The sequence below is a fragment of the Lytechinus pictus genome, chromosome 3 (assembly GCF_037042905.1).
Source record: "Lytechinus pictus isolate F3 Inbred chromosome 3, Lp3.0, whole genome shotgun sequence".
Lineage (NCBI taxonomy): Eukaryota > Metazoa > Echinodermata > Echinoidea > Temnopleuroida > Toxopneustidae > Lytechinus > Lytechinus pictus.
The window spans coordinates 34,862,725-35,006,903 of record NC_087247.1 but is presented as its reverse complement, the minus strand read 5'-3'; the positions used below and the strand labels follow the sequence as shown (position 1 = coordinate 35,006,903).

The following is a 144,179-nucleotide window of genomic DNA, read 5'->3' as shown; positions in this document are numbered from 1 at the left end:
TGGGTCCAAGCGTGATGTTCCATCTTTTCGAAGAAACACTTTGGGATGTTGTATATTTCATGAATGCTTTAGGATGTGACTGAACGCATCATTCTAATCTATGGTCTAACACCACGAATAAAAGAATAGATATTGAAACAATTATTCTTATTAATTTCATGTTTTAATTGATCATCTATATACTTTAAATTCACCATTCTATTAATTTTCTTCTTATTCTTTTTAGTCATTCATATTTGTTCTGTAATTACTTTGTAATCATTATTCCAATACTTATTTATGAATTTACCTACTTCATGTATATCATGTTATTATTCATTTATCTATTTCTGTTCATTTCTTATTTGACAATAAACATTACAAGTAATGTGGACAGAAAATTGAAAATGTGATGCGAAACAGCTTCTATCTAATCGCTCCAGACTCGAGACGATTGGTATATTTTTCTTGATGAAGATGGCCTCATTTATTTTGTGGCTTATAGGATCCTATTTCTCTCGAGATGCGATTTAACGGACAAACGCTTTAAGTTGCGAATCTATTAACCTTTTACAGGGGACATTCCGTTTAAAAATAAATCAACACTAACGAAAGCAAACATGCTTCTCCTGGACTAAGGAATGGACTAGTCTGCATATTCCTGCACTTTTTAACCCTTGACTTAGGTTCTTAAGTCGGTGGGAGCGCGTCTGGTATTTGTCGCATCTTTAAGCAGGTACTTAAACGGAGTGACAGCCCGTTCTCGGACAGTAATTAGCTCTTTCGTGTTCAGTCCGACTTCCTAAGAACAAAGGATGGTGGAAGAGAAAGCATTAACCCCTGCTCACGTACAGGAAACCAGTTTGGTGTAGTTCCGTGAACCTTAAACCTGTTCGTCGAGTGGACCAGCAGTTATTCTAGCCGATCAACGCACTTCATATTGCTATTCAATTTAACGTCGCTCAAAAAAGATCGCCTTTACACAAAATGAGAGAGGGTATATAGAGCCAAGGGAAGTGTGCGTCGTTTGACAGAAGATAAATGAAGCGATGGAAGATTGAAATGATAATCATTATAATATGTACGTATGTAGGCCTATAAGGCTAGGCAAGATCATACCAGATATCAAACCGGTATGTTGGTTTTTAAATCTTGCGTATGTGAAGGATATTAAACGAATGAACAAGAAAGACAGTTTAATACGGAAGTCAGATGAAGTGCAGTAGGAAATTGTAAAGAGAGAGAGAGAGAGAGAGAGAGAGAAAAGGAAAGGACAGAGATGATTATTATGAAATGGGATTAACATGAACAAAATTACAATTTAGGAAAGAGGCGATACAAAAAATAACGTGGAATCATGCACAATGGAATGACGATTAAAACGAGAATGGGAAGGAGTTTTAAAACAGATTGTTAAAAAGCACACCTTTTTTGTGCCAATAATTCGATTCTAATGAAACCTAATTTGGCTGCATCAGAAACAGCTGTCAATCACGTTAACTGTCAATGAACAGTAAAGGTTTAGGTTTTTTTACGATGAGACCGTGAATTATTTGAGCATGTTGTAGTAGCATTATACGCATTGATGATTTTGTGCGAGGGTTGATTCGTGTGTTATTAATATTATTAGCTTATATGTGGCTGGTAAAAGCTAAATTACAGCTTTGCCAACTGATTATTAGATATGCATACACAAATACAATTGATATTACAACTTAATTTACTTTAAAGGTCCTTATTTGGCTTTGTAATTTGTAATATGTGCTAAAACACGAATACTGAATTCAACAAAATTTATGAAACACTCGACATTAAACAGTGTATTTATGTTTTAAGTTATGTGAATGCCTTTTAGGGTAATCGATCAACAACAAAAACACGTAAAAATACTTTCGAAATTCCCTTCGTTATAATCCTATTAGCTTTCAAATAATCCTATGGAGTGTTAGTTTCTCCTTCTGATTATGGAATAGCAATGATTTTCAATATTTTATTAATTTTTAAGCTCGTACAGATAAGAATTAAAAGAATATTAGACAAATTATGTGTAATATCACATAAAAAATAAACACTAATAACACGAACGACTGATTTTTTTTAATTGAAAGAATGAAACATTGAAAGAGAACTTAATAACATATATTATTAAATTTACATATCAAATGCATTTTGATAAATAGTCTGAAAGCAGTACTACGATCCCGTTTCAAAGATTCCAAGCAGAGTTCACACTTTAATGTTGTATATGTTTTTTGAACATGCGACTTTTTATACAATACATAATACATAAGGGTTTGGGTAAATTTAACAAATTTAAGCCGTTTATCATAACACTGCTAGCCAAAATTGACATTTATGTCATCAATCATCTTTTGTGCGTCGCCAAGCAAGCAAAATCATAGCCTTTCTTGTCACACCGTTTCTGCCATAGTAATCCATTGCTTAATGTTAATGTTAGAATGGAAAGTACACTATACAAATTTAATTTGTTAGATTAATCATGTGCGTCTATGTAACAAAATAACGATTTTGCTACATAATCTTTGGCAGTTTCATATAATTTCAAGAATTATCATTAAAAATTTTTCGACGTAAACTCTAGTATTTGCATTTACCAGAGTCGAAATCCCCACCCAAATTGGTGAGCGTTTTCATTTGTCAAAATGATGTGTGTGTCAATTTGGTACTTAGCTCATATTGGACTCATAAATCACATATTAGGAGAATTTTAAACTAATTTCGTTTTTACATTTTAAATATGCATTTGTTATTTGTTGTTCATATTATCTTCAAACTATAAACTAAACATTCATCTTTAAATCCTTAGTTTGTTTCATTATTTTTTTCGTCGAAAGGAGAAAACAATATCAGATGAGTATCGATTTGAAACTCTGTTAGCATTGAGCATACTATGTTTACAGAAAATATCTCGAGCTTTAGATCTCATATCAGTACACATGAAGCCTTATAAAAGTCCGAATTTAGTGAGCGAAGTTACAGAGCGGTAAGGCATCTTTTTAATGTATTTTAATTGACAGCCGGCAGGGTTCTTGAAAATATATTCAGCGTTATTTGCTACTTCCCGTGAAATGAGATGAAGTGACGGAATAGCACGTTTTAGATTTAAGAGTTGCATTTTATTTCCTCATGTTCGAGGTAAAATATTAAAGGTACCACATTTGAGATACCATGGTAACGTAACTCAACAAGACCAGATTGGTGTTCCTATTCAATATTTCGACAAATAATATCAAATGTTGGGTTTCATGTCGGGTTTTCTTTCGAATCTTCCTGTTTCTCTTACAATTCTTGTCAGGGCATTTATAGTGATTGCTCACTGGTAGTTACAAGGCTTTAAACTTTCAACCCTGAAGTAGGTTAAAACGATTTCCCTTTGGTAAATATTCAATACATCTATTTCATTTCACGGGCATGTATTCGTTTGGGAGCAGAGTATGAAACTGAATGCAGTCAAGTTTAAAAAAAGAAGTCATCGTCTCGACGATAACCCATGAATTCCCTTAAAGTATATTTATAATTTTCTTGCAAGTCTTTTTCTTCAGATACTTGTCGAGCAAGAAGGCATCATTCTCCCATTATGCTCCCATCTGCCTCCCATGTGTCATGTCATAGGAGGGCAGCTGCTTGTCAGAACGGAAGACGACCAAATTACTCCTTTTCAACTTCTCTCTCTTAGTTCATCCAAATTTTCCATTCAGAGTATTCCATCCCATTTCCAGCGGCTTCCACCGCTATCTGTTCTAGCCCCGAATGACCAATCATTCAAAGTACTGTGACACCGTCTTATAGCAAATGAAATGTCACTGTTACACAAATAATTTGAAGTTGGTGGTGTATGTATTCTTTAGCTTGAGGTGTCACTACAAGAGACGTTCTAAAAGCATTTTAAGATCGATTTGAGAAGAGGCAGGTTGTTTCACCTGAAACGCGGGAGTCCGTTTGATATCGAGCCTTAAGTGATGTCAGCTGTGAAGTTAGCCAAATTAGGAGGAAAAATAGGGAGCGGTTTACAATGGGTTGTTCTCCGTGATAGTTAAGACGCCAATTTACAAACTTACTACGTCAAACATTTCATAATGATAAAAAAAATACAAGGCCTAAATTTCGACTTTGTTCAGGATGAAAGAATATAATGCCAATTACCTTTGTAGTAAGGACGAATATTACCATGTTAAAAGCACTAGAAATAACCATCAATATATTTAAGGTTAAAGTAGTAAGTAGTAACAGAAAAGCGTAAGCACATACATCCTCCCATTTTTCTTCCAGCTGCGGTCTAGAATCATTGTAACGATTTCTAAAGGCAGATAATGTGATAATGAAAATACATTTAGTCGCCATCTTTTCTCGCGATAGCAGCTCAACGACCACCTCCTTGCAAAGAAGTAAAAGTGATATAAAAAAACACCTATGAAGAATCTAACAGGCATCTTTTGAAATACATGTACCAAAAAAGATGCATAAAGTAAAACAATTTAATTCGCTATTTAGTTAATTGCCACTTAAAAGTCTCCACAGTCTCCTATATGTTTATGACCTATGATTATAAATCAACAATATTTCATCTGTGCATATTTGTTGATATATTCATATATTTCTTTCATTGAATCATTTGAATGATTGATAGAAACCTATTTTGGTAAGTCAAAGGCCCATTCTTTATCACTTTGATAAATCTATCCTCGCGGTTATGGATTTACTTCAAATCATTGGCTAGGATTACTATGATTTAAAAGATGTCATTGCTTATAATGACAGTCTTCATTTGGCAATATGAAATATGAATTTCAGGCGAAAAATAAACGCAAGATATTATATTTCTCCCTCTGAAAGCATCGTCACAATGTGAGCAAGGGCTATATTATGACGTTGATACAGCATTCATTATGATCGCATCGGTATATACTGACATTCAACTGTGACAGTAATTACCTTATTTTATTCTCTTCTTGGAATCGATCTCATCTTGAGTGTACCCTATGTTTTTCTGTCTCTTTCTTTCCTGTTATAACGAGCCATAATTTGCTAAGGAAATGAGAGGGGGCACTGGTCTCTATGTCTGCAAACGGTTGTTATTAACGTCTGTTCTTTATTTTTATTCAATATCCAATTCTTTTTTTGCTTTTCCAGAAACAAAATCAAGGCTGAAGAGCTTCTCCCTACTGCCCTAACACACAACAATCCTTTAAGAATATATACTGTCAAATGGTTTGTAGAATCCACTACAAAATTTGTCCTCTTTAGTATTTCTTCTCTCTTTCTATTTTTTTTTCTAAGCGCTTAGAGAATTGTTTTGTGATAAGCGCTACACAAAAAATGTTAAGTAGTATTCATTTCATAAGGGATATTATAATATCGTAGATGAGGACGGTAACGAACTGATCATATTGATAAGGAGATAAAATAAAAAAAATAAAGGAAACAAACCATATTTTTGAAGAGAAAACAAGATAACAGCGTATATATTCACTGTTGCCAGCTATAAGGAATTGTGCGTGGGTATTTCAGTAATATTTAGGCAGTTAAGATGATTTCGATTATTTTGTTTGATATCTGGAATGACTAATTGCATTCATCCCTGGTGTGTGATTATGTATTGATAAAAGTAGTTTAACGTTTACGTCATCCGTTATCTCCGAGGCGAATGTCTTTAACTTAATACGCTAATGATCTTCGAGTTCAAGTTTACGGGAAGATTCACATCCTAAACACATCCTCATTTCGGGGATACATGTAGTATATTCTGTGTGCAAATGAAGGTGAGTTCGACAAGGGCTTTCTGGAAGGGGTTTATAGCCAAGGGGGACAAGAGCTAGGCTTTACCACGTTAAGTGACGCAAACCGTCCGTCCCTCTTATCCTCTGGTAGAAATAATCAGTTGAAAAAGGGCTCATGGTTTGTGGATGATATTCCGTAAGGTTCCACTGTGTTTGAAAGTATGGTGTTGTAACACTTTTTGTAGTATGCCTTATCCTAGTAGTAGAGGTAGCAATATAACAATAGTAGATTTTATTTGATTGCCTGTTTATATCACAAGGCTAATTTGCAACAAGTTTCATTGTATGCTTAATTAAATCAACTATTGTGTTTTTATCTTGCTATGTCACTAAGAAATTAAGGGGGAACACTGAGCATGCTGATTTTCACAAGGGTCTTCGGATGGTAAACAATCGTCCCCAGATATTAAACCAACATTATCGGGGACGTTGGATCGGGTGTGTGGGGATGCGTGTTGTGCATGAGGTGTGTGTGTATGCTGCGTAGTAGGTGTGTTGTGGTGTATGTGAGGTCCTGTGTGTACGTATGTAATGGGAGGGTATGTTTGAGTGTGGGTGTGGGTGTCTGTGTGAGTGTGCGAGGTGCGTGACGGGATGTGTCGGTGGTTCTTCGTCTGAATTTCCGAAGTACCAGCATTACTGTTAACCCATCGGTTTTCTTGTGTATGTGAGTGTATTAATGGTGTTACTCCTCGATTGTAGTATATAAAAATTAACATTAATTATTATGTCACCATATAAGAATTCTTTGTGAATGGTGTTGATTTTGTGAGGGTTATGCAATTAGACAATTTTCTTTAGAAATCAAATATTACTTACATTTTCATACATAACGATGAAAATCAACAATACTTCGATATAATTTATGAATAATCCAAATGATGTACATTTCAAAAGATAACCTCGTTGATTTTATAAAAGAAACCATTACATTTAAACTCAAGTCAAGAAATTTATCTTCCTTTTATTATTGTACTATTACTTTTTTATTTTTAAACGTGTTACTTAACTCGTAGCAGAACATGTTTAATCTTTTTTGTAAGGACGTTATATTAAACACACATACATACATAGGCCTATATATATATACATAAAACATGTATATATAACAGTTAATTTCACTAACTTAACCCATTTTGTTACCTGCATTGTATGATAATGAATGAATGTTAAAATACCTTGTAGTTGTATAATCATGATAAGGAAACATATTTACCTCATCATTTTTGCTCATAGTATTTTGTGACAGTCCACCGTCCCTCTTGCCAACTGTAAGGAGAAGGTATAATAATATATCGAATTGATTGGTTATGATTTCAGCTACCTGTTGAAGTGTACATTTTAATGAGATAACATAAAATCAAATGATAAACCTGCCCCGCATACATCGATTCCACTGCCGAACCGACTCCTAACAGTCTAAACATAAAGCAAAATACCGCACAAGATTTGTCCTATTTGAGTCCACTTAAATGCAACGGTAGTACTTAATTAATTAACCAATTTTTTCTCAGATAATTTAAGGTAAAAAGATTAAGACTTTCATAAATCAATTGGGAAGGTGTTTATTTATTTATTTCCAACAAGAATAGTATTGGAAAAATCAGCCATTTTCATCGAACCATTTTAAATCTCTTAATTTTACATGATGGGTAGATCATTTGTTTTCCCTTTTTGGAGGGCTCACGAATAATAGATTACGATTGAGCCTTTAAAGTGAAAGGTATGATTTGTTCAAACATCACTGACATATGAAAAGATTTCGAATCGTCGAGATATCTCGTCAATTTGAACTTAACATTTTTTTCAATATACCATTGCTATTATTTCTAAAACCCGACAAGTCGGGCGCACGAGATTGACATGATAATTACTTTGTAGTTATAATGTAAAGCATGACTGACGTGACGTGATAAATACTTTGTAGCTATAAAGCATGAGTAGCGAACTGTCTATCAAAGAAATATGAATGTCATATTGATCGAAGACCATACAAGAGTTTCGTGTTCTTAAAATTAGAAAATGTAGAAGAGTAATTTTCGATTCTAATGATGTAAGTGATTCCAAGTTATTTCCCCTATCATGATTCCATCAGAACCTCTCAACATTTCGCTTTAACTAAGCGCTTAATCAATGTCTACAATCACTTCAAATATCACTCTTAGAGAGTGAATACTGCCAAAAGTCTTTAAAAGTTCGATTTTTATTGTAAACTTGAATGAAAAGAGGAGAGAAACCTACTTTTGAATAATTTCATATTATAAAAACGCTATCTAAAAATAACTCGTGAGGGAAAATAAAATGAGACTGATAGAGATGTAAATTATTTAGACAATATTTCTGAAGAGTCATAAAATCATAAATATATCAAAAGAGGATGTAGAAGGGATTAATAGGAGCAATGAAAGAGGGGAATAAAAATACATTCTTAGTAATTTATTCTACTTAACCCTTTTAGTTAGTTAAAATACCTACTTAGTGTACGTTTATAATCTATACACAATTTTTAAAAATTTTAATCCATTCTTGCTAAATGTATGTGTTTACAAATCTAAGTTGGTAAAACTCGTATGAAAGTTATATCAAACTGCTTACCTCCTCCTGCACATAATAGACTTAGTTGTGGCGGGCACTTTCTTCCCCTAGCTGTAATACAAATGAAGCCAAAGTATTTGAAGTTAGTTTCCAAGAAAAACATTGTTGAATATATTATGATCGACTGTTTATGCTAATTTCATTTCGATTTCTGTCTTTCGTTAATTATTTTCATCATACAATTTTATCAAATAGTGCTTTAAAAATGTTACTAATTTCTGTAACAGGATATGTGCACTATATGCAAATAAAATTTTGCCCCGTTTTTTTTAATAAAAAGGTGCATAGATTTTTGCTTGTCTCTCCGATACACCTTTATACATATCCATGCACCCATCCCATGCACTCACACATTCACACACAAATATATCAATATATATATATATATACTGCGATTCAAGTAATATTCTTTATTGCTTCCTCTGTAGCAAATGCCCAGATGTAACATACATTGGAGAAACCAGTACTAAATTTAGGATAAGATTCAATTATAACAGGTCTACTATCCGACAACACCGCGATGGTTTCCCGATAGCTGAGCACTTCAACAAAGAAAATCACTCTATCGATGATCTCAAAATCGTTATTTTCGGAGGAGGTTATTAATCCGCAGAAGAGAGGAAACTCGCTGAGCTTTGAGCCATTATTCGTAGCAGAAGTTTTAAATATGGCTTAAGCAGGGATCTCTCTTGGCTGGATGAATACAATTGTTATAAATAACTCCAGGAATTATTCTCGTTTTACTCTCCTCCGTACATATTAACTCTTGATTTTAAGATAGAGTGATATTAGAGGTCTTTGTCACCCCATTTTATCGTGAATTAGTTTCATAATAGGCCTTTATTGATTATCTTATTCTTTTCATGCATATTCATTATTGTGGTTGCGTTATTATCAAGTGATTATGACATATCAATGATGTCCTCACTTAAGCAATAAGATTTACAGCCTGCGTCTAAATATGCTTTTTATTATGCTTTTTAACCTGCAGGTTTCCATGACTACCATAATCATGAATGCATCTATTTTTTCAATATCTTGTCACTGTGAGCTTTGTATCCCTGACGAAGACATGAGGTTTGCGTCGAAAATTTGGAGGATACTTGGAAATAAACTTTGTTGGAACTGCAATGCATTACTTCTTTGTCTATTTAGTTATACACATATACACCCACGCACCCTCACTCACACACACACACACACACATACATACATATACACATATATATATATATGCACGTATCATTCAAGAGACAGACAAAGAAATATAAACATGGATACATAATTTATATAATCATGCAGTGTTAGCTACATGCGTGCGGACAAAAAAAATGTTTTCGGGGGCATCCGTAAACAGGCTCTCTGACAAAACGATAGCATATTTCTTGCCGAATGCGTTAGAAGATGATCCAACTATCATTCAAAGTGAAGAAGAAAAGGAAGCTGCATTGGATTATAATGACCTTTGATGGATCTACCCATCATCAACTCGTTAAAAACACTTTAAAGAATGTATCATTTCTGTAATACATCGCATCACCCTTTTACTATTCTACAAAGTCTGATGACTGCCGCGACAGTCAGGAAAAGTTCACCCAACAACTTCAAGTGGAAAGGGCCATTTTTATCCCTTTGAAAAGCATCGTTCGTCAATGTCAATGATGAGAGAAAATAAAAACCGTCATGTAGATTATAATATCTCTCCTACACTACAGGAAGATACCATCCTGTTTCGAACTATCGTATCCTAGGTAACTCATCATTTTTTTTTTTTTTTGTACCAGCACATAACGGTTATCGAATAGTCTATTCTGGTAATGACAGGGAATCAGTAGAAGCATGCAATTGCTTTGGGAATGTTAAAACCTTCATCCCTCTTCAATGACTGGTGATCAATTTCTTCAACGACATTCCGATTCATCTTAACCATCATGTGTTCATCTTGTTTATCCTCTTTTATCCCGTTATATACCATTTCATCCTATGCGATGATAGAAGCATCCTCCAATACTAATCGATTCTTCAACATCTTCGGAAGATCATGTTCCACTAAATAAACATCAATTTGAGGCCACCTCTTAAACAAGAAAACTTTGTTTATTGCATTCGATGCCGCAATGCTTCTTATGACGTGTTTTATATGGTTACATGAACACGGTATATCGTAAACATCTTAACTTAGTCAGAGAACTCTGTTCCAATCTGATTCATGGTTTTATGAACGCTGGATAAAGTAAAGTAAATTGAGTTATTGTCCATGAATGCATCACCTGACCATTACCTCACACAGTTGGAGGTCACGATCTTGAAAAGAAATGCTACGTCCTACGATCATTGTCAACTCTGCGTACTATACATCAATTCCTAACAACATTTTTACGTGCTCCCACAAGGCCAGTCTAAGTTTTACTTTAATTCTACATGACTACCTCAAATTGATTAAACGTTCCCATGGGTGTAGTACAAAACAGTATGGAATACGAATCGAATGCATTTTAAGCATGGATCCTACTAACACCATGTTATAAGAGAGGGAAAGAGCTAACGTTTTAAGTGTTTACCTGATCTCTTGTCAGGCATCTTTTCTCTATAGACAGAAATTCTTATAATACATAATCATATCATCGTCATAACATCAGCAGCAGCGCCTATATGAGCACATCTATCACGTGGAAAGTGATCAGATGACGATTAGATATCAGAGATAAAAAAATACCCAAAAGGAGTATAGCAATAATATTGTATGCAGTTAATAATTCCAGAATAGAAATTCACAATCCGCGCATATTCCCAATAAGAGTCTTGAAATATATAATATTGTAACAAATATCTATTTTTAACTTGATCATTTAGATATAATAATTTATGTTTGTATATAAGCTTGTTTGGACTTATCGAATGCTATACATTTTTTGTATATAACATTATCACCGATTATTATGAGCGGATGTATGGTAATAATTTGTTAGCACAAATAAACGTGCGCTTTTGATCAAGTTTTGTTTTTAGTCTATATTATTTTCCTCCAATGTGAAGATTGTGTCCTTTCACTCTGAAAAACGAAGAGCTACGAAGAGCTTAGCTCTTAAAGAGCGTGTATAGTGACTGCACTTCGGAGTGCTGATTTTTCTCGTTCAAATTTGAACTAGACAAATCAGCACCCCGAAGTGCAGTCGCTGTATATTCACACTCTTCAAGAGCTAAATTAACTATTCCTTTTTTAGAGTGTTTAGCTTGTAAAAATATTTGCTAGAAATACTAAGTAATCATTTCGAGTGATATCGGTTCTTCTTCAAGAAATATTGATTGACCTTCAACATTATGAATATTATCATCATAAATTTTGATTCTGAAGTATTTTTATTTCTATACCAATCCACAGTACCAACATGCTGATCTCGTTTTAGTAAATTATAAAATCGCTAATTAAAATCACGTTTTTAATGTTTTAAAATTTTAAATACAGTCAAAGAATATAAAAAGTGGATTTTATATTGCCACTTATGGGCACATCAATTCATACAAGCTACTTATTTTCTTTAATTCTCGATAAGAGTCTCTATAATATTTCTCATATAACAATGTTTAACAAAGATTGCTCATGTTTACAATGACACTAAAAATGAACAAGTCTACGAAAACATGATAATAATCCTCCCGAGACAAGCAAATTTTTCTTCAGAAAATAATATCTGACACAAAAATCAATAATAGTAGTAGTAGTAGTAGTATTGGTAGCATATAATATCAGTAGTATAAGTAATAGTAGTAGTAATACAGGTAGTATAAGTAGTATAGTAGTAGTAGTAGTAGTAGTAGTAGTAGTAGTAGTAGTAGTGGTAGCAGCAGCAGCAGCAGCAGTAGTAGTAGTAGTAGTAGTAGTATTTTTTTACAAATTTATATTAGGTTATAAATACAAGTGAAAAATATAATTTATTTACATAGATTTGATAAACATAAGGTATTAGATTACAAGTCGATCCAAGTTAATAAATCAAATTAAAAATGTCACCAAATAAATATTTTTGCATTACGCCAAAAGCGTATTTGAAAAATATTATGACCAACTTGAGATAAGGATTATGAGTACACAATATTACACATTAAAATATAATATAATTTAGCAAATAGATTGACATATAGACTAAGAAGTGTCAATGTAATTTATGAACAGTGTAGGGCAGCAACTTCAGAGAAAGTTATTTATTACACACGATAAAAAATTTGAGACGTCAAATAATAAAGTATTTAGGTAGAAAAAAAATGATTAGTGGAAATAAAACTAATATTTTGGTAAAGAAGTTAAGGTAAAAACTGTCATATCAAAATCAAAGTCACAAAATCATTTTCTTCCATCAAATAGATATAAGAAATAGAAAGTTTGACTTTTTCTGAATCGTGTTAAAAATGGAACAATTTAAATGTAAATATTGTGTGATAGATCAATTTTTATATTTGATCGCAAGACGCAATGAAGCTAGGAGCATGTGCCTAGTCATTGATTTTGTCAATTATTACCGCAATGTCTAAAGCAGTGCCCAGATATATACATTCAGTTGTTGATAATTATGAAAATATTTATTGTTGGTATAATGAATGCAATGAAATCAATTTTGTTGATGGGAATACATAAAGTCCATTAATGGAGTTCAGCACGAATGTTGCAAATCAGTAACAGAGGTGAGGGAGAAAAAGAAAAACACTAAAATGCAGGCGACATGTCACTTGAATATAGCTCAACATTTTAACACGTGCTTGAGTTCGCGCCAAAATTCGGCGGATAAACACAACCTACTCCTTTCAAGTGGCAACCAATTCCAGCTCAAGATCACAAAAATATTCTTGAGCAAATAGACATCCAAGTCCGAAGCATGCATTATTGATTCAGGATAAATGGGATTCAAGTCTTTTTGAAGGGTACATTTCTCCTTAACCATGTTAACGTATCCATTCAAAAAGATAAAGGTCATGAATCGTTTAAAGCTCGAAGAAAAAGGAGTTTTTGAGAGGATGTACATCAATGGGTTCGATATCAAGGACTCATACATAGTATTACTGGTTTCCATGACAATATCAGAACAAGGAGTGATGTCGTAATATCCTCTTTAGATTATTTAGGGTTCAGATGAAGATTTTAATAGTTGAATCTCTCTTATACAGTACTTTAACACACACAAATCAAACATAATTTCAAATACTTTGAGGTATTCTGTTGCATTTAGCTTTACAAATTCAGTCGAGTGGCTCACCAGGTTTAATGAATTTAAAATTCTAGATCATTAACTGAAAGCGCCAACAATTCATTTGGATAATGAAGACCCAAGATCCGTTCCATAAACAATTACAACTGCGTTACTTCTGGGCTATATAGCAATTACTACGGTTACAGGGTTAAGCATTCAATCAAAATCAATGTTTCCACGTTAGTTACTATAGTTGTAAGTCTTTATGAAACGGGCCCTGTTTCATCAAACGATGAATGAAGGAAAAATAAAACAGTGCAAAACGCGTAATACAAATGCACATCAAAAGCATTCATGTTATATTTTTAGAATATTTCAGACTGCATTCAAGGACAAATTAGTGCACTTTAAGGATGTGTGAATGTAAAGGTACACGCATATGGCATTCTCATCTAAATAAGTTATCATCAACATATCCGGATGTTATAAAAACCAAGCAGGAAATTAGGAGGACAGAGTAAATTATAGCCTTCCATTTTAGACGTAAGAGAAGATGGCGATATGGAGCTCAATTCAAATACAGAACAAAAGAACAAGTCGAGAAAATTTTCTCAATTAAAGCCCGAATAGTTATGAAAACGATTTTATACGACAATTTCTTTTTCTAATACAGGCGCAATAATTGCCTAATGACGGTACATTTTGTTATTTTGAAGTTCTTATATTAGCTATTTTCAGCAAACAAAGCAGAACATTTCATACATTAACTCAAATTGTTTGCATATTTAATTTTCACATTTAAAATTATCCCTTTTATTGAATCATTCCTGATTTTCTTCTTCTATTTTACAATTGCAATTTCTTAAAATCAAATGTATATGTAAATATAACTTATGAATCCCACAAAATTGTGGTTGAAGGTAAAAATTACGTGTAATATACACATGCTTTCCTAGTGATTATTAGATAGAACATAAAATTAGGAATGTTCTAATAGATTCGGCATATTATTTGTTTAGATATGGTGTTAGACGTATGAAGTCACCCTACGATAAATTAAATAATCAAAACAGTTTCTTTAATAGGGACCAACTACCACTAAAGAAAACAAAAATAATGTAACCATTATATTTACTTCTATTAAATAAACATGGAATAGATTTACCCTTACCATGTGATTAAAAGTCTGTTGACTGATGACAAAACTAAAGATTTAGAGGAAGCAGTTGTTACAATTTAGTAAACATGACAGAAAGAATAGTGGAGGATGTTTCTTTAATTCGTATCCCGGTTTATTATCATTATTATATGACATCAATGGCATGTAGTTGACATGTACTTTCTAAACACATTATATGTAATAAATCTAGCAGAGTATAACAACGATTTGACAGATATCAGATTTTCTTAATCAGAAAGTTGATATAGAACAAAATATCACCGTAATTGCTCTTTAATGAGAAGAAAAAGATATTGGCTTGCAGATCGGCTATCTAATTTTCACCCAATAACATTTTCAAAATCTTGAATTTTTTTTTTTCTCCACCCGATTTATAATGATTACTAATAAAGAAGGTCGATTGATTTGATATCACGCTTAACTGGTTCTCTCAAAGATTTTGGGTTACAACAGACTAAAAAAGAATTATCAAGGATCTTGAGTATGTGATTTTGGTCAAATGTTGATTTAATTTTATCCCTGTTCATTCTGTCAAGGTATTTCTTGTCTTATTATCCTCTGATGAGAGCACTTTAGCGCTATTTTGAATCTCATTCGCAAAGTATTTCAATTATACATTTTTCCTGGAAAGAAATGGAAACTCGGACAAGGGCTATCAAAGTAAAATGGAAGAACGGTGAAACAAAGCAATACGAATTTTCAATTATAATTGAAGAAATGACGCGAAGGATCAAGTGTCTTATAGGGAGTGTGGAATATCTAAAAAATGTTACATCAAATACATCAGTCAAGTAGGATAGAAAAAGAAAAAAATGAGAATAATTACATTTTTCTCCAATGAAGAAAATGAAACTGTTGGCATTCTCAAGTTGTTTTTTTTTCACCAGTAATATCCTTTATCATCAGATCAAGGAAAAACTGAAATACTTGACTCCATGATAAAATACAAAGAAATAATCTGGGTTCCAAAAGAAAGTGATCAAACTCTGCAAGGGCACTGCACAAATTCCACTGTGTCAAAATGAACAATATTTTTACACAGGCTAGCTTCAATAATCTATAATTTTTACTAAGCACGTGTCAATAGTTAAGAGATCGGTTCAATCACAGAGAGGCTGTATCCCCGCCATCAATTGGTTTCTGAATCCAAAGTCGCAAACTGGCAAAAGAAAGACAATGAAAATTAGATGGGATAAACAGATTTCCCTGGACATGTCCTTCAAGGGCATGTTTAAGTGATTGCTTAATCATAAAGAAGCTACATGAAATTAACATCAAACTGGTAAATGACTGAAACAATCACACAGCCACACACAGATCCCCAATGGATGTTCCGGTAAGTGGAAGATAATCTGAACCCGGTGTGCATCAACAATGTGCATCTCAAACACCCACACACATATACACAATGTGTTCAGACTATCGCCCGCTTACCAGGACATGCCCCGGGGATCTGTGTGTGGCTAACTTCTCGTGGCTCCTTTGTGATTTAGCCAATAAACTGGGAGGTTTGTTTTATCCCATCTCATTTTCATTCGGTCTTTCTTTTGCCATTTTGTGACTTTGGATTCAGAAACCAATTGATGTGAGGGCTATAGCCTCTCTGTGATTGAACCAAGCTCTTAAATATTGACATGTGCTTAGTAAAGATTATATATTATTGAAACCATTCTACCTCCATGTTGAAACTAGCCTGTGTAAAAATATTGTTCATTTTGACTGAGTGGAATTTGTGCAGTGCCCTCGTAAAGTTTGATCAGTTTCTTTTGGAACCCAGTTTAGTTATATGCGGTGCCATCAACACCTTGTTTTATTTGACTTGAACCATGCTAAATTTCGTCTTGTGCACGTGATTTTGTATAGGCCTACATGCATACACGTGGACAGTTATGTGCTTATAAAGTGCAGTTAGGATTGTCATAGAATGACATAATAAATCGAAGTAGAAGTTGGAGACACTTCCCCTCCGTAAAAAATAAGTAAAAAGTAGCATTAAGTATAAAATGAAAATAAGAAAATGAATAAATAAATAGATAAAACAACATTAAAATATCGCCTCCACTATTTTGTGAGGTCCAATACATATATAAATCACCTCGGTAGGTAAATAGACTTTGACTACTCTTTAAGCTTTAAGAATTATACTTTGAAAGTGGATAAATTCATAATTGACATATAATACTTGTTTTTATATTTATTACCATCATTACCACCAACGAAAAGGCTAAATGACTTCCAAACAACGATACAGTCCAAGAAGTGTTTATCATTTTGTGAAGCACATTCTTTTTACGGCAAGGAAGTGGTGCTACACCAAATACTCAGTGGATTGAGTTGAATTCTCTCTAAAAAAGGTAATAATTAGTTTAAATAAATCAAAGAACGATTGGATCTTGCCATGCCGATTTTATCCGGACTAGAAAGATACAATGTATATGTATAGGATCTTGTATTCTTGTCTTCTCATTCTCACCAAGTAAACTCAACGGCTCGAATTCACAAAGGTGGTTTTTGCAAAAACCATGGTTTCTAACACACATGGTTTTGAATGAAACCACCTATGTGAATTCGGGCCAACGAGAGGATCTTCTTATTACTCCAGTCTCATTAAGTGAACTTGACGAGTTAAAGGATCTTGCTTTCTTGTGTCTTCTTGCCGAAAACCAGCATCTTGTGCCCCCCCCCCCTCATTTAGACACGGTACCTCGGTGCACATTTAACTACATACAAACTATATCATAACACTAACATGAAATTTAAATTTTGTTTAATGTGTCGACATCAAAGAAAATGAAATTCAAGAGGTGCCTACATTGATTACCATTGTTTACAAGACAGAAAAGCTAGACTACACTACACTTACACACATGCAGTGAGTATGAGAAGCAGTTCGTCAATCCTTTTGGATCTCCCTCAATAAAGATCCTTAGAGTGGTTGGGAATTGGGCCGAACTAATTGTACAAGTCATGACTATAGTTACAAGGTGCTTCCCCTTCACTATTGCATGTATTTGGATATCTTTATTATGCAATCATTTTCAACCTGGACACCGATTCCCGACCTTTCGTTGGAGAACGCGAACGCTTATTTGCGACGGTAGTTGATTTTGGAAGAGACTTTTGGGCCCGTCGTCATGGTCGTAAAACTCTGTCCTGCAATGCAAATTGTGTGACATGAGTTTTTTTTTTCGTTTCGCATCTGGAACGGAAACATTCAATCTGCGTTTCGTGTGCAAAATTTTGGTTGCTACTATGGTAACAGCGATATATCCGATTTAGGACGACTTTCCAAAGCCACATTTGGTTCCTCCCAGAGCTCAAGAGGCCGCCCAGGGGGCCCACTTCTATTGAAGAGTGGATACCAGGCGCGACCACGCGTAAAAAGGGAAAGAGTGGGCAAGTACGTTACATATAGGCCTACATGTATGTAACGTTAATAGGGTGTCAAAAACGATGTTTAAAATACTGAAAAAGGAGGATATGTTTTCAATACTTGTATATAGGCTTTCACAAGCTAAATACTTGTTAAGAGATGCATTTTCATAATCTGGAAAAGCCTTGCTTCCCTTGTTTAGGGTGCTTTTCGAAACTGCATGGTCGTGCCTGGTATCCACTCATCAATGGAAGTGGTCCCCCCGGGAATTCGAATCTAATCCCCCATTTCTGGTGAAAGTAAAGCATAATGCCCATTACATTGTGTGCTAGAGGCATATCGTTTGTGTAGGAGTAAACAAAAGAAAAAAAACCTGCACGTATACATGCTGTGTACATAATCAACGCATGCGAAATGATTTCGGCTGGAGAGGTGACTTGACACATGGAATCAATTGCCAGAGATCCATCAATAATCCACATTAAATGCAATATCGATTCGATGGACTGTAATGATCTATATCTAAGCCTTAATTCAGTAACTTTTTCCTCACTCAATATGTACTCGATTTGTTTGAAAAACCACTTTCTTATCCATGTCATAATCTATTTTAGGTCTTGCATTTCGAATATCTCCAGCCATCAGTCGTAATGTACATGCATGTATGGTGCGGGTGTCGCGTGAAAGAATTTTGCACACGAAAAGCAGATATGTAGGGCCTTCAACCCCCCTGTAACACAAAGCTTAGCATTGATTGTAGAGCAGTTCTCTACGTTTGATTATATTGACTATAATGTACAATCAATCTTAAAAATCAAGTGTATGATTAAGCGTTAACTTTTGTGTTAGGGGACCCTAATATTAGGGTCCGTGAGGATTGCGAAAGGTGGCAATTGTTCACTTCGACGCGGCCGGGACTTTACAATTCAGAAGGGAATCCTCCAGAGAGCATGCAGAAGCTGGAAAAGGGTGGAAAAAATAGCCCAATCCAATACTGCTTCCGTGCATGTGGGAATGCTGTCGAATCCCTCTGTATTGTTTTCATGACATTATTCGGACAAAACGTCCAATCCGCGAATGAAATGTGTACATGAAACACAGTGACCCGTCTCCTTACATCCAGTTAGGCCACGGTCTAACTTTGCGCTGAAAGTATGGAAGGCAAATAATGTCAAATTTCTGGTGCCATTGTATGTTTCTTCTGATAAATGTGTTCTTTCATCATGTAATAGTGGCGAAGAAAACTAACGAGGTTATTCATTCCTAGACACTTTTTTGAAGGATTATAGTGGCAGATGAACTGCTGTTAAACATTTGAAATAAAGCTATGATAAGTGACAATGGATTTGAAATCTAGATCTGCTGACCAGTTATCTGCTAACCAGTTAAAATCGATGCCAGATAGGATACACTTTTAACGAATCCTCCTCAACAAAGAATGGAAAGATTGCTGTTATGATGAGGACTGGTGTACTGTGCCTAAATCAAAACATCAAAATGCGAAATTAAAAATTGATTAGGGTGGTGAAGTCGTATATCCCCAAGCAAAACAGAAATGAATAAAAAGAAATATGTACACGATTTTGCTCAAATACGGTATTCATTCTTGTTCTGATGAAGTATAAATGTTCTGTGGACATCACAAAGTGCATCGTCAATAAATGACGAATGACAGAAATTATAAGGTGGACCATGGTGACGTGTGTGGAGTTGATAAGAGAAAAAATAGCTCACGACATGCCTCTTTCTGACCGTTGTTCAAAATTCGGATAATTCTTTCCATATTTCAATCTAGCTGGCCATGAAATACCTGGAAAAAGATACATTTATAGGTTTGTTAAACTTATGACACTTATTATTTAAAAAATTAAACAAACCAAAAGAAGAAGACCATAAAAAACGAGTTTGAATATTATCAAAATATCTACGGTACGTTAAATTATTTCATTAATGGACGGAAATCAAAATATCGCTCAGAAAATTATGGGAAATGATAATTCTCCTTTTTACGCAAAGGGGAATATAATCACGAGAATAGGACGGGCTATTGGAGCCCCAAAATTACACCATGGTACTGTGGGCATTCGATCCTCTCCGCATTTATTTATTTGTTGTTCTACCTGTTGCATTTTCCAAGCTACCGTCCATAACGGACTCTCTTGGATCGTCAATCTGGGGTTCTGCATCACGATGTATCACACCGTTTACACATGATAAGCATTATTGATTTTTCATCTTGGAGTGCAGGGGTTAAAAATCATCTGTATTCATCCATGTTGTCACGTTGTACTGCCATGTTACCGAATATTTGGGAGGTTTCTCATATGCAGCGATATCTAGGTCCTACTGCATTAATGGCATGCCAGTGACAGGCGGGCTCAAAATTTGTCCATTATTTGCCTGCACCTACAATCAATCGGGATTCGCGTCCAAATGCTTTTTATGGCGCATCAGTGACGAGATCAGTGGGTAGAATACTCATCAATGTTCTGGAAACAACCGAGTGGAGAACATGAACCATCGTGAAAAGACCGTAAATTGGCCAAGTGACACCCGTGCTCTTATCGCTCCGGGGAGCTTCATTGGCAAGATCCTCGTTGCTCCATAGTCTGCTGGGCAAACCCTTCACTCGAGTTAAGGGTCTGAATGTGCAGCCTACTCATGCCTTGTGTACTGAAGGCTCTACAGCAAGTTTTGTATGTGCTAGTCTTTGCGTGGAGGCACACTTGTTGATCAAAGTTCCAATCAGGGTCTGTGCCTGCAGACTAGTTGCTCCATTGGTCTATCCGTGCATAAATACCCCCGTAAATACCGCGCTTACCTTGTACGTTTCACAGTTAGGATAATAGGATCGCATCTATCCCTTGACTGCGAGGAGAATATCGTCGTAATATCCCAGAGTAAGCAAAAACCAGTGCCCCCCCCTTATTTTATAGATTGGGAACAACTAGGGACCCAGAGTTGGATGAACGAAGGACCCTGACAGGAGTGTCTGCTTTTTAGATTAACAAATACATTAATCTCATTGAGTGCAAGAAGAAGTATTATGAAGATGATGCGATCATTAAACTTTATCCAGTGTAGAGATTTCAGAGAGTTTTATTTTCATTTTTTAGATATGGTGACCAATCGTGCTAGTGTTTTGGAGCGTTAAGTGTTGACAGCTGGGTCTTGTGTTATTGTAGAGCAAAGCATTCCCCGAATCGAGTCTATCAATGTTGGCTATAGAGTATAAAGAGATGGAAATTGACTTTCAACATTTAATCACCCTTGAACGAAAATTTGAACATATGCGACCAATTGAGGGCACACGTAAACTCAATCAGAAAAAACAGAATAAATCTACATTGAACAAATACGCAAAATATTTATCACTCAGTATCTAAGCATGACTAGCCGCCATAAGAATGTCAGGGATCAAGTCACAAGACCGAGCCTTCCGCGGCAAAGATAAAAATAAAACTGAACTGAGCTGAGCTTGGGATATTTCGAGTCCTAGCAGTCCTAACAGATATTAATTAAAGAAAAGACAGAATGGGTCCTGGAGATCTGGACGTCACCTTCAGTAATAATATGTTATTTCATTAACCCTATTAACAATTCAGAAAAATAAGATCTGCCACGTCCGCCTAGCCCACTAAATTTTCAGGAATAACTAACTGCCTTTTGAAATATCAGGTAATAGAATGGTTCGATTTTTTTTCTTTATGTAGATCAATGGTACTTGTGAAAAGTACAGCAGTTCAATAGATTTTCCTTAGAGAATAATCGAGTACTCCTATATCAGTTGGAGATATTTGGGGCATGGCAGCCGGTATCAATGAAAACAAGTGGTTTATTCCGTCTTAACACATTGATTTTGGATGATAGCAAGAACTAAGAACCGATATAAGATACCCGGATGATGTACTGATATTCGTGTGTGCTACTATGGATTTCCCAGAAAAACAAACAATATGAAATAATTGCTGTTCTAATATTGGCTCAGCAGGAAATTAAAAATATATATGAAAATGTAATAATCGATATGAAATCGAGGTTTTAAGAGATGGATAGGTATGAGCAGTGTATGTAGAGCACATATCAAAGAATAGTAAATAGACAATAAGATAATGAAGGAGAGATGATACTTCGTCATTCATCTATATAGTTGTATCCAAACAAATGAAATAGGAAGCTAGGAAGATCAATTATTATATGGAACAAGTTTCATGTTCATGAGAGAAAGAGAAGAGGGGAGAGTAATGTAGGACACGAGAAGGATGATGAGAGCCAGTGCATGAGAGATTTAAAAGAGGGAGGGCGAGAAAGAGATATCGGTATTATAGGGTAAGAGAATGAAGTACAATAAACAAAATGTGGAAATGCTGAGTGCTTGGTTTGTTGTTGAAGAGGAAAGATTGCAAATGCAAATAAACGTGCGTGTGGTTCTAGACCGAATACATCTGGAAATAAGATAAATAATCCCAAAATACGATTCTCAAATTATTTTCCATTTCTTTCTTAATTTTTAGGTTTCATAGTGATTATCAGATGTTGTCATCGTGTCCGGAAGAAGAGAACTCTACTGTGCATTACGATCGAGTTGGTATCCCGAGAGTTTCACAAACATGTTTTTAGTCTATCGGAATCTATGTCAATCCATTATAACACTTCGAGACAGACAATACTAAAACAACGCATACGTTTTCATTTTTCAATTTTTTTTTCATGTACTTGTAGGATTAGAAGTCAACGTGGTCAATGTTCATGCTTTGTGAGGGTTCACTATATGAAACAATCCTCACGCAGACTTGATGATGATACCGTTGACATTCATTGTGATTAATTGCAGCTTTGTAGACATACAACAAGCGGAGTATTTTGTCTTTATTACGGTCATCCCACGCCTGATACCAGTGACGGGTGTAAGCAACTATCAATTCTACTTTAAGTCACATGTACCTTCCGAAAACACGACTTCTTCTTTCACGCAACGTTTCTTTTTCTTCTTTTTTTTACAAGGATTCTGATGAGCAAACAACTATCAAACAATCGTCAGGTATAGCATAATCACAACCACATAACAGCTTTTCTTTTACAGCGCCGTCTATCTAGAAATATTCGATTTCGAAGCGTCTACGACCAAGACAAAGAATAGGAATTCTGATGAATTTCATAGTTCCAAGAATTGACCCCTTGCAATGATTCTCAGATAAAATAAAAGTTAATGATTTGGAACAATTTACTCTTACAAAAGAAGTGCCACACCTATTTTACTATCATGTACATTTACATGTAGATATGTTAAGATGAAAATAAAAAGAAGAACGTTGCAGACACAGAAAGTTTACTGATCATGGTGTTTGTATTTCATACAGCTGTCCAAATCTAAAAGTTATTGTTCAGTACGTCGATGTTTCCCTGGAATGATATGAATATTTTATATGATTATTTTTTAAAGATTTGCTTCGTTACAAAAATAACAACAATCAGACAAATGTGACATGACATAGGGCCTTTTCACACGTGAATCTTGAATCATCTTTGCAATGATGATGATTGCAATTCGTCTTTAGAATCATCGGACCTTTCACACGCTCGCTCGAAAACTGTGATTTGAATTCGAATTCAATCAAAGCACTGCATCGCATATACAAACTACGATGAGTGCATGACAATTGTATTATCTACGGAAGTGCTTAAAAGGTCACGTAAGCTCCGCTCCCAAAAAGATGTTTTGGAGGTCAAGTATTTCACACGCAAAATTCGTACCGTAATTTGAATGAAACTTAACTGGAATTCACCTCAGGAGTAGAATTTGAATTCGCTATTGTGATTATAGCGTTTGTTATTCTAATCATGTTCTAGTTTGGTTCCACGCGTGCTAAAATTCGTCATTAGCCTTATTTTTCACTGGGATCATCATTCAAATTACGATTTTTTTTACCGTGTGAAAGGGCGTTGAGTAACATTAAACGAAAAAAAAAATTGAGACACTAGTTGTGTCATCTAAAGAAAAAAGACAACCAACCATAACAAAATTTAAGGCCTGGTTCCACTTGCCGATGGACGCAAAACGTATTCATTAAGGACACAGCGGACATTTTCATCCGCTCCAGAAATGGACAAAATTTGCGAAAAATTTGCGTAAACATAACGGAAAATAACGGACGTTGGTAGGGATGTTAAACGGATGTTCATCGGAAGCATAGCGAATGAAAGCGGATGGAAGTGGATGGCAGATCTGAAGGGTTACTTTATATACGAAAAGCGTACGCCTACATCCATGCTATTTCCGTGCTACTAACGATGCATAGACGTTTCATGTACCTTATCTTTTCTCCCTCTTTCATGCCAAGAGGATGCATATAGAGGATACAGCGGACGTTTAATGGATGATAATGGACATGAGACGTTTGTTGCTCGTTTATTTTACGGATGATTTACATCGTTCACGGCGGAATGTTCATCCGTTCTAAAAGTCTTTATGCAGCTCAAAACTTTTTGCGCGGATGAAATCACAGTGGACGGATGCTCGATGGATAGAACGTATTTAACACGTATGCAATGAGTATGCAACGGATGCAGGGCGATTTCAAACGGATGGCAAGTTTTTTTTTTACGTTTTACATCCGCTTTGCAGAGAGACCAGTCCTTTAAACAAGATTCCACATTATATTAATTTAACTACTTTTCAAAATCAGTGTTTATATCATATTTATTAATTAACTTTAACTTTAATTCAGTTTCATTTCAATTCAAATCAATTTGTGCATTTCACAATTAGCCAATTGCAATTATTAATGCACCAGTGATTTTAGTTATCTTTGCAATTATTGATGAATTTGCATTGTAATTATACTATTTTGATTATATTTCTATTCCACAATAATTACGCTTATTAACTTTTATTTATATCAATGCTATATGTATTTCCATTAATGTATTGATTCACTTTAATTTATAATGTAAATGCATCACAATTCGGCTTGGCCACGATGATGTATGATTTTTATCAAACAAACCATTTATGTATCTATAGTAAGCCGTGATAAAGAGGCCACAGAATTAAAGCTTGTTAAATCCTTTCAAGGAAAGGTGAATTGCAAAAGCAATATTCAGTAACCGAACCTCCATACAAAAAGTCGTATGCCTACAATAGAAATAAAGCTGAGGAAACGTTGAAATATGAGAAGTTAGATTCCGTGGAGAACAATTATAGTCATAAATGATATGGTCGACGTCAATTGGAAGATAAAAAAGAAAGAATAAGATACACAAAAGAATAAGAAGGAAGGGCAAGGACGAAGTTAGAGATTGAATGGGGTTGATTATACCGATGGGAAAGTAAAGTGGTAAGACGGTGATCTTTGAGAATACTTCTCTGTACATTTTAATTTACAGATATGGCCATAATTATGCTTTAAAGATTAGTAAGAAGTTATTGATGGGAAGTTCTTATTAAAGTGGACCAAATCGATTAGGGATTTTTTTTCATTTATCGTTTAAATGTAGTAAAGCTTACTGAAACTCTTTCGATCATACTTAGACGAAAGGAATGCAAAAATGGAGCAGTTACCTTTGTACGTGTTGTATGCTAGTGTATGAACAGAGGGTGACAAGGACATATGCACATGTATATGGGTATGTGTGTGTATATGGTGATTCTCTTCAGAATATCAATTATATGCATTCAGATCATTCAAAATGTTACTGACTGCTTATTTTTTAAATCATTTTAAGAACTATTAAAGGTAATTTCTGATGTAACTTTGAAGCTGAAAATTGGATTGGTAAACACAAAAGCGAGATCCAGTCATATTGAATTTAAAAATCTATCAATTTATTCAAGTAGATTAAAGTATCTCTAGACATATTCCCTAGAGTCAATTTTTAATGATTCCAGGAAAGTGGGCAATAATCAAGTCACAAACATGAAAAACGATCCGTTCTTATATGCTGAAAGCTTGTTACTTACGGCTACAAGAAAATAATAAAACAAAATATTTATCTGTGCATCGGGGATAGTAAAGATCGATTTTCAAATCGCAAGAATATTCACAGACAAATTAGTCAGCAACTAATCGCGATTATTAAAAAAAACGCAACTAGAACTGCATTTTGAATCGCGAGAGTTCTGATATTTTTATTTATGTCCGCACACGCGAAAAAAAACGAATCTCGATTCGCGATTCATTTTTTTTTCAAATTCCACTTTTTACCGTGTGTATGAACGTCACATCCGTCTCTACAGTAAAGGGAAACTGCTAATTGTAGACTGTGCAAGGTCGTCTATTCTTTAGGATGGGCTCGTTATATGATTGCTTTCTAATTGGCAAATAAGCAAAGTGAAAGGTTCCAATTAAATCACAAAAATTAATGTCGGCGTATATAATTAATGAGAATATAGAAGTTGCATGAAATTGAAATGGCATGACAAAAATTCATGTATATTTTTCTTATTTCAATGTGAGTCAATTGAAATTGGTTTATCATTTACCCTTTGACTGGTTTGTTGATGATTTTGAACAAACCTTCATGGATATTTATGTCAGTTTCTTATTCTCCTTCTGGGATTTTTTTCTTCAGTAGCTGAGAAATGTGTTTTGAGCGTGAAAATTGATGAATTGCTCTGACGAGAAAAGACGACATGTCAGTATGGAAATATCAAACGGTCTTGTCTCAATTTATCAATAATTGGCAGTTTGAATTATTTCATTTTTCATCTCCTCCACCATAAGGGTTCTCCTGTCAGTCATCATTCTAATGTTCTGCCATGCACAGCCTTTTCCGCAGATTTTGGCCCCAGAATTTAATTATTTTGCAATTCTGAAGATTGAAGTAGTCATGGCTAGCGTGCGGGCTTTCACCAACGTCTCCCAAACTCGGAGGACTCTTGAAATATAGTTATGACCTTTTTTTGTTTTCTCATCGATATTTAGGAAATGTTCCGACTGGCTATTTTGAGTTGCATCCCCTCTTGGCATGGGGTATTGGTGTTACCGGATGAATGAGGCGATGTATCGATTATAGGTCCTAAGAGAGTTGATACGAGTCGAGTAAGGATGGTAAATACGACAGGATGGGTACAGAATGACACAATCAAAGGGGAAGTGTGGATTTGCATATACAGGATGATATTAAATGGCTACCCATCACATGGTCTCTGTCAAGTGCAATTTCAAATCGAGATACCTAGTGATGTCTCACCAATGAGCTTCAGAAACGGAGATGAGAGGAGACGTTCTATCATTAACATGAAGCGCCATCATTATGCAAGGGGCTTAAAAATCTCGGGGGCGAAAGTTTTTGGTAAAGCTGCCTGAGAGTGTAATTTGAGTATATTGATATGCATAATCTCAATCATTATATCAAGTTTAGTGCAACTCTCCCGTCTTCACGAAGAATTTACGTTTCACGATTGTTTTACAATAATGATGATTGCAAAATGACAACTGATTCAATTAAAAGGTGTAGAACTGTTTCGATTTTGAAATATAAGTGTTCCAAGAATGACTCGAATGAATTCTTTTTCACTTAATTTTTTTTTTAATCAATACCTTTACATTGGAATTCGATTACAACAAACGAGTTATATGTTCGCAATAACATTTTTCTCGTAAGAAATGAAGTACCATTAGCAGTTATCACTTTCACATCTATCAGGTACCTGTCAATAACTTGCTCATCAATTGATTTTAGAAAAATGGAATTTAGATTGTCTAAGATAATATAAATCCTGAAAATATCCAAGAAATGTAAAATGAAAATAGTCAAAACCGAAATCGATCCCTTAAGGACAATTATTGAAATTATCTTGCTTTAAAAAACGAACACAAGTAAATAATTGTTATCTATGCACTGATTGGTTTCTGCTTTTATCTGTCTATTCTTATTGGTTGAAATCACAAACAGAAGACATCAAAATGATAACAAGAATCACTCAAGAAAAATCACAGCTTCTACAGCATACTAAATGCAGACTTTCAAAGATTGTTTTCGTTCGTTTGGAAGTGAAAGGTAGATTTAATATCTTGACACATCGGAACTGCTTAAAGCTCAAATCATATATCCCGTAAGGGCATGAGCTTTAACTGACATATATAATATGGTAATCTTCCAGGGGCAAAATGTTCAATAACTATTTTGTTTTTCTTCTTGTTTGATTCTTCTTACGCCTCCCAAGACATAAGTATCGCGTGGCTTCATTCCCCAATATCATCATGGCATTAACAACGACCTTAAAATTTGCCGATTCAATCGCGGAATTTAATGTGTGAAAGAAAAAGGTGAAGATTGTATTAACCGTATTCATCTATTCTTAAAATAATTACATATAATGACTTTATTGCACCTCAATGTCCCTCACCAACGGGCGAAGTACTCTTATAATTTGTAAGATCATCGTTGTTGATTAGTGCTCTTCTTTCATAGTTTCCTTTTCGATTTGATCCCTTTCCTCGTTTAACTTTCTTCCTTTCCTTTTCTTCTCCTTCATTTTCATTTTCACACTTCCTTTCTTCTTCATTTCTTTTCACAATGGTGTCTGATATTCGCGATTACCCTTGTCAGGTATTTTTCTGACTCTTTGTAGAATATTAGGACACAGTCAACCCCAGACCGACCAAATGTTATTACCAAATGAGATACGATCAGTCGTCCTTCGGTTTGCAATCGCTTTCGTTGGTAAGACAATCGCGAGTTCTCACAATTGCTACGGGGACTTATTCTATAAAACATTGTAAATGCATCAAAAATGCCCGTCAGAACTCAATCAAGAGCTAAGAGGTCTTTGCCGAAAATTGGAGAACTGGGAACACAGATAGTCCTAAGATTCAAAACTGACAGAATATTGCATAATGTCATTTGTCCATAGTCACAGACGAAACTGCAGTTTTCATTCAGCGATTTTCGACAAAGACTGTTTTGTCATGACGGACCATTGCCAATAGATTCTCTAAGTTCAAGAAAGTGTCCGCGCAGTGTTGCTAAAACTCTCTAGTATCATTTATTCCCAAATCTCAGAATATCCTCACAGTGATGTCAAGTACAAAATTAACAGACGATTACATTATTTCATACACAAACTTCCCAATTTCTTCGGTGTTGCTATCACATATCTGACACTCCAACGAGCTTCGGCATAGCGCTACATTGTATGCAGGTGACGCGACATTATCTCCTGCGACATTTGATCCGGTCTTGGGATTTTAGAGGGAATCGTGTTAGGATTGTAATAGAGTTTTTGGTTCAGAATAATGTAAAGATAAGGATTAGGGTTTATTTAATAGTGGAGGTTAGTTTTATGTTTGGCTAAACGTGCAGATTTTTCATCGGAGCAATTGTCACCGGAGCAAATGTATCCATTCCATGGTGTTTCAGAAGAGAAAGATTACCATGGCAATCTGCACCATTTATAAGGGTGTGGCGTATAGTTAATGTGGTTTAGCGGTAGTTTGACTGCTAAGAATGTATGTTGGTATGCAAACATTCACAGACTGATGACTTTTTGTCCTTGCCAATAGACCACAGTCAGACTGCAGGTCCCAAGAAAGTGGCTTCTTTCATCCAAGTAATATTCATGACTTGAGATGTTTTGCATATTTAATGAGCTTGATGCGGACCAAAACACCTCTTTTCATTCGGTCATTGCTGCTCTAATTGTGCATCGAATTTCATGAATTTGGTACCATTGTAAAGAAGAAGAATCATTCTTTCAGGTCATGTGTTTGGATTTATTCAAATATTTTGTAATATAGGTTAAAATTTTGATTTAAAATATGCTACAAAATAAATATTTTCACCTGACAAAAGCTGCTATTTTCACACTTTATTTTTGTTTGAGCCCAAATGATTTTTATATCATGATAAAGCTGAATATGTATGCTTTGAAATTATATAGGTTTCAAAATAAGAATTGGTTTAATCGGGTCAAGATCACACTTTTCATTTACCAAGTACATAAAGCAGCTTGAAAACAAGAATACTGCACTCTGATTGGTCAAAAAGACCACACAATGGCAAATTCCAACGGTTCCAGTGCCTGGGTTCGTGGGAAGGTCACACTTCCCATGTGGTAATCTCCTCAAATACCCCGCGCCTGTTGTTCTGTGAACCTTATCCAGCCAATCAGAACTCTGGATTTCATGCAAGTACAAAATTTCAGAAATCTCGTCTTGTACCTTGGTGGGAAAAGTGTGATCTTGACCCGATTAAAAGGTGCCGCATATCAAGAGTGGCATTGTAAGAAAGTACAGAAGTTCAGCTTTATGGTGATATAGATATCATTGAGGCTCAAAATAAAAAGTTTTGCACAATTTGCAAAAGAAAACAGAGGAAGAAAATTCAGTTTTGAGGCACATTTTCAGGCCAGAAATTTACTTATTTAACAAAATATTGTATACAAAATAAATGACCAATATGAAAGAGTAACTTTTACTCTATCTGATGGTGCAATAATATTTCATTTAACTTGAGATTAAAACAGGTAAATTCTTAGAGAAAGAAAATCTCACGAACCACGAGATTTAGCAAAGAGGAGGATTCAGCCACGAGATGATTTGGATGAATCTGGCCTTTTTGCTCATTAGCATGGGGACCTGCGGTCTGACTGACCAGGTATGAAATTTGTAATGCTGCCTAAACTAATTAGGCACAGACTCACAACTTGATTTCGAACCAGAGTTGAGATATTGCGATAATAGCAGGATTTAAATTACATTCAGTGATAATGGTAAGCCTATAGAGAATCATGTAAAATATATATTCCATCGGAAATATCAATTTAGCTCTTTACATGGAAAGCCCTTTGCCAATGATATAATATGCCTTATATATCATAGAAAATATTTGGATAATGTTAAACGATTATGAAGATAATTATAAAATTTTCGAATACCAACATATAACTCCTGTATTACTTCATCCCTCCCCACTCATAAACACAAATCAACCCTAATTTCAAGATAGAAGGGGATCTTTAACCTTCGATGGATCCATAAACGTGGAATTGGTACTTTAATACGCAGCACATGCTTCATAAAAAGCATTTAATCACCAATCTAATGCTGGATATAGCCATATACCATGTTTTCTTCTCTAAAACATAACGATGGGATCAGTCGCAATACCTGTATCCATTTCTTAAAATTTTGCGCTGGAATACCTCAGTATCAAAATACTTTATAGTATAATAAAGTGCATCAACACAAATGATTTTGTATAAAAATGGCCATCAACAACATGTTTTCTTATAGTTTATATACTGATTGCCGAGTGGGGTGAGATTCCAAATAATTTATCTAGAGACAGAAAATAAAACTTACCAAATGCGGTATGTGAAACAAGGACTACCAAAACGAGGGTGAGAAAAATGTATCTGAAATCCGGTGACATTTTGTCCTCCTTTTCACTTTCACTCTTTGTCTCTAAAAAGGGGTCACCCAGAGTGTTCAACACTTTTCTCGAGGTTTCGGCCTTTCCTTTTCTCGTCGAATTCAACTATCAAATCGTTGAAATGTTTTTTTTCCTGTGACGATCAAAAAGAAGAATAAAAATGTAAAAACCAGGTAAGCTGATGTTGGAAGCTTATAGCGATGCGACTCCGTCTCAGAACCAGACTGCTTGTAATGTCGGATTTCATCTCATAACTGGTTTTAACTCTTCCACTGTCTCGCAATCTCCATTCTAATTGGTTGATACTTGTAAGGGAGTGTGACGGTGATGTGACGTCATTAAGATTCAACCTCTACCTCTCTTTATATCTCTGTTCACATGAGACATTGATAATATATACAAAGTCTGTAGTGCAATGATGATGATTTTCCGGAACATGATTACTTTCATGTTTGAAATTTTCCTTGTTTCATTTGTAAAGATGAATTTGGTATTTTTTTTTAGTTTTTCATGTTTATCCGTCAAATGCACTCTAGGTTTGAACTTAATTTGAGAATCGGATAAACAGACGCGGATACTTACATACAAAATATATTATCGACATATTCCTTAAATACACGATTTTCTTTTCAATAACAGTTTGTAATTCTTGTCACTACGTGTCATCACTGGTGGATCCATGGGGGCAAATTCGGTCTGTGCCAACCCCCCCCCCTTTGAGAGGCATAATCAAAATTTGTAATGTAAATTTGCCGTTGTAACACAAGGGTACCCGTTTTTTCTTTTATTTTTTGCATGTCAAATTTTCCTGGGGAAAATGTGCCCCCTTTTCATTTCATTTTCATAACAATAGAAAAGAATAATGTGAATAACTAAGACAGGTAAATGATGATTTAACAGAAATGGTGTGTATTATTGGGTAATTGGTAGAAATAATCAGTGAAAAGCCGTGATAGTATTAAAAAAAAATTAAACATTGTACTTGAATTTTGACTAACATTTTGGCCAAAGTTTTAATACTTCATTATATCTTTACATAGCGCATGATAAAACTATTGTATAGTTACAGTATAGTAGTAGAAGTTTTGGCCAAAGTTTTAATACTTCATATATGTTTACGTTAGATTATACCTTTTGATATTAGTTAATTGTATACCCCAAGGCATGATGGAATTCTCCATGGATGCATCAGTGCATTTGTATAGGGAGAAAGGGGATGAGAATGGGAACCATAGATTATACTAACATATTGAATGGTTTATTTATTTCAATATTCACTGAAAAAATAGCCAAAGGCTGAATTACATTCAGTTTAAAAATGGTATATACAGACATTAAAAAAAATATACAAATTGAAATAAAATAGGCAAATATCAAATGAAATTGTTCTACAAACTAATTATACATATATGAAATTAATTGAAATACCCAGCATATGAGAAGAAAGCCTCAGAGATAGAATAAAGTACATGTAGTGAAAACATGTTGGAACGAAAGACCGAATGAAATAATAGGAATAGAGGGAGACAGGAACAGAGTTAAAGAGGTTGGGTATTTAACAAAGATGGAAAAAAAATATCGGTAATAGTAATTATAATGCAACTAAGGAAGAAACATTGGGATACATGTTTCTAAGTCACTGCTATACTAAAGTAATTCAGAACAGTTCAACAATTACAGAAAATGACATCTTGAAAAACATTATTTAGCATTGTTTTGACATTCAAGTACTGTTTATGTAAGAAACAAGTATGAAATTATCCAGGTAGGTATGATTTGTCATAATGAAATAATATTTTGTCATAAAGGAGTATTTGGATTAAAAAAAAGAAGTGTCTGAGTAGTTTAATTAAAAGAGCATTTATAAAAGAGATGAGTTCTTGAAAATAAGTGCTTGTATTTACCTATGTATAAATCAAAATAAACAAAATATGAATATCAAATGTACGTTTAGAAGCATTCATGCTTTCTTAGCAATCAGGTAAAAAAAAAAATCACCAATCAAACAATAGGCAAATTTGGGAACAGCCAGTGGACATGGTGGAAACATTCAGTTGGGTGTGTAAAATGATTATAGATTATTCAATAAATTTACAAGATATGGGATTGCACTGTCTCTTAATCTATTTGTCCTGAAACTGGGTAGTGTGTATGGTCTGAATGCCTTGTTGATCGAATATTCGAGTCTCTGGTTGGCAAGAGATGGCGGAAATGGGATGTTGGCTTCACCAGGTCATTCGCGAATGAGAGAGACAGACCTAGGAGGGTCAATAAAATGACACAATGTTGTAGGATTTGTTTCACTTTTTACAAAAACAATTAGGAGTGTATATTGTATCAATACCCGACAAATCCACCCCGTCCTCTTTTCCATTCATTTCTTGTCTATTTTCCCTCTTTTTCCCCTTTTCTCTTTTTTTGGTGTGTTTGTATTTTCAATAAAGAAATTTGACAAGTCCAAAAAAAAGACTTTTCACCAAAAATTTAAGGTCATTTTGTTCACGGAAAATTTGACAAGAAAAACAAAAGTTTTTGGTTTTTCACATCATATTTAAGGTCATTTCGTCCACGAGAAATTTGACAAGCAAAAAAATTTAAAAAAAGGTACTCACTTTCAAAATCGCGACGGGAACAAGTTCTACAACATAGAAAATCTATTGAAAATTCCCGTCAAATCACGACGAACAGTTGAGAGGTCTTTGTCGATAATTGATGAATCGGGAGGGATGATCGTCGCTAGATTCTGAGCTGACGAAAAATTGTCGTTTGTCCAGAGTCCAGGACGAAACTGCTGTATTTACTCACCGATTTTCGACAATGACTGCTTTGTCGTGAAGGGCTCTTGACAATATATTTTGTAGAATCCGCCCCTCTGTGGTATAGGGATCCAAGTTGTGACTTGATAAGAATTAGTCCAGTCAATATAGGGTTTGACCCACCACTAATTGCAACACGAGATATTCCACTGCAATGCTTTCAAGGAAGGTCCCCTAAACAACATACTAAAAGTCCCAAGAAATCCAAGCAGTGGAAATTTTGCATATTATGCAAATTAGCCATAAAAAGTTAGAAAAATAAGGAAAATAGCCCAAAGAATACAAATTGAGTGTCCAAAACAATTGAATTTGAGCGAAAATTCATGATAAATAACTGTATTCAATGTTTTTTGTCAAAAGTGCAAAAATATCTACTTCATTTGCATAATATGCAAATAAGCATCCTTATATGGAAAAAATGTCAAGGTATTGTGAGTTTTCTCTCATTAACTGCTTGGAAATTTCATCAATGTTGAAATTTACATGCTGCTATCACTAAGGACGTTGAATACATTTGTAATCAGCTTAGTGTCTGTAGTGTAATTTGCATATTATGCAAATAAAAGTATCTAACATGTTATAAATATTCAATAAAACACACCGATGATACATCCCTCAAATATTGCAAGTAGATTATCTATTGAAATTGGAATATGGCAATACCTTACAGGAGGGTTTCCTAAACACCATATTAAAAGTCCTTAAATATACAAGCATATAGGAAAATCACAAAATTTGCATTTTATGCAAATTAGCCATAATAAATTACAAATAAGGGAAAATAATCCAAATAATGGAAATCAAGTGCAGAAAACAATACAAATTGAACTGAAGCCCATGATAAGTTTTACAAATTTATTTATTTTTTTAATAAAAAAATCGTAAATAAATCTACCTCATTTGCATATATATGAGCATCTTTATATGGAAAAAAATCCAGAAATTTATATTTTTCTCCCAAAACCAGTTATGAAAAGATTTCAGTCTAGATCAATATGATGTGATCACTAAGAATGGCAAATACACTAATAATCAGCTTAATATCTGAAGTGTAATTTACATATTATGCAAATAAGCATCCGACATGATATAAATATTCAAGGAAACACATACGTGATACTTTCCTCTAAAATTCCATGTAGATTATGTGTATTAACCATGATGACCTTCCCTACACTTCTTGCTTGGTTGATATTGACTTTTGTCACGAGCAGTTACCCCACTCATATTGTACAATGATGAGTCCATTCTACATGGATCCCATTGCTTGAATGCTTCATTATTTCCATCCAAGTCTTGCTCTCTTCTTGACGTTGTAGAGACTTTGCGTTTCTTGCGAGTATAGTCCACGCTAGCAAGCTCCTGGATTGCCAATTGATCAGGACAAGATGTCACACCCATACAAATAAAAGCCCATTAGCTTCGAATATTTGGTCCTTGTAGCACACCACTTAGCTTATAAACTTGGGGTCCTTGTATTTAAAGCGCTTAACGATAGATCTCCACCCTACATATCAGAGCTCTTATCTCAGCATAGACCAACACACAGTCTCAGATCAGCAGATCAAGCATTGCTGAGGGAATCTCTCAGCCACACAACCTGGGGTGACAGAGCCTTCTACATCTCTGGACCAAAGCTGTGGAATAGCCTTCCTCAATTTATCAGGAGAGCAGAGACCCAATCAACTTTTGAGTCTTACCTGAAGACCTTTCTGTTCCCCATTCCAACATTATCCCAAGAATAACTCAATTGTAGCATTACTAGGACAGTACTTGAACTGAATGATGATCCTATATAAGCATTGTTTGAAGACATTGAAATTTGTGAGATATTTCCTATTTTTGAGCAAGCGCCATGAGCGCCCAGCAGCTGAGGCGGATACCGGCGCTTTACAAGAACCCATCATCATCATTATCATCATCACTTGTCTTGGTGGTGAATATGAGTACTTGCTTGGATCACAAGATCTCTGGGCATGCTTTAATAAGAGTTGCGATGGGCATTTGCCTATAAGAGCGACATGAAAGCCATTTATAAATTCATGATGAAGGCTTAAAGTGCATTATAGGCATCTTTCTCAGATACAGGAATCGTAATTAGACGTTCTTGCTGAATCCAGTTGCTGCTTCATGATGAAGCATCCATTTTCTTTTCTTTCCTCTTTGATAAATCTCCTAGGGTAACCATCTCCAAATATTAAAGCTATAGTTTCTAAGTAAGTCGTATGCAAATAATAATATTAATTTCCTGATATTTATGGTAAACAGAAATTCCTCAGTGAGACAATGAACAGACCAGATGGAGGACTATAAGCCAGATTATTGCCTTTCCAACATGAGGACACATCATAATGGAACACCCTCAACATCACCATCAAATACCATCGAACATTGATTAGACAGTGTGTACCACTTCCAGGAATTATTTGCCACACTGTGTTACTCATGGTTATCCAGAGGAATAAACCTTTTAGTAATTATGGTACAACTAAGGATGTTCTTCTGGAGGAATGCTGACTTTAATAGTGTCATGCAGATGTACTTTGGACAATCATACAACTCTCTGTACTGAAATTCGACAAGTCGAGCATAGGAGACTGAATGCCAATCAAGAGGACTTTAACAAGAAACCATGTCTTCTTTCGACACAAGTTTCCTCATTGAGACAATGGACATAAGTCGTGTCGGAATATGTCAAGAGTTTTAGAGAAAGGCTAGGAAGGCTTGCACATTTTAGAGCTCCAAAAGCATCAATAAGGTAAAGCTCAGAATTGCTACAATGCATTAAAAAGGACCATAAGAGGGTTTGTACTTTGTAGACAAGCCTATAATACATAATTTGTTGACCGGATTGACAATGATCCAGGCTGTAACACTTGACATGTTGGGAGCCCTTAATATCAATAGCTATGACTACATTGGAATAGCATTATTAAAGGAAGACAAAGATTTTTAGTCTTAGTATTCACCACTGATGATGATGATGATGACGCTGATCTACAAGTCCTGGGACCCAGTCCTGACCCAGATATGGCCAGATAACATATTATTTAGTCAAGCAGGTGTAGCCAGACTACTGAAGAAATTGTTAAAGAAAACAACCTGCATGAAGCTACTAGGCCAGACGGAATCTCTGCTACACTTCTTAATGAGACTACTCATCAGAACTTACCTGCCATAAGTTTGCTTTTCCTGGCCTCCCTTTATTATGTTTATACGGTGAAATTTCAAGAAAGTCTAAGTCGTTCACATCCATATAAGAAAGGGTTGTCAACTCGACTAACAAACTACACACCAATACAAATACTGTGCTTTGTTCTTGCCAATCCCATCATCTTGTCAGACTAATAACGCGGCTTAGGAAGCGAAGAACATATTTCCAGTATTTTTCCTTGAATATAAATCATATTAGGATAGATGTGAATGCTTAGTGATAGCAGTATATTAATTTGAAAAACTGAAACGTTTTCACTGCAGTCAATGTGATAAAAATCAAAATTTCTTGACATTTTCCATATAAGGATACTTATTTGCATAATATGCAAATGAGGCAGATTTGCTAGCTTTTTTAAAATAAAAACATTGAACTTATTTATTCATCATGAACTTTTGTTCAATATTACTTGCTGTGGACATTTAATTTGTAATCTTTTGATTAATTTCCTCATTTTCTATTTTTTAAATGGCTAATTTGCATAATATGCAAATTAATTTTCAGGCATTGGGATGAATTCTCATGCTGAGTGATATAGTAACATATTAATGTCAACATTAATGAAATGTTTTCAAGCAGTCTATATGAGAAAAATCACAATATCTTGACATTTTTTCCATATAAGGATGCTTATTTGCATAATATGCAAATGAGGTAGAAATTTTCGCACTTTTGATTAAAAACATTGAATTCAGTTATTTATCATGAATTTCAATTCAAATGAAATTATTTTGGACATTTAATTTGTAATCTTTGGATTATTTCCCTTCTTTTTCTAATTTTTCATGGCTAATTTGTATAATATGCAAATTTCATAAATTTCCACTGCTTGGATTTCTTGGGACTTTTAGTATGTAATTGTTTTATGCAACGATTCTTCTAGATCCTGTTTAAGAATAAAATACCATGAACTACACGTGAGTGCATGGTATTTTATTCTTAAACAGGATCTAGAAGAATCGTTGCATAAAACAAATGATGCATGATCATTCGTTCTCCGTTTTCTCGTTGATGATGATGACATTGCACTCGATTCACGCAACGTTTCTAACACAACCTTAACCGGAATTCGGATAGATAGTATGATAATATCTATGTTCAGGCATCATTTTGTACACGATTAAGCAAATAATGTCATTTGGAAAAGGTGCTAGACAAACTATCAACCCCAGAGCGAATCCCAATGCTTAACCCTTACCCTGAGTTTATATATACATAACATAATATATATAACATAACTCTCCCATTCGTCATGTACCTAATCATTTGAAATTGTACCAAAATCTGCAGTGGCTTTCTCTATAGAGCACCCTTTTCGCTCGGGGTAATGTATTAAAACATACATGTATGACATTGACATAAAGGTAGTATAATACGTTTAGGTCTATGTGTCCTCACAAAAGAAAAGAATTGCTGTGAATGAAAACTTTGAAAACGTGTTTCAATATTTCAGTAATTTAGTGGGGAATCGTCTTTGCCATACATACTGATGATATCACACATAACATTTCGTGGATATGCTACATCTTTTACAGTCTATCATACTACTTTACTACTGTTTGGCTAATTTTTCAAACTTTCGCCAATGTGTTCTGATTTTCTTCTCTTTTTTTTCAAACAGTTTTCCACTTTGGTTTGATTTCCATTTCACTGAATACACAGAACAATGCTTGAATGTGAACTCCAAAGAATGGTTCATTTACAAGTGAGGTGCGATTTCATTTTAGATAGGAATAACACTCGAGCAAGAAAAATAATTTACCCACATATTGCGTCGTCTTCATGACGTTATAATCTGAATGAAACAACAAAAATCTAGAGATTCCAAGGACTTAGTTTTTTTAATGATCCCTGCGTGAAGAAAGCAGGCTAATTTGCCCTCGGGTAAAGTCCGCCCATCACATGATTCTCAACTTTGCGATGATTCTCTTATGGCTGATATAAATACATTAGAAAAAGTTGCTTTCACAACTTTTGCTCATTCTCCTCACGAACACTCTTGACGAAACGACGTATTTGGGTGGTTCTTTTCAGGACCAACATATGCCCACGAAAGACTAGGTGTACCATGAACCAATTACACTCGAAGAAGCTGTATAAAAAGAAGAAGATTATGTTCTCTCCTATTTAAGAAAAACTAACAGAGCATTTATATTTCAAGTTCACAAAGTGTTTTTTTTTAGACACGAGTGAAACAGTTCTAATAATTTCTGTTTTTAATAGTATGAAATCGTCTTCTAAAATATGCACTCGGAATGTCGATTTTTTGTAAAAGTCGAGTAGGCTACGGTCACACCTCCCAAATTAGCCTGCTCGGCGACTGGGCGGCGAGTTTTTAGCCAACTTGCCCTATGGCATTGAATGGCGGCAGTCTGGGCACCATGGGCTTTGGAGCATCGCTTGGTCGGTGCTCAATGTTTAGGCTAAGGTCACAACCCATAAATTAGCCTGCTCGGCGACCGGGCGGTGGGTTTTTAGCCAATTTGGCCCAGGCATTGAGCGGTGGCCGTCCGGACACCCCTGGTTTTGGGGGCATCGCTCGGTCGTCGCTTAAGATTTAGCGCGGAGTTAAAATTCTGCCGGCACCTGCTCTCTTTTCACTCGCCGCCCGGTGTCCGGATGGTCGCCGTACGGACGCCAACGTAATCGAGCGGTCGCCGCCGAACGATGTAGGTCAAACATTGAACTCGTTGGATCAAAGGCTGTTGAGCGGTTGATCTAACGAGTTCAATTTTTGATCAAAATCATTCAACGGCGACCGCTCGATTACGTCGGCGCTCGGACAGCGACCACCCGGGCACCGAGCGTATCCAGCGTGGGCAAATTTACTCCGATCCCATTTTAGATTTTGAATAATTTTTTTAAAAAGATGTTTTATTGTTTTTTTCTCAAATCAAATTTCATACAATGCAGTTCACAAATTAACAATTGTAAAGAATAATTCGAACAAATTTCTTAAACTCTTATACATTATGCACATCATGAAATATTATAAGACACTGCATCGTACCAGATGAGTTTGACAAACTAATATCAGAGAAAGAAAATTATAAAAGTATAAATATAAATAATGGGGCATACATTCGATCGACAGTTACTCTATGCCACATTCCCTCCAGTCTTATCGGCTTGTGAATATAATAGGCCGGTCTTTTTTAAGGTTCAAAGTAATTAATACTTCAAAACTGGACACAAATATCATGATCCGGGGCTTGTAAAACATTTTAACAATCCGTTGGCTTAAATTAAAATCTATGGTGCTGAAAGATAGGCGTGCAATACATTTATTTTACCAAAATCCATAAAGTATCTTTTTTTTTATAGATATTTGGGTAATAGTCCCATCCCCCCCAAAAAATCCTAGTAGACCATGCTTTTCATGGCAAATTTTGGTAACCATTAAAATTTATTTGACATAAGCGATAAGGCTTCTTAATTGTTGTAACACTACAATGTTCAATATCTTGAATTCGGGTTATTTTTCTGCTTTAAACCTTGAGTTGAAGGATAATTATTATGATGGCGTATTGTATAAAAGCAATGCTTAATGAGCGCGTGTCAGTTATGCCATATGGTACCTCATCTATTCTTTATCTTCTTCATTGTATTATTTAAAGAAAAACCCTGTCTGTGTTTGGACTCCATGACTAAATGACCTGAATGAATGCTAGTGTCGGTAAATTCCTGTCTTTCATTAAAACCGTTGCGACTCATCTGCTCCCTGTGATTATATGAAAGGGGGGTAGACTGATAAATAAATCATTTTATTATAAGCCTTGCTTTGAAGTGAAGAAAACAAACAACACAACTAAAGAGGCAGTGTCTCAAAATCGAGTCGGTTCGTTTATAATATGAAGCGATCTGATTTTGAAGAGAATGAAATGAGATGTGTAGTGATTTGGACAGTCTCGATTGAATGAGTAAGGTTTTAAACGCAATGCATGGTGATGACAATGAATAATTAATAACAACGCTGATCACATACTGGGGGATCATTATAGCAAGACATGCTTTATGATGCTCGGTGGAAGTTGATGAACGTAGTGGCCCGAACTTGGATTTAACTTAAACCCTGGTCTATTTTGTGGTTTAACTATTGATTACCAAACGTGTTATAGTTGAAATTTTGCACTCTAGTTATTATTCACAACTGTGTGAGAACTATAAAAACAAAGATAGGTTCTTTAACATTAAGGCACGGATAACGAATGCAAGAAGTATTCAATTTTAAACAAAATCTTGGCATGTTTGTTTTTCTTCTTGTAGATTCAAGTTACAACACGATATTTGTCTCAAGTCATGTCTATAATGTTTTTTATTGAAATTACATCAATTTGAGAATAAATCATTATGTTGTGTAATAGGACAATGACGTATATTATGTATATCGCATGAGCTTTACGCAATGATTTTGAGAGCAATTGTGCAACAACAGAAATGTTTATCACAAGATAATATCTGATTTTTATCCTGCTGGCACTGGACAGGAAGTCGATGGCTGTTAGCGTCTCTTGAAAATGAAAAAAAAAATGAATTGAATCCATATCGACTGGTTGAATTTACGCAAATCTTCGTTGCTACTGGATATTTTAACTTCACTTGAAATTTAGGAAATTCTGTGGCAAGTTTTTACAAAATGGATTCTATCTTAGATCACATCGTGTGCTAGCAGGGGTATCCTTGACCACCAACGCATTCTTTGTCTCCCGTGTATCAAGATGATTAATAATTACATCATGGTCATTTGAATGTAATGGGTGTCATTTTGGACACCATCATGAAGCCATCTTGGATATTTTCTGTGATTTTTTTCTCGAATATAATATACAGGACCGCCACCTGTCTTTGCAACTGATTCAACGCAATGTCCACTACACTGGTCCTAAAATATGGAACGATCTCCCTGGCTATGTCAACAAATCTCAGTCAGCAACCAACTTAAAGCTACAAGGTGAACAAAATACTTATGTCAATTATATCCACATTTGATATTTTGTGAAATAAGAAGAAACAAAATTTTTATTTGAATCAATGAAAAATTATTTTTGACACTTCGAGTCTGAAATAAACCACAAAATGATTCCAATAGGCATATGTATATTGAACTGTCGCTATTCTTCAAGGTCAAGTCCATCCCAACATTTTTTTTATTTAAATCAAGAGAGAAAAATCAAACAAGCAGAAAACGCTGAAAATTTCATCAAAATCGGATGTAAAATAATAAAGTTATGACATTTTAAAGTTTCGCTTGTTTTTCAGAAAACAGTTATATGCACAGCTCAGTGATATGCAAATGAGAGAGTCGATGATGCCCCTCACTCACTATTTATTTTGTTTTTTAATGTTTGAATTATACAAGATTTTCATTTTTCCACATTTGACCGTAAGGACCAACTTGACTGAACCATATAAAACAATGATATTTCCACATGTTCAGGAGGAGGAACATTAAGTTTCACAAGAGAATGAGACAAAATTAGAATATTTCACGTTTCATATAATAAAATGAAAAAGAAATGGTGAGTGACGTCATCACTCCCCTCAATTGCATACCGACCAGGATGTGCATATATAAACTGTTTTGTGAAATTAAGCTAAATTGAAAAATGCCATAACTTCCTTATTTTACATCCCATTTTGATCAAATTTTCAGTGTTATGCTTGTTTGATTTTTCTCTTTTTATTCACAACAACTTTTTGTTGGGGTGGATTTTTCTTTTAGGTAGGCCTAAATAAATGGCCGCCATTTTGGATGTTATTTTGGGAGCCATTATTGATTATATCCAGAATCCGTGAATTGTGTAAAATTTCGTGCACTCTATAAACAAATAAGTAAAAAATGACTAGTTAATAGGGTCAGCTGGGTGCAACTATTATTCTAGTCATATTTAACTATTTTCTAGTCGTATTTTACTAGACCAGAGTTATTTCTGACTCGAAAATATGTCAGAAATGTGACTAGACATATCAATTGCACCCAGCTGACTACTGGTCTAGTCAATTTGACTGATTTGTTTTAAGAGTGTGGCCTGTTACGTGTTTTTATTAGCACCTTAAGCCAAAACACCAATACAAGGACAGAAATTCAAATCCATCCAATTTATTTCTTCATTCATCATAAAGCATACGCCCAACAATAAACGAGGATCACAGAGATTATAAATAAAGAACAAATGAAACTATAAACATTTCCGATTAAGACATTTCATAAAATTAGGATCAGTTGAGAAGACTTGTAAACATTCCCTGATGTAAGCATAAAATACAAAACGTAGCAAATACAATAGAGAGTACAGTCGTAAGAAAAAAGCAGACGTGAAATACATGGAGATTACAAATTCAAAACATGAAGAGTAAACTTTCACTTTTAATTCAGGAGCTAGAATTGAACTAGGTTATATTAAACAACGCAAATTTGCGGCATATCTAAATTAGTATGCGGCAATTCTATTAAAACCATCTTAGATTCCTTGTCCCCTTAAACAAGAGGAGAGACACTAAAGTGATGTCCTTGAATTGCATTCTTGAAATTAACAGCTTTTCAAGCTTCAGTTTTCTTTGATATATAGGTACTAAATAATCCTTTGTTAGATTTCTTTCTCGGAGGATGGGTGTGTTTCCTTTTCTCAATTCTGATATTCATTTAACGTATATATCAAACACCTTTTTTGTAAATCGAAGAGATACGTTCCCGTATCACTAAAATATGTACCCGCTTGAAATGAATTGTTCAATTTCACCCTGTTATGACGGAATTAACAACATTCTTGAATGAGCAAAATGTGTCCCGAACAGTTCAGAATCTTGTAACCGGAGTGTTGACGAAGTTAAAAGTTGTTTTCCATGTCGCATAATGCAATGGTCATGATAAAAAAGTCGATATACGTATACAGGGAAGTATAATCCTATACATGTATTTTATAATGAAAATATCGTGTGATTACTAAACGTTATGTCTGTCGTCATGTCTCTATGGTAACATATTCCTAACCCCTCCTACTCTTCCTCCTCCTCTGCAAGGGAGTAAACACTTCACTGTTCTCCAGTCGTGACTCTTAATTATGGAGCGTTCCTCCAAAGTTGCCGCCTTGGGGCTCGGAAAACACTACTCGCGGTTTGTAATCTTTTAAGAAAGACATTTTCTTCATGCATGCTAAAAACTAAAGTGCATCGTTTGTACCGATGAATCTGTCCAAGTGAACCGGTCCATATTGATTCCAGTTATCACAAATTGTACTAGACTATCTAATGATGATGTAAGTTCTACTTTTTTTCTATAATAATCATATTATTATAGTAACTATAAAAAACCCTATACGTCTGTAATAACGCGTAGCATGATTTTTACTTAGGGCATTTGCCAGAAGTTAGGCCAACCTCGAAGATTTTCAAAAAAACTTATTCATTGAATCAACTCCTTCCTTGAATCAGAGCAATTAAACTGTGACCCGTCTTACACGAATAGATAAACTTTACTCAAAATTGCTTAAATGAACGGGTCAGCTGGGTGGCATAATAACAGTAAGTCATCTATGACTAGAATAAAATAGTTGGACAGTAATAGGCATAATTATAACTAGTTGCAGATTACTGACCATCAATTTGAACAAGGGTGCAAGGTTCCTACAAATTTCTATTCCATGAAAAAATTACCATCTTAATTCTCAACATTGTCCATTTAAAATCACGGGGAGGCTGTTGGTCACGCGCAAAGCGTCGATTTTCCATTATATTTTGAAAGAACAAATATTTAATTAAAAACTTGAATTTTCGGTTCCAATGGCGTAGGCACGTGCACCCTCCCGCTGAGGCAGAGGAGTTCCGACACTGGCAAGCAAAACGAAATTTGTACCCCTTCTTATGCTTTCAACAGCTGATTTTTCAAGCTTTAGTTCCACCTCTCCAAGATTTGCACCCCCTCATCATGCTCATACCAAGTTCCATCTCCCCAAGATTTGCATCTCCCCATGCTCAAACCAGCCTATGCCGTTGAGTTCAACGCAGATTAATGTTGTTTTTTTTCCAGTGAGATGTTTCTACGTATTCTATGTTTGGTATTTTTGTTTTCTTTATTATTATTTTTGCTTTTTCTAAATCCGGTCATGAAACATGCCCCCAAATATAGGCAATAAACATTTTGAATCTTAAATATTGTAAACTTGTCAAAAAAAAACCAACACACTTAAATTATACGAAATTCATACTCAGTCATGTAGTTCTTCTCGACATCAAATTTCATTTTCACGAGTGCAAACTAGGTTTAGCTGACATATTATAAGCGATGAAAAATATCAGGTCAAAATCATAAGACTCATTTGTGACGGCTCAGGTGTTCAAAAAGCTTATTACTTTCCTCATGCCCTTCATTGATATCACACGGTATCACTCTATCACTTGGGTTTTCTGTAGCTGTTATCAATACGGATGTCTGTCATTGAAGAGATGGAATCAACACCAACTGTTAACTGATCACATTGAACAAATTTCAGAAATGATTTGTATATACCTCTTAATTGAATTTTCTATTCTATTTTAATGTCAGTTCAAATAACAAAAATCCTGTATATTTATAGATACATGAATGAAACTTTCATCATCAGGTATCAAACTCATTTAGCTAACGACCGTGACAATTAATTTAGTTGTAGAGCAAATAAGGTTTTGCATAATAAAGGAAATAAAAGTGATTCATTATATTTATAGACACAAATAATTACTTTAAACAAAATAGGGCCTATCCAGTAGTGTTGACTTCTCTCTTCAAATCGTTACAAGTTGCTTTAGGAGTAGAGGTTGGATCAGTCTCCGATATCCTTGAGTCATTGGCAATGGTTGCCATATTGCAGCCTGATAAACTAATAACCAAGGAGCAATCGTCCATTTGACTCTTTATCAACTTATTTCCAGGTCAATGTTTGTAAGTTATCTTAAGGAATTACATGCATGGGGCATGTTACACAAAGAGATCGCAACTCAAAATATCAAACGCAATTCCAAATTTGGCGCTTCTGATTGCTTGATAAAACAGGTTCGGATTGACTTTTTGTTGCGTGTGATTTCAAACCTTTTTGAAAATGGGTCACTGGACAATAAACGTAGTATACCATTTTCCAAATCCGATTTTTACATGGTCTGATAATTATATCCGAGATGATGCATTTCAAAATGATATATATATACAGTAGGTTACTACAGTAAGCTTAATAATGGGTATCTGATATAAATCCAAAGGGATATATTATGTCAATTCACTTGAGTCTTTTCATACAGTTGCTTTTACATCTGTGTACTTTATATCAATGATTTACACTTAATGCAAACAATATACATATGTATCGTATATAAGATTAAAACGGTCTATGTGCCTTCTAAACTGACATCGTGTTCTTTAACCCCCCCCCCCAAAAAAAAAAAAAAAATCAGCCAGGTTATTTGACTGAAATTCAAATTTTTAAATGAATACAAGTCAAGTTCATTGTGATGAACAGCAGTCACAATGAGGGGCCTGACATTTGAAAACGGTGAGCTAAAACTGAGAACAGGAGATGAGTGCTATATGAAATAGGATGAATTTAAGATAAATCGATTTCTGTAATGAATTTGGCGTGTACATGCTAAAAGGTCAAATCAGTCAGACGTTAAAAGAAGTCTGTGAAATTTTGATGTCAAAATTACTCAAACAAAATATAATAAAACAAAAAGTATATTGGAATAACACGAGCCTCCACCCCTATCAATACACCGATGGTGATGACAAAACCGTGCTACAACATAGAAAATGGTGGAGTTTGGCAATGGACATTTCATATTTTGATTTTTTATTTATTTCACGCAGTTAACACGATAAGAAAAATAAATTGATTACCATTTATCTATATCCCTTTCTTTAAAAGGGGGGCGCGAGAGAGAGAGAGAGAGAGAGAATGTTTGTATGTGGGTGGGTGTGAGGGTGTGTGGGAGTGTGTGTGGGTGTGTGTGTGGGTGATGGGAGTGTGTGTGGGTGGTGGGTGTGTGGGAGTGTGTGGTGGGTGTGTGGGAGTGTGGAGTTAGCGAGAGAATGGTGGAGTTTGGGATGGGTATTTCAAATTTTGATTGTTTGATTATTTCACGCTATTAATACAATAAGAAAAAATAATCACCAATTATTTATTTCATTATTTATGGGGGTGTGTGCGCAGGAGGGGGTGAGGATGGCCAAGTGGAGTTAGCGAGAGAGAGAGAGGGGTGGGAGAGAGGGGAAACGAGAGAAAGAAAAGGGGAGGGGTCGCTAAAATTATACCCAAGTTTTGAATTGCAATGGTCCTATATATTCGAGTTGTATAATTTATATATTCAATTATATTGAATATATCGTTCTTTAATTGTTGCTAATTAGTTTTTATCTTATGGATTTGTACCTCTTATGTTGGAAATATAAAATAATAAAAACTGTAACTCAGAGGGGGTTAGCAGAGGTTGGGGTGAATGAATCGGTTCAGTGAAAATTGATTACTATGCATGCTGATTAATCTGCACTGGATAAACACGAAGACGTGAACATAATTTCCAATTCATATCAAAAACTGATTCCTAAAAAAGGGTGAGGAAATGAGAATGAAAGTGATAAAGAATGACTTTATTTTGAAGCGCGGTCAAGTACTTAATCAGGGATTCGTCTAGCCGTGAAATTGCCCGTCGTTGACTGCACTTCACGCTAGACGAAGAAAATGTCAAACTCTATGATTAAAATTTCATATTTTCTTACCCAATTTTCCCTCTTTCATTCAATAATTGATAATATTTCACAAGTTAGAGAAAAGATCAATCGGGAGTCGAATTGGTGGACACGTCGTCCTATTTTTGTACCCGTTTGTACTAAACTCTGTTTATGTTTATTTAAAGAATTGTTTTCGGATGAATATGAGGATCGCATTCGATGATATTGGGTGCTTTAGTCGTTTTATATTATTCTCTTTTTTTTTACTTTTTACCTAATATCAAGATTATCCATTAACTTATATCTTATCGTAGTCGTCCATGAGGAAGAGGGAGGCTCCCAAAAATTCATTTGGTAATTAGATCATAATTGGCAATAATGCATTGACTCAATGACTTTCGTAATTTTTTATCGTTAAAAATGGGCATGCAGGGGTGGTAGTAGAAATCAGTGGCAGCATGTCGGACCCAACAGGCTGCATCATGCTGATGATGGGGAGTGCAGCCACTGTGAAAGTAGATCTTTTCAGAAACTCTGATGGCGTTTTGAACACAATTCACCCCTCTAAACCGCCACGTATGAAAAGATAAACATTTTTTTTTGTACTTCCTAGGGTAGTTCCTATACTGATCACAAGTTTCACAGCAAGCTAGCTTGGTCGAACATGGCGTGCAAATATGCAAAATTTATTATGTAAATGCTGCATGTGCAAATTTCTTCGTGAAACACATTATTGCATATTCACTACTCAATTTCACTTGAGATTTTCACTGTTTTTTTTAGATGCCTTCTTTATTACTGTATCTTATTTATAGGTCCTTAGAAAAAATAAATTGCGAAAGCAAATTTATTTCCTTATGCATTTCTTTATTTTTAGAATTTCATATTATGTACTTTTAAAAATTTCGTATCTTTTGATTTTTTTTCTATAAAATTTATTACAGACCATTAAACAACTAAATTCAACTCTAAATTAATTAAGCAGACCAATGAGAATTTAAAAAAAAATCACCATTTTATCTCCCTTTGACTTTGTACACGAAGTATAAAATTCAGCCTTTTCGGCGTGACATTGTCTTTGAAAGGTCACATGATGTCGCGATGCCATAACATTATGACATGAATTTTGTCTCAAAGGTTGAGTGATACTTTTTTTTTCTTTATATATTTATTAACATATATACAAGTTAATATACAAACACAACACGCTTACAGAATTGCCTGCAAGGTTGAGTGATACTTAGTTTGATAATACATTTTTGCAGCGCTATCTTCGTGCGTTCCCGAAAAATCGCGCGAAGCGTCGAGAGAGGGAGAAAAAAAAGGGGGAATGGAGGAGAAGAAAAATTATAAGAAAGATGAGAGGAAGAAGTAAATTGAATAAAATTAGGGAGAGGGAATACCAATAATGATAATTATAATATGCAACATTAATATAGCGCTTAATAGCATGTTTCTAAGCGCTGCATACTACATGTACTATTTCCCCAGCTCTAGCGCGGCTCCCCTGATCGGGCGCTCGAGCATTCAACGAATTCCTTCCTATCGCCAAATGCCAAATGTAGATTAACGGATTGCCAAAGGACGCGAGTGCCATGGTGAGATTCGAACCCCGGACCGTGTGGTTCAAAGTCCGGAGGCTTATCATGCACTGAACAACAACACCTCTACAATAACAGCGGCGTAACAGGGGTCGGTGGCAAGGGGGGGGCAAGAGCCAAAAATTTCCCGGTCATATCATGGTGTGATGAGGCGACGATTTTGAGAGGGCCAGATATTGCATATCGGGCAGAATTTATCTTTAACAAAAAGTTGCGAGCGAAGCGAGTGAGCAAAAAAATTGACATTTTTAATACAAAAATTTAATTTTGTGATAGATTTTGACATGGTATTCAGAAAATAATATATTTCACTCTTTTCTCTTTCCATTCCTTTTTTTGGTGGTCTGTACGCCACTGTGATAAGGATTCTTTGCGGCAGTAGCGTGAAGAGTACAAAAAAGAGGGGTGCAGTATGGCGTATGTGCTAAGAAGCTGCTTAATATAAGTCCCGAGCGAGCGAAGCGAGCGAGAAAAAAAATCACTTCTTCATGAGAATCTAAATTTGAGATATTTTTGACATAAATTATTCAGTAAATAAAATCATATCCTACACTTTTCCTTTGCTTTTCTTTCCTCCTTTTTTTGGTTCTTGTTTGTAGAACTTTCGGGGGCCATGGCCCAACCCTTCCATACTCATATACGGCAGTGCTATGCGGTTGGGGTCCGGGGCGGAGCCCCCGAAACTTCTTGATATCAAAGCCATTTAAACCTCGCAGATTGCCGCTATTTTTAATCAAATCGCGGGTATATACTGAATATAGTTTTTACACAACACATTTATTCAACCCAGTTGCGTAATGAACCAAATATTTTGAGGGGGCATAACATAGCAATGTGGTAAAGCTTGTAAAAAGTCGACAGCGAGCAAAGCGAGCTGGGGAAAAAAGTTGCCTATTGAAATTAAATTCTAATTAAGTGATAGATTTTTCCATTATATTCAGCAAATAAAACATTTTATTGTTTCCATTCATTTCATTATACGTTGTCTCCTATAATTTCTTTTATTGTCTCTCAGCCACACAACTTGGGGTGACAGAGTCTTCTACATCTCTGGACCAAAGCTGTGGAATAGCCTTCCCCAATTCATCAGGAGAGCAGAGACCCAATCAACTTTTGAGTCTTACCTGAAAACTTTTCTGTTCCCCACTCCAACATTATTGCAAAAATAACTCAATTGTAGCATTACTAGGACAGTACTTGAACTGAATGATGATCCTAAGCACTGTTTGAAGACATTGAAATTTGTGAGATATTTCCTATTTTTGAGCAAGCGCCATGAGCGCCCAGCTGAGGCGGATACCGGCGCTATACAAGAACCCATCATCATCATCATCATCATCATCTTGGGTGTGGTACCAAGACCCCCCCCCCCCCGCGCTTAATGTAGGAAGTGTCCCTACGGGGGGAGCGTTACACAGTGCGTATCAAAAAAAAGTTTACACTTTGAAAAAGCCCTGGGAATGAAAAAATATACAACATGTGGGTAATTTTTCACATATAATATTTGGTTTGGGTCTGATCTATCCAATGAAAGTAAAAATTCTGACAGAATGTTACACTTGAGTGAACACATTCCATTTTTGTAAAGCTCGCAGAAATCCGTTTGCGCAGAAATGCTCCTTTTCACGAAGGGCGAAGGCGAAATCAAACTTACCCTGCGAATTATTTCTCATACATTTCCCTTGCACCTTAGTCAATTGAAATAAAATGGATACATTAATTAAAGCATTTTGTAACAAGTTTGCCACCCAAATTGAAATTTCAACACTTAGTAAGCACAACCTTTACATTTTTTGTGCTAGCCGGATCTGAGGACATAACTGAATCTCACACATCTCCAGCATTTTTTCGCGAGGTTTTATCATTCAAAGTGGGTTTACATTTTATTTTTCATTTAATACTTGTTTCTCCACACTTTCCCCAAGCTTGACAATGCTTAGCAAAAGGAAAATCAAGCCTAAGCCATTACATGTAAATCACAGCTCAGTGTAAAGCAAATATCATCACCATGGCCTCGGTGTGTGGGGGAGTGGGGTGGGGCGCAATGCACTCTTCGAAGTATTTTGGGCAAGGAAACAAGTTTAAAGGACAAGTCCACCCCAACAAAAAGTTGATTTAAATAAAAAGAGAAAAATCCAACAAGCACAACACTGAAAATTTCATCAAAATCGGATGTAAAATAAGAAAGTTATGACATTTTAAAGTTTCGCTTAATTTCCACTAAACAGTTATATGCACATCCTGATCAGTATGCAAATAAGGAGACTGATGATGTCACCCACTCACTATTTCCTATGTATTTTATTATATGAAATATGGAATACTACAATTTCCTCCTCATTGTCAAGTGATACAATGATTAATTCTTCCCTGATCATGTGGAATTACCATTGTTTTAACACTTTATGGTTCAGTCAAGATGATCATTATTGTCAAATCTGTGAAAAAATGACATATTGTATAATTCAAACAATAAAAAACAAAAGAAATAGTGAGTGAGAGACAGCATCGTCTGTCTCATTATTTTGTTTGTCATTGTGTTGTGCATATCACTGTTCTGTGAAAAATAAGCGAAACTTTAAAATGTCATAACTTTCTTGTTTTACATCCGATTTTGATGAAATTTCCAGCGTAATGCTAGTTTGATTTTTCTCGATATATTCAGATCAACCCTTTTCTGGGGTGGACTTGACCTTTAAAAAGGTAAAAGATATCTTCAAATCAATTTTACTAGCTAAATTCCACGTGTTCTTCATGATTAAGGTCTACTTTTATTCGCATAACTATTTCAAAATTCTGCGTAAATAATTTTTCACTAACTTTTCAAAAGTATGTGGCGCTCACTCAAGCGGAAATATTTGTCCACAGTTATATTGCCATTTGCTTAAATGGATCTGTACCAATGTTAAAATGAGGAAAAATCTTCAGGATATTACAAATGTATAATTTTACAGGATTTTTTCTAAGTGTAATTTTTTTTTTGATACGCACTGTAGAGCGATTTGAAGGTTATAAATGAAGAGCCTCTACAGCGTGGGGTCTGGGACAAGCCCCCGATAGGTTATTTGCATCAAATTTAACAAGCTCATAGCACAATGTTGTATGCTGTCCATCTTTCTTTCCGCTTTCTTATTGGAATTAATGACCCATTCTCAGATCGGAATATTAAATCATTTCAACATCCTGTTTTATCATTATTATCAAATTTTAAACAAAAAGTGCTTAAGACGTAATGTGTTAAGGTCGGTATATATTTAAAAATATTACATGATCATCAACTTAACTTTATATTGCAAATTTATGACGGCATACATATTACTTTGAAATTTATTTTTTATGTTATTTGTCTTCAGATTTTGATAAAAATTTTCATCATGTTGCACGGTGAATTTTATCCCCCCCCCCCCCCCCATCTCTCTCTCTTTCCTTTATTTTCAGCCCGGATCCAATCCCTTTAATATTATTAATTAGATTCGTTATACAATCTTAATACAAACTTGTACTTATGTTTGTTCATATTTCATTTTGAATAATGATAACAATAATAATGTCATTTTTGTCAGTGTAAATAATACATTTTGTGTAGACAGCTTGGATACCATAAAACTGAATGAAATATATTACTTTACTCTCAAAAAGGAATGTTCTGAAAGCAACCGAAACGTTCAGACGTTTTTTTTTTTTTTTTTTTTTTTCTTTTGAAAAAAAATCTAATTCAATATCATTTTCTTCAAATTTCTTCCCCGCTTGAGTCGTTGTATTATCTCCAAAAGAAAACTTGTGGATTTTTGTTTAAATTCAAAATAGTTACTCTTTCCACAAGAAAAAAAATGATGTTGAGAATAAATGCAAATTTAATCCTACAAGTCTCAACTTCAACAACTCTTTCTTTTTACTTGAGTAACACAGCAAATATCAACTTCTGAAGAAATTTTTTTTTTATCTTGTCTCAAGGATAAATATAAAAAAATTGCTACTGAGTCAACTAGGCAATCCAATTGAAATCGACGGAGTATACAATTAAAATCAAGGAACTACTTCATCACTCAACTGGGCAATCCAGTTAAAGCCGACGTAGGAAGTCTACCTGGATTTTTATGAACTCCTCGAGTACTCCGCGTTGATCTACGAAGTGGTGTTGGTTCGACATCAACTCTTGGTTCATTAAATGATGAAGAAATTAATATAGATGGATACAAAGTAATACGCAATGATAGATTATCAGGCTCTGGGGGTGGTGTATGTTTTTATGTCAGAAATGATATTGCATTCAATATCATAGATGTTTTAAGTACAGGTGATTCTGAATCACTGTGGATTAATTTGCTTCTAACAAGTTTAAAACCAATTATTGCTGGCGTCATTTATAGGCCTCCAAAAAGCAATCAATTTATTGAGAAGATGTCAAGTATTCTCGATACATTAAAGAAAGATGATGGAATTATACTTTTAGGTGATATGAATGTTTGTCTTTTTCAGAAATCTCCACTGGCAAAAAAATATACTGACCTATTGAGTCTTCATGGATTTAGCCAACTGATCAAAGATGCAACCCGTGTCACACACACATGTTCTTCTTTATTGGACCATGTTATTTGTAATAACGAACAAAAAATAAGTCAAAGTGGTGTTATTGATCTTGGTATAAGTGACCATTCTTTTACTTTCTGTCCACGAAAGAAAATTATGCTGGCTATAGGTGTTCACAGAACCACTGATATTAGATCGTTGAAAAAATATAGCGAAGAATCTTTCAATCTTAGACTGTCTGCCGTTGATTGGTCAGAATTAACCCAATGCACTGACGTAAATAAGGCTTGGTCAGTTTTTCAAAATACTTTTATTTCAACGTTGAGTATTATGGCGCCTCAAAAACGGATTAGAATTAAACAGAGATCAGAAAACTGGATGACTAAAGATATTATTTCTCTTATTCGAGAAAGAAATGTGGCATATAAAAAAATGAAGAAAAATCTAAGCGATGAGGACTATGACACGCTTTCCAAAAGATACAAAAAAATAAGAAATATGGTTCAAAGAGAGGTGAAAAAGGCCAAATTAGAATACCTACAAAATAAAATAGAAGAAAATAAAAATGATTCTAAAAGACTTTGGCAGAATCTAAAAAGTTTGGGATTAAAAAAGAAAAATGGAAAGGACCAAGAATCAGTCGTTTCAATTGACGGAGAATTATGTCATGATAAGATAACTATTTCCAATTAATTCAATTCCTATTTTACAAATGTCGCAGCTACGTTGATAGATAAACTTCCATATTGCAAAGACAATTTCAGTGCAGACAGTGAGAACATTCGTGAATTTTATGAAAAAAAAGGTATAAGCCAAGATAAATTTGAAATATTACCTGTTAGTGATCAATTCATTTTTAATGAGTTGCGTAAATTAAATGTATCAAAAAGCACTGGGTTAGATTTGATCCCTGCTAAATTTATAAAAGAAGGAGCAAAGAGTTTGTACAAACCATTAAATGTTTTGATAAATCTATCTATCTTTACTAGCACTTTCCCAGAGGATATGAAAATTGCAAAAGTAACTCCTATTCATAAGAAGAAAGATAAAACTGCTGTTGAAAACTATAGACCTATCAGTGTTTTAAGCATAGTATCCAAAATTCTAGAAAAGGCGGTATGTGTTCAGATCGAAAAATATTTTAAAGAAAATGATATGATTTACGAATATCAGTCTGGTTTTCGACATGACTATTCGACTGAGACATGCCTCATCACTTGACTGATTATCTGAGAACTAATATTTCTAAGGGACAATTTGTTGGGATGGTACTCCTAGATCTTCAAAAAGCATTTGATACAGTTAATCATGGCATCTTATTGAAAAAATTACAAATAATGGGTTTTAACCAGGCTACTGTAGCATGGTTCAAATCCTACTTGTCGAGTCGACATCAAGTAGTGGCTATTCGCGATATTCGTTCCAAAATTATGCCTATAACGTGTGGAGTTCCACAGGGAAGTATTTTAGGCCCAATTCTATTTTCAACTTATATCAATGACATGTCTATTTGTATAAAAGCTGACTGTAAATTATTATTGTATGCAGATGATAGCGTACTACTTTGTTCAAATTCCAACCCAAAATTTGTTGAGGAAACACTTAGCGAACAGCTGTCTACATGTGTCGATTGGATGACTGATAATAGATTATCGTTACACTCCCTAAATTGACAGTTGGTACATAATGCGATGCAGGACTGGCACTAGTTTCAGACGTTGGATGATTGCCAACTGTACTCTTCTTCGGACACTCTCTACCCATGTGACCAGTCTGATGACAGTTAAAACAGACCACTTCTTCTGTACAGTCTTTCGTTGTGTGTCCTTCTCCAAGACAGTTGTGACGCCTGGGTTTCTTCTTCTTGATCTTCCTAGGAGTTTGAGCATACTGAGTAAGAGCCTGAACACTCTTGGCAATCTGAGCTACTTCTCTCCTTAGATCTGCCAATTCAGCTTTGACATCCGACTGTTCCTGTTCTTTCTCTTGCTTGGGAAAACTAGAACACATGTCAGCACGCTCAGCATATACTTCATGGACTCCTGGTGAACTTCTTGGTTCTTGACCAGAGAAATTTTCAAGTACTTTAGACCTCATCTCAAGAAAGATCTTACTCTTTGAAGACATTTCAATTCGTCTTAACTCTCGTTGTACCCACTTCTCTTTTGCTCCACAAACGAAACGTTCCTTCAGCGAGCTATCTTTGAGCCTTTTCAAAGCATTCTTATCTTTTGTACTAGAAGCAGCTTTCTCCATGCGATCGTACAACCGCATGAAGGCCCGGCTGTAGTCGGCCAAACTCTCGCCTTCTTGCTGTCGTCTATTGCAGAAGGATTGACTCTCACGCTGCAAATAGTGACTGTAAAACGTTGATAATTTGATCACTATCCTTTCGCACATCCTCATCTCGGCATAGAACCTCTTCTTTGGTAACTCTAGCCAAATGATCGACAAGCGACTGTGCTTTTGCCTCTCCAGACAACTGATAGTGGGTAGTATAACTGCAAAACTCTTCAAGCCACTCTTCCAGAGATAAGTCTCCAGCGACTTTAGGTGGACCCTAAAATTTAGACAACTTCACTGGTGGGGGAGCACGTTGAATATTCAAGCCTTGCAGTGCCTGGGTAAGGGCTGACATCATTTCCTCTACAGACTGTGACTGTGACATCGTTACAAGGGCTATATTAATTCTACAAAGGGGACGGAAGGTCTATGCACACGTATAAAGACGGTGTAAATCAATGAACAACAATAAAAAATTAACTCTACTCCTAGTTATTCAAGATTTACTATACCACCTTTAACTCATTACCAAATGTTCTTGTGTTGACCATTCACTCTCCAAAGTAAGAACGTTAAAGTCTCTGGGATGTGTAGAACTTCACTGCTAGTTGGTCGCTGACCTCTGGACGATAGACCTCAATCGTTGACTTTGGGGTTGATCGCTGACATTGGAACACAGCCATGATCTGATGATCCCATCCTCGTCGCCATTTTGTCAGGGGGTGGGTTGGATTGGCCAATTAAGGGAACAGATTAACTTTACAGATGCTGCGGAACACCAGATCTGAGCTTCTTTGACTTTATTGAGGTTATACCAAAACCAACAAAACGAAAGGAAAAACAACCCCAAAGTCAGAGGCTTACAGGTGGTTACACACATCACCCAGGATACCACAATGGGGTAGCAGCTTCTACATATTCAAAATCTCAGACTCGATGAGGATCAAATGAGTCGGACCAGATCAGCCCTTTCCCTAGCCTCTTGTCGAGGCCCTAGCGAAGCGAGGGATTTCCTAATCTAATTCGCGAAGCGAATTAGGATATTCATGAGGAACGTCTTCCTAATGAATATACATGAGTCATGATATTACCGGTCACCTAGTAAACCAATGAAAAGTCAAAGCTGTTTCGTCCGGGGTTCGGAATACTATAGTAGTCCACTATTCTGCAGGGGATTACTGGCCGTAACAGACCCATCACCGCCCCGAAACTTCCAGGGAGATACTGGTCAGCCGCTGGTCAGACTCGAGTCAAGGGGAAGCAACTCTTCTCCAGCATTCCCTCACTGCACAGCGGAGATCGATAATCGACGCATAGTGGAATCGCATGAAATATTACATTTTTTCCATATCCTGTGGGTAGATTTACAAAAACATCTCGTCCTTTCGGTGCAGATTTAATTTAATCGACTTGCAAATCCTTAAATCGGTCAATATTCAGCATTTTAGAGGCATATTCAATGCTCTTTGATATTTCGTCGTCACTCTTCGCCAAGAATCCACGGGTCGCCATTCAAGATGAGCTCATGAATATTCAATATGACGTCATAGCAGCCCGCGCTCTCATTGGATGATTTTCACCGACCAGTTTTTGGTCGGAATATTGGTAAAAACAATTATAAACAAAAGAAAGTCGGTGAAATTCGGGTCAGATGTCAAGAGGCCTACGGTAGTCTCGCGCCGCTCTGCTTCGCTCTCCCTCTCGCTTAGCCATGTTCGCTCGGAAAGCAGCCGACAGGGCCTCGACAAGAGGCTACCCTTTCCCAGGCCTGCTTCGATTGCCGACCTGCACCAGAACCGGGACGTGCAATCATCTACCTAACGTAACATGCCAACAAGCAGTGGAGTCGCGGAACCACCGAGAAAATATCATTCCGCTAAGGATTTGTTAATCTTTGAAACAGCCAATATGACAAATATATATAAGTATATATTTTATATATAATTGTTTCACTCAATATTACGAGAAATAAAATCCTTAAAATCCGTAAATTACATAACAAGGATTAGAAATTAACTAGAATTATATTTTTCGAGCGTACATACATCGATCATCCTAACCCTATCAAAGTGATCCGGCCAATCAAGAGAATTCCAAAAACCTGTACGAAAATAATATGCAAATTAGGCACATTCTTCTCGTGTAACCTAATGAAATTCCACTTTCCGACAATAATAAAAACTTTACCATTTAGAATCGAATTTAGAAATGTAATAGGAACAGAGTTTGTGGCGTACATGGAAACCTAAGCGGGAGGGGCAATTTTTTTTTCCCTGACAACAAAAAAGGTAAAATGTTACCACCATTTGATTTTCTGACAAGCCCCCCCCCCCCCTAAAAAAAAAAAAAAAAAAACTCTGACATTCTTGTCAGGAAGGTGGAACCCTGGCCACCCCTCAGCTTCGCTGTGGATGGAGTTTTTGGAAACATACATTATAGCTTTCAGTGCTTCTATACACTCGGACCCCGGGACTCGGACTCTACTCAGTGTTTCGAATTACAGTGATTTCAATCTAAAAAGATTCAATACAGTGGCGGATCCATGGGGAGGGCACATTCGACCCTTCTCCCCCCCCCCCTTTGAGAGTCATATATTTTTAATTGGAATATGTCATTCACATACAAATGAGGCCTTTTTTTTCCCTTTTTGGGGGGGCTTGTCAAATTTTCCTCAGGAAAATGTGCCCCCGCCCCTTTTGGGAAAATCCTGGATCAGCCCCTGATTCGATATTATGTCCCCGAAGATGACTTTTGGGGGTTTTAAATGACATTTCATTTGAATTAACAAGTTTATATAATTTACATTATTACAACGAAGTACATGTATTACAAATGACACCAAATAACGACACTTTCAATATCTGTCAAAGTATCGCTCTGCTGCCCTCTTTTGTTCTTTTTCGAGTACGGTATTCTTAAGCTAAGATGAAACCTCCGATCTCCATATGATTGATCCGAAAGTCGGCGTCTGATGGAAACTAACTTAAACTGTGCCAATCGCCTAAATTAGGTAAAGACAGCTATTATCAAATTGTTATAAAGTAACTTGCTAATGAATCATCAAGCATTATTGCGGCTGTTATGTACTTATGAAAGAATTTCGTGTTGAATTCATAGCATATTATTTTACCTCTGATTTTTCGGTAGTGCCCGGAGTAGATCTCGAGTCTAGCGACCAGTGATGAATTACCGGTACCGGTACCGTACCGATACGAGTTGTTTACTGGCTCCGTACGGAAACATTGCCCGGTAGCCCGGTAGAGTGTTTGGTGATCCCTGCGCTATGCATATGAGGAAGCCAGGATCGCGATCGGAGCCGGAGGCTCTTCCTAACGTTAGAGAGTAAAAATCATTTACTAAGTGAATGATTTTTTACTCTCTAGGACTAGGAGCCTCCTGGCTACATCTCCTGTAGACCAAAAGCTTCGGTCTCTGTTAATATGTTGGTTGCCGGTTGTTCAGCTGAACTCCGTTGGCTTCACTCACCAAATACAGAGACCGAAGTTCTACTTCTACTTCTAAGTTCTAGCGCGATCTGTACAGAGGACTCAATGGCCATATGTTTATGTGTATTAAGTTCGGATAAAACAGGGCAGTGAAGTTGCGCGACAGCCGAGGTAAGTCACTGTTTTTGTTCCTTTTAACTTGATTTCCCCCGTTTTTTGGCAATTAATGCCAAGAGGGAATATTAATTTGCATTTCGGTCGCGTTAATTTTCAAAAGTTTGATTAATTAAAGACAAAAATTGAAGAGCCCCGACGGGGGGATTTTGCATTGTAAGTCCCCTAATGGTGGCTGCACGATAGCGAGCCGTCTGTGTATGAGGAGAAATTTAAAAAAAAAAAAATGTTAAAAAACTCCTCGAAACAGACGGCTACCAGCTGTCTACATCTCCTGTAGACCAAAAGCTTCGGTCTCTGTTATGTTGGTTATTCAGCTGAACTCCGTTGGCTTCACTCACCAAATACAGTTATTACTGCTATAGACAGCTGGCAGCCGTCTGTTTCGAGGAGTTTTTAAACATTTTTTTACTTTTTAAATTTCTCCTCATACACAGACGGCTCGCTATCGTGCAGCCACCATTAGGGGACTTACAATGCAAAATCCCCCCGTCGGGGCTCTTCAATTTTTGTCTTTAATGAATCAAACTTTTGAAAATTAACGCGACCGAAATGCAAATTAATATTCCCTCTTGGCATCAATTGCCAAAAAACAGGGAAAATCAAGTTAAAAGGAACAAAAACAGTGACTTACCTCGGCTGTCGCGCAACTTCACTGCCCTGTTTTATCCGAACTTAATACACATAAACATATGGCCATTGAGTCCCCTGTACAGATCACGCTAGAACTTCGGTCTCTGTACTTGGTGAGTGAAGCCAACGGAGTTCAGCTGAACAACCAACATAACAGAGACCGAAGCTTTTGGTCTATTACTGCTACTGCTAGTAGGGTGTCTGGAGAAAAAAAATATTTTTCTTCTTTCAAGAAAATATCACATTTTCTTTGTGAATTTGAAGAGAAATGACCTTTAGACTGACAGAAATGTAACATTTTTGAAAAAAATCCAATTATTGGCTGCAAAAAAGAAGAATGAATTACAGAGACCGAAGTTCTAGCGCGATCTGTATTGTACAGGGGACTCAATGGCCATATGACATGTGGCATATGTTTATGTGTATTAAGTTCGGATAAAACAGGGCAGTGAAGTTGCGCGACAGCCGAGGTAAGTCACTGTTTTTGTTCCTTTTAACTTGATTTTCCCTGTTTTTGGGCAATCAATGCCAAGAGGGAATATTAATTTGCATTTCGGTCGCGTTAATTTTCAAAAGTTTGATTCATTAAAGACAAAAATTAAAGAGCCCCGACGGGGGGATTTTGCATTGTAAGTACCCTAATGGTGGCTGCACGATAGCGAGCAGTCTGTGTATGAGGAGAAATTAAAAAAATGAAAAATGTTAAAAAACTCCTTGAAACAGACGGCTGCCAGTATCATGTATGAGGAGAAATTAAAAAAAATAAAAAATGTTAAAAAACTCCTCGAAACAGACGGCTGCCAGCTGTCTACATCTCGTGCTGCTGGCCGCTGATTTTTTAATATTCCTTAACTTAAGCTCTAGAATCTTATTTAACTACGGGTACTGTATTAGTATTAATTAAAAAATTCTGAACTTGGTCTTGAAGTCGGGTTCAACTAACTACTAAGTTAAACTCAGGTTTAAAGTTAAGTTTGGATAGCCAATAGTAACATAAATCACTAACAGTAGAGATAGAATATTTCAGCTCATTTGGCTCTCAAATCATTCATAATTGTCTAGGAAGTATAAATAGATGATTGTCTTCACCATCGATGAATTGGGAAAGAGCACAGTAAACATAAGAACATACAACTTAAAAATTTTGACAGTTTTGGCTTCCCATAATTTTAGCACAGAATTAGACCATGGTCTAAGTTAAACCTGACTTCAGATTACGAGCCTAAGTCTAAGACTAGATCTAGCGACGCTTTATAAAAAAAATAGATCTATATTAATACCTGCAACTAGCCTGGAGGCTTCTGGGGAGTAAAAGTCATCTACTATACGTAGGCTTACTCCTCATGAAGCCTTGGACAGATAGGCATACCTATCAAATCATATATATCATATCGATAACAAAAGACTGCAAAATGGCAACGTAAACAGACTGGGTAAGTAAACACTCGTGCTCTTAATTTTTTTAAAATTTACTACTATTTATTGAATAAATATAAGGAACTTTATTAAAAACTGGGGGTAAATATTGCTTTGGCCCATGTACATGTACGTTAGTTTTGGCGCAAAACCAAACGTAAAATTGGTGATTTAGGTCTAGTTTCACTGTGGGAAAACCTAGCCTCTACAGGGAGGTACATGTATGCCTATCCATCCCAGGCTTCATGGGGAGTAAGCCTACGTATAGTAGATGACTTACTCCCCAGAAGCCTCCAGGCTACCTGCAACTGAGCTAGGCAGCATTGCTCCATCGGTTTGAAGGCTGGATAAAGATTGTGCATGTAGTCATAGATCTCAACGACAATGTACGCGGCCGGGACTCTGATTGTGCTCTCCCGCTCAGTCATGCCAAACAACATGAACAAGTCTAGATAGATTCTAGGCGTAACAAAAAACTGATACTAACGTTGGCCGTTGTGTGACACTTATTTAGCTGTTTTACCAATACAATTCTAGATCTAATACTAGTGATAGTACGACTAGATCAGTGCTCCGTCTTACAAAGAGTTACGATTGATCCGATCAATCGTAACTCTATGGAAATCCATCTGTGTCATAAGTTTTTTCTACAGGAAATTTGCAAAATGTCCATTGTAAACAGAGGAGAACACACCAAATTGTCAAGGAATCAATGAATTTATGGATATACATTCATATCTAGAATTTGTTTTTAACAAACATGCATCTTATATGTTGACTTTACTGGCTTTCCATAGTTGCGATTGATCGGATCAATCGCAACTCTTTGTAAGACTGGCCCCAGATCTAGATCTGTATGTTCAATGCAGGTGTCAATGCAATGCAGTTAGTTGGAAAACACATTGTCCATGAGAAAGGACTGAACTGTTGGTTGCATAAAACCAAGATTCGTCAAAGTGTAGGGTGTTCACAGTGTAGTAGATCTAGATCTGTTGCTCCTAAGGCCAACTCACCCCCCCCCCAAAAAAAAAAAAGGACTAAATAAATAAACAAGTATGACTATACTCTACAAATAGGACTGTACTTAATGGAAGATGAAGAAGAATAAATGAATATGTTTAAAAAAAAAAAACCTGTCAAAGCTTAACCTTATTACCGGATGTACTGGAAAATGCAGAAAGCTGCAGCCAAGTTTCCAGGTCTAGCTTAACATTACAGGGTGAACTAAAAACTTCTATACTCAGAGTGGAAGAAAAAGAAACATATTTCATTCATGAGTCAAAGTAAAAAAAAACTATTGGTTAATTAGAGTATTATATATTTCATGTAGACTTTAGATCTAATTAGATCTTTAACAAAAAATAGCTCTTTATAATAAAGAATGTTTTAGATTGTAGATCTATCTAGATCTAACTAAATTATTTCAATATTTACATGCCTCAATATTTTCTTACGTAATAAATTTGCCAAATTCACCTAGCCTAGCAGGTTAGGGATGTGCCTGGGGCTGATACATGTAAGTGCGCTAGCTCCGTGTTGAACATATATATAGTTACATGTAGAGTTTACACTGGTATTTCGTTCATGTTGTTCCGATTTATAAATTTTTTCACCCAAATGAGAGTGAAGACAAAAGAAGGATGGAGCACTCTGATGATGTGAAGCATGGTTTCTGTGAAGGCAGTACCTGATTTAGATCTGCTATCTGAACAATTTCACAAATTTTAACCAAGGTTAATTTTTTTAAATGTCATCTTTGAAAGTACAGTATATGGAAAAAGTTCATGAAACTTGGACATAAGAGTAATCAAGTTTGACAGATCATCTTGCATAATTTTTGGGTCACATGATTAAGGTCAGACTCAGAGGTCATTTAGGCCAATGAACTTTGACTGTATTGAAGATACGTGTATCAACCTTGAAATGTTAAATAATCAATATTATGTCTTTGAATTATAACTTTATAAATATAAAATACATGGATCTATTTCTTTAAATTTGGACATGAGAGTAATCAAGTACTGGTATCACTCATAATTTTGCATGAGTTTCAGGTCATCTGATTAAGGTCAAATGTTATTTAAAGTCAATGAACTTAGTATTTTTATCATATGATTTTGTTGGCTTTAATGTCATCACTACTGCTATATTAAATCACATTTTGTAGGCGATGCTGTCAGGGCATCCCACTTGTGATAGATTTTTGATTGAGTATTTCTGTGCTTTTGTGTGTATTTTTGCCCATTTCTGCACAAATATTTGCTGCGTCACTTTGAAAACACCTCATTTGTTACTGACAAATGTGGTAAATATTCCTGACCACCATCCAGTAGGGTTGGTAGTATCTGTACCGATGTCTGCGTACCCATTTATTTTACACATGATTTGAGCATTTGATGAGAGATATTACCTTTTAAGGATGTTATGTGAAATGCCTGAAAGAATTAGTCTGCTCTTTTTTATCCATTGTTCTTAATAAAAATCTGTTTATATATTGCAGATGTAAAATTTATGGTCGTATCTTTTATCAGAATCACACAGATGTGCAGACTTAAGGTTACCACACCATAGTTTCTGCTCTAGGCTAGCAATTGCCCTTGTGCGATTGTATATTATTTTACCAAATAAGTTTCAGCTGACTTTTTACTTCAGTTTAAAGCACAAACACAATGGCACATACTCTGAAGTTGGGTTTAAATTAGACTGTGGTCTTACTCTGTGCTAAAACTATGGGAAGCCAAACATTTCAAAATTTTGTCTACAGTGATTGCTTCTCATGTTTACTGGTGAAGACAACTGTCATACTTATCCTTCCCAGACAGTTACTAATGTTTTGGGAGTCAAATGAGCTGATACATTAAACCTCTACTGTTAGTACTGTTAGAGATTTATATAACACCTGGCTTTCCCTAGTAGTTAAACACTTAAAACCTGAATTTGATTTAAACCCGAGTTCAGAATTCAGGCCCTTAATTTTAATCTGACCAGCATGGCTAGTGCTGGGATCCGACTAGCCCAGGGGATGTCGCCTGGGCTGCCGCAGTAAGGATCCGACCAATCTCTCCACCGAACTGTCTAGTGCGTAACTTCAGTGCCTGTAATAGAACAGGTTTAAAAGTTGAAATTCAATAAGTTTTACCCCAGGTTCCCTTTTTTGACATAATCTAATAATTTTGTATCTTTTATTTTACTTTCAAAGGAACTCTCATTGGTGTCCAGATGATAATATAAAAGAAAATGGGTTGCAATGGAAGCAGAATGGATTAAAGAACTATTCTCCATCATCTTGGACATCTAGTCATGTATAGGAACTCTTGTGGATGTGTCATCACCATGTGACCATGGAGAATGGTGATGTAATCGACATCGATGACCTCCTTGGAGTGTCATCTCCTGATGTAAGTTCCTTTTTTTCTTTTAACTCACAGTTGTCCTCTAGGAATTAATCATATATTCCTTCATCTTTTTGGAAAGATATTTTGTGTCTAGGCTATAATTTGTGTTATAACATGTCTACACTTGATGATATGCATTATACAATTTATTAACTGTTATTAATGAATGGGATAAGCTTATAAATCATCTCAATAATGGAAAGTTTTTCATAATATTTTGTAGTAAAGAAAAAAAAATGGAATGCAATATCTGGGTATAATGTAGGGGAAGGCGGGGTAAGTTGTGACACTTTTTGCTTTTTGCATGTTAGAATTGATATGATTAATAATCTTGTAGATATACATGTAAGTACCTTGCCTTAAAATTTAATTCGTCTGAAATATTTTTCACCTATATATAACTTTCTAACCCCATAATGAAAGTCATTGTCACCTTTAAAAAAAGAGATGTCAAAAGGCTCAACTAAGTTGAGCCACAAAAACTCCATACAAAATGTATGCGGGAAGAACCAGCATGTCAATTTTTTATTTAAAGTCTTTTCACTTGCAAAATCTCTATAAATACTAACATCCTCTAAAAGGAAGAGAACGGTCATGTAAATTTGCTCCTTTCTGCCTGCATATTGATGGCTTTTTAAGGTTTCTTTGTTTTTTATATATACATTACCATAAGAATTACCGGGCAGGTCCAAGCTATTGTCCCCTCTGAAGCCAAAATTAAATCTTTGCCTAAATCTAATCTATTGTACATACAATGTATGTCATTTTAATTTAAAGCTTATACTTTTAAAGTTTTTTGCCCTTTATTTTTTTTCTTCTGAAAACAAAGTTAATGAATGCCAAGGTCACAATTCCAAGAAATCATTAATTAGCGTGACTTACGGGACATCACATTTTTTGATCTGCAGATAATGCAAATTATATATTTGAAAATATTTCTGTGGGGAAAATGTAGTGCTAAGTTAATGCAAACATTTGAGAAAAAAAATGATTTTGAAAATTAATTAATTAAGTTAATTATCTGGTGTCCAACAGGCAGTGTCTCGTACGTCACAATTTAGCATATGCTTTTTTAGATTCTAATTAAGAAGAAGTTGGAACAGTTTTCTTCACACTTTGGAGAGTTCTAATTTATATTACTATACATCCAAAAATTAAAGTAAATTTACTGAATTAATTTCATGTTTAAGTATATCAGCTATTTAAAGGTCAAGTCCACCCCAGAAAAATGTTGATTTGAATATTTAGAGAAAAATCAAACAAGCATAGGGCTGAAAATTTCATCAAAATCGGATGTAAAATAAGAAAGTTATGGTATTTCAAAGTTTCGCTTATTTTTCACAAAACAGTGATATGCACAACTCAGTGACATGCAAATGAGTCAGTCGATGATGTCCACCACTCACTATTTCTTTTGTTTTCTATTTTTTGAATTATACAATATTTCAATTTTTACAGATTTGACAATAAGGACCCACTTGACTGAACCATATAGTATTAAATAATGATATTTCCACATGTTCAGGGAGGAATTAATCGTTGTTTCACTTGACAATGAGGAGAAAATTAGAATATTTCATATTTCATATAATAAAATACAAAATAAATAGTGAGTGGATGACGTCATCAGTTTCCTCATTTGCATACCGATCAGGATGTGCATATAACTGTTTTGTGAAATTAAGCGAAACTTTAAAATGTCATAACTTTCTTATTTTACATCCGATTTTGATGAAATTTTCAGTGATAAATATATATGCTTGTTGGATTTTTCTCTTTTTATTCAAATGAACTTTTTGTTGGGATAGACTTGTCCTTTAAGCTTTGTGACGTATTGTACATGTACGGGACAAATGTGTGACCTACATGTACGGGACACACCATACTTTATACATAGGATTTCTATGTAATTCTAATTAGGGTTATTTTTCAATTAGAAGCAAAGATAAAGTAAATTGAGATAAATGATATTATTTCAGTGGTCGAATATTGGTAAAAGGCTGATAATAAAGTTATGATTTGTAATTAATAACAAGGGTTCATATATTAGCATACTTGTTAACATATGATATTAATTAAATATTTCATAATTATAAGGTATTAAAGTTTTTTATGTTTTGTTTAATCATATACTGTAATCGAAATGTATATCAATCATAATAATCCATGTAAAACTTACTTTGGTTTACATCCAGTTAATTATAAATTTTGATGAAATTTCACTTTCCCTATCGTTTAACACATGAAATTATTTGCAAGACATCTTTCATAATATTTATAAGGTCGTAAAGTGTTTGCTATGTTTTGTTTCAGTGTATGCTATTAAAGAAATATATATCAATCATGATAATCCATGTAAAACTTAACTGACTTTGGTTTACATCAAGTAAATTATAAATTTTGATGAAATTTCACTTTCCCCATTTGTTTTACACATTGTGGACAAATGTCCCATACGTCACAGCGCGGATATTGAGATATTACATAACAACAACAATGAGTTCTACATTTCATTAATGGCTAATGAAACTTGATAAGATACAAGATGAAAACATGATAATGAGAGATTTCCAGCTTATTCTAATTCACAGAGTTTTAATGACAATCTTTTTTCAAAAAATCAGCTTTTGTCTTGTCCCGTACGTCACAGCACATATTAATTAAAATATTACATCGTTAATGGAATTGTAGATCACTAATTTTTTTTACTGAATAAAGAGGGCACAACTGGCCTTCCAAAATCCATAAAAGATTCTCCGTTGTGCATTTATTTTTTATGTTACACAACTTTAAAGTCTCTAAATGTCCCGTACGTCACAAGTCAAATACATGTAGCTTTGACCTGCCCTACCATGGCTCAACTTGCCCCATGTTGGCTGGCACAACTTACCCCAGTCCGAAACTTAATGTAATAATTTCGCATCCACAAATTTCTTATGCATCCATGATGTAAAAGACTATGACAAGAATGAAGATCCATACATTTCTTTGTCATAGCTGATGCTGGATACGCTAGTGGAATGTACCTGGGCTAACAATGTTGTTCTTATAAATGTCTTTATTATATTTAAAGATGTGTGTGTGTAAAAAGCACTTATTTCGCACCCCTTTTTTACTTTTTTGGCTGAAATTTGTATTTTTCCCTCTAAAAAAGTACCTTTTGTTTCAAAGTTGAAAACAATGTGGTGGGGTTAGGGGTTATGCAATGGGTCATCACTACATGACACCACCACAATGTCTGACTTATTCATTATTGGCCTGGGGCTGGTGGCTCAACTTGCCCCTATGCTCAACTTACCCCGCCTTCCCCTACGCATACCTGTATCAATAATAATATTTCTCATTAAAAGCCCCCAGTTTTGTGTGATGTAATTTCGCAGAATTCATAGAATTTCCCTAATATTTTTCAGACTAGAAAAAAAAAGTTTTTTGAAACTGAAAATTATAGCAAAATCCAATTGAAAAAAATTGTTTCAGAGGAAATTGTGCCAATCAAACCTGTTGTAGTATTAAACATATAGATGTATTCATTCTGCACACTAGTGTGCATGTAAAATGGAACCTTAATTTTTTTCACAACTAATTATTGCTTTATAAATGTTTTATTGATGTCACCAAAGAACACATAATTTGATGATTAGAACATCAGAGAAGACAGACTTTAAATTTTATAAAACCAGGATCTGGGAACTTTAGTTTTAACTTTCTGTAGCCATGGCTTGTTTGAGATGGTTGGGGGTAGGGCCTCTCAGATCTTGGCTGTTGATCTTGCATTCACTTCACAATGAAAATTAATATGCACACTGCTCACAGCATAGTCTACAAAATTGTATTGTCATGTCAATTTACATGTAGGCATAAAATTTGATTTTTCCTGTCCATAATTTTTGTAAACCTCTAAAACTGCAAAATTCTGACATAGACACTTATTCTAGAATGACAAAAATTAAAGATATTGGCAAGTATGAAAAAAAATCTACAATGTATTTTAATCTATTACATCTTAAATTTTCTTATGTACATGTATTTCTTTGTTATTCTTATTGCTAATTTTTTTTTTTTGCTAGAATTTAATGGAAACTTTAGTGACATTCTGATCACAAGCAAAAATTATTTTGGATATGAACATAATTTACAAAAGACCTACATGTACATTGTAAAATTATTAAAAAGTCCTAAGACAACACAATGCGAGCTCAGCAACTTTTTCATTTTATTTCATTTCATCTCTAGATTTATCATGAAAAATTTATAGCAAGGTCCACCCCTGGCTATAGTGTATAGGGTTAAAAAAATAAGAATAGATTGTAACTATCATGGTTATACATGTATGTATTCTTTTACAGCAGACATCACTTCCTCTTGAAGAATACAACCTTGATGATTTCTTGGACACTGTTCTTCATGAAGGAGACAATGGAAAGTCTGGAAAACAATATTCAGGTAATTGGATGTCCAGTTATCTTCAATATGCCCAGTGTAATTTGTCTAAATTCTAGATCTACTTATAAATTGTGTAACCTCTTTCAAGCAGATGAAATTGTAACTTCTATGATAAATGTGAATAATTTCTTTGTTATTTTGGTGAATATCTACTGGTTCATACAGTATATAAATTTTGCCATTTTTATGCATGTCATTTGTATGCTTAGCACTAAAAGTTTGATAGTAGTTTTGATTTTTGTCATTTAAACAGTCAAGCCTCGACTACATGCTACTGCTACAAAATCCAAAAGAAATAGGTCAGGACAAAGTGGCACAGGTGAGGGAAAGCTTCCTCAATATCAGCAGGATGATGCTACCGAGGTATTCCTAGAGTCTCTTCTTAGTACCATCAAGCCAAGTGGAGAAGAGAACGATGTGACCTTAGACATCAACTCTGATGAGCTTAGGAGATTTATCGCTGAATATCAGGTGCATGATGTTAACCAACAGCATGAAGGGGCAAGACCAACAGAAGACGGGGCCTCAATCAGTTCAAGTGCTTCGGAATCACTGGATAGTTCACTCTCTGGAGAAGGGTTTGGTGGCTCGAAGATCAAGCAAAATAAGAAAATGATGAGGGGGATGAGGCTTCTGGTAGCCAATCTCCTACGAAGTAAGACAACTGCCATGGCAAGCCCATCATTGGGTAGCGAGGATGAGAGACAGAAAGATGTGCGTCGCCAGAAGTTTAAGGATAAAAGCAAGCGGAGGGAAGAGAAATGTTTGCTGAATCAAAGTCTTGATGGGCAATCGTCACAGAGTGATGCTTCATTAAATCATACCCCACCTTCTGTTTTGAAGATTCCCTCCGAGGTAGATAGTACCACTGCTGCATTCAAAGTAGCTAGAGTGAAATGTACTGACAGGCATGAAGCATACTCAGGAATAAATGAAGAGGCAGACAAGGTGTTTAGAGTTGCAGTTGAAGAGGATAAATCAACTTTGGTAAGAAATTTTGCTGAATATTTCACTGCATGGGTAATTCCAAAGGATTATGGCACAACTGAAATGTGCAAATATTGATGAGATTAGGGTGGTATATTTATGGTTACTAAAAACGTACATACAAGGGATTGAGACATGTAATTTGTAAACAAAACATATAATTGTATACCTATATAAAGGATTTAATTTTTGTTCTATCAAACTTATACATCTAATTTAATATGTGATATGTACAGAATGAATAGTTCACTAAGAGCAGGACATTTGTACACATGTACATACATGTACATTTGGTTGCAATTACAGAGAGTAAAGTTTTTAAAAGAAAAGGTGAAAATGTTTTTTTCTTCAATATTTTTGTTTATTAGGAACAATATTTAAGAAGTAACCCTAGTTTGAGAGACTCTAGAGATTGTCATGGCAATGTGCTCTTGCATGTCATGTGTCGTCAAGGAAACCTAGAGAGCTTACAGTGGTTGGCATCTGGACTGTGTGGACATCACATAAGTCTAGAAAACAATAACTGCTTTACACCAACTGCTATTGCAGTCAAAGTAAGTGATTATCCGCTCTTATTCATGCAAACAATAGTCTTTATTTCATTAACATTGACAGTCCTTTTTTGTCTCGCCCACCAGAGGTGAAGGCGAGACTTAGGGATCCAAATGTCGTCCGCCGTCCGTCCGTCACAATCCTTATGACACATAACTCCACAACCGTAAGTCACTTTTCAACCAAACTTGGGTGGTAGATGGACTTGGGGGACCTGCATGTTATGCTGCAGTCGGAGGTCACATGGTAGATCAAAGGTCATTTTCAGGTCAACGTTAAAGTTTACATGCAAGACTCTCTTATGACACCTAACTCTGCAACTGTAAGTCACTTTTCAACCAAACTTGGATGGTAGATGGACTTGGGGGACCTGCATGTAATGCTGCAGTCGCAGGTCACATGGTAAGTTCAAAGGTCATTTTCAGGTCAACGTTAAAGTTTACATGCAAAACTCTTATGACACCTAACTCCGCAACCGTAAGTCACTTTTCAACCAAACTTGGATGGTAGATGTACTTAGGGGACCTGCATGTTATGCTGCAGTCGGAGTTCACATGGTAAGGTCAGAGGTCATTTTCAGGTCAACGTCAAAGTTTACATGCAATAAATGACACCTAACTCCGCAACCGCAAGTCACTTTTCACCCAAACTTAGATTGTCGATGTAGTTAGGAGACCTGCATATCATGCTGCAGTCGCAGTTCACATGGTAAGGTCAAAGGTCATTTTGAGGTCAACATTAAAGTTTACATGTACTTGCAAGACTCTTATGACAAGTGTTATTCCAACCTAGTCATTTCACAATGAAGTTTCGATACAATTCTGTTGCGTGCTCCCGCAAATCACGATATTTCTGGTTATTTTCATAAGTGGGCAAGACACAAAATCGCTTTGCCTTGTTGTTTTGAAATAGCCTATTTGACATGTATGTTTATTTTTTTCTTTCTTTGTTTTTCCTATACTAATTGATTACTGAAAAAAATGTTTTTCAAGCCTGCAAAGCTAAACAAAAAACCTGTATTGTATTTGCAACATTTGTTATTATTGCAAAAGAGCAATCTTCATTGTTGTCTATATCTAAAGTAAATTTCTGTCTTGAATTTTCAATTGTTTTTTTTTCACTTAATCGAATGGTAATTGAATTTTACAGTTACATACTTACATGTAGACCAAGTATGTTGAATTATTATTCTATTAGAGCTTTTTTTTTTGCTTTTGATTTTCAGTTTAATTTCAACTTATTTAGCTTTACTCTGTACAAAAAAAAGTATGGGAGCTCTTTCAATTTCAGCTCTCTTTTAATATTTGCGATCACTCACACCCCTGAATTTGACAAAGGATTTTTCAGCTTTGGCTCTGATCCATTCACTAGTATCTTTATTATATGTACTGTATGAACTCTCTCAGACAGGCTAATTCCTCAGTAAATTGGTACGTACATGTATTTTGATAAACGTTACTTTATGGATGAAATTCTTCAAATTGTCATTTTTTCCCCTGTTAAAAGCTTAGTGTTATAAATTTGGAAAGGCTGGTGAGAAATATTACAAATATTATCTATTATATTTTCAGTATGGCAGACTTGATTGTGTTGAATGGTTAATAAATGAAACAAAGGCCAAAGATGAGCTCCACTCTCAAGATAATAGATGGTCCTTGCTTCATATTGCATCCCGTTATGGACAGGTGAGAATCTAAACATGGAATTTAGCTTCTTTAGAATATTATCATAGGAAAACCAACCAATATGATTAACAATTTTTCTATTCTAATGAAGATCAATATTTGTTCAGATTTATTGAATATTACTACATTCATTATCAAAGAAGTAAGGTCTGTTCATCTTTGTTAGTTTACATATCCTTATAATTTTATGTATAGATGCTTCTACATTTTGCAAATGTACATCACTTTGCAGTCTTCTGCTCCCCTTGTCCAGCTATTATCCCTGTCATTGTCTGATTTCCAGATTGTAGTATTTTGGTTTGCCCTGGCCTTTTTTGTGCAGTGGCAATGAGTCATAGTTCCATCTTGCTTTTCTTTACCCTTCTGTGACTGTTAACCCTTTCTGTCATTGATGATCCTTTTCAAGAGTGTAGTCTCTGTAACTTCTTTCAACCTTGTCTCTTTGGTATTACAGATACTGAAATGTTTGCTTTGTAATTGCCGTACCATTATTACATATGATGTGTAAATATTCTTTAAATTTTGTTCTATTGCTCCCAGGAACCATGTTTGCGATGGCTGCTCCAATTTATGCAAAACACTGGCATCCACCTCGATTCTCTTGATCGTCATGGCAACTCACCCTCCCACCTTGCTGCTCGACATGGCCACCTGATGTGTCTACAGGTATGTCATTAAATTAAATTTTTGGTTGTTGAACAATAGCCAATAGTAACATACAAGCATGGTCATCCTGTGGAAATAGAAAGGGTAGTGAGAATCTCATATAGCAGAAGAACATATGTAGATAGTTTCTGCGCTACATTATCCTTGTTTTTTGCCAATAAACCATGAAAGTGTTTTCCTCCTGTTTTCTCCTATGCAGACTCTTGTAGAGTTCAACTGTGACATTACCATGGTGAATGGTAAAAAGCAGACTCCGTGTAGCCTAGCAACTAAGTACAATCACAACACATGTGCTCAGTTCTTGGTGGTGACGGAGACGTGTGTGTCTTTGTCTGACCAGGTTACTCAACTCCGAAGAGACCTCAGAGAGTAAGTTCATTTCTGCTCTTTGATACCACCATGCAGTTTAAAGGTGACATGAAGGATTTCTTCAAATTGGCAACATTGATGTTTGATTGCTGAAATCTAGAATGTAAAAATAGGTGTATGTCTAGATATGATGCATGGTTCAAATGAACTGCAATCTATTAGTTAAAAATGTATTAATGAATTCATTCCACTAGCGTATCCAGCATCAGCTATGACAAAGAAATGTATGGGTCACTATTGTCCCCAGGCAATTGGGCCCATGAAATACTTTGTAGGATCTGATGCTGGATACATGTCTGCATTCTGATAATGAAACAAGATTTTTTTGTAGTTTTTACAAATCCCTTGTACTTCTACAAAATTTTGTTTATTATTTTATGAAACATTTTTCTAATCTTTGACCAATTTTTTTTTAACCACAGGTACCACAATGAAAAAGTACAGCTGAAAGCAAGGCTAGACGATGTAAGTTCCTAATGTTGTGCATTTGTTTCCAGAAAATAATAACTTAGATATATATTATTGAAATTCACATTTCTCTTATTACAGTGTTTTTTTTAAGCACATGAATAGTTGCAATGAACACATACATTTTTCTACACTTCAAACTTGAAAGTGACTTAGAATTGATTTGTTACTTATACACTTAATCATAAAATATCTTGTTGGTCTAATTCATGTGTATTCCAATCCACTCATAAAGTGATCAAATGAAATTTCATTTAGCATTGCAATTTAAGTCCTATCCTTGTCGTTGATCCAAACTTTGCAATAATCATTTGTTTACAGGCTATCCTTTGTAGCGAGGCCCTTGTCCGCATGCATCCCAGAGACACAACGCAGCGGATAGATCAGATCCAACAACAGTATGTTGATTTGACTAATCTCTTAGTGAGAAGGATAGATGATATGCATCAGAAGACAGATAAAGAAGGGGCTCATAGCAGATCATCATTCACAGGAAATTGTCATGACTTAGGGTAAGTGATAAATGCAGAATTCTGAAGTTAATTTGTTTTATTTTAACTGTGTTAGAGCATGAGTGTGTTATATTTTATCTTCAGAGTATTATAATTGAGCTTTATTAACAAAAATTCTGACCTATATACATCACTGTCATATGAAATCTGTATTTTTTTAAAAACATATATGCTAAAATATTTAAGAATGGAAGATATTTTTTTACTTAACTCAATTTTCCACTATGTAAGTCATGTACCACGAATATGCCACTTTTAACTGTGTAATGAATTATTCTTGATTGAATTGATTCTTGTACAGTGATGATATAGCCTCGTGCAAGCGACGTGCTAATGAGCTCCAGGACTCCTGCACACAGCTCTTGGAGGAGGAGCATGCTCGTCAAGGTTCCAGTCAAGAGGGAGAACTCTCTCGGATCCAGGAGACCTTACACAAGCTCCAACAGCCTGATGAGTTGCCAAGCTCAATAGGTCAAAGGTCACAGCTTGAGGATTACAACTCAGAGCCCCTCAAAGACATGAGGTATTTCTTTCTTTTTTCCAAAGATAAATATTTGAAGCAATCACTTGACATTGAAAAAAGACATTATTTGTTACTCATCAAGGCCTTTGAAGTTCAAATTACCGAATCCTGATTGATATAAATTAAGGATGGTACAACAAATGCATTGCTGTTGGTACATTGCTTATGATATGATTGGATCAAAAGTGTCTTCATGATATTTGTAATGTTCATACACCCATGCTAGCTTTGTTTTGCAGTAATAGTTGATTTTATTTTTTTTCTGCAGGAAAAGGCTGAATGAGGTTAGTTTACTGCGAGCTGCCAGTCCGTCCGTGATGAATGTACCACTCTCTGACAAGCAAGACAGTGTTAGTCTGAGCAGCAGTTATACATCCTTAAGCTCTTCATCATCATCCCTCTCTCTGATGACAAATGGTTTAAATGCGACTTCAAAACCACCACTTCAGAAACAAGTATCATGGGAGGATCAACAACTTCACAGGGGTGTGTTGAACAATAGGAATGGAGGAACTTGTCACAGTGAAACTGAAAGTTCAACCTCGAGCATAAGGATTGTGGAGCAGGAAGACCTCGCATCCAAAGTGAAAAGACACTTGAATGATTTGATCTCAGGGAAAAGTAGTAGTCAGATAAATTCCAAAAAATTTCAGTCTTCCCAAAACAATCAGTATTATGCAAAAGAGGAAAGAGACTTTCCGACACCCACCAACCCTTCAACAACGGATGGTGTGCTGACAGCCGTATCCATTGGATCTCGTGCTAGGGCATCCACAAATAGTAGTGCACAGCAGTTGCGCATGAAGCAAAATCAAATAAATCAATCTCTTGATGCACTCATGAAAAGTGCCCTGCCAGATGTAATCAACTCTGGAGATGCTAAAAGAGGTCAGGTATCCCCATCGAGTGATAGCAAGCTGTCAACCTCAAGTGAAGACCTTTCCCATTCCTGGCATGGAGGATCAGACAATCAAAGCAGGAATAGACCACTCCTGTCTAGATTAAAAACATCTCATTCTGCAGACTTTGCATTGAAAGATACAACTAATATGAAACATCAAAGACATAGCAGTGAGAATAGCCCACTGCATATGAAAGTATTGTCATCCATGAAAAGCGAGGATGACAAGATTCTCCATAGACCCATGACCAACTCAAACAATAGAAGCTCTGTCTTGTCTGTACCAGTCTTCATGCGGAAGCTGCAGCCTACAGGACATGTCCCAGGAGGAGAGGTATCTGTTCATGTTGATCTGATGAACCATGAGAATGACTTGGAAACAGATGCCGCTGATGATTCTTACATACCTAGACTCAATTCTGACTCAAGTCTCAGCAGCGCCACATCTTCTGATGTAGTTTGGTCTGATATCGATCATCCAGATGGCCCAGATGCTGGCCCTATGTACAAACGCAGGGCAGGAATACTCAATCGAACCCGCAGAACCGGAGAGGGTAATCGCAAGTCACGTAACCGTCACATCAAATTTGCCCTGGACGAAGACAACTGTCCGTCGAGCCCTACCTCCGACACATCTTCTCATCGAAGGGATCTCTCTCCGATCTATGAGTCCGAGTCTCATCGTCAACAGCGTGAACAGAATGCAGAATTCCATAGTCCTGTTGACACCGCCTCTCCTTGCAACTATAACCCTCCCATGCTTGGTCATCGTGAGTATAGGGTTAACTTCTACAGCAGTGATGATGATGATTATGAACCAGAGTCACCACCAGAAGACAGTCCACCCATTTCAGGATCTAATTTATCACATGCTCAGGTGAATATTGACATGCTTCACATCTTGTATAAATGTTTTGAACTTTAACTCTTTCATCATTTTCCCCACTTTTTTCTTCCTCTGTTCACTTGTTCAAAATTATTCTCCTCTTCTCTCTTTCTCTTTCCCTTTATCATGCATCAAACCGAACACAATGGTGTTTTATCTTTTTAAATTACTATGTGTCTCTCTCTTTTTGTGTCTTATACTGCACACTGGAATCTATTGAGGATCTCATTTGATTATATGTATTTTATTTAGTTTTTATTTTGATCAAATGCTAATTTTTGTCTCACCTGCATAGCAGAGTGAGACTATAGGCGCCGCTTTTCCGACGGCGACGGCGGCGGCGGCGTCAACACCAAATCTTAACCTGAGGTTAAGTTTTTGAAATGACAGCATAACTTAGAAAGTATATGGACCTAGTTCATGAAACTTGGCCATAAGGTTAATCAAGTATTACTGAACATCCTGCCTGAGTTTCATGTCACATGACCAAGGTCAAAGGTCATTTAGGGTCAATGAACTTAGACCATGTTGGGGGAATCAACATCAAAATCTTAACCTAAGGTTAAGTTTTTGAAATGTCATCATAACTTAGAAAATATATGGACCTAGTTCATGAAACTTATACATAAGGTTAATCAAGTATCACTGAACATCCTGCTTGAGTTTCACATCACATGACCAAGGTCAAAGGTCATTTAGGGTCAATGAACTTTGGCCGAATTGGGGGTATCTGTTGAATTACCATCATAACTTTGAAAGTTTATGGATCTGATTCATGAAACTTGGACATAATAGTAATCAAGTATTACTGAACATCCTGTGCAAGTTTCAGGTCACATGATCATGGTCAAAGGTCATTTAGGGTCAATGAACTTTGGCCAAATTGGGGTATTTGTTGAATTACAGCCATAAATTTGAAAGTGTGTTGGTCTAGTTCATAAAACTTGGACATAATAGTAATCAAGTATCACTGAACATCCTGTGCGAGTTTCAGGTCACATGATCAAGGTCAAAGGTCATGTAGGGTCAAAGAACTTTGGCCACGTTGGGGGTATTTGTTGAATTGCCATCATATCTCTATAAGTGTATTGGTCTAGTTCATAAAACGTGGAAATAAGAGTAACCAAGTATCACTGAACATCTTGTGCGAGTTATAGTAGTTTTCAAAATCAGCACTGCTGCTATATTGAATCGCGTGATGCAGGTGAGACGGCCAGAGGCATTCCACTTGTTCACTTAATAGATTAAAAAACTCATGTTTGCTTTGGATGTATAATGCAATGCATGATATGGACTTCACATTTGAAAATGTCAAAATGTTCAAGGACAATCTTTTCCTATCTTGTTTATAAAATTTTCTGTATCACTGGTCATGATAATATGTGATATGCTTCAATTAAAAAAAAAACAAAGGAAGGAAAAGGAAAAGACCCTAGATACTTTGGTATTCAATTCTTGTAATCATTTTCTATTGCAATAGGATCGTACAGTTGATGAAATTCTGCAAGATCCCACCATTGATGGTCAGGAAGAGAATGATAAGTTTTGGTAAGAAGCAAACAATTTCCCCATTTTTACTAAGATCTAAGTTCTGTACTGAGATTTAATACAGGAAATCTGCATAAGCCATGGGTTCAACCGATGGTTTTAAAAACCACCTTTGTGTGAATTTGGGCCAATATGTCTTCATAAAGAATGCACTCTTGTAACACCTTTAATATTACAGTACAATCTTTCTTTTGCTTTTGTTTTGAGAAGTTATGGAATCTGTGTATTACACATTCATATACATATTGAGCTACTGTGCAATATTAAATGTCAATACATTATGCCTAAAGATAAATTGTATAATTTTTTCATTTAAATTCGGATTAAATGTGTTACATGTAGACCAAAGTATTAAAAAAATCATGTCTGTATTTCATACCTACATTATCACAAAAAAATACAACTATGACAGAAGAATACACAATGCATGTTCTTTAATGTTTGGCATACCTGCTTGTTTTTTTTTATGTTGGAAAGGAAAAATCTAGTCAATATTTTGAAATATAAAATGATAAAATGAATTGTGCCTGAATATTTCCCCACTATCAACTAACATGGTATTTTTTGGTGAGATGCTGTCTGTTACACTGCATAAACTAATTACACTGTTATATATGCACGTACAAAAAAACACCCAATATTCCTTAGAGACCTATTCAATCTATGAGAGCTATACACAAATTTTTATTGGTGTGGTCAGGGAGGTTTAGATTGCTTAAGATAGCCCTTACACTGCTCATTGATTCTGCTATTGTTAAGAGCTTAACTCTGAAGCAGCAATTAAAGATTTAAGTCCTCCCCTACATTCCTAGAAGTGAAAAGTACATACGATTACCTTGTAGCTCCCTTGTATTGATTTTGTTATCTCCTTGTAAAGCTTTGAATGTAAGGACATCTACATTGAGGTTTATTTCCTGGTGTGTAGGAGCAATTCATTTCTAATTTCACAAAGTCTTTGGGAATATCTTATTTGGTATTTCAATAATCAGGTCCCATACATTGTATTAGTGGTCAATTTAGAATAATCACTATTAACCTTACTATTTTTGTTTTTGTCTGACACTTCTTTTGTCCATATGCTTAATCATTTTATTAAACTCTGTCAGTAGGCCTATACATTGATAATGCATGTCAATGGGACATTGTCGCAGACTCAACAAACGATAGTCATGTAATATTTCTTTCATTTTAATTCAGATAAAATATGTTACATGTACATGTAGACCAAAGTATTGAAAAAAATCACATCTGTAGTTCATCAGACCAAAAGACGTTAAAAGATGGGAGTTGCTGCTACCCTGTTTGGCGTTCAACGATTAAAGGGATAAAGCCTCGTCGATCTGGGGCTGCACAGTGGCTGCCGGGCACACGATCAATAGGGCAAAGCAAATTTTCGGAGTATTTCATTTCATGTCTATTTCGAACAATAAATTATGGATTTTTTCTTTTTTTTTTCATATATAGCAATATTGCTGTGTATTATTTTTCAAGCTCTTTCACAGTGACATGTACAAGTGCATGTAGGGTGTATACCTTTATTTGTCATAGATTATGTGCATCGTGTATACAGAGCTTTTATTTAAAAAAAAAGCTTCAAAACAAAATCCCAATAATTCACCGTACTTCAGTCATCCAAAGAGTGCTTTTGGATGCGCTATCCCAAACAAAATCAATATTACACTATATTGGCCTGGAGCCTTGATACAAACAATAAAGTGGAATTTGCTCTATTTGTCTTGAAGACAGTTATTCATAGTAAAGCTCACTGCATATAATTCCTATTCTAATTATTGCATATATTCTTGTTTTTCTGAGAGTGTTCACAAGTTGCTTCAAGCAATAATCAATCCATTTGTCTAAATCCTATCTGATATTGATTATTAAAACTAACTGGCATCTTGTATGAAATACTGAAACATTCCATGTGAGGCCACATTAATTCACTAACTGCAATATGAGTAATACTACCATTGATATGCAGAAACAGATGGGGTTGGCAGGGGCGTCGATCCATTTTTCAGATTGGGGGGGCAAAATCATGAATCAACGTCCAAAAGGCGCTCGATCACACAAAACAAACACACACACACTTATGCCTATATATATATACGTAAACATATATGTCTCACATATATATGAAAGAGACACATATCTCACCAACAAAATAATCATCAAATTAATGCGAGCGCAGAGCACGAGCTGAATTTTTTTAGTATATTGACCTGAAAACCTGAAAAGGTACCTGTTTAGGACTGTTTGTAGTAACTCATGAGGATACATAAACAGATAATGCGAGTCCCTAGAGCGAGCTGAAATTTCTTTATATTCTGACCTGAAAGCTTGATATTCTAAGTATTTTTGGTACTAAAGATTAAGATGGGTATATCTAAAACAACAATAGATGCGAGCACGAAGCGCAAGCTGAAAATTTTGATATTTCGATCTGAAAAAATTGACAGTTTAATCGTTTTTAATAAAGAACAAGATATATATCCAACAAAAGATTATTGCAAATCGAAGTGGGAGTTCTTTTGAGGTTAAGAACTGAAAACGGGACATTCTATTCACCTATTTAATCATGAAAAGTATGGGTTTTTATTACAAAAATGATGCAAGCGCGAAGTGCGAGCTGAAATTTTTTATATTCCAATCTGAAAAGCGGACATTTTGAGCACGATTTTAAATAAAGAACAGGTTTTTTATCTCGATCTCGCTTGCTGATTTCTGTGTAACATTACAATCTTATTTTATTTTTACACATGTATGCAGAATTATTGGGGGGGGCAAAACGATATGTTTGCCCCCCAATATTTTCATTGGTGTGGCGATCGCCCCCCCTGCCCCCCCCAGGATCGACGCCTCTGGGGGTGGGGTAGGATGGCACAGGGGATATGTGCCCTCTTTTTGAAAAAAAAAATGTAAAAAGAATGACATCCTATCATGCTAATGTTTTGGCCCCATCTTAGAAGTGAAGATGGAAATATGTTCCCCTTTTTGGTACCCCCCTTGTGCACCCCTCCCTATTCTAAAATCTTGGATCTGCCCTTGTGTTTAGGCAATTTAAGAAAAAAAAAGTTATTTCAAGCAACAATTAGTCTGTGTATCTAAATCCTATCTGATATTGATTATTAAAATTAGCGGCATCTTGTATAAAATATTGAAACATTCCATCTGAGGCCACATCAATTCTCCAATTGCAATCCCAGGACCAAAATCCAGTTAAAACCAATTAGGGCAAAACCAATTGAAACCAGTTGGCCAACTGGTTTCAATAGGGAAATTGGAACAACTGGTTCCAATTGAAAACCAGTTGCCAATTGGTTCCAGTTAAAAACCGATTGAAAACCAGTTGCCAATTGGTTCCAGTTAAAACCAATTGGGCAACTGGAACCAGTTGGCAATTGTTGTCAATTGGTTCCAGTTGTTCCAATTTCCCTATTAAAACCAATTGAATCCAATTGGAGGCAACTGGTTTCAATTGGTTCCAGTTGAAACCAATTGGAGGCAACTGGTTTCAACTGGAACCAGTTGAAACCAATTGGTTTCCAACTGGATCCAATTGGAACTTCCAGTTGGAACGAACTTAATTAGTTACATATTAATTAGCATTTGCAGTAACTATTTCTCATGCCAACACAGAAGCAGTGTTATATGTCTATTAATACCAATGTAAAGGGCATTGATAAAATACAGACTTTCATGTATATATATTTATATGGAAGATCTTCAAATATATGTACTTTTATTTGATGTAATTTGGTAACAGTTAGTGGTGTACTAATTATCCTTTAATCTGTTTTAATTATAATCTATAACATTTATGAACATGGTTTTCACTGCTAAGTATTCTAAATACTAATCTTTAAAAAGTGTGGTACTTGAAATTGTAAAGAATTAAATAGATACATTGTTAATGATGATTAATCTCATAAAACATTAATCTGTGCACACTGGCAAATAATATGCAAATTAACTGGTTTCAATTGGATCCAGTTGGGTAACTGGAAAATTTCCAATTGGAAACCAATTGGAAATAATTTCCAGTTACCCAACTGGTTCCAATTAGAATTCATTTCCAGTTACCCATCTTTCCAGTTAGAAGTCATCTCAGTTACCCAATTGGTACCAGTTAGGATTTCCAGTTACACAACTGAATGGTTCAAGTTAGGATTTCCAGTTACCCAACTGGTTCCAGTTAGAAATCATTTCCAGTTGGAAGTCATTTCCAGTTACCCAACTGGTTCCAGTTAGGATTTCCAGTTGCCCAACTGGTTCCAGTTAGAAATCATTTCCAATTGGAAGTCATTTCCAGTTACCCAACTGGTTCCAGTTAGGATTTCCAGTTGCCCAACTGGTTCCAGTTGGGATTTCCAGTTACTCAACTGGTTCCAGTAAGAAATCATTTCCAATTGGAAGTCATTTCCAGTTACCCAACTGGTTCCAGTTAGGATTTCCAGTTGCCCAACTGGTTCCAGTTGGGATTTCCAGTTACTCAACTGGTTCCAGTTAGAAATCATTTCCAGTTGGAAGTCATTTCCAGTTACCCAACTGGTTCCAGTTAGGATTTCCAGTTGCCCAACTGGTTCCAGTTAGAAATCATTTCCAATTGGAAGTCATTTCCAGTTACCCAACTGGTTCCACGGTTAGGATTTCCAGTTGCCCAACTGGTTCCAGTTGGGATTTCCAGTTACTCAACTGGTTCCAGTAAGAAATCATTTCCAATTGGAAGTCATTTCCAGTTACCTAACTGGTTCCAGTTAGGATTTCCAGTTGCCCAACTGGTTCCAGTTGGGATTTCCAGTTACTCAACTGGTTCCAGTTAGAAATCATTCCCAATTGGAAGTCATTTCCAGTTACCCAACTGGTTCCAGTTAGGATTTCCAGTTGCCCAACTGGTTTCAATTGGTTTCAACTGGAAATTGTTAAATTCCAGTTAAAACCAATTGAAACCAGTTGAAACCAATTGAAACCAATTGAAACCAGTTGGAAATCCAACTGGTTTCAATTGGATTTTGGTCCTGGGATATGAGTAAGACTACCATTGATATGCAGAAACAGATGGGTTGGGGTAGAATGGCACAGGGGATATAAGCCCTCTTTTGAAAAAAATGTATGAATGACAACCCATGACACGCTAATGTTTTGGCCCCATCTTAGAAGTGAAGATGGAGTCTGTCCCCTTTTTCAGTAACTGCTTTTGCTCCCTTCCCTATTCTGAAATCTTGGATCTGCCATTGTATTTAAGCAATTTTTTTTGAAAAATTGAAAAGGATCTCATAAACTTTGAAAATGTAATTTTTTTTTAGTCAGAAATATATACATGTATGGCTGAATAAGTAAGGACTTTGATCTGCTGTGTGGGAAGCTTATATAAAGAAATGATTGTGTTCAAAACCAACTTGTTTGCTTATGAATGACTGGAATGTAAAGAATTTTTCCATTTTACACTTTCATGGTCAGTGACAACATTTCAAAACAATTTTATTCCCCTAAACAGTTTATAACATGCGTTTGTTCATACATGTATGTTTAGAAATACATTTCAATTCCAAAAAGATTGCCAATGACAGTATATTTGCAAAGAACAGTATATACATGTATGCAATAATTAATTATTACAGAGACATGGATACGATTTACAATAATAATAATAACAACAACAACGCAGTTCTTGTACAGCGCATATATCACATTACATGTGTGTCAGAATGTCCCTATGTGCTTCCAAAGACTTAGATATTATTACCCTGGCTTTAGCCCCGCAGTCTTACAGCGTGGTGGCATTTCAAGGAATAAATTCCTGCCAGGTACCTATTCCTCTCACCTGGGTTGAGTGCAGCACAATGTGGATGAATTTCTTTCTGAAGGAACTTACGCTATTTCTGGGACTCGAACCCACGACCCTCTGTTTCAAAGTCAGAAGACTTATCCACTGGGCCACAACGCTCCACATAATTTGATAATAATAGGCCACAAACAGTATTTCTTTTGATTTGTTATTTTCTATGTCCTTTTTGGCAATGAAATTCCTTTTCATAATTTAATTGGGAAAGTTTGTACTGATATTGACATAGGATGCAATCACTGATTTGTGTTTGTAATTGAGAAAGGCACTATCCTATCATAAAATTCAAATTGTACATTTCACACAGAATCAATTAATGTTTACTTCACTTTTATAGTATGATGTGAATATTAGATTTTTTTTATTATCATTTTTCCAAAGCTTTTGACAGACTTTAAGAGAAACCTTTGACATTTCATTCCAATCTCGTTGATTGCATATTCTGATTTAGGCCCTACATGTTTTATTCTTCAAATCTTTGGAATTTATTTGTTATGAAGACCCAGAGGCAAAAAATTGATTTCTCAAACTGGAGAGGACTACACAAAAGGTGTCAAAATTTTGTGCAAAAACACTTGTGAAGCCTTCCTGTTTGTGGTTGAAACTTGTACCCGAGCTCACATTGCACTTTCCCATATAGTTGAGTCATTCGCTCACTGTACTTGTTTATTCAGCTTCCCATTACTACTGTATCAATGGTAGAATAATAGGGGGTATACCAAGGGGGTATTCACGCTACCCACTCCCATTGTGAGAGTGGCATTCCATTGTTATTGAGTAGTCTAATCTGCTTTGATTGTTATTGAGTCTTGATGAATAGACTTCTTTTCTTTTTATTGAGTTTTCTATTCCGGGAGAAGAAATAACTGTCAAATGTGAATACAATAGGCTGTGTACATAAGGGATGTAGAGGGAGGCAGAGGTGGTAATTTGGCGCTAATTGCCTTCGGTCACAGAGTGCATAATGTCTATATGGTGACCATGTACATTCCTTTTTTTAATGATTAATGGTATTTATATTTAAATTTTGATTTCCAGGTATTAAACCAAAAGAAAATCAAGAAAAGTACATGGTTTGAATAACATTTGTATTTTTCATTAAAATATGATTATCACTGAACCCTTGTTTGATATGTTTATAAACTATTTTAAACTCAGCTCATCAAAAAGTATATTGGAATCCAATCCGATTATTCTATTTTAATTAATTCAATTCATTTATTTGACATCCTTTAAAAACATATGTACAAGTATACAACAACAAAGGAGTACAATAATTTAAATCACAGTATAAGCGATAAAAAATTGTCAAAATATAAAAGAAATGAAAATAAAATGTAGCGGATGTAGGAAGTCAGAAAGGCCATTGACCTGTCAAAGCCGACTCCCTTGATTACTACATTATGGTACGATTAAAAACACAAATAGAATAGTGGCCAAAAAACAAACAAACAAAACAGACACGAACACATCGAAATCAACCCCCCCCCCCCCCTCAGATAGGCAGTTGGAATTATTAACTATAAGTAGAATGGTAATTCTCTTGATAGTGATGATGATGGTTTTGGTGGTTATTGTGATGAATGTAAGGTACATGTAGGGCACTATTATTTGTTTCAAATCAAGGGGGGATGATAATAAGAACAAACCAGCATTAAAACAAAATGATTATATTAATTAGAGATGAGTTTAAAGTAGAGGTCAATTATAATTTTTCAATTGATGGTGCATTTGATTACAGGTTGGGAGTTTCATCCAGAGGGTGGAAGCAAATGCCTGTGATATGCACTGACTAAGATGGAATAGCCTGCTTTCAAATGGTTCAAACTGAAGTAGAAGGGTGCTGAGAATGGGGGAAATGCAAAGAAAGTCTCTTCATCAGAGAAACCTTACAAAAATTCTTCTAAGCAATAAGCAGATTACTTAAATCCTTACATTTGATACTGTAGTTATGGAAGGAGGCATTAGAGATCAGATATTAATCTTAAGTACATGTAGTTTTACTTTAAAATCTTTGCGGTCAACTACCTCTCCATGTGTGATGTACCATGCACACATGTAGATTAAGGCTTCTGCATGTACCTATATAGTATACTGAGATGGTACAGTCAAGATGAACTGTCTTATTTGTGAATTTACGATTGTATTATTTTTTTTAAATATGTACATTACATACATGTACTGTACATGTACCTAGGTCTGGTTCATTTCACACTTGATATGATACTGTATGCTTATGTACATGTGTGTTTCACATCTTTTACAGTGTAGGCCTGAAGTATTTTTTTTCTTCTGAATTGTAAGAGAATTTTACAGATTTATCTTTAACATTTTTTTTGTATACAAGTGTTATTCTTCAATAACTCTTGGCATTTACATGTTGGCCTAATCAATTTAAGACCGATTTACCATTTTGCAGTGTTATGAGAACTATCAAAGAGCTGCTAAAAGGGATTTCTTTTAAGGAAAGGTGAACAAAGCACAATAAATCTCCTTACACTAAATACAGTATTTGCCATTTTCTACATGTATGCCTTGTCACCTAATCTGATTTCCGCAATTTGATGATAATGCAGGGATTGAAACTCTGTAAATTTTCCTTAAAATCCATGATTATCCTTTTTGACCTTCTGTAAATTCCTTGGTCCATATAAGAGGTGAGTCATGATGATGAATAGCTCCTGATGATTTTACATACATTAACGGAGAACAGACAATAAAAAAAAGAACATTCTTATTGTACATGCTGGAGTTATAAAGAATTTACTCCTTTCTTTCAGGATATTAGAATTCTCTGTTATTCTGGAACTCTTACAATAAGGTACATGTATCTTACTAAGTAAAAGTCAGCCATTTTAAGTTTCGGTGGCATCTTTTAGCAGGAAATCTTAATTTTGCTTAGCATCTTTCTATTTTCAATCTTCCAGTTTCAGCAAATATAAAACAATGATAGGATTATGAAGTAAAATGTGCTGAGTGGGATTCCTTCACAGTGTATTTCCCTTTCTGATTTTCCCACTTCAGCAATGTAAATTATTTTGACCATTTTTACTTGCTACATCGGTTCTTTATCAGCATATTCCATTGATCAATTTTATCGCCCTACCTCAGTAATGTTTCGATATCTAAATGATGGCTCTTCAAACTCTCATCTTACAAATCGAACATTTTCTTTTTAGAAATATATTTGGGAAGATAGAATTGGAACAACTTCAGCAAATGTCATGCTTGAAAATTACAATAATACGAAAAAGATAAAATATGCAACAAAAAAAACTTCAAACATTTTTATCGTAATAGTAACCAAAGATGTAAATCATTTACCTGTATCATACATTTTTTTGTACATCTTACTTTTTAACTTGATCTGATGATAAATACAAATTTTGAAAATGATAGGAAGATGTATTTCAGGGTTTGATAATATAATAGCTTTGATACATGTATTCCATAAGACAGTACTCATTGACCCAGAAAATATATCACCTCCAGCATCTGGGAAAATGCAAAAACTTTTCAAGTGTATCTTCATTTTTAATCCATTGATTAATGGCATTTTGAAGTAGAATGATTAAATGGACACCCACCTAGCCATTACTAAATGTTGTTTTCTGGGTCAGTGAGTACTTATGCCTATCTTTCCATTCTTTTTCTAAATCAGAATAGTCCTCAAATTCAAGAGATATCACTTTGATATTGATATAATACTTTCTATTTAGAAAGGTGAATGAAATGATGTTGTCCAGATCTGAAGTTGAATTCCATATCAAGATTTATGCACTCATTTCATTGACTCTTTTGATTGTCTCTTTTTTTTCAAGTACATTTTGAATTTTTAATCACTATTTCTCCTGTTACATAAAACTTGAATGACTCTTTAAGTCTGATTATTTTAATTTTCAATCTATTTCTGCAGGTATGAGAGCTCTGAAGAGGACGAAGGTAGCGCAGAAAGACAGAGTTTAAGTGCTTCTATTGGAGGAACAGCAGAAAGACACATCTGCTATCTCTAAGGACTTCTTACATCTAGACATGACAGGAAAAACTCATCAGTTCACGTTGCATCATAAAAAGCAAGATATATGCTATTGAAGTACATGTATGACCAACGGTGTGACTAGTTCTGACAAAGATTGCGGTAATTAACCCATTGACTACTGAAACCAGGTGGTCACTTTATAATGAAACCTAAGGAATTAAAGAATACAGAAGTCAATGGGTTAAGGATACCTTATTCAACAAGGAAGAAACTCCTGCATCTTCCTTTGATAAAGTCAAAACCTCTTCTGGAACCATTATACCTTCTTCAGAGACTGAATTTGGCAGAGGTAGAAGCACAGAAACAGTGTATTGAGCTTCTCTTAATTTTCCACATATATACTACCGGTTTATAAAGTCAATTGTTTTAACCATTTTCCCTTTCATTGCTCCAATCTTAGCTATGTAAATTCTACAGGTGACAACAACCTTGGCGATTGCTTGCCTGTCTTTGGTAAACGAAGGTTGCATAGAGACTTTATTGCAGCTGACCTGTGGACTGTAGTTTCTTGAGGAGCATCAAGAATCGTCTTAGAGAGTCCTTTTCTTTTATCCATTACAAATTACTTATCATCAGTATACAATGAAGCTTCAGCAGTAATGAAGACACAGTGTTTCATATGAAGGTTTTGTATAATGGTGGTGGGGGGGGGTATGTGAAAAATTGACAAATATTTTAAGTTCTAGGCTATAGTTGGTTTTTCATGTTCTCTAAATAGAGCCTTGTTTTTTTTAAAGAAAATTAATAACTCCAAAATGGAACAGGAAATTCAATACAGAAGGTTAGAAATCTAAAGTCACAATTTGAATATTCTACAGATTACCATTCTAATAAAAACAAACACAACTTCATCACCCCTTGCTGACATTTTTTTCTACACATTTCTATTACTGTACATAAATCAATTTATTTGTCAAGTTGGTGTTTCTTTTCACTGTATTGCTAGAAAAAAGATAAAGTCCTCTTGTCATGAATGATGGAATGATTGTCGTTTATTAAAACAAAGAGTTCTAGCACAATAACATGACTTAGAACCTGAAATATCACATGGTAGTAAGACAATCCCTTACCACAGAACCAGCTCTCTCCCTCAAATCGTATCATGTATTTGATATTTCTTAGTTGATACCATATCATGATCATTTGGCATCAATATTTTCATTGTGCTCTAAACTTACAAATTTATATATAAAAAAATATCCATTATAAGGCTCCAGCCTTAGAACCTGAGTCTGTTTTACCAATCTCAAAGTAGCAGCAGATTCTGTCACTTGGGGTCTCGGTCATATAAACTCTGGAAGCAATTGCCCAGATATTTTAAAGATAATATTAATGAAAGACTGTGTTGGCTGGTTTGCACATGGTATATTACTTGTGTATTCTGCCCCTGTGTAACATTGAAAAATTGATGAAATGAAAGTGAAACACCTGTTCAAGAACTGCACAAATTCACAAAGAAAATGGGTGGGCTGAAATGTAAATTGCACTTTGAAACAGGTTTCATATTGCTTTTTCATGAGATGATGACAGTTCATGTAATTCATTATTAAAGAAAAGTAAAATATTTACAAAATGAATAGAATACAATACATACAGCATGTGAAATAATATGGACAGAGGCATTTGGCGCTTGAATATGTGATGTGATAAAATCAGAAAATTAGAGAAGCATATTGATTTCTTGTTTGAGAGTAAAACTGGTTTTAATAGACTGGTAAAGCATTTACCTTGTTATCATGTCATCTTTGATCAAAAGTACTGTATACATGTACTTCATATTATCCCAGGGACCTACATGTGAATTTGATATTGTATTCTTAAAGATATACAGAAACCAAATACTCTTGTCTTGCTAAGGAGATATGAAACCTGCCACTCAAAACAATCAAACAGGAAAAAACAATAAGGTTAAAAAGAGGGAAGCAAGATGGTTGTTATGTATCTATATATCATGGGATAGAGTCAGTAAACAGAATAACTCAACAGTAATGCAGTATTGCAAACTTAAACTTATTATTAGCTACAAATAGTCAGATGCCTCTCCTTCCTGATGGATTAAAACATTGAATAATTCATATGTAGCTGGGTGTTTAAAGCATAGACATTTACGTTTAATATCTGATAGAGGCAAGCAAATGTGAATGTTGCATGAATGGATTATATCATAATGTTCCTTGTGATTGGAAGTGTATTGGAAGGTTATACAAAAAAAACATGAAGCTGTCAGCCAGCAGGGGAATGACAGCTCTGTGATTATATAGGTGCATAATAAACAATTATACCATGCATTAACAGACACAAGTTGAAATTATGGATACTGAAATGGCACAAGTGATATATCAGTCAATAAAGGTATCGTGATTTCTCTGATGGCTTAAAAACTGTATGATATATTATTATAAATTCCATTTTTCAAACCATTATTGTAAACATTCCACTTGTAATCAATGACAAAACTATCAGTTATATCAAATACTCTATGACACATCATTTGAACAAAATGTAAAGTAGTATATAAGTGTATAAACAACTGAAATAGCTTTCAGTGCACAACACGCTTTTGGAAAGAATGCACTAACTGACAATGCTTGATGAAATTTAGGGTATATATATATATATATATATATATATATATATATATATAGTCTATTATATACCATATACTATTGTTATCTCTGATTGGTCAAAACTGTATCATGTGATGCAGTGCTATTCTGTCTATCATCGTCTCAGGGGTTTGACTTACTGTACATTTTTTCTATAAAACCCTCTGATAGTACTCGTAACCCCTGAGGGCAGGACGACATTTTGTGTTTCTACGCGTGCATCTAGCTGGCTCAAGCTAACTTGCTGCGGTTTGCTACGCTGCTGCTGCTCGGTCATGTATGCGCAGCTAACAGTGCGCTGGCTAGCCAACTGGATACTGGATTTATCGGTTGTCATGGCCAGCAGCAGAGCAGCCCCAGGAGTACAGCTTGTTTAAATTACAACTTAAGTGATTTAGCAAATCAAATTGAGATTAAAGTTACACTAGTGGTTCTGAAATTTAATCGATTGGGGATAGAGTTATGTGATTATCAATGAGGTATATTATACAGATATTGCCTACCTAGAGTTTGAATATAACATTTCCTCTCCCCGACGGAGTTATATTTTTCCCAAGGGACTATATTTTGCCTGAAGCCCCAACGCTGAGGGAAACAATTCTCCCGAGGGAAAAATATAGCTTCAGAGTTGAGTTGAAATGTTACTTATTAAAACGATAGACCAGGCAATATCTGTTATAGTATAGTCTATGTGGATTCGCCATCAGAGATTGCATTCATCATCAACCCGAAATTCTTGCTCCAGCTCTGATCCATCTACGTCATAATCGAATTTTTGTTTGAAAATACATCAAGCGCGTTCTTCATGCAATCAGCACATAACACTAGCGCGTACATCAAATAAACTACCTGATTACGCAACTTGTAAGCAGCGAGTGACGTCACCTTATAACGCCGCAATTGACAATACAACGCAGTTATATTCACTGAGGTGACGTCAAAACCTAGAAATATAACAAATGCGATCCTCGCAGCTATGGTCACGTGATGGCGTATTGACCTATCACTGATTCGAATCTACATTAGCTATGTAATATAAAACAAATATGGACTGCTCTGTATTCGGATGACAGTGAAAATCATCACTTTCTCGATGATTGTCATACTGGCTCTTAAGGGCGGATATGAAACGCACCTCTAGAATGATAATTTACAGTTCTTTTCATGCGCAGTCAATATTTGTGTACTCTATGGCATACAATTTTTTTTCTTGATTTTACAAGAAAATTTAACTTGTTTCCAATAATCCTGAATAAATGTTGCACCCCCATATTTCTGCTTTGAAATATATTGTTAGTAACATTGATGTAGGCTACATAGACTATATTTCAGCTTTAGTTGATGCAGATAAAACTGATTAGAAAAAACAGTTGGATTCTTTAGTCGGGTAGTTTTAAAGTCATTTGTAACTTTATACATGTACCACCTCCATCCAGCTATCTTTGACAGGATATAAAAATCATAGCTCTGCTGGTTGTTTGCGAACAAATATGAGGCACCTTGACAGTTTGATGATATTTCTTAAATATACCACCCGGGCTTAGGTACCACCGTAGTGTACATCGAATAGTACAAAAGTGTTATGGTCAGGGTGAATTTACTTTGCTGGTTGTATTTGTGCATGTACTGTAGGGATACTACCAGTTGAATTATTTGTTGACACTCTTTCCAATAAATTTATGCTTCATGAGGAGCCTTCATCTTGTCATCACTTGTGGTATTAACTTTTTATTATCAGGGAGACATAAAGTTCAACAATTTGTACAATGCAACTCTGCAATGTAAAAGGTTGAATAGCATTACCCATATAATGCATATTAATTGTTTTGTTTGGAAAACAAAGGTCTTAAGATTTTTATGTACAAAGTCAGTGTGATTTGAGATACATTCGCAATAGAAATATCATGTTAATGCAAGGTGGCCAAAAACGATGCAATCAAATTATTTTTGAACATCAATACAAAGGTTTTTTTGAGATTTGCATACATAAACTTATGACATAATTTTCAGAAAGTGTTCAAATTTTGTTTGATTTGAAAGCTTGAATTCTAAACTTGGGTTATATGGTTTTACAATGGATAACTGAATATGGCAAACTGGCTGAGGTTAAATTTATCAGCACATTTGGTAGTCACTTTCTTTGGAATGGGGACTGAAATGATGTTTCCTATGGAGAAATGGCTACAGTGAGCATAAGGAACATATAGTGTAAATCATAATGTTTTTTGGCTTCCCATACATTTGATTTAAAGGGGAATCCAGCCTTGGTCATAATATGTTGTGTTTAAAAGGAGAAAAATAAATAAAACAGAATGGTGAAAGTTTGAAAGAAATCGGACAAGAAATAAGAAAGTTATGGCTGTTTTAGAATTGAGATCTCTAAGACTATGTAGATTTCAAATTGGCAATCGGGTAAGTAAATTATGACAAGAGGCAAGGACAACTTTCCCATAGGCCATGTACTTTATTATCAGTGTTTTGTGGTTTTCTCCCAAGTACCCATTCTCCTGGGGCTGTAATCTAAATATATAGGCTAGGTAGTATATTGTTGTATGTCCTCATGAAAGAAAAATATAATTTGTAGTAAAACATTTGAAAAAATGTAATTTTAGTAATTGTATGTATTGGAGTACATAGAAGAGTAGTCCTTGCCTTACATCACTTTGACATCACATTTGTTGCCAATTTGAAATCTCCATAGGTTTACTGATTACCAATATTCACAACTTTTAAAAATTCATAACTTGGTAATTGTTTGTCCGATATTGTTCAAACTTTCACCTTTCAACTTGTCTGATTTTCCTTTTTCCTCTAAAAGCAGGTTTTTATTTGGGTTGGATTCCCCTTTAAAGCTGAAGGGTATAATGGGCGCAATTAGTCTTGTCATGTCTGAACACAAGAAATGTAACAAAACACTATCGCCTTTGAATTATATTGAAATATATCAGTTTTATTTTCTCATCACTCCTACACAAGAAGTCAAGAAATAGCAATCATTTGTCCTTTGAACCCTTGGTTATTTCTTATATGTACCGTTCAATATTCTGTTTTATATGTATTCATATTTTTTTCTTCAAATGATTAATTATTTATAACATCATTGATATTTACTGAAATGCTGTTTATATTCACTTCACTTTGACAATTGTGACTGTGGCATACCTATGCAAACAAAAAGCAAAAGTACTTTATTAATATGCACTACTGTAAAGATGTATTCTTCTGCACTGTCAATATGAAGTATTTTCCAGAAAGCAGATTACATGCATGTTTGAAATTCAGTTTACATTTTGAATCTTGAGCTAAGTTATTTGGTTCTCATTAAGTATTCGCATTGTGCAAAAATGCTAATGTGTATGATTACTAATCTGTGCTATTGTCGGATGAGTTTTTGTGAAATTGTCCTTAAGTAATTAATATGGTTTTGTTTCCTTGATTAATTTCCAGCAATAATAAAAAAAAGAATTGGAGGATAAGATTTTTATTTTTTTTATTTTACAGTAGTTGATTGGAGCATGTTAGCAGACCCAGCACTTCTCATTCTTTCCCCCATGTTTCAAATTTATTTGTGTTGTAGTTTATTATTTGTGGACCATCCTGGATATAGTTGGTTCATTTTGGATGTCTTTGTTAGAAATTTAAATCATGTACTATGTATCATGGTTTGTGATGCAATTATGAAAGAACAATTTGGATTGGTTCAGTGCTTTCAACAAAAATGAGCATGCAACAATGATTTTGATTGGTTATTGCCAACCTTTGTGTTACAGAGCCCTGGTATTTATGATTTAAGTGTATATATAAGTGATTTCCTTAAAAATAATTGTTCAGTGATTTTTTGTTATCACATTGGAATGATTATATTTCATTTTAAAACATAGTTTTAAACTTCCCTGATAATTTTACAACTCACTGCTCTGATGTTTTGATTAATAATTTGTTTAGAGTTTACTTTTATCTTTCGTTGCTTTTTAAATACATTTTTACTTCCCTTTTTCACTTGAAAACTTTGTATTTTTAAAACAAAATATTTCCTTCCTTATTTATTTGGGGGAGTGGGAGGCAGGTTGGTGCTTATAATATTATACAATTATCTAATTTCATTTGAAGGACATTGATTAATCAAATACTGGAGATAACTCAAACTAACTGCATGAACACCTCCCCCATCAGGAAAATACTTGCAAGACCTTGTTCATGCCTCAAATACTCATTGATGATGCATATTCACACCAGCCCAACCCAGAGAAAGATCTCTTGATTTTTATTAGTCTGCTCTAAGCCTTTAGTAATCCTACTGCCTAGGATGTACATTCTTCATCACTCTCATGAATTTATGTTCATGATTTGCTTTTTTTTCAGTTAAAAATCTCCCTTCCCTGTAAAATGTCTATCAATTTGAAAGTTTCATACTAATTCATGTCAGCGGCGTAACAGGGGTCGGTGGCCAGGGGGGGCAAGAGCCAAAAATTTCCCGGTCATATCATGGCGTCATAAGGCAAAAATTTTGAAGGGGCGATATGGCGCATCGGGCAAATATATATATATATATAAAGCGAGCGAGCAAAAATTTTTGACATTTATTTGCAAAAATCCAATTTTGTGATAGATTTTGACATAATGTTAAAAAGATGATATCATATTTCACCCTCCTTTCCTACCTTTTTTCTCTCTTTTTTTGTACGCCACGGTGAACAGTATTTTTGTTATGATTGTGAGCATCAGGGCGAAGCTCTATATGCTCGAGGGGGCCGAGTATGGCGCTTCTGGCAAGAAGTAGCTTAATATAGGTCCCGAGCGAGCGAAGCGAGCGAGATAAAAAAATCACCTTTTCATGAGAATCTAACATGAAGATAGATTTTCACATGATATTCAGAAAAATATAATACACTTTCCTTTCTTTCCTCTTTTTTTTTGTTTGGTTGTAGAACTTTTGGGGGCCATGGTCCAAACTCATCCATATAACAGTGCTTTATGGGTGGGGTCCAGGGCAGAGCCCCGGAACCTCTTGATATCAAAGCCATTTTAAACCTTACAGATGGCCACTAATTTTAATCAAATTGCGTGTATATTTATATAGCTTTAACACAACACGTAAATTCAATGCAGTTGTGTATCGTAACCATCCAAATATTGTGAGGGGCACACCATAGCAAATGTGTGAAAATTTGTAAAAAGTTGCCAGCGAGCGAAGCGAGCCAGAAAAAAAAATGGCCTGTTAAAATGAAATTCTAATTATGTGATAGATTTTTACATCATTATAGCAAATATCATGTCATATATATTTTTTTCATTCATCTCATTTCGCTGCCTCCTATATTTTCTTTTATTCCCCCTTGGCTGTGGAACCACCCCCGGTACGCCAGTGCTTCAACGTAAAGCTTAATGCAGGAAGGGTCCATATAGGGGCCCGTTATAGAACCCATTCAAGGTTACAGATGAAGAGCCCCCACTGCACGGGGTCTTGACTCTTGGACAGAGCCTTTGGAGATTTAGCAAGTTTATGATAGACTTTCATACGACATTATGCTATGTACCATCCATTTTTCTTCCCGCTCCTTATCTCAATCCTCGGCAGCCCGGTAGTGTACGTTATCTTGTCCCTATTCTTTAATTTCCAATTTAGATTTTGGCTAATTCCATTCTGCATTTATTTCCCGCTTTTGTTTGCCTTTTTGTCATCTTTAATTTATTTCCGTCTTACTAATCATGCTAATGTATTTGTATATCGGGGCGAATTGTTCTTTCTCATTTGTTCTTTTTTCCTTCCTTTTCCCGTTATCTTTCCGTTTCCCTTTTTAATGTTTTTTCTTAGTTTTCTTTTCCCTTTTCCTCTCCCTTTCCCCTTCCCCTTTCCCCTTTTTTCTTTCCTTTACCTTTCCCTTTCTTCCCCTTTTTTTTTCTTTTTTCCCGTTTTTTTTTTATATTTTCCCGGTGAGCTCCGCCAGGGGGGGGCAGCTTGCCCCCCCTGCCCCCCGCCTGTTACGCCACTGATTCATGTATATTTCCTCTTGGGATATCAATAGCAAAATACCTGATTTTCTGATCAGAAAATGAGGAATCTTATCTCGTCAGGCTTGTGTAAAAGCATTTATTGATAATGAATCCTTGTAAAGCACAGGAAATGGTAACTTGAAACATGATACTTCCCAAACTTGTGTATTGGCCTTTAAATGAACTTCAGTCACATGAGGTCTTGAACGCTGGTATATAAAGCCAGCTTTATTTGTGTTAGTATTCTTTTTCTTAATGTGTAGAAATCCTTGGTCGATTTTTAAGTTTGTCAAAGGTGATGAAATAAATTGAAGCAGCCATTTTATTCTGACTGACATGACATAAAAAAAATTTGCCGTTCAGTACTGGTAGTTTAGATTTTAATTTGCTGGCCTTATATGCATCCTGAACATAAACCGAGCTTGAATATCTTAATATTTTTTTGAAGAGGGGTGGGTTAATAATTGGTAGTATTTGGTGCTGAAATTTTAAACACCAATGTCTAATTTTATGAAGGGCAAAAGGAATGGCATCATTTGGCAATCAGTTTGTAAGATGATTGAAGAAATTGAAGGAAATATATGAAATGAAATCTGGTATATGTGGTCCAGGTCAGACAATGGTGTGTGTGTGTGTTTGTATTGTACTTACTGCTCAAAGCACTCTCTATCACATTAACCTCATTAATTTATGAGTGTTTATTAGCTTGAAATGTCCTATTGACTTATATTATTTGATGCATATATTTTGAATATGACGCAAATCCTCTGATTTACCCTGGATCGCATTTCATTCAATTTTGTTTACTTGTTTATTTTGTATTGACTGTAATTTATTCATGCAGTTGTGAGGCTGAAACTGTGTTTGGAACAGCTTGATTTGAATTACATTTATTCCATTTTATTGTTTTTAGAAAAATATGTTTGATTACAATCATCAATCACTTCCAGCTGCGTATTCAAACTTTGTGAATTGCATATCAGTAATTGTATTTGTAAATCTATATATTTTTAATAAAAGTGGTTTGTGTTGTAGTGTTCTGTATTGCCTCTACCCACCAAAAATTCAAATTGCTAATTATGTTTTTATATATTTGTATTTTTCTACATTTTTATATTAAAGATTTATTATGATATAATATCTTTGTATTACTTCAAATGATCACAATCAATGTAATTATATTCTAATCGGAAGTAGTAAAACTATGATTAATTATCACAAGTCTTTAGACACCAAGACCAATAATTGGCTTGTAAGATTTATGCACTGCCTTTTCGTAATTTATATGAACATTGTAATAAAGATTATGACCCTTGCTATTATAATTTCAAGGCAAATGACAGTTTATGTATGTTGATAATGTACATAGATATTATTTATGTAATTGAAGTAAAATTATAGCAAACCATTGACCATGATCAATCTAATAATTATGTATAAAATAGATTTAACTACTCGAATGAAAGAACACTGATTTAAACAAGTATTGAATTGAATTATAATGTAATTTGAAAAATATTTAGTTGTCATTTGATGATACATGTTAACCATACAGGATTATCTCATTTGTATTGTTTAATTAAAGCATACAATCTTAATCATTATTGTAGAAGCCAGAAATTATTGATATATCTTTAATCATTATTGCACTTTTATATGCTTAATATTTCCTTCAAGGAGGTTTATGCACAATATGTGTATAGATGATGAATATAATTTGTGTTGTGATACAACAGCTTTATATTATTTAGTGTTAGATTTTATAATTACTAAAAAGATCAGGTTTATGGTATATCTGTTTATTCATCAGCGTCATTAGTAATAATCATTCTTATCATAATTTACTATGGCCATGCACATTTGCGCTGTCACCATCAACATTTTCACCATTATTTGTCATTACATCTTTATCATCATCAAATCATTGTCATCATCATCCCCACCATACCGTCATCACCACCAAAGCCATCACCATCATCATCACCATCACCACCAAAGCCATCATCATCATCATCACCACCATCATTGCCATCGTCGTCACCCTCATCACGAAACCAACAACACCTATTTTAATCCACCTCTATCATGTACACCACCGAAGAAAATCTTTTTGGATATACCTTATTAAATCAGTCTTCCTGTACCTTTTCAAACTTACATTTGTTATATTGTGAAAGTGTCCTTTTCTCAGCATTACCTTGAAAGAGTACGTCTTTCTCATTTCACCAGGGAATAGACTGAAAACAAACTTCCTATCTTGTTTTATATCGAACTAAGAAAGTTCTATTCTAATTTATAAAAATAAATGTTCTTAGGTATCATATTCATATTATAAGCAGCTGAAATTTTGTTTGAATCATGTGTATTCACCCTATAAAATATTTTGTGTACTTTGTCACAATTTATATGTATGTGCACAGCAATGTTTATTTAAATAAAATATTGACCATATATGGTGATTTGTTCAATTTGTCTTTCTTTAGTTAAATAAAAGATTGTTAAGTGCCCATCAGAAGTATTATATTGACATGAGGGAGCAGACAAATACAATTATTGGGGGTGAGCTGAAAAGTCTTTCAATTAAAACGCACATCATTTTTAGCTTGAAAAATCATTCAGTTTTGCAATATATTGATTGTCTGCTTCATGCAAGCAGAATTTCTTGAAATAACTATACTAATTTGAAATGTTTTTAACAATATATTTTTTGCAACGCCCCATTATTAAACTAGAAAAGCAAGTACGGGTTTCTTTGAAAAGAAAGGTTAGAACAAGTGGAATGCCTCTGGCCGTCTCACCTGCATCACGCGATTCAATATAGCAGCAGTGCTGATTTTGAAAAGTACTATAACTCGCACAAGATGTTCAGTGATACTTGGTTACTCTTATTTCCACGTTTTATGAACTAGACCAATACACTTATAGAGATATGATGGCAATTCAACAAATACCCCCAACGTGGCCAAAGTTCTTTGACCTTACATGACCTTTGACCTTGATCATGTGACCTGAAACTCGCACAGGATGTTCAGTGATACTTGATTACTATTATGTCCAAGTTTTATGAACTAGACCAACATACTTTCAAATTTATGGCTGTAATTCAACAAATACCCCAATTTGGCCAAAGTTCATTGACCCTAAATGACCTTTGACCTTGATCATGTGACCTGAAACTTGCACAGGATGTTCAGTAATACTTGATTACTATTATGTCCAAGTTTCATGAATCAGATCCATAAACTTTCAAAGTTATGATGGTAATTCAACAGATACCCCCAATTCGGCCAAAGTTCATTGACCCTAAATGACCTTTGACCTTGGTCATGTGATGTGAAACTCATGCAGGATATTCAGTGATACTTGATTAACCTTATGTATAAGTTTCATGAACTAGGTCCATATATTTTCTAAGTTATGATGACATTTCAAAAACTTAACCTTAGGTTAAGATTTTGATGTTGATTCCCCCAACATGGTCTAAGTTCATTGACCCTAAATGACCTTTGACCTTGGTCATGTGACATGAAACTCAGGCAGGATGTTCAGTAATACTTGATTAACCTTATGGCCAAGTTTCATGAACTAGGTCCATATACTTTCTAAGTTATGCTGTCATTTCAAAAACTTAACCTCAGGTTAAGATTTGGTGTTGACGCCGCCGTCGCCGCCGCCGCCGCCGCCGCCGCCGCCGCCGCCGCCGCCGTCGCCGTCGGAAAAGCGGCGCCTATAGTCTCACTCTGCTATGCAGGTGAGACAAAAATGAGAGTGAAGCATGGATCCACATAGCCTATCTGATATGCGCCGGGCTATAATGGGCAAGTTACCGGTCGCGCGAAGCAGACGGACGGGCCTGACGGACTCGGGCTTCGCCCTCGCCCGTCAGTAGTTTGCCCACCAGCCCGACGCATATCGGATAGGCTAGGATCCACAGAGAGAGCGAGAGAATAACTGGATAATCAGAATTCCTCTGTCTATGGTGATTCAAGAGATTAACAATAGGATGACTGTAACTTTGTAAATCCTTGTATACTCATTCTAGAAAGAATCGGGAAATAAAAACTAAATTGATTGCAAATTTGTGCAGATAGAGTCAATCGATATACTCATCTGTAAGGGGGGGGGGGGAATGCCCACTAGAAATTTCAAAACTTTATTTTCTGATCAATTTTTTTTTGCCATCTCCTCTATGGAAGGGATTCTTCGAATTATAATCATCCAATTTTTTATACATCCTGATAAAGTTTTTGATCTTAGAATTGTTGGTTAGTATAATGTAATAAATTCACAATATTAGACTATCAAGACAGTAAGAAAAATCGCCTGGGCAACAGTTTGTCATCGAAGATATAATTTTTTTATTAACAATATAATTTGAGTACATACATTAATCTTTCAATTACAACATTTATTTTTTCTCCAAGAAACATGTGCATCTCTTTAATCTGATAAATAAAAATGATTGCATTTCGCTCGATATATATATACACTGATGATGATAATATACACAAAATGTATGAAAGAAAAGTCTGTTAATAATTGCACTTCTCAAGCGTGTTTTTATCGCCTACTCGGTGGTTGCTATATAAAACATGTTGCAGCTATGCACACAAACTCAATCAAATTAATGATAAAGACGAGCCCATGACTTAATTATTGCTATTCTTTCTGTTCATATTGCTATGTAGTATGTTGGCAATCTTTATATATCCAATTAACTGATTATTAATACGTCACAGTTGCATTGTCCTACCGAATATGGATACCCCTAAACGTCATTTTCTATGTAACATATATTTACTATAAGGTCAACTGTGATGTCATAAACCCGTTGCACACGGATCGGACTTCGTCAAGATTTTTTTTAAGGAAAAGAGAATATTAAACATTATATGAATTTTCAGACAAAGTGAATCATACTAACCAAAGTTCATAACTATAGTATATTCAACTTGAAATTCAAGGCTATTTAGAAGCCCCTATTTGGAATAACAGCGGAACCGATTCCCAATCGTAGGGAGAATGATTTGAAACTTGTATTACAACTGACGCTTTGCAGTAAAAAAAAAGGCATTCCTACTACTGTTATCAACCTCAAATAATATAATATTAGTTCTTTGTATTTTCATGAAAAAATATTTAAAATGCCAGTCGTGACAAGAATATGTCATGACCGGCCAAAATGTGTGCGATGGGCTTTATTCAAATGTTAACATTAAAATATCTTAGTTTTCATCATTAAGCAACAATTACCATCAGTTGCAGCCTATATTTTCATTAGAAAATTCATTTGGTTGTGGGGTAAGAGACTCTTCCGACTCTCTTACATGCCATGCTTTCATATCCTTTAAAACTCATCTTACTAAAAACACATGAAAAATGTCTTCCGAAATAAGTGTAGAAAATCATAACTGTTCACCATCTTTCTGGCATTAATACAAAAACTTTCTTCCTTTCCAAATAAAATTTCAAAAAGAACGAGAAGAATTAAAGGAAACATGCTGATGGAATACCGCGGATGGTGGCGATGTTAATCTGCACAACGGCTATGATAACCATACAAGATTGAAGCCAAATTGTATATCCTAATGAATGGTTACCACTTTTGAAAATTTTAAATTCTTTTGTGCAAACAATACAAAATCGAGTTCCTTCCAAATTTGTTGGTGTTAATATTCGACACCATCGAAGTTTATGGAGATGAGTTCTTCCTCAAGTGTATTCGCTTCTTACGCGCACAGCGTTACTGTCCTCCAGTACATCCAGTATGGCACCAAAATGCACAAATACCTCCCTTCGAGCCATTTTAAAGGCTTACATGTCTATCAACGAGATGCGAGCGTTGATATAGCTCCTTTAAAGCTTACCCCGACGATAGTTCACTTTTTACCAGGCCATATGGATTCATACTGATCGTTGTTGGCTCTGAATGGTCTGTTGAGTAAGTCATACCCTCCATCTCCTGGAAGGTTCTTACGGGTATCCACTTTGCCATCAGATTTCTTGTGGACATTGCCGTTGCCTTTTGTCGTGTTCGGTTCTGGTTTATTTGCTTCTAAGTAATCATAGTCGTCTTCATCGTCGTGGCGTAGGGTTGGAGCTTGAATCCTCCTGGTAGGAATATGGGTTAGTCTCTTTGCTGATCGATTGAGATGTGAGTACTCGCCATCAGTCTCTGCTGTCTTTACGGCACTGCAGTATCCAGTGTTTCCTCGCGACGTCTTCCGCTTATCGTCAGGACCACGCCTGTTATTGGTGTTCAAACCTCTATTCAAACAACTATATTCTCCGTTCTGATCCTTAGACGGGGCCGAGTACGTGTACGATCTCGTCAACCGGAAGTGCTTGATCTTCTCCTGGTCTACCACTTCCTCTTCCAACTCATCATAATCACTATCTTCTGTTGGCTTATAAACTGCCGATGTCCTGTCCGATGAGGAGTTCGAACCGGAAGATGTGTACATTGATTGATAACCGCGATCGCTGCTCCTGGAATCCGAATTCGTCATTGTCAGAGGCCTCTTAGGTTGGAAATCTTTGCTCAAGGTTGAAACATGATCCACCGGTTCTGCGTAGTCATCAAAGTCATTATCAAGGGGGACTGTCTTGGTGGCATACGGCTTCGTCACAGTGTTGGAGCTCGATCTACTTCGAGACGAGCCTGGTGACGAGCTTCCTTCATTGAGTGAGTTGGTGGATTTGTTAAGACGGAGACTGTTGGCCCAATTTGCAAAGAGTTCGGTTGCCTTGTGGTCTTTCCTTGGAACATTCAAGGTAGACATGTTGCTTAGTGACGATGTACGTAGAAGGTATATCTCTTTGGTGATGGAACTAATGCTTTCCTGGGCTTTGAAGGATTCGGCACGTTCCCGGGCTTTCTTTGCGAGCTTGTCTATGGTCTTGCTATTGCTTCTGTATGGACCTGAAGCGAGAAAGAAGAAACAAAGAAAATTAATGTGAAAGTGATCACCTGTTGATTGATAAAGAGTGAAATTTATGGCCGTATCAATAACGCTTTTCATGTAGGGATGAACTATATCAGTCGACATAAGAGAGGACGGAATTTTACACCAATTTACGGTGTTATAGTTCAACACCCATTTGTGTTTTCTGTGTGTTATATCGACACTATTTGGTGTTATGCTATTAAATTTCCATGATGTATTTTTAACACCTGATACATCACCGACTATATTTGGCACTGCAGTTTTAGTGTACACTGGCGATCCAGGGTCTTAAGAAAGAGTTGGAGTGAAACCCAGCAAAAAGGTTCAATCAGATCAATAAGGCTTCTCTGAAAGGAGAGTGCAGCTAAATCATGAAAGTACTCCAATCACTCCTCCAAGATCAGCCCAGAGAAGTGTCAGAATGTTGCTGTCATTTATGTTCATGATATAAAATAAAGGTCTGTGAACTTCAAGGAAAATGTGTAATGATCACAATTAATATATCATAGCAATATTATAATATGATTCATTAGAACTGGGGAGCGTTTCATAAAAGGACATGTCAGACGTTTTATCCGACAAGTCTCATTTTATCTGACAGTTACCAAAGGAACAGTGCTTCTCAGCCAAGGAAAGATGTCAGATCTGACAACTTTTCTGACAAAAATGTTGATGAAACGGTCCCCCGGACGTAAAAACCCACCTTCATTTATTTAAATATAATGATATTTTACAACATTTTTATGGTAAGCATGGTGCCGGGTTAAATTTTATACTGACTCATCCAGCGTTTATATATAGCCAATAGAAATACGGGTCGCAGTAAACTTTTATGATATCCGTGTTAAAACATGACTGTGATCATTACTTTCAATTAGTGCTTGATCCTAGAAAAATAGTGTAGTCCAAGTGGTGATCACGTAATCAATATATAGGCCTACATCATCATCCTCTATACCGGTCTCAAGCAATGGGAGGACTTCAATATCGTAGTCATTGCATGTCCCATACAGGTTGTATTTTCAAGATAAATATCAAATTATTATGGTCCAATGACTTTGACCTACAATGTATACCGGGTTCAAATCCCTGCAGACATACTCATGTGCTCTGGTGAGACATTCATTTATATTTTCCACACTCGACCCAGAAGAATTAAATGAGTATCTGACAGGCATTATGCATGTGCGCTGTATACAGGCTTGGTGGCTGGAAGTGTATAGTGATATCCAGAGTCATTTGCATGCGCATATTATAGAGACATTAATATTAAGAAATATGAATGAAGTATGTGACCCCGTTTTAGAGTTTATTTTGTATTTCGAATATTATACTAAGAAAAATAGGAACCAATGAAATAACCATATTATTTTTTTTAGGTTCGGAATAAATATTGTAATACTTTTGTCTTGATTATAATTTCTGGTGAAGCACTGAGGTAGGACAAACCGAATCTAAATTAGATTGTATGCATAATAATTATACCTAAATGCTTTGCAATGATGCCGTTGCTGATATCCTCCTTTCATAAAGTTACTGTTAACATCATAGAAAGTGAGATAACAAAACAATAACATGAACTCGACACATAATAATGAGGCTTGTCTGAATGTCGGCATAACCAATTATCATGAATATAAAGTGTATAGTATTTCATTACACGACAGGAAACTTTCTCTTTCCGGTATATAGTTTATTTAAAGGCCGTCCGCAATAATCTATTCCTTTCTTTTTACATTTCCTCTTGCTTTGCAGGGGATGAAGGTCTATAGGCACCAAAGTCTCTTACTATTATATTAGGTAGGGCATATACTACACGTTTTTAAGAGGTATACCCTGAATGTACCCTTCTCCTTCAAACTCATAATCTATCAGCCCAACCTTTTCCTAAAATAAATTTAACACAAGGCTAAGCCAAACATCAGCAATGCATTGTCATCATTTTAATATAAGTTTGATATCATACATTTTTATTGAGTCTTATATTACAGTGGTATGTAGATGGTTATTGCCAGCGCCTTGGATGCTAGTTCTTGGGTTAGAGATCCCGGGCATCCCCGCCGGGATGTGTCTCTATTGGTATGTTAAAATGCCCCGCGCAAACAGTGTATGGATTTTAATTATAGAATTCCTGCAGGGGACGACGGCAGACAGGCTTATATTAATCGAATGGAAGTGCTTATATCGCACTCTAATAAACTGAATGACTGATAGGAATGAAGAATCACTCATTTCTTTTAATAAATGATCGTTCTGAATATCAAAATTATCTGAATTTTGGGGGAAAAATCAATGTGTGACATCCCTATCCTTAGATCTGGGATGTCCTAACCACAGGTGGTGTTCATAATACATATTTTCTATTCTTTTGACCGATAAAACTGATGTCGAATCGACATTGGATATCATCCAATGGAATATTTCAGTGTTTGAAATATAATAGCGAAATCATTTCAACAATTCATAAACTAAAAGAAATATTTCAATGCGCTATCCTTTTAGTGACGTTATGAATCAGTAAAACGACCCGCGAAAAAATAGGATTTCCCTTCTCCAGTGGAGGGGGGGGGGTGGGGTTTGTGACTCCAACGGACTTGGATTCCACATTGGTTCCAACCTGTGACGTATTTTTTTCTTTTCGTTTGGATAAAAACAAAAATTGTCTGATTGTCACCACACCCGGAAATTATGTTTTTCTTTTCGCATATTCAACAGAGTACATATCCACCAGGATATGGGAAAGGGAACTGAAAATGAAGACGAAAACCATACATTCCTTCTGACTTCCAACGAATTTTGAGGGGAAACCTACTCAGCAATAATGTTGTATTATGTTCATATACCTATGGAGATGTATGATACCAACTTAATTTGCATCTCGGTGATTTTAGTGATTTTGCTAATATTCCAGTAACATACACACATAGTATGCTTACACTACATCATGTTTGAAAACTATCAACATCAAATATAAATATATGGAGGCGCATCAAATATAAATATATGGAGGCGCGATAGCTCAGTCGGTAGAGCGGGGGACTCGTATTCCGGTGACCCGGGTTCGATTCTCACTTGGTGCGCTAGTGCCCTTTGGTAAGGCATTAATCCTCAGTACCAGGTCCTTCAGAGAGGACCTTAAGCCGTCGGTCCTCTGGTTGCTTGCTTACAAGCATTCATGCTTTCGTAGCAATCAGGTAAAAAATCACCACCAATAATAAATTTGAAATCACAGTCAAATCTGAATGTGAATGAAACCCACAAATATCACCCTTTTCCGGTATATTTTGCAATTAAATAATACAAAGTCACCTTAATCTGATGACTGAGCTATAAAACTATGAAATTGTAATTATCATAGAATATTGAATTATTGAATTAGATTGAAAAAGAAAAAACAACTAAAAGTAATAATATGCCTATTTATGTAAAAAATTAGGTAATGTGGAAGAAATTATAAAAATACATATACCTATATAAATAGAAGTTGCCTGAAGATCTACCCAATTATAATACAAGGGAACATGAGTTTGGTAACAAACATTTCATATTTAAGCCTACCCAATATTTGGGCATGTATTTACCCCCCAAAAACCTCTCGATTCGTTCGTGAACTTAGCCTACATAGCATATAGAAGTAATTTGTCTAATCCGAATTGTTTTGTGGTTAGAAACATGGAAGCTTTCTCCAACTAAACAGGATTTACACAAATTTGGCCACTACCAGTCTACCACTATGTGTTGTGGTTGTATTAGACCAGTGAAACAGATGTGAAGAAAAATCTTCAGCTTGAAACCACGTGTTTTTTTTTTCAACTTTTTTTTTCCTTCTGAACGACCACCACCAACTCTGCACAGCATGACATATTTGGATTCAATTAGCACGAGAACCGACATCAATCGAATAAGGCAGATTATAATTTCCAACTTTCAGAAACATATTGATTAGTAAATGAGGGAAAATATTATTATGAAAATAATATACTATGTTGGTACCGAATGAACAAGCAAGTGAATATATAGTAAATGACATCGTTTGAAAAGAGGGTATATCTATTGGTATTAATTGATAAAAGTTCGTATTTCAACACATACATGTACCAGGATATATTTTCAAATAAAATTGTGTAAAATAATCAAATCCTTTGTCATTTTGAGTGACATTTCCAATTCATCATTGATTTATTGATGTCATAAAAACGTAAAATTTGATTTTGGTTGAAGGACTCTCCCAGTGTCAATTTCAAATAACAAGTTTGACAATGTTTTAAAAACATTAGGCAATCTATCATATCAGGAAATATCGCTTAATAACAGACTGGTATGAAATAGTGTTAAAACCAGACAATACTCCTCTTCACAGTTTTTTTAAATTTCTTTACTATATCTTTAAATACATTCAACATGTTTTTGTTTACATTACAACCAAACAAGAATGTTAACAAATCAAATCTAAATTAATTTTTGTCTGGTAATGATATTTCCTCACTCCAGACAAACACTTATATTCTTATTTTTCAATCTTCTATACATGTTCTATGTATATAATACTCGACGCCAAGAATCCTCTTGCTTACGTCTGACAATTTATACCAGGAAGCAAGAAATGATCTTCACTTTCGTAGATATCGAGGTGGGGGGGGGGGGGGCTCATGATCACAAGTTGAAGAGGGTGTGTATTTAAAATATAATTAAATTATCTGGAATGGGAATCTTGAAAAGAATAATAAACAGACATCTGGGTGGATAAATCTTGGTATATTGATGTTAAAACATGTAAAAGGTACCTTATCCTCCCTGTGAAGATGTTGAGAATATTGAGAAAATTTCACCCGGAGGGGGGAGGTGAGCTAGGGGGTGGTAAGAAACTTATTTGCAAACGATAGCAAATATAAATCATAAACTAATGTGATATCTAAAGTTAAATTTAATGGTATCAAATCAATAGACCCTTCTTTCCTTTGCAATCAATTGCTTGCAAGCAATCACTCAATCGCTGCAGCCTCCTCACCCCATGTGCCAACCGACTCACACAGAAGGGCAATTCCATAAAGTTTGTACGTCCGACCCCTATATGTGGAACCTTCATGAAATTTTCTGTCTCTGATTTCTGGTTATTTTAGAAAGTCTGTAATGCTCTCCAATGACAATAACTTGGTCAGTCTATGAAGTGAAGTAAGACTTGAGAAAAATGGGGGTCGGACGTACAAAAAGGTTGATCAATTTATGGCATTGCCCAGAAGTAGATGGGGGAGGGGGCTACAGCTAGAATTTTACAAACTTAATTGGAAAATTGAATAAATTTCTTATCTGAATAAAAATAAATCAAACATGTTTTTGCCGTTGGACCGTTGTCCTCCTTACAATTTCAATAAACTATAGTGTATGAAATCAATTGAACTATAATAAATACTGGTTATAGATTATTCAATTTTTTTTTCATAAGTCAGCCCACGCCCCACCCATCCGTTTAGTAATTCTTTAACCAATCTTGGGCAAATATACTTTCGCTTCTTCTTTAATGATAATATTTAACCAAATGTTGACCGAAAACATACATTTTTGAAAAAGAGGAATGGAGATAAACAGTGACCATCAAGTTTTATATAGGATACTTTTATATTATAAGATACACCACGTTTTTTATTTTCATTATTACTGGGACCTTTAACCTTGTACTTTCAGTCCCCTGGCTGCTCTTTTCTCCCCACATTTAGGTTTAAAAAAAAACACCACCACACTCTTCGTTCACCCGCCTCTGTTCAGATCTCCCTATATAACAACATGATCAGTGTGAAAAACAGGAAAAGATATAGGACATGAATCGATCTAAACTGGAAGTAAGCTTTGCCGGACATCTTATGTCTTCGGAACTTTTCCCAGGAACATTTAAAATCACAGGATTGAAACACGTGGTTATCTCTTCCCAAGGGCAAACCGAACACTTAAGAGGAATCATTTCCGTGTGAATTTAGTTCGTCAAGACAGAAATGTAACCGGAGTTTCACAAATCAAATTCTAACATCAAATACATGTATGTAAATCTGGAATGTTAGACAAAAAAAAAAGTAAATCCTTGTAATCTCTAAAATTTCAAAGTGAAACAAAAATACATTATGTTCATTTTTAATGCCACAACTCTCTCTTTCAATAAACTCTCCGCTTTTTCCTTTCTTTCTTCCATATTTTGAATTATTTTAAAAATAAGTCTTATGGGCAGTCGTGCACTTCACTCCCCCCCTGGCGCTGCCGTTGTTATCGAGTAATTTCCACTGGCCAATTCGATATTTAGGTGCCGTTGTTATCAAGTAATTTACACTGGCCAAATCAATATTTAGGTGAAAATAAAGCAGTTTATTCAAGTTCATTATGCATATGGACCCACGAGATTCAGATTTGGAGTGGGTCTTGAATTTTCGATTGCATTAAAAATATAAATATATCTTTTTAAATATTAATGACAAAAACAAACCACAAACGGACCCAATTTTCTTGACTTATTTCTGACTTATTCCTTTGTTCGCATCTTATATAGATAAGGGAAGAAACACAAGTTATGCAGAGATAGCTCACATTGAAATCTAATTTAGGAACAGGAAGTTTCTGAAAACACAGTACCATGATAAGACCAACCCCGATGGTAGGTTTTAATCACTATGAATCTTTATGGCATATATAGGACAAGGTCTTGTATTCGAGCTATATCATTTACTGCATATTGTCTTACTTTTCAAGATCAACGATGTATATAGAGCAGAGATTTGATAGTTCCTTGTACGTTCGATATAGCATTCACCAAAAGCAATGATTTCGTTGTGATAACTTGCTCCACTTTTACAAAATATTATAGTCTACCAATACCAATATACCAAACTGATGAAAGTTTATACCAATTACCTTGGATTTTCTTAAAATGAGCCTATAACAGCTTTGAAATTCGTCACAAATTTATTAAAAAACATGAACTAACGCTTTTTCATAAAAAAAAAAATTTCAATTCGATGTTCTATACATGATTTTATTTGTCAGAACAAAACCTAAGGTCGTTCACAATTATGTCTATACTTCTGAAAAAGGTTTTTAAAATTAAAATGTTTGCACTTTAAACCATTATAAGATTTATTAGCAGTAAACCAATTCCACTAGTATGTTAATGTTTTTTTCATTTTTAAGCCAAAACTGTTTTTGGCAGCCAGAAAGCTTGTCAGAATCATTTCAGATGTAGCAACAAAATAATGAAGTATGGATAGTGGATATCAAATTGAAGACATGTATAATTATTTAACACAATCTGCATTTTGGGATTCTTCTCATTATACAGTGCGTATCAAAAAAAGTTTACACTTAGAAAAAATCCTGTAAAATTATAAATTGGTAATATCCTGGTGATTTTTCCACATTTTAACATTGGTAGAGATCCATTTAAGCAAATGACAATATAACTGTCGAAAAATATTTCCGCTTGAGTGAGCACCACTTACTTTTGAAAAGTTAGTGAAAACTGGTTTGCGCAGAACTTTGAAATAGTTATGCGAATAAAAGTAGACCTTAATCATGAAGGACACGTGAAATTTAGCTAGTAAAATTGATTTGAAGATATCTTTTACCTCCTTAACTTGTTTCCTTGCTCAATACACTTCGAAGAGTGCACTGCGCCCCACCCCGCTCCCCCACACACCGAGGCCATCGTGACGATATTTGATTTACACTGAGCTGTGATTTACATGACATGGCTTAGGCTTGATTTTCATTATGTTAATCATTGTCAAGCTTGGGAAAAGTGTGGAGAAATGAGTATTAAATGAAAAAGGAAATGTAAACCCACTTTAAATGATAAAAACTTAGTGAAAAAATGCTGGAGATGTCTGATATAAACTTTTCTTTAGATTCAGTTATGTCCAGCTGGCACAAAAAGGGTAAATGTTGTGCTTACTAAGTGTTGAAATTTCAGTTTGGGTTGAAAAACTGTTACAAAATGCTTGAATGTTTTCGTTTGATTTCAATTGACTAAAAGGGCAAGGGAAATGTATGAGAAATGTTTCGCAGGGTAAGTTTGATTTCGCCCTTTCCACTTGACACAGCGTGAAAACTAGCAATTCTGCGCAAACAGATTTCTGCGAGCTTTATGGACAGTGCTCAGTCAAGTGTAACATTCTGTCAAAACTTTTACTTCCATTGGATAGATGAGACCCAAACCCAAGAATATATGTGAAAAAAATCACCCACATGTTGTATATTTTTCAATTCCCAGGTCTTTCTCAAAGTGTAAACTTTTTTTTGATACGCACTGTATAGTTCTCAGCACTGATTATTTGTAGAATCCCAAACGAAAAGATATGTATGGGATATTTTCTATATATACACACACAATATGTTGTACTAAAATATCAAACAGTGGTTTTCAAAGATATGAAACCTTAAGATGCAGCCAAAAATGGGACCGACAGGCGCATATCATGCAACGGAAATATAGAATCCGGACACGAAAGGTCGCTCCTGCTTAGCCCGAAATCGGCAATATGTCTCTTTATAAGAGCTTTCTTTTCGGAGTTAGATATTACTTTTGTATTTGTGATGAATTATTTTGCCAACTCTTTTATGAAATTTTGGATCTTTATGTGGTTAAGGAGAAAAATGACACAGTGAAATTTTGAAATTAAAACTGAAATTTAAAAAACACTGTAAAAATGCTTACCATTGGTGGATTCGACAATCTCATAGACGTTAGTATCTTCCAGTCTCTTCTTGTGTGATCTGGAGAAACAGAATGAGAAACAAGAGAACAGATGACTACAGTCAGTACCAGCAGATTTCTGGTACGACATATCAGGTTCTATAGTTCTCTTGTACGCCATGTTGGTGGCGTCAGTTCCCCGTATGAGATCCAAATGGCCTAGAACCCGCTTCTAACTATCTCCTTACTCCAAAAAACCAACCCTACCAGCACAACGGCTGTTTGATAAGAACTTCTGACTTTAGTTCCTCTTTCTGATACTGATATACTTTCGATCACCAATTGCCATAGGCCTTTATACCCCGGGAGAACAAGGCAGAGCGGAAATGGTCGTTGGCATGGCTACAGCAACTTCCCGCCTTTTTTATTCCACCGGTATAAACTTGAACAGCTGTTTTGGCACCGGTATATGCAATTCATAACTTTCATTAAGTGTATAAAAAGGTATGGGAAAATAAATCACAACAAAGTACTTGAAGTGGTTGCATTTGAATAATCGACAAGAAGGAAAACAGAAAGGGGGAAAAAAAACTCTAAGTTTTATTGAAATTATGTCTTGGCCAGTCCTAGGCAACGCGAGTTTTGAAAGTTTTAATGAGAAACGTTTCTCATCACGACGCAATTAAGAAACAATTAATAACGCAGCGTACGTAGCTCATTCTTTAAAATGAAAATAAATCAAGTATCCTAGAAACGCTCATTGAGACGGTTTCGCTTTGATTTGTTTTGAGTTTCCAAATGAGTTGTCGCATAATGGTTAAATAATATTTGACGAGTTTGTTGCTTTGGTATATATTATAACTTTTGTTTGTTTTTATCAAAGTGATATTAACTGCATCTGGCCACAAAGCTGAATCACGGTCGATATTTAGAGTTCTAAGATTTTATCAAAAGAAGTTATTTGGACACATTCTAAAATAGTAAGTCTAACTTAGTCACGATGATCCATTATTTTGATTTGCTCATAATTCGTCCTTTCCAAATTACGAATAATTATATCGACCCCCTAAATGTAGGACTTTAATTTGTCTCTGTTTTCTTGATCATAAGAGGTGTAACGCTTTCGTATCATTATGGCTTGATTACATCATGCATATGGTATATATATATATATATATTGCTTTTAGGGTACCCCCCCCCCTCATTTCCATTTATGCTCAATTTATATTGTGTTATTTACGAGTTAAGAATGTTCATATGTAAAATTGTACCCGATTTGTATTATTTTGTACTATGTTTGAATGGAAATGAAATGAAGGATTGAATTGAAATTGAAAAATTGAATAGAAGGGTTAAAATATAACAAAATGTACGTCTGATCGGGATGAACGAAATGGTTGATTATTTCATGGATTGCCCTGATGCCAATTTTTAGTTAGTTTTACCATTGTGGTGATATTACTTGCTGAATTCACGTACGTTTAATTTTGTATCATTGATCAAGGAAACATAATAGTGAACGGAAACGGACCGATTCAACAGAAACAATTTTACCGCATGCACGAGGACCGGTCACATGACTATCCAGGTCAACTAAAAAACTTTCGTACGGTTTTGTGAGGAAATAGCAGTATTTAAAAATTTGCCACATCATAATATATAGACAGACCAAAGAACTGCGAGTTCTTTATCCTGTAACTAATTGGAAAATTATTGTTATGTAATCATTAACAGAGGTCTTAAAAGAAAGAGACTTAACGCAGACCAACTGCCAACAGAAGCCTACTTCGTCCGCTAGCGCGCATGTGTGCCACCGTGATGTTGGACCCATTATGGACCCCACCCAATATGCATTATTACAGTCAAGCACGAATTTACGCAGAAATGGAACATGATCATACGCTAGTTGAGATATTCAAAAGGTCCCTTGGGTTTTAAAAAGGTGGACCTGAATCTCCTAAACTCATATATTTGATTTAGTTTATTTGATTGAGAGTCTGATAAAGAACCCCCAATGGAAACATTTGTCATGACTGTTTGCATGTGCAGCGAACCATAATTATAAATATTCCAACATTCTATAAAAAAAAAGATCGGTCTTTTATTGGCATATATTTTGGGGATGAAAATATATAATTTTGTTTTGGTGACTTGCTCTGCTCGCTGCCGAAATAAAACCATTATATTATACAGGTGCGGTGCCCCTCCCCCCACAAAAAAGGTAATCCTACGTGTGTATTTTGTTCGCAAACTATACGAAGGCAAAGATATAGTTAACCTATAATCTAGGCGGAGGCTGCAGTTATTGTCTTTGATGTTATGCTGAACGCAAGCGATACGTCTGATGTGGCAAAGACTACGTATTGGTGGCTGCTTCCACAATTTGTAGTCTTTGCCACATCAGACATATCGCTTGCGTACAGCATAAAATGATAACAGCAAATACAATAACTGCAGCCTCCGCCTAGATTATAGGCTAAGGTATAGTATGGTTTCGGAAAGCAAACAGTTTGTGCAATTTTCGTGATTGAATATACATTATATTATTCTTTTTATTATGTAGTATATATTTTGACGACGAAATTATAGTGTAAAATTTCCCTCCCTCATCTCATATCTATATCATCATGATTTCAAAAGCAAGTGATTGGACCAAACAAAAAGGGATAAAATATGATTACATTCACTTGCAATTATCGTTCACCCATGCATCTTCCTGTCAAGTGATAGGTCCCTCTAATAGAACAGCGCTTGGCGGATCCTAACCAATTATTTGGTTGACTTTTATTACTATTATTTTTTGGTCGGACACATGTCATATTCATAGACAGATTATTATAAGAACATTTTGAAGTTTTGCTCTCAACACACACAAAAAAATCGGAAAAGTTACCTCGCAATTTTCTGCTACTAAATGCAGCCTTCGTCAGCGATGTGACGTAGTGTTCAAAATTTCAAAATTTTCTGATCTTCAACCAACACAGATGAATCTTCATGAACAGATGATTATAGTTTGAATTATAAACAAATTTGTGTCATTCTCCTATAAATTCATTTCTGGAATACCAGTATACCATTAAATGATTTGAATATCTTCTTTACAGAAATGACTGCATATACTTTTTTTTATTAATGATTAAAAAATCTACCAATGAGACTTTTCAGGTATTTATTTACTCATCACAAGCTAAATATGAATATGATTCACATCAGGAAACAAACACAAAAATGCTTAATTTTCTGTGGTTTGACTAATAAACATGATTGTACATAATAGATCAAAAGCACCGAATAATACTGACGGTTATCAAAATATCGTGTTTCCTTGTTGTTTAAAATATTAGGTTTGTTTGTAGCATGGATATGGTTGCAGGATATTAGATTTAATGGAATAGAAAGCGGAAAGAGTGTGAACGCTAAATATGAAATGGAATTTTGAGAAACGTTTGTTGTATTTTTACCAGTGTTTCTTGGTTTTAAAATGAGGCCATTGCCAAAAGCAGTGAATGGTATCGCAAAAAAGGATGAAATTAGTGTGAGATATTGACATTATGCATTGAAATATGAAAATATGAGCTTTTTAGAATTAAAAAATTTCTTTATTTTTCATAATTAATTGTTTGGTTGGATGAATAATGACAAGTTGTTTTGCAGTTTAAAACTCACAAATGTTGTCAACTTCAAATACCGTATCACATAGTTTCAGGCTTAAGTTAATCCATTAATCTCACTGGGGCGGGGGAATAGCCGGCCCGTGCCCCCCCCCCCCCTTTGAGATGCACAATTAAAATTTGTAATGTAAATATGCCGTTATAATACAAGTGTTCCCCCCTTCTCACAGCGAGAACCTTTTTTCAATTTTTTACTGGACGAAATGACCTTAATTTTGAGGTGAAAAACTTTTTTTTGGCTTGTCAAATTTTCATCGGGTAAAATGTACCCCCCCCCCCCATTTTGGAAAATCCTGGATCTGCACCTGATTACTCTATTTTCTTTCTTCGATACTGACGAAATATGATAGCTGTAATAAAATAAACATGTTGGGTCACACTGTTCTGAAGCGTAAAGCGTAATGCATATCCTAACATTTTTGTTTAAATTGTAATCGAAATGTTGTCTCAATTACGCTGAAGTACTTTGGTTCAGTTTACAAGCTAAGTAAATCAGAAGCAAAGGCAATAAATTTGAACACTAGTATTGATATTACATTGATTTTCCGAAGATATTTCAACCAACATCAGGGAGCTTATATGCTTTCCACAGAGCTAATAAAGTTATGATAATTCCCATCTGGCCTTAGGTATGCAGCTGAATCAGTTATTTTTTTTATTTTGAATCCTTGACTATTATAATAATTACTTTTAATTGTGTGTTGTTGACTCTGAATGACCTTGTTAACCATGAAAGAAAAGACTGTAAATCACACTGTCAAAAGCCTTTGAAAACTAAATAATGATTTCTCGATATTATATATGAACTCATAAAAAGAAAGTAAAACTTGTCCTTAATGATACTTCTTTTGTTCTAGAGTCACGCTATGAATTGTATTACGTTGTGCTCAATTCTTTAGGCTATTACATCTGGGATTGAAAAGTAATCAAAAGTAAAAGAGAGGATAAACGAGGAAATTGCCTGCTTGGATTTCGTCCAACAAAAACAAAGGTTAATAAATGAAATACATTTTCTTTCGTATAGTGGTCATTGACTTCTTACCCTTCTACATGAACGGTTGATCCCCGGTGTTGTCGTTTGATGAGGATGGCGATGAGAACGGATGCGACAACGAGCAACAATAGGGAAGATACCGCGATCACGGCCCACAATGTCAGGGTTTCTCCTCTACCAAGCCTCTCCTCTGACGTCGCCGTATTGTCGCCTTGGAGAGCGATCTCGGGCTTCGCCGCCTTGCTCGTGCCCGTGCCGTCGTTTGGATCCGCTGCAGGATACTTGCTCCCGGTCGCTGATACAGAGTGACTGGATGATGAGGAAGATGACCAGGATGATGAGCCTGATGCGGTACCAGTGCCTGTACGTGGTCCGGACGCAGCGGGCGCTGTCCCTGATGATCCTCTGCCTGGGTTAGCCGGGTTAGCTGGATTGGCTGCTGCTGGAGACGATGTCACTGGCAATCTACGTTTAGGCGGTGACGTCACCACTGAAATAGTAAATTATATTGCGGTTACATATTCGACCCACACAATGCCCATAGTTTTGAAACAATAAAACCCAACATTTGTTTTATACAGGAAGTTGAAGCTACAATGCACAAGTAGGAGAGTACATTGGTTAAGTATTGGTCTTTCAAAATATTCACCAACACAATACACATCTTCCCGTCACCAGAAATGGATTGAGTGAATGTATGGCAAACAGACTTGAAATAAAGTACTTGTGAGTGTTTGTTAGAAATAACTCTCGGATATCAAAATAATGAAAGATACGAGCTCAGGCAATAGAAATATAAATTAACACACACGCAAAGTAATTACCCCCTTTTGAAAGATAACTTAAAGAGATGCCCCTTGACTTGTGAAAAGTAACGATTTTCCATTTAGTGCATTTTCACTTATGTATGACTTGACAGATCATCAAAGTTTTACACATAAGTTGGTCAATTGGTATATAAAACATCCCTGAAACATAATTTCCTTTTTTTTCTTAAAGATATAAATTTCTGGTTGTACTGATGTATAGGATCCAATAATTCAAATTCTACTCTGTGTAAGGCTTATCGACCCATTTACACAATGTACACTGATCGTTGATTTTTGGTATTTAACTTAATTAGTTATTGTGGCGTAATTTTCCTGAAACTTGATATAAAATGAAAGCGGATACTGCCCACACTTTCTCAAATCATGTAGCATAATGTCAATAAAAACTCTCTTCTTTGCATGTAATAAAATGTCTAAATGGAATATATATGGCAAATGATGGTAGAAGATTATTTTGTTTACATTATTGAAACCTCATAACATGAAGTTCTATAACTAAATGTAATTTTAACGTCTGTTCATGTTTTACCTGGATTTCTCTGTGTTGTCGTGCCGCCTGATCCGTCGCACACCTCACCTTCGGGACATTCACAGTTCCCGCTGACGTCATTACAGAGAAGTCCCGCGGGACAATTACAGGTCTGCATGCAGTAGGGTCCATATTTCCCGACCGGACACCGTCCCGTGCAGTGGTACATACTGTATGATGATGACACATGGTTCATTAACTCACTATCGGACGAGTCCTCATCGTATTCGGAGTCGGACTCGTCCTCGTCGCTGTCATCGTAACCGCCTGATTGACTTTAGGGGTTATGGTTTATTAGAGATTGAATAATGGTTGGTTTTAGTTGATGTAAGAGATAGCGGTATGGTGGGGGAAAGGAAGTTTGGGATGGGTATGGGATTTATTTGGAGAAAGTTGAGAGCGTAATGGGGCGAGAATTTCAAGCAAAAATAATGTTTTCCTGTTAATTCAATGATGATGTAATCTAATCTCGATAAACATAAGGTTGGGAAAAACATGGTACAAATGAAGAGAATTTGACCAGAAGTGGCTCTGAACACACTCTTAAAGTAGCCGTTGTTTAATAAACTTGTAAATATTTTGAGCTCATTCACGAAGAAACCAAGCTTTCAATAAAAGAAATAGACGAAGGCACTAATGAACTAATTTTCAAGTCTTTTGAGCAGCCCTCACACTACGTTTTTAAAAGCTACTAATGCAATTAAAACTGCTTGATTTTTAACTGATTACAAGCGCCCGTTTTGTGCTTGTGTTCGATTTCTTTACTTTAGTTGTGTTTAAACATAATGCTATCTTTTGTCAATGATTTATAAGCCACATAATATTTATATATACATTTCTGTTACCAAATTTCAACGTTGATGGGCTTATTGTGGAATCAAAGTGCCATTGAAAGATCGGGGGTGAAAATAACAGTAGTTGCGAAGTATGAGCGATACTTACGATGCTGCATAACCTGGACACATACAAAGCCCTGATTCGGGTAGGCACTCGGCCGTGGATGAACATTGACAGGTCTCCTGACAGTTCCGACCATAGGAGCCTTCGGGACAGGTGTTCTCGCAGAATGTCCCGATGAATCCATTACGACATCTACACACCCCACTGGTCCTGCAGGTACCGCCATTCATACACTCTCCACCACAGACATTCAGGAAACCTGCCTGGGTTAAGGTGGCTAGGTACATATCTAAAGTAGATCAAGATGATCGGATAAATACAGATTGATTATGTTATTGTAAGGAATAGGAGCACACGGCGTTTGAAATGGAAATTTTTTTATATTGTGTGGCAGATGAATTGATAAAAATATGGCTGAAAAGAATATTTACTGTGTTCAGCATATTCGTGGTTACGTACAGATCTAATGCAGATTGTGACTTTTATATATATATCATTAGCAACAAATCTTATTTCAGTGGCATTGTTTCAGGTTGTGGGAAATGAGACCTAGTTTGAGAATTATATCGTCTCATGTGGATGACTCATGATTAAAAAAGGTAATAAATGACCATTTGAAACATTACTTCGTTCGTGGCTATACGTACAGATCTACTGTAGATTAGGAGTAGCCATAATAACTGGTTAAACTGAGATCAATACATTTTCTTTAGGAATACAGAGATTATGCATGTTGTGGTTTTTAAAGATGCTTTTTTTTAACGTTTGAAATAAAAAAGAATCCTCGTTTGTTCTTTTATGTTCATAGTTCAGAATACATGGTGGAGAGAACACAATGACAAATTAATTTACTGTCGGTGGTATTGTTACAGGTGGTATATAAGAAGACAAGAGTTTAAAATCGAAAAATTCGTCCTCTGCTCCGGTATGATAGTGAACATCAATATTTTAATGGGTCGAGTTTGGGATACCAGCTACACAAAAGGGGGAAATACACTTCTTAAAAGATTTTCGGAGGTTGTCATTTCCGGAAAAGTGTAAAGCACAAAGAAAAGAGTATTCGATCTTGGATAAATATTGCGATTCTTATGAGCAAATACGGAAACTGAATTTCCTTCCCATATTATTCGGTCTATTACTTAGGATTGTCAAGGCTGAAGGCCTGTTTAGTTGATACGACGTGACCGTTGCCTTGGACTATATTAGAAATCTGTCTGATGCTTGCCCCTTTCAATTCATTTCGATGGGATGTACCTTGATCAGATGTTGTTACTTACTTGCCGGACTTGACACCCGATTTCTTGGAGATCTAGATCTGCAGATGCACTCTCCGGTATCTGCATCACATTGACAACCAGTCTTACAGTTACACCGATGCTGACATGATGTACCCCAGAAGTTCCAACGGCACCGAGATTCACACCTTTATATTTGAATATCAAAGAACAGAAAGAGGATATAAAGATTAATGGGATATTTTTTTGTTTACTGACAATGGAGACAAGAGACGGATAAATGGTGAAGTTTCGTAGTACTTCGTGTCAGAGCTAAAAAGACAAAATGGTTTTGTCACTTGATAAAGCAATCGAGTCCTCTGAAATAAGTAGGGGTAGGCCTAAGGGAGAGATAATGAGAGAAGAAGGAAGAAAAAGATGAAAATAGTGCGAGACACATAAAAGAGAGAATACAGAGAAGGGGTGGTCATTCTTTAGATATATATTAAGATGAATACAGTTCTTGCAACATGTCTTAACCAACATGTGTTTTTGTTATTAGGGGAGCGAACTGTGTGTGGTCTCTCATTGACTGTGTGTTATAAATACATCGTCTTAAAATATACGTTTTCAAATATCTACTAATACTATAGAGAATAAATTGACCTAAATAATATTTTTATATGTAGAGAAACTAAAATGTTTTGAGAGGAAAAGTAATTGTTTTGCTACTTGGTAACATAACTATTGTGGTATAAATGTATCGAGTAGTTGATTGGCAGTTGAGGACTCGAGATGGCGCTATTGGTTCGTTTCTGCTTTAAGATTGAAGGAACACTAACTTAGGTCTTTTATAACAAGGAAGTGAACCACGACGTTTATGATATTATCATTTGATGATCATGGATTTGAATTACAGCATGACCCACCTGTCTCTATCCAAGCATGAACACACCCCTGACATGGGATCGCACTCTGCTCCTCTGCCACACTTGCACCTCCTTGAACACCCCTGTCCGTAGAACCCTGCCGCGCATGGTACCAGACAGCTTGATCCTCTCCAACCTGGTTTGCAAATACACCGAGCGCCATCTTGTGACTTGACCCCTCCATTTCGACAGGGGGACGCTGATGAGAGTGAGAGAACAAGCAAGAGAGAAGTGTAGACAGGAATGTACATAATTGGATTATACACACAAAAAACTGTCCTGGCCGATCATTTCACCCATGCAGTTTTTGTCACTCTTGAATGTCAGGCCAATGGGTCTAAATTAATGGTCTGTAGTGAACATTTTGACCATAATATTTTTTTTCAGGAACACGAAAAGAGTATGAAAACTTATCATTGTGTGGTCTTTTACAATGTTCACCACAACAAGAGTATCATTTTATTTTATGGATGTATCTTCGTTTCCTAAGATCGCTTATTGACTTTAAATTGACCTAAGTGTGATCTTACCCTACATTATGAACCCACCCCTAAACTTACCCAGTCTGCATGGCGCATTTGGATAAAGAAGAGAGCAGCATTCCCAGTACAGTTGCCAATTATTACTCAGGTATACCGTTTCATTCCTATTCAGGGGAGAGAAAAATGAAATATGGCTAGAATTTAAGACATTACCCCTAAAATAACTGATACTGATGTTCTCCATTCTCAAGCAAACGCCATGTATGAACAGTGATGCTATATTTTCAGTTTCAGAAAGATTCAACCTCAGCATGTTTTCTTTCTCCTTGCTCTTCGTACAGTTTATTTCATAACATATAGTTTAGAAAGTAGCAATTGTCATGTATATGCTGTTACTTGGCCAGGTAAATCTCTGCCCTGGTTTAAACTAACAAAATCAAAATTGATTCCAAAAATTGTCCTGTTTTATTCATTTTTTTACCAATTAAATTATTTATAATCAGACAACTTTGAATATCATTATCAACCACAATTAATTATTTTCTTAAATAGATGTGTAACTTATAGCTTTATAATCAAACTATTTAGTTTATCTTACAAAAAACCCTCTTTTACAGAATCTCAATTGACGTGCAATTTGCTTTTTTCAATAGAGTTAGATAAACATTGTGAATCTATTTTCTTAAATAGATGTGTAATAGCTTCATGGTCAAACTATTCAGTTTATCTTACAAAAAACCCTCTTTTACAGAATCTCAATTGACGTGCAATTAGCTTTTATTCAATAGAGTTAGATAAACATTGTGAATCAATATGGTCTCGAACGTATGTATTTGAATGACGAATATTAAATGAAAATGTATCACTTGAATGTTAAAAGTGTAAAATAAACAACTCGATCTTCCGATGATCTTGCTTTTCATACGAGTTCAAGGATCAGCATGATCATCAAGGACTTATTTTGTTCATATTTTGTCGAATCACACGCTTGATCTTGCTAACATGTCAGTGTTTATATAATGTTGTTTGTAATAAGTTCATCAGATCATTATAGCTCAGATTGATCACGACTCTTCATCTATTCCAGAATGAAATTGCGTTTTTCACCATTATAATTTATAAATGCCAATCGTCGATGTATTATTAGAATGAAGGACCTCGCACTCACAAAATACCATCGGAATAAAAATAGATCTTCGTTTTCACCATGGCTATCAGTTAACAGACAGCCGATCCTTTAATTGATCGCCTGTAATTACATGCCCTACACGCCGTATAAGCCCCGTCTTAATAAACCCTCTCCATTTCTGTCAAATCACCGTTACCAGTGAAGTCTAGACGTAGACTCCAAGAATAAACCACACAGGTGTGTATAAATCCTTATCTTAACCTACCCCACGCAGCCAAAACCAATTGAGTGGGAGTCCAATAAACCAGTCGGAAATCAAAGCTGCCAAAATCGTCACATCTTCGTTAATGCTATTTAACAAGTTACTTTTGTCCGATTGATATATCCGTTGTTTTCTTTGCATAGATAAATGTAAAAATACCATAGAATTAGTCTTACTATTGTTTCCCTAATAATGACGATTCATTTACGATATGATACACACGGCTTTCTTCTTCTATTTTGGGGTTTTTTGGTGTTAAATAATCGATGCTGACGATCGCCCCGGGATAGCTTTCTCGTTAAACTTCAGTCACGGTATTCTGCTCTTCACATATTGATTTGAACAGGGAATTTTTCATGATTTCAGTCTGTTCTGTCAGCATGTAAAAAAAAACCTATTTAAGATTTCTCGTATGCACTGTTCCTTGAATTCTGAGAGCTCAATTGCAGTCATCGAAACACTCAAATGCGAGTGTGCTTTTCATATCTAGTCCCTGAACTCTGGACAAAATTAAATCAATCCAGTCAGTCAAAATTGTAAATGCATTACAATGTATTTTACCAATCTTTAGGTAGATTATTATTTGTTTATTGCATAATTGGCATAAAATTCAATGACATAGTTGCAAGGGAAATCTTGCGTTTTATGAGAAAAGATACAATGTAGAATGAAAATGAATATAACTTCGCACGAAATTTGAAAGAAAGGGGTGACTATTTCTGTTTATTTATTTAATAAATTTTATCCTACACCATTTACTGCTGCATACTTAATCGAATAGAAGCAGCTCGACGCCTGAAATTTTCCAAAGCTATAATATGCAATTACTCTAAGGAATCGAACTTCGTCATAACGCATTAATCCAATATAGGACTGCATGCAATAGGGAAATGAGACAATTCTGTAGTTGATATGTTGCTAATTATCTTAGTTTGGGCAACTGGTTTCATGGTATTCCTCAAAGTTTGAGGAATAAACTTTTTCATTTGATTTTCTTCTTCCAGTCACATTAATCCTACTATCATCACTAGCAACCAGGCATGTAACAGGCTTGCGGAAGATCCTCATCATGACTTAGGTGAGATCAAGGGTGTTAAGTGCCTAGCATAAGGGGGGGGGGTCGCCAGTATGGGGAAATGGTGGAAAGGAGAAACGTAAATACATGGACGGTAAACTTGCTTCATTGTTTTATTTCGTCCGACAGTCAACTTACACATTAAATCACACTTAGAGTCTACCATAAATCTAAAATAGAGGTTCTTCTAATCCTCACAATATTCTGTACCCCAAAACGAAAAAAAAAAAAAAAACATAATAGCCCTGACCATAATTGGGACAGGAGCAACTGTTGCAGGAGCGAATGTTGGCTCACCGTTAAAACCATCTACTGATGTTACCGCCCCTTCTCTTTCTATTTCTTGAGGAACATCCCCCCTTCGCCCGCTTCCACTACATATTCTTCCATAATGCATGACTTGTAGGATTCTGCATACGTCTTGTCAGCGAGGCGAATGACCCTTTCCAAGATGTAAAAGTTATCGGTGGTGTGGTTGTGAAGACGCAAAGAAACTGAAAACAACCACACTTAATATTTCCGACTTCAACACATGGCTTAACGACATACACCAGGATCTTTCTGACCCGTCCCTAGACTTGGTAGATTTATAGGAGGATTGAATTCATTTTTTCACATGTTTATGCTTAAAGAGGAAATGAAGAATCGAGAGCGTACGATGATAATGTGGGTATACAGATGATATCTTTGATGGGTAAGGAGATGGTGTCATTTAAAAGAGAGCGAGATTTATCGTCACTTTAAGGAAAATTCCATTTATTGCTTAATCATGTACATCGTCAATGACAATCACAATTTTAACATACAAGAATATAAGGACGAGGTTTAATATGACTAAAAGGCGATACGAAAAAATCGGTTCAATATTACCACGGCCACATGAACAATAAGAATACAAGTTTCAATATTACATTGCAGTTACATCTTAGCTTTAGTAGCTGTAACGGACGTAAAAAATCTTTAGTCTTCCTCGGTGAAGAACACATCACACATAATACGCGAGATTCAGAGGACATTTTCCCTGATATACTATACATATACAGGTACATATAGTACTTCACAATAATTATGGCTAACGAAAAACAATTTTTTAAAATATTTTTTTATTACTTGATAAAATTCTAAGTGAGAAAAGAGAACAAAAGTGAAAAAGACACAAGACAAACGTCCCCCAACCCCGAAAATCATAAAATTTAAGAGAAATATTATAGGGTTAGGTACGAATCTCGTCGTTCATAGTGGGTCACCCTAGCACGGCTTTAAAGTCATGTCATGGAGTCAGCATGTTTTCAGTACTACCAGTATGACCAGGTGCACACCAGAGTAATATTTGACACGCTTAAACATAATCAACATGGAAATTACAGGGATTGCTGTTGCACATCATCAATTTACTATCAATTTGGTTGACATGATTTCAAAATTATTATGCCACACATAGTCGACACGAGGAAATTGGATAATAGAGCCCAGCATTTCCGGGGGATTTATAATTTATATTTGGGTTAAAATCTAATTATGCATATTTTTAGAATTTCACATGTCCTATTTGCTGATGTTTTCAATCAGGGATTACGAATATTTGTATTACAAAAGATTTCGTCTGATCATGGGCATGTATGGTGCTTTTTTCATATACGATATCGGTCGAAATTTAGCAGATTTGAATAATTGGTTTGAAAATTATTCAGTAAGAATGAGGAAAATTAATTCAGTAATAAGTTTTAACTTCTTGACAACGACGGGACCCCATGCATTCAAATATAATAATAATAAACATGGGTAATGTTTATCAAAATTATGATGGTGGTGGAGGTGTTGATGTTGTTGTTGATGATGATGATGATGATTATGATGGTGGAGGCGATGATGGTGGTAGTGATGAAAGATATTGGAGAGCTTTAGAAGACATTGCATCGCAATGTGTTCTCGATGACTATCGTCCACTTTTATTTACCGTCTTGGTTCAGAAGTTCCCTAAGAATACATTGGTGGCGATGTTGATAACTAACGCTGATCTTAATGTTGAGTACAATACTAATCATAAACATATATTTCAATTTGAAATCAATTTGCTAATTCGAATGAAGAGTTAATATCTATTTTACGAACTTATTATAATTTTCATGTTATTCTCATCCTCTCTCATCCTCGCTAAGCGACTGTGACCAATAAACGCAGGTTTAAACCCCTTTCCATCGAGGAATATGTGATAATATTATTTTGTTGTAATTATATGGGTGCTATCATGATAGAGAATCAACTGTATTATGACACCATCAGGATATCCTACTAGGTACCGAAGTCCATCAGCTCAGAATAGGAAATTTCTACAAATCTTGACAATTTGCTTTAAAAACAACAGCGGATGAATGTTAATTCTTGAGCTATCTGTGCCAAAATCAAATGCGTTTCTAGTGTTTATAAGTCCTGAGAAACGGTATGGCTGGAAAAAACGAGGGGAAAATGAAGGTTTCATGCCCCGAGCTGATAAAGATAAAATGAAAGAAGGTTCCATACAATGGGTAGTAACAATATTTCAGGTATCATGACGGAAGAGAATGATCCTTTAAAGTGTTCTTTAGGATATTGATATGAACGTTTAGGTATTGATGACGGAAGTGAAACATATAGAGCGACTTATATGAACTTCAAACAACAATGCTGATAGAAATGACCGGACTCCATGAGGGAGATGGTATTCATTATCACTGCTTTTTAAAGCATTCGGCCTTTTGTTTGCCTTTCCTATACACATTGTAAACAAATTTCGGAGTCAAGAACTACACCAGTCAGTGTTCTGAAAGAACCACGTCCTCAGGTGATTATAATACACCATGGTATTTTAGTATAACACCGAATGGTGTTTGAATAACACACAAAGAACACCAATGGATATTGAACCAACACCATTGATTGAAAACTGGTGTAGAATGTTTGCTGTGGTCCTCTGGGAACTGGCGGTGAAAATTAGATAAATCATAATCTATTGTATCATTCAAATAGGATATTTTCCCTTTGACGGTGACGAGGCCTTAAGACAAATAGAATAGGAAAATATCGAGAATGATGAGGCAAAATGAATGTTTTAAGAAGGGGAAGTTCATGTTTTTCATGAGGTCTATCGCCTCAATCACGAGTTTCACTTAGGAAATAGGAAGTCCACTCTGTACCATTATCGTTTGAAACTTTGAATGAGATACATTATAGGGAGTGTAATTATGATGTAAGTGTGTATTTACAGAATTTATTCCAAAACACATAAAACATGGTTTATTGAAAGTTCATGGAGGGAGGGATTGTCTCAAACAAAATAAATATTCATTATTGATACTCCTGTGCTATTTAATAATTATTGCTTTATATGCCTAAGTTATTTATCCGAACTTCTTTGAGAGCTTTCCTGATGAAATATGAGACACATCACTAATTAATAAAATTTCAAACAATTTGTCTATAGTTAGAACAAGATAAAGAAGATTTAGAGTATACTTATGGGATTTTGTTTACAATGCACCACTCCCTAAGATATGAATGCGTCATCTTCTTCATTATTAACAGAAAGAAAACTTATCTGCAGCCTTATAAGACCAACCCCATTTGCCTGGAGAAACGATACAGTTCAGATATACACACCTTATATTAGATACTTCAGGCCATTTCATCTTGGTTTAAATAGAGAGACTTTTCTCCTTTTAAAAAATATATTGTATCGGATAATGAAGCGAAATAAAGCAGCTCCTCATTTTAATAAACGCATTTCAACGAATCACCTGAAATCTTTCGAAAAATAATAACATTAAAACAAAAGCAGCAGTAAATACTATCGCCCTGTTTGAAAGATTGAGATAACCCTATTGTTTGAAGGAGAGGGACAATGGGCTAAAATCTGGGTCAAGCAAACTTGTGGCATGTATGTCAAAGTAGGGGCAATCTGATAGGGTCTAAACCCTTCACCTAACCCGTGTTTGACTTCCTACAGACAATGATGGTCGAATTGAGCCAATATCCGATTGATTTTATTCAAACAAACACTCATGGAGGCAGATCAAGTTTCGTCTGATAATGGACATCAACAGTGAACTTGGAAATACCCCATGACTGCCAGCCCCCATGAGAATTCACCGTACCCCCTTCACCCCATATCAGAAGGGGTGATAGAAGGGGATCCATAGTAAATTTTGTACAATAAAAACGAGACCAAAAAAGGGGGATTCAGATCGCTCCGATAAATAACATGTGTGGCTGTCAATCTGACCAATTTACTAGTTTATTAGACTTTGATAAAACAATTATGGATTTAATTATTCAATAATTAGCATGACAGATGGATTATTGAATAATTAGTGAACACATATGCATTTCATCAGATGTCAAGTAAGTAATCACGAATCCTAGCCAGTTTGACGAAGAGTGTTCTGACATTGGGGTTAAACATATCTTTTTAAAAACTATCTATTTATGTGTATTTATATCCACTGGTAATTGATTTGGAGTATATTCCTTTACAAGTAATTCACGCACAATTTCTCCTAATATCCTCATCGGTGTTACCATTGCCCATTGGGTTACAAATGAATGAATGAATGAATGAATGAATAAATAAATGAATTAATTAATTAATGATTGAATGAAGGAATGATAATAAATGAATGAATAAATAAATAAATAGATAATACTCTTATCTATAACAGGTTTAACATGTTAAATTCTGGAATAAGAATTTTGTTTTGCGATTGAGCAATGCTTTAAATATAGAAACATCTAATAAAAGAATGAACACCTTGACAATATTATCAGTGCTCTTCGGGTCAAATTTATGGCCTAGAAATACATCTCACAACTACACATGAGCTTTCATGAACAAATCAAGGCCAATTATTGGTTTTGGTATACTGTTCGTTCTCGAAAATCCTGGAGTGTGTCCCAGGACTCAGGATACTGTCCTGGGAAACGTCTGCTCCAGATGACGACATTCTACACACGCATGGGTATTCGTCAATGACAATGTGTTGTGTTTTCATCAATACAATATACTTTGATAGGGAGTATAAATACTGTGAATTTTAATAACAGCTAGACACTCCGAAATGACATGCCCGAGACCATAAATAGACTAAATTTTGATGCACGGCTATTTAAAGCAAAATATTTTTACTTCCTTTAGGTATCAGGACTTAATGACGTAATAAATCTGTGTAAAACAAAGACAGCTTTTCACGTATAACAAGTAAAATAGAGTGACAAAAATCCCATCAATCAAAAAAAGTGAACAAAACCCATTAAAAGTTAGATATGAAAATCAGACAAATCTGAAGATTCGTTTTTCCATAATAACTTAAACCTAAACATGCGAAATCAGATATTCCTGTGCTTTTAGGATTATTCTTATATCTTCTCCTCGAATCAAAGATTTGCACATGCAAGGAAAACCAAGAAAATCTGCACAATATCAACTTGGATGATGCAAAGGAAATGAGCAAAAAACATGAAAGATTAAAACCCAGAACATTTTGGAGCGGAAATTCAATTAAAGTTTCCTGCATAGTCTCATAGTCGAAGAAAGACGTTCCAACGAACATTTTAAAATAACGAACAGGAAAAAGCATAAAACAAAGTACCTTTGAAACCCAATACCACTGTTCCAGACAAACGGTTATGAACGGCGTTCATGACAGTCAAACAAGAAGAATAAAAAGTGTTAAGAAAGGTATTCTCCATTTGAAATTGCAATGATCAATAAAGAACACAAAATAATTTACATTAATTCACATGGTCTTATTTCTGCCCTAAACACTTACCTTACAATTTGAATGTTTTTTCTTGTCTATAATCAATGTTTCGATTATGACGTTTGGATAGAATATTCTTCATGTCATTAAGTATTCTTGATTATAAATCATACTGCCACTTCTGAACTACAGTCATTAGGTTTTAGGTAATCATTCTAAATAGGACCATTTTGCGTAAAAGCAGAACAGACAGTTTATGTCCTCGATCTAATATTCGGCAAAAATCTACCCCATCTCTTTCTTTAATACCCCTGTCTCTTCGTTCCCAGTCTTTTCAATCGATTTGTAGATATTTTTTTGTTCTTAACGAGTGAAATAACAGTAAGTTATTGTCTATTTCCAGTAACTTGATGACGTACCATCTCTCTCTCCTTTATTCTCTCATAATTCATAAACTTTCACGGTTGTTTAAATTAGGACTTTCCGAGTTTAAAAGTTCAGGGTAATCTCAGATTCATGTTCATAAAAAATCATTCTCTACTTCCTTGGAGTAGACCCGACATGAGAGTGTTTAAAGAATAGCTTATATAGAAAGCAATAGATACAGAATAACTGATGATGACTGTGATTTTATGCGACGCTTCGAGGTAAATTAAAAACAATGATGTTTCTTTTAATTCAATAAACGTATTAGTGTCTTTTTGCCGTGGATCGCAAGGAAGATGGTGTCACGGTTGTACAGAGACAACTCACTGAAAACAATTGCGTTAAAGCGTAAACAGTGTTCACAGAGGACACCCAGCATTTTACACCCGTTACCTTTTTAACCCAAAATTGAGTCAAACTTTTTAAAGAACATAGGAAAGTATAGCATTTTGGGTGAATTCCAACAATCAACAGTCAATAGTTATAACAAAAAGGCAAAATCTCTCAGAAATGGGAATGGCTCGGGATAAACATCAGACAAATTATTCAATTCAATATGACATGTAAACCTTTATTACAGTCAGTAAAGAGACTTTACCACTTCTCATTACCATGGTAACAGGGGATGTAGTGCCTCCCACATACTTCATCCACCAAGAGGTGAATGTTGCAGGCCTCGGATGTGAATCATGTTTACCGGTGAGGCTATAATTCTAAATCAGTCAGCGATTTACAATGGGCTCGTGATCAAAACCTTGACAGAGCTGTCTTTCTCTCAATTGTTAAGTTCTAGAGTTATTGTATGACTCTACTTCTTGTATTGGGTGAAGCACGTTTCATATCAGACGATCCTCGTGCAAGTGCATCAATCAAAATCATGTGAGGCAGTATGGACATGATTCGCGGCGATCTCCTGAGAGTTTTCGTCACGACATTGGAGGGGGGTGATAACACTAACCCATAGGGTAATGCACATAATTCCAGGGTCCGACACCCCCACCCTATTTCAAATGGCATTGCTCGCAAAAGTTATGCATTTCATGATGTAATGTATTGATGTCAAAGACATTTATGAATCGTTTTCCAAACTGTATCTCAACGAGAATAGCTATTTATTTTCATTTTTAGGACACATAAGTTGTATAAACGAATGGACGCCATCAAAGACATAACATTACACGTACACGTAGACAACTTGTATACATCATTGCAATTTCGAAAACAATGCACAAGCATGACATAGAATAGAGAAGTGGGATTTTTTTTATTTTTTTTTGCAGCTGTCAAATTAATACCCTTTTATTTGGAAATTGCGATTGATGGCTTGAAAGCACGAAATGTTATCTATTTAACCCATAGCCTACTTAACCTGGTATGACTCTAGACAAGCCCTATGCCAATCAGAGTTTGACTGTGAGTGGGGTAATAGCGATGGCTTCTTTCTGTATGTGTACATTTTCTCAAAAAAGGACGGATATACACAGGGTCTGTGGTTGAATATGACGGGGGCGTACCGGCCGAGGGAGCGCCGAAGGAAATGATGTTTGGCTGTTTTCAGTTTGGAGGCATTTGGGCGAGAGAGCAAAAGTGAAGAATGCCAAGTTCAAGATGCTAAATTCAGCTCATTTAAACTGTTAGTGGTTTTTCAACTCTCGAACTTCCTCAACTCTTAACCTTTCGCTCCAAAAGTTGGATACAAGTTTGACTTGGGTGGTCATCAAGATAATCAATTTCACTCTCCTGAACATAATGACGGCAACGACGACGATAACGATTGTGGCGGTGGTGGTGGTGGTGGTATTGTATTCGTTGTGATTGATCATGATGATAATGATAATGATGTTGATGGTTATGTTAATGATGATGTTGTAGATGATAACAATGATGATGAGGACGATGATGAAGATGATAATGATGATGAAACCTATCACTAATCACAGATTGATAACAACTCATGTGACTGGCGTTATTGATTGTTATTAAATTGAATGAATCGTGCTAGCAACTTTAAATACAATTGGCCACATAAGAGATGTACAACCGATTGTATGACGAAGCCTGGATAAATGGCGATCTTCGAGAAAGAGTGCAAAGAGAGGGTGGGATGGGGGTGGGGTACAAGAAAAGAGGGGTGCATGTGTGTCGGAAGAGGGTATCATTGACTCATCCTTCTACACTTTGATTTAGTCGAGACAGAGACAGAGAAAAGCTCATCGACAATTCAAATAATTATCAAGAGAGGGGGCCTCTTCTTGGGAGACACATTTCGATTGAACGAAACTCTGATCAGACTGTCTATATATATATACTGCTTATTTGTGAGGCCTAATATTCAGTGAGCAGCTGACAACATTTTATCAGCCAAACGTCGGCATATTAAGTTCCATAAAATGATATCTAAAGATGATATTAATACCTTTATCGATTTCTAAGGACATTCATAACCTGAAAAGATTTTGTCCTCTCCTATATTAATTAACAAAAGCCGCATTTATAATAAATCTATATTGTTGCAGCTCCCCAAAGGACAACAATGTGAATAGCGATGAGGCTACTCTTAGCAAAGAAAATACATCTTAGTAAGTCATCAATAGCATGAATAATATCACAATAATATTGCAAACTAATTTATGTCCTCAGTTTGAACAAACACCCATCCAAATAAAGAGAAAAATAAAAACTAATTTTCCGAAACGTGTTCACAGCTTATGAATAATATTAAAGCAAAGACTGGCCTCGGGGCGATACGACATATATCGCCCAAACTAGATTTATATCGCCCGAGTCGTAGACAACCCCCTCACCTTTTTGTTCATGCTCACATATCCATTCCTTTGCCTCGTCCATCTGTAATGTTAATATTTATGTTCTATATATTCTGCAATAACTTTTCAATGTAGATTATGGCCAAATTTGGTGATACTTTTTTTCACACGTTTAAAAATCTCTACATAGGCCTTTGTTTTATCACTCCATATTTTGTAGTCGTGATAATTATTTTACGGGCGTATATGCTGTATATATCTCCCAGTTGACAAAAGTGGCGACTCTCTGCGCAAAGACTATGCAATAAAACACCTAAACATGAAAATATGAAGATGTTATTAATATGTATTTGAGATTCATCATCGCAGAGCGATGAAAATCAGAATATCATGCTCTGTCACAACGCACTGGCACACCATTGATCAGGGTTTTTTTCTATGAACTCGATGCATGCGATGTGAAACTACCTGATGACAGAGAATAGAATGTGTCATACGAGTTTGATGGAGGGTTGTCAGCATCGTAAACCTCTGAGGATAAGATATTACCAGGTAATCCATTCTAACCAAACATCATAAGCACCAATCATGATTGGGCATAAACATGATCAAGGAATAAACCTTTTAGAGGGGGGGGGGGATGTAAAGAGAGGGAGTGCCCTTGGATGATTGGGATAGTCTATCCCAATCAGTTGCCCGTACCTGAAGTGGGCCTAGTTATGACCTCATAAGGACAACGTTTATCTACTGGGTAATACGATACGAGATGTATCTGGGCGATGTTATTAGTCAGACTATACTGCTGAATCACCATTTAATGAAAGCTCGGGGACGGCAAGATAGATGTAAACGGACCCGCGAGGATGACATCGAAGGGAGAATGAAACGAAAATCGATGATCATCAAAGCTGCGTTTCTATCAAATAAGAAGAAAGACATCCACATTCAAAATGAAGTAGAATCAATGATATTAGTCATGGGGCACAATTGTATCTGAACAAAGAATCGGTGAATACTCACAAAGAAAAGTTTAAATTTAATTACTTCCAAACCTTCTTTCCGAAAGCACCTTATATTGTTCGTTTAACATAGATGACTAATCGCTAGTTCATAAAACAAGGCGAATAGCGCTGGTGTGGGTTGTTTGGAGGTTGAATAAAACTAGGGCTGGTGAAAACCTATCCGATTTGCTAAGATTTGCTAGGTTTAGAGACTCATAAATCAAAACCATATCTCCTTTTCCTTCTTCACCTACTAGTTTTACTTTATCAACTTATGGAGCTCACTAATGGAGCTCTAAACCAGTAAAGTCAAAATTTTTATTGAGACTCACTCATCGAGAGGGTGGGGCTATTAGCTCAACGTCGCCATTTTGATATCTAAATCTGACGGTCTCATTGAACCATTTTTCTATCTCTATCCATCTTGAACTGTCCTTCTTTTCCCTTCTTTTCTCCTTTCACGCTATCATTCCATCCCTCTTTCTCCCCTTTGTCTTTTTTCTTTCTCATAATTGTTTTACCTTCGTTCTTACTTCCCCACCTTTGACTCTGTTAACGTCCCTGGACAGGCACAATCGGCGGGAGAAATCCCCTGTCGGAAAAGGAAAGAGAAAGCGAAGGAAGAAAGGGTAAAGCTCTCCTCAGCTTCACCCCTTCCCCCTCTTACCCTCTTGAGGGTCGTCGGGGCTGCCCCGGTTAAGATGAGCTCATAATCGAATTCATGTTCACAGATCGAGATGATAGAAGAATGAGAGAAGAGGGCCGGGGGGGGGGGGGCTGAATGAAATCATTACAATATTAATTCAAAGGTCACTTACATGTAAATGGCTTTAGAGAGCTGTCAGATATCAGTCACATCCCATTATTAGGACCGTGATCGTGTTGGGATGGTTTATGCATGTATAGCAAAGGCTTCAATCGAGAGTATGAAAGACGGATATTCAATTGATAAATCCTGATCAACGATGTCAACAAGATTGAAAGTGATATCATCAAGTTACCTTGCTCACTTCTTTCCAGACTTTTGTTATGTCAAACAGAAAAGACAATCATCGCCCCCTCTCCTTTCCCAATGTGAACATTATACTGTTTTTCACACAGAGCAAGGGTAAAGGAGACATTGGAATTATTTTGAAAAAGAGGTTCCCGCTAACCCTGCAACATACCCATGATACCCGAATATCTATATCCTAAGACATCCCCTTGTGGAACCCACGAAAGACATGCGAGGGCTATCATTCTCAATGTAATTCTCGGAAAAAAAACTTACCCCCCCCAAAAAAAAAAAAAGATAGACGAAGTATCAGTCTATATCAGTCTATATCAGTCTATGCAACCTGAAGGTTCCATCATAATACAATTGGAGATACAACTTTCTTTTACAAAAAAAGTAGTAGTACCCAAAGCTATGCTATATACATAATTTGACTGTAATTTATATATTTCTAATCTAGCTAAACTTGTATCTTATCTCACCTTCTCCAATACTAGTAACCCTTTCTTAGAAAACCGATTTGGACAGCTGCCATCTGCACAATGCAAAAATTGCATAAAACGTTTGAAATTTTAAGTTAAACTTATCAATGTTAGGTCAAAAACCTGTTGCTGTCGTCATCCTTACTAAAGACTAATAATCAGAATTGGCAAGTCGGACTGGCCCATTGTTATTTGCTAATGAAATTATCTTCACAGCTAATGAAATATTTTACAGCCATCATTATGAGGCATATATATATTTTGCAAGCTGAGCTCCCATCACACAAAATTGTACAGATTTCTGTGAGTAATTGTTTATGTCAGATGTTTATATCAACTGTTATCAGAAAACAACGTCACAGGCGGCTATATAAAAGTATCATCAAAGCTATACATCAGAGGTATTACGGTTTAGGTGTTGTATCATATTCTGGATTAGTTGGTGGCGACCTGGCGACCAGATTTCCGCAATTCTTTGTGAATTTACAGGATAATATTTACAGATAAATCAAACACCCAGAAAAAACATTATCCCCAACTTTTTTACCTTTCATGAATAAAAATGATTCTATCACAAAATCATGTATTCATGACAATTGCTAAGATTTTAATCATCATTTTTACATGGATTGATTCAAAGCATTATTTTACGTTTTTGACGGAAAATGTGAATATTTATATAAACTGCATACAATTAGAAAAACGATAATTATTTTACGACGATGTTTATTGTCTGGTCAATGTATATTTAGGAGTTTGTTTTCGTCCCTTTCAATGTATTGCAGCAGAACAGGAAAGAACCGAGGACTGCATTTGCATATTAATGAGTCAGAAAGAAGAGGATCTAGTATATTTGAATTCCAGTTCATCGTGATTTAGCCGTGAACCAGAATAGCCTGGTGGTTAAGTCGCTGCCCGGCAAGCAGTAGATGGCAGGTTCGAGTTCCAATTTTTTCTGACTTGTGACTTTCATTACAGATCGAGCATGCGATCTTAAACACATAGGAGTAATGCCGAAAATGTGTTTACAAATTACAATTTCCTCCTATTAAAGCCTCTTTATTTACTAACAAAACATTGATTATTCAAAAAAATCGTATTTCTAATTAACGATGCTACAGTCACTTGTGTTATACAAAAATAACCCTGAAATTGTTCTGTAGGCTTATGAATCAACCAATCAATCACTACAAAATTAAACACCGAGACGCGGGAAAATGGAAAAGCAATCCTGTGTCTTTTTTTTCAAATTGTTGTAAATTGTCATGGAGCATGCAAACTTTCTATGTCATTTTCTTAATTCTAATAAAAGAGGAAGCTATTGTCAACAGGGGGATATGAGAGGATTTACGCACTTGCGAAACAAAATTGACCGAATATGAACCAATAACTGATGTGATGAGATTAAAAGGTTACAAGAACTTGGCTTCAAACGTATAGGTGCATATAGAGAGACTTTGAAAATATGCCAAAAGTGGTGCTAAAGTTGTTTCCGAATTAATGAACAATTTTGGGGGATTTCATTTGTATCGGACTTACTGATGATTATCAACAAACTCTATTGAAAATGTGAATAATCTTCCCAAATCTCACATTCTGCACATTTTCATGAGATTCTGAAAATAGATAGGAAGGGTATAGGTGTGATTCGCAGGGGGGGGGGGGAACAAATGGATATTGAATTTAAAGATAGCGGTGGCTAATTCAATGTAAATGCATGACAATTGTGTATTAAAGAAGGACAACATCTAGTTTATTTAAATAAAAATACACAAATGAACTGATTGTAAGAAGAAAGAGGGAAGGAAAGACAAAAATATGATTTAGAGAAAAGGAAGAATGGAGAATACATACAAAACCTAAATAAAGACAGAATCAAAGAAATAAAGGAAGACATGTAAAACAGAAAGCGTATGTAATCATTAAAATGAAAGATAACGAAGGAAGTAATTTTGATATATGATATATGCAGAAAGAGAGGGCTGTAGAGAGGGTGTATGTGCGTGCAAGAGAGAGTGAGAAATAGAAAGAGAGAAATTGGGGGTTACTCGATTCAAAGAGTTGACACACAGTTGAGACATCTCCCTCTGTATGGTCCTGTATGTCACTTATTTCCGCATCAAATTTTGAGAAATTAAGTAATTATCTTGCTATTGAAATTTAACAAAGACAGGCAGGTGATAAAAAAAATATCCTTCAAGTGATCACGTTGATGCCACGAACATCATCAGCTTGAGTTGTGAATTTGTCTATACTTACATCGCTGTATGCAGGATTTTTTTTTCTAGCGGGGGGGGGGGCAAAATAAGTAAAAATAATGTCAAATATTGTATTAATCGAGGGAGCGATGTAACTAAGCTGAATATGAGAGTATATTTTTGTATTTTCAGATTGAACTGAGGGATCAGTTGCACATTTTGGTTATTTTGTAACATGGACCTAGTAGATCCATGTTTGTAGAATACCCAACGAAAGATAGGGTTTTTATGTCTACAGGTCTAGGGGAAAGTGCCACCTATGCACCAAAATACTCAGCATTCCCACGACAACATTTTTTCCAATTGAATAAAGTGACTATTGTATGCTTCCGAGCGTTCCCCTTAATAGCCATCTTAGCTTTTAGTGAATTTCACAATATTATCACTGTTTTATCAAAAGTTAATTGAAGAACATATAGGTATGGCTATTGAGAGATCATCCACAGCGTGGTTGAACTGCTTAAAGGACTCCTTTAACAGTTAGCTATATCTTCTGTAGACAAATAGTGTTAATTATTACTAAATTAAATTATGTGATAATTTGTCCTTTTTAATTCCCTTTTAAAGGGTATTTTGCAATATACACAAGTCCTCACAGTCAATCGAAAACACTAAGTTTGTCTACAACTGAAAGGAACATTTTTAAAATGGTATACCGTTCATGATGGCCATATAGGCGCCCTCTTGTCAACGGGATGTTGTGGGTTCAATCCTCTGTTTTCTTTTTTTAGCGCTTAGCGTTCAGAGAAAAATAACAATAACAATATAAGGTTATTAAAACATGGCCTGTAGGTATAAGTAAAGTGGCTACTCTGGTCATTATTTCATCATATACAGTAATTGTGAATGATTCTGAGAGTGAAGTCAACTGGACTGTTTTCAACTTGAATGGACACCAAACATTCTAAAATTTACTTCGTCCTAACTTGATTCTTGTTTCCGTGATAGTAAGATCCTTTCTGAGGCGTTTAATGGCATGATAATCTCCTTATCCCGGACAAATAATCTGAATGATGTTTTCTTTGCTAGCAGGCTATTTCCTGGTATGGCATTAACACAACATCTTGATACGAGATACTGATACCCTTGTTTTGAACTTATGATAAATAGGTATTTGAACTCACTAGTGCTACCAGGAAATTTTTTAGAAAGTACATAAGGCGTTTGGTATAACCTGCTGTGCTGCATATGAATTTCGAGGTAACGTAAGTTGGTGAAACAAAGACAGAACGCGATGCATATTTTGATCCAAAACGTAGGACGACTTGCTTATGTTCATCTATTTTGACATAATCTTAAAGCAAGAAGTTAAATATAACAAGAATGTGTCGCTTGCCCGGTCGGTTGCAACTGCCATGATTGCAATATTTGAATATATGTTATAGTTAAATTAAGAGTAATTTCTGACCATACTAAATTATAGCTGCGTTAAGTCCTAATAAGTTTAAATATTTTGTTTTAGAGTGTAGATAAAATAGTAATGCCAGTCCAACCTCGGATGAATAATTCCCGCTCTACTTACTCAAAGCCCTCAAAGCCTGGTATATTTTTTTTATACATGGGTGTAATATGAATAAAAAATAAATAAAGAACAATTATTATTCAGTACTCTTATTTTGCGAAAGAAATCAATTTCGAATAACAATACTCAAACAAAGAAAATCGGTGATATATTGATAATGACTCTATATAGAATATGTTAATTCCGTAAAATATTTGTATTCAATATTCCGGTTATTTCAGGCATCGCAGACAACCCCGTATAAACCAACAAAGATTACGAGACGGAAAGGGATAATTTCCTACGCAATTACCGTGAAAGAACGGACAGAAAATACAATTCAATTAGTGCGACCATCTCTAGTAGGTCCATGGTGAGACCAAGGGAAGCCGAACATAACTCGACGGAACTTCCGAATTTCTTCTTTTGGCCTCCAGACCCACATTACCCCCGCTCACCATCCGATCACGGGTGTCTAATTAAAAGGCAAACAAGAGATACCCAGAGATAAGAAGTTATTTTATTAAATGTTTGTAGCATTTCACCCCTTTCCCAAAGTGTGAAATACAACTTTCTACCATACCAACTGGGGGCGGGGTCACTGTACTTTATGACACGTTTGTAGTGTTCCATGAGTGATCTGTAAGAAGGCTATTCAATGTTTTAAGCGTAATTCAATATGACTGCAATTTTAAGACAATGACAGCACAAGCTCGTCAAATAGCGCAATGGCGGTACTTTTACGTGTTTAATTGAGAGAACATCAAATTCAGAGAATTACGAGCGAGACAAGTGATTCTTTGAATTGTCAATGAACAGATCAAGAAATAGGAGAACGCATACTCTCAAGGTTGCGTATCAACAGATAGACATCATCATCATATTCATATGATCCCAGCAGCTGATCGTTGTGTCTAGCTGGGAGGATGGCATTTGAATTTTACTTGAATTTCTTCACCAAGTTAGCGGTAAAGTTTGTCAATAATGATAATAAAAACGTGTTAAGATGGAAGGTTTGCTTTCCATCAGGATAGTACAGTAAAGTTGGGTAATAGGGACAAAACGTGTACATACAGGAAACACCTGACTGTGGTGTTCAAAGTGAGGCTACAAGGTGTAAAGATCATGACTCATTCAAGGACGAATTTGAAGAACAAATTATCTGTTCATGCAGTTTGATTTTGTATTCTTGTACCGTTCGACAAGATCAGAGATTATATGGGTCATACAAATTGTGAACCGAGAATTCCATCACTTGGGGCCTATCTGGCTATATTTTCTCCAATGTGTCAGGAGTTAAGGGTCCCTCGATACCTAACGAAATAATTTGTACCTATCACTGTCATAGATTGAAGCAGCCTTGATCCTCATTCGACAATAACTCGATAAGTTGACGTCTAGACCATCAGAATTGTTTCATTCATTTAGCTATCTTCTGGAACAACTCTGCTCTACAGCAATTTGGCGCCTCTCATGATCCAATACATGTACACATTTTCGTAGAGTTTGTGAGGAATCCTACCAATACTCTGGATGGATATAAGTGAGTTTTCTTATCATAATAGGCTACTTCCTCCCGAAGAAAGAAAGACAACAGCAAGAGAAGATCATTATCATTACACGATGAGCATTGACGGGATGAAAAGAGATCTCTTTCTGCGAGGAAATGGGAGCTTAGCCATAAACCGCCTCAAAGGCCGAGCTAAACATCGGGTTGATTCAATTGCAAAAGATATCTTCTAATGAACTCCAACTTCATTTTATGTATGTCTGACTTGACGAAGGTCGTATAATGCAATGAATCTTGTAAGGACTTGTAAAAATATATCGAAATCATCAAATTTTATTCAACCGTGAGGTTGCGAAGTTTAAGTGGTCAGTTTTATTCTAACTAAATCGTACTACAATATAAAATTAATACAATATTTTCAATCACATTACAACCCCATGAACCTCATTTATATTCGATGCACAGTCAAAGTATTGACTGTTCCTAAGTTGAAATGTAAAGCTTTGAAATGAAGTCATACATTGACATTGTATATACAAAGATTTCAATCATCAAAAGTAATACCCACAAAATATACATCAGTTTGGTTCGATGCATGTGTATTTAATGATTCTTGTTGTTGAAAGAAGGGTTGAAATCTGTTTATTTCATGTAATTCCCAATTATGCTGATGAAAATTTAAGGAATACAATTTAAGTTTTTATTATCTTTTTTTATATATATTTACTACTATACAAATGGAAGGTGTTACGTGGTGTTACATTGCGACTTTGTAATCTGTTTCTTCGAGAAATCCATTACAATCTTTAAATTTAATCGAATTCATTTAAACTGGTTTACGAAGTTTTCATAGAGTACTCATACGTAATTAAGTATTAGCTATTCTGCTGTAATTAATTAAAGAAAATTACAGATTCATTTCTATGTTGTTTAATAGCTTACACTCCAATTTCTTTTAAAGATCCAGACCGGACCCGAAAATGAAATTGATAAATTATATACCAATCGAAAGCTTATAAGCTACTAAATACAGCAAGGTATGCTTTATGCATTTTCACCGCTTCCCAGCTGAGTATTTTGCTTGTGAATATTCCAATTATCGGGCTTCGAACCCCGCTTAGAAAATAGGCTTTATTGTGCTTTTCACCTGCCTCGAGACCGTGACGTCACGTTGTGTAAGAAGCGTCGTGATTCCATAGGTTTGTACACAAAAAAACTGGTTGATTTTTTGCTTTCCAGATAACGCATTTCATTCTCTTCACTTCTATCACAGAGGGATATCACATATATTTTTACCCACAAGCTTGAATTTATGAAATCTACAGTTTTGAACTAGTTTTTGCCATATTTTATTTCCTGCTTATTTGGCGCAGATTTCAATTCTATCTGCATTTAGATTATGTATAACAACTTTTCCTGACATAGCAATTTAGGCCCAATAAGAGCCAAACAAAGACATCATAAAAAAGGTAGTGAATAGTTGTAGGTTTACAACAATTTGAACAGTGAATAATTTTGAGTGCCATTTTCATCTGAAAACGAAAAAAAAAAATGGATTCATAACATGGAAATGGAAGAAAATACCCAATGCTTTTGTACACAAACCTATGTAATCACAACCCTCCTGACACAACGTGACGTCATCATTTCCAGGCGACGTGGGGGTGCTCAATCGAAGCGTACTTTGGAGGAGCAGTTTCTTTGATTTTTATTTAATATTTGTCAGAAATGGAAGGAGATATATGTAATATTTTTGGTATATTTGTATTGTATGAATCATTACCTTTATTTTGATATATGACTGTTTTTACACCGGTCAGGGTCTTTAACGTGGTTCGAGTTTAAGAAGATATATGCGCAAACCCGCTATGTTTCGCTCCCGTACTTATATACCTATTACATTCACAAGGTGTGTCAATATTATTAATTTATATATTTCTTCAAGCTTTCAATAAAAATAATGTAGTATTTTGAATTGTATCACATTAGTACAAAATATAACATTGATAAAATGATACACTACGGTATCTTGAATACATATACATCAGTTCAAATCAATTGACGCCAAATGAAAAAAAAAGCTAAGTAGTTGTATGGATTACATAATCAATCATGATCAATTTGTCATAACAGAAGAACTTTCCATCGGATGCAATTATTAGTC

The 144,179-nt window shown here is 35.4% G+C and overlaps 2 protein-coding genes across 3 annotated transcripts; one reads left to right on the top strand and one right to left on the bottom strand.

Moving 5' to 3' along the window:
* Positions 1-59,527: 59,527 nt before the first annotated feature.
* Positions 59,528-90,860, top strand: LOC129257375 (synphilin-1-like). 2 transcript variants are annotated; one of them, XM_054895685.2, is made up of 14 exons: positions 59,528-59,635; positions 65,494-65,692; positions 70,039-70,132; positions 70,386-71,119; positions 71,488-71,673; positions 73,243-73,356; positions 73,897-74,022; positions 74,222-74,391; positions 74,814-74,856; positions 75,181-75,371; positions 75,673-75,894; positions 76,163-77,672; positions 79,162-79,229; positions 88,991-90,860. In XM_054895685.2, exons 2-14 carry the CDS (start codon positions 65,615-65,617, stop codon positions 89,085-89,087), a joined length of 3,633 nt encoding a protein of 1,210 aa, XP_054751660.2. In that variant the 5' UTR covers positions 59,528-59,635; positions 65,494-65,614; the 3' UTR covers positions 89,088-90,860. The 2 variants fall into 2 exon arrangements, with proteins under 2 accessions (XP_054751660.2, XP_054751659.2); XM_054895684.2 differs by having other exon boundaries at positions 59,532-59,635; positions 70,036-70,132.
* Positions 90,861-102,047: 11,187 nt separating this feature from the next.
* Positions 102,048-130,322, bottom strand: LOC129255675 (protein draper-like). The gene is made up of 9 exons (XM_054894011.2): positions 130,243-130,322; positions 122,959-123,044; positions 122,399-122,597; positions 121,533-121,678; positions 120,298-120,544; positions 119,356-119,630; positions 118,045-118,486; positions 113,353-113,411; positions 102,048-104,635 (listed from the first exon to the last, which is right to left on the bottom strand). Exons 1-9 carry the CDS (start codon positions 130,320-130,322, stop codon positions 103,593-103,595), a joined length of 2,577 nt encoding a protein of 858 aa, XP_054749986.2. The 3' UTR covers positions 102,048-103,592.
* Positions 130,323-144,179: the final 13,857 nt, after the last annotated feature.

Bases quoted from the DNA above. Each gene is read 5' to 3' on its own strand.
- LOC129257375 (XM_054895684.2), top strand. From the start codon at position 65,615: ATGTGTCATCACCATGTGACCATGGAGAATGGTGATGTAATCGACATC. The intron at 70,133-70,385 runs GTAATTGGATGT...TCATTTAAACAG, and splicing joins GTCTGGAAAACAATATTCAG to TCAAGCCTCGACTACATGCT. The intron at 77,673-79,161 runs GTGAATATTGAC...CTATTGCAATAG, and splicing joins CTAATTTATCACATGCTCAG to GATCGTACAGTTGATGAAAT.
- LOC129255675 (XM_054894011.2), bottom strand. From the start codon at position 130,322: ATGTCGTCATCTGGAGCAGACGTTTCCCAGGACAGTATCCTGAGTCCT. The intron at 113,412-118,044 runs GTAAGAAGTCAA...CTGTTTCTCCAG, and splicing joins TCAACCGTTCATGTAGAAGG to ATCACACAAGAAGAGACTGG. The intron at 104,636-113,352 runs GTAAGCATTTTT...TTCTCGCTTCAG, and splicing joins GATTGTCGAATCCACCAATG to GTCCATACAGAAGCAATAGC.